The sequence below is a fragment of the Rhinoraja longicauda genome, chromosome 14, assembly GCF_053455715.1.
Source record: "Rhinoraja longicauda isolate Sanriku21f chromosome 14, sRhiLon1.1, whole genome shotgun sequence".
NCBI lineage: Eukaryota > Metazoa > Chordata > Chondrichthyes > Rajiformes > Arhynchobatidae > Rhinoraja > Rhinoraja longicauda.
Window position 1 is genome coordinate 21,202,033 of NC_135966.1, and position 144,179 is coordinate 21,346,211.

At 39.9% G+C, this 144,179-nt stretch overlaps 1 protein-coding gene across 4 annotated transcripts; it reads left to right on the top strand.

The window, feature by feature from the left end:
• Positions 1-15,887: 15,887 nt before the first annotated feature.
• Positions 15,888-74,634, top strand: fbxo38 (F-box protein 38). 4 transcript variants are annotated; one of them, XM_078411557.1, is made up of 23 exons: positions 15,888-16,083; positions 23,596-23,765; positions 28,450-28,583; positions 31,289-31,452; positions 32,462-32,627; positions 32,749-32,886; positions 33,047-33,184; positions 35,372-35,465; positions 38,799-38,929; positions 40,098-40,268; positions 41,722-41,864; positions 42,827-43,013; positions 44,786-44,899; positions 50,039-50,215; positions 51,707-52,155; positions 52,282-52,483; positions 56,055-56,155; positions 56,866-56,968; positions 62,005-62,171; positions 65,250-65,395; positions 68,272-68,375; positions 71,450-71,563; positions 73,140-74,634. In XM_078411557.1, the coding sequence occupies exons 2-23, from the start codon at positions 23,638-23,640 to the stop codon at positions 73,316-73,318; spliced, it is 3,450 nt and encodes a 1,149-aa protein (XP_078267683.1). In that variant the 5' UTR covers positions 15,888-16,083; positions 23,596-23,637; the 3' UTR covers positions 73,319-74,634. The 4 variants fall into 4 exon arrangements, with proteins under 4 accessions (XP_078267683.1, XP_078267682.1, XP_078267681.1 ...); XM_078411556.1 differs by having other exon boundaries at positions 51,707-52,483; positions 71,456-71,563; XM_078411555.1 differs by having other exon boundaries at positions 51,707-52,483; positions 73,140-74,633.
• Positions 74,635-144,179: the final 69,545 nt, after the last annotated feature.

Sequence of the window (144,179 nt, forward strand, 5' to 3'; positions counted from 1 at the left end):
CATCCTACCTAACTGACCTCCTCCACAGGTACACTCCCACCTGCACCCTCCGCTCTGCTGCTGCCAATCTCCTATCCCCCCCCATCCGGACCAAACTCAGATCCTGGGGGGACAGGGCTTTCTCCATCGCTGCTCCCACCCTATGGAACTCACTACCCCAAACCGTCAGAGACTCCTCCTCACTCACCACATTCAAAACATCACTGAAGTTTCACCTGTTCAGTACTGCCTTCAACCACTGAAGGTCACCTCACCTTCTGTCTCCTTTCTCTGTTCGTTTACTTATTTATCTATTTATTCACTTCCCTATGTTCTTTAAATCCCTGTAAAGCGTCTTTGAGTGTATGAAAAGTGCTATATAAATGTAATGCATTATTATTATTATTATTATAATGTCTACTATCCTAATTCCGACGGAAAACCCTTTGGGAACCACCAGCCCGACCACCCCTAAACAGATGAGGGTTTTTCTGGGCTTGGTTAATTTCTGCTGGAGTGGATCCCCGACCTGGCAGTGTACACTAAATTACTGTCGCCCCTTGCCTCCGCCAAGTCACCACAGCAATATACCCTCTCACCCCAACAAGAAGAAGCATTCTGCAATCTAAACACAGTGCTAGCCACTGCACCAGACATTGGACGTCCTCTATGTGATTGCCTCTTCAGCTCTATGGGACCAACCTATTGCAAGCCCTAGCCCTCCCGACACAGCTGGCCATTATTAAGTGCAAGCCCATATGGATGGCTGCGACTAAATTTTCAAGGGAAATGCCCTTGCTGACATCACTGCCCGCATATTAGCTTGCGAATCTTGCACTATGGTCCCCACAGCACCAAAGATTCTAATAGGCAGAACGGCCTTGCCAGATATGGGTGATGTAGGGTTAATGCAGGGGGATGCCTCTGCCTCATAGCGCGATCTTGGAAACGGGAGGGCCGCGCCATTGACTCCTTGACGGGGCTCTGGCTTACCCCTCTCGGACAAGTTTGTGTACCTGATGTTTTTCTACCCGTTCTTTTAAACGTTACACTCCCTTACGCATGCTGGTAAGGTCAGGATGGAAAAAGAAACATGGTGGCATCCCAAAATTTGCCAGGAGGCGTTAAAACAACCTTCGGAATTAAAAATTTTGCAGGAGAAACAATCCCGGAAAGACAGTAAAATGTCCAAAGGGAGTGACACCAATACCAGGCCGACCCTTTGAGTGGAAATAAGTAGATTGTATAGAGTTGCCACGGACACATTAAGAGTGTGGAAGTTATTTTGACCTACACGCCCTCAGCAATGAATTAATTATCTATGCACAGGAATTAACCCATGCTTTATCTGTCCTGCATTCCCAGGTACAAGAAGCACAGAAGCCACTACCAGTTACACACGGGAACGAGTCCATAATACCAGGAGACTACATGCTGAAATCTCTCCTCAGAATAGACGGGCCGTCTTAACTTATCATGAGAGTGCACCTGGTGATCATCTGTCTTGGGCTCGGAGACGTACTCCAATGCTATGATGATAACCCAGAAGGATGTGGAAAATGGAGTGTTAACCGACTGAAGGGCTGTATCAGATTCTTGAGGCATCCTCACTTTTCGACACTGTTGAAAGACCACCATCATGGAATATTACTGTGTTATTGGCAAATTTGACTCTGTATGTCAAAGTAAGGGAAGTGTAAATGTCACCACTATACCTGTGTTCCCCTTGCCATGGGAATCCAACTAGTTTGTGGAGTATGCAATAAAATGCACATAGTGGTAGGAAACTATAAATTCCCACTTACCTAGATGACTAAAGAAGCAGGTTGCTGGGGTAACTGGGGATATGGGGGATGGTCCTTGGTTGATAAATATGGCAGTGTATCTGGGGATTGCAATTGTCTGTAGTATTTTTGGCTATTCTGAAATGTGTATTGAGTAGAACGCAGATGGAGTTAGAAAGCATCGGTGCTTCGAGAATGTTAGTAGTAAGACAGACGGAATTGTGTGATGAGGAGGCTGAGGATGTTGATAGGGTGAAGGAAGAGTTTGAACGACTAGGAAGATTATAAGATTAGAAGAAGGTAGAGAATGTAGGGGAAGATTAAGTGGTTTTGAGTATGACCAACTTAATAGAATAGGTATAGTTGGATATGTTGCCTTTGGTGGGCGAGACTAGGAGGACGATGCATGTGAGAAGTTTTGCAACTGAAAGGGTTAAGGAGATACAGGTGAGAAGCAGCTCATGCAAGAGGTATTGTAGCAAGGAGTGAGTCTTTCTGGTGTCAGTAAGCCATTATTTAGAAGTGCTAATGATGGTCTAAGCATGGATGTGACTTCCCCTCTGTATAAATAAACAAGGTTTGGATCTGGTTGTACTTCAAAGGATTGCTTCCCTATCCACATGAGTGAATACGAAGGCATCGTTTTACTCTTAAGGTGTCTGATGTGGTTTATTATTTTAAAGCGGGGATTGAACTTTAATAGTTATCATGGAATGATAAAAGAAGGGAATGAGAATATGTAGAGTAATGATACTGATATCCTGTTGTGAAAAGTTACAAAATGGATGCCCTGTTGTTTTAGCTAGTAGTAAAATGGATTCTGGCTTGTAGAGAGTTATGTGCTCAGAGGACTAGAATGTTGTTAATCAGCTTAGAAGTAAGGAGACTGAGGAAGAAGTGAAAAGCCCGCAAAACTGTAGAGATAAGGATGGCTCCTTTTTGGAACAAACAACTCCTTATATGGGCATGTATCCGAAGTTAAGTGTAAGTTTCGTTTCTCTATTTCTGTGACTCCTTTCTCTGTAACCATGGTGAATTGTATTAAGATTGTAATTAGCTATTGAGTAATTATGTGCCACCCCTTTTCCTTTCTGTATAAAGAGCAATCAATCTTGGAAAAGCTGTTTTCTCTTCTCCTGCTAAGAGCTCTTCAGACACTCATTGGGTCTGGAGGGATTTTAGAGGGAAAACCCCACAATGGAATAAAATCTGTTGTACTCAACCAGTGTTCGATTCAATCATTTATTGGACCAGACTGAAGGTAAAGAATTTGGATTAACAATTTCAGCCCCGAAAGATGAACCCCTTCTTTTGAAATATGATCTCTGTTTCCACACTGTCCAGTTGGGGAAATTGCCAGCTCTGCAAGTTTTGAAAATATAGCTCATTCATGTTAACTCTGGAGAGTATAGGCCCAGTCTGCCAAAAACAATCACTCCTGAGCTGCACATCACCATCCTCTTCACATCTTAGCAAAATATTTAATGAACAAAAAAGTAGGTTTGCAATAGGTTTGAGAGCAGATCTGGAGATATGCACACCCAGACATTTGTTGGCTTTCTCCACCACCAACCCATTGACAGAGACAGGTTTGCAGATTCTCAGCCTTCCTCTTCTAATGTCAACAATCAGTCCTTGGTTTTTCTGACGTGAGAGCAAGAATGTTGTTCTGGCATCACTTATTCAGACGATCAATCTCCCTCCTAGACTCCGACACATAATTCTCCGGAATTCATCCAACAACGGTGGTGTCGCCAGCAAATTAAAAAATGGAATTGGAACTGCCTCCAGCTACATAGTCATGGGTATAGAGTGCGTAAATGTTATGTTGAGCTGTATCCTCATGCATAGAGGCATTGAGCTCATCTAGGAGTGATGCCTTGCTGTTGCTTGAACTGCCACTTGATTTTGCCTTCTAGCAAGTGATGGCATGCAAGCCCTGCCACAGCTGCTGAATGATTGTCTCCTCCTCCAGCTCAGAGCGAAAGCCTTTTTTAGCCTTTTTATATGGTCTTATCGAGGTTGTATCTGAACTTCTTATACGACTCTGTGTCGCCAGACTTGAATGCTCAAGATCTGGTCTGCAGAGGTTTGCTGACCCTCCTGGTTCATCCAAAGCTTCTGGTTGGGGAACACTCAGAAGGTTTTCATGTGAACACTCTCCTCCACACTCCTCATGTGTCTGTGTGGGTTCAATTATTCCAAACTACTATCTACCGTATTTCACCATTGTAACACATTGCTACATCCAAACTTTATCCACTCTGCCTGCTTCACTTGGCTGAAGAAGGCAGTACAGGCATGTAGGCACAAAATGCTGGAGTAACTCAGCGGGTCAGGCAGCATCTCGGGAGAGAAGGAATGGGTGACGTTTCGGGTCAAGACCCTTCTTCAAACTGATCAGTACAGGCATGTATGTGTCTGTCCTCCTCAAAGCCAAGGTCACAGCTCTGGAGGATCTGTGGTCTGCTTTAAAAAGAACATATCACCTTTGGACACTGCTCTTCATCAGCCTACCCATGTCCCTCTGACCCTTTGAGAGCACCCTCTGAACTCCTCCCTTGCAGCAGTATTTCCCTCCCATTCCCCACCTCACTACTCCCTGCTAACCACTCTCACTCTTTAAGCAATGGCATTCTCTAGTCGCTGGAAGAGAGCTGCTTGTTTTGTTGTATGCCCCTTTGGGACCTGGCGGATGAAGTTGGAGCAGTGAGTCTAAGTGTTGACAGGTTTAAGAACTTGCAATTGATCAAAACAAGAGTACATGCTGATAATTACATTGTGCGGAATTTCACAGGAACTTGACTTTGCTGTCCAGGGAACCATGTAATAAGGCACTGCATTGTTAATAGAACTTGGTAAAAATAGCTTTTGTAGATATATAACACTGTGATAATTGCATTGCCAAGTAGTAAAATGTCCCTCAGCCACTGTAATGATGCTTTCCTGTTAAAGCTATGATCCTTTTTGTTCCTATTTTTCCAGAATATTTTGTATCCAGGAATAAATATTCATTTTTTTGAGGATACAAAGAACTGCATATGCAGTTTACAAAGACATAAAGTACTGGAGGAACTCAGTGGGTTAGGCAGCATTTCTGGAGAACTTTCTTTCAGCTTTCTTGCCCCCCCACCCACATTGCATCCTTCTTCCAGCTTTCTTTCCCCCCTACAATCAGTCTGAAGAAGAATCCTGACACAAAATTATGCCTATCCATGTTCTCCAGAGATGCTCCCTGACCCGCTGAGTTACTCCAGCACTTTCTGTCTCCGTTTCTTTGAGCCTGTTCTTTGTATTGCCAGTGCTTCTGACTCTCACAAGCCTATTTATTACCTCAACATATTAACCTTATTTAGAAAGAGTCGAGTATTTGATTGTCATATGTACCGAAAACAGAAACACATACTTACTTGCAGCAGCATAACAGGTTTGTACACAATATTCATACCTAACATTATAAACAAAAAAAAGTTCAATAAATTAGAAAAACAATATTAGTGCAAAACCTAAAGTCTTTAGTGCAACCAAGACAGTTTATGGTTCATAGTGTAGTTGATGTTTGTAGTGTTTGCAGCCTTCTTCCCAATGGCTGTAGTGAAATGAGTGTGGAATGAGTGTGGCCAGGGTGGTGTGTGTTCTTGATGATGTAGGCTGTCTTTTTGAGACACACCTTTTATAGATCCCCTTGATGGTGGTGTGGTTATTACCTGTGATGGAATTAAATCCACCTTTTTTTACAATCTCCTTTTGTCCATGGTGTTCAAGCCACTGAATCAGGCTGTGATGCAACCTATCATACATCCATAGAGGTTCACAAGAGTACTTGTCAACATACAATTGTGAATAGGGTTAGGAGGGAGTGATAGAATAGCGTAAGAAAATAACTGCAGATGCTGGTACAAATCAAAGGTATTTATTCACAAAATGTTGGAGTAACTCAGCAGGTCAGGCAGCATCTCAGGAGAGAAGGAATGGGTGACGTTTTGGGTCGAGACCCTTCTTCAGTCTGAACATAGGGGGGGAGGTAAAGGGACAGATGTTGCATCTCCTGCGATTGCAGGGGAAAGTGCCCGGGGATGGGGTGGTTTGGGTAGGAAGGGATGAGTGGACCAGGGAGTTACGGAGGGAACGGTCTCTGCGGAACGCAGAAAGGGGAGGGGATGGGAAGATGTGGCCAGTAGTGGGGTCCCGTTGTAAGTGACGGAAATGTTGGAGGATGATTTGTTGGATACGCTGGCTGATGGGGCGGAAGGTGAGAACGAGGGGGATTCTGTCCTTGTTATGAATGGGGGTAGGGGGAGCAAGAGCGGAGCTGCGGGATGTGGAAGATACCCTAGTGAGAGCCTGTGCGAGTCAGTGGGTTTATAGTAGATGTCAGTCACTAGTCTGTCTCCTGTGAGGATTGCTCTGTTAACCCACCACCCCCTCACCATACATCCCCTCCACCTCCGCCTGCCCCCCTGCCTTCATCCGACCCCAACCCCCACACTTGCTGGGTGTTCACCATCCTCCCTGACCTCCCCCTTTCAGACACCGAACGGTCTGTCCTCAGCAGAGGCCTCACCTTTGTTCCCCTCCACCCCCACATCAACGAGTTCGGGGTACGCCATGACGTGGAGCTCTTCTTCCGTTGCCTCCGCCTCCGAGCCTTTTTCCATGGGAAGGAGTCCTCACCCCCCAGTGATGACCCCTTCTCCCGTCTCCAGCAGACCCCCTCCTCCTGGACCCCCCGGTTGGCCAACCACCCTCACAAGAACTTTTCATCTCCAACTGCCGGCGTGACATTAACCGCTTCAAATTCTCCACTCCCCTGACTAACTCTAACCTCTCCCCTCCTGAACGTGCAGCCCTCCACTCACTCTGCAACAACCCTGACTTAGTCATCAAACCCGCTGACAAGGGAGGTGCTGTGGTAGACAATAGACAATAGACAATAGACAATAGGTGCAGGAGTAGGCCATTCAGCCCTTCGAGCCAGCACCGCCATTCAATGCGATCATGGCTGATCACTCTCAATCAGTATCCCATTCCTGCCTTCTCCCCATACCCCCTCACTCCGCTATCCTTAAGAGCTCTATCCAGCTCTCTCTTGAAAGCATCCAACGAACTGGCCTCCACTGCCTTCTGAGGCAGAGAATTCCACACCTTCACCACCCTCTGACTGAAAAAGTTCTTCCTCATCTCCGTTCTAAATGGCCTACCCCTTATTCTTAAACTGTGGCCCCTTGTTCTGGTGGCCCCTTGTTCTAGTCTGGTGAGCTGATCTCTACCAGACCGAGGCCAGACAACAACTCTCAGACACCTCTTCCTACTTATCCTTGGACCATGACCCCACCGACAAACACCAGACCTTAATCATCAGCACCATCACTGGCCTCACCATTTCCGGCGATCTACCCTCTAATGCCTCCAAACTTATAGTTCCCCAGCCCCGCACGGCCCGATTTTACCTCCTACCTAAAATCCATAAACAGAACTGTCCCGGCAGACCCATTGTTTCTGCCTGCTCATGTCCCACCAAACTTATTTCCACCTACCTCGACTCCATCCTATCCCCCCGGTCAAATCCCTCCCCACCTACGTCCAAGACACCTCACTTGCTCTCCGTCTCCTCGATAACTTCCGGTTTCCAGGCCCCCACTCCTTCATTTTTACCATGGATGTTCAGTCACTCTACACTTCCATCCCCCACAAGGATAGTCTTGAAGCCCTCCGTTTCTTTCTCAACCATAGAACCAGCCAATCCCCATCTACTAACACTCTCCTCCGCCTAGCAGAGCTGGTTCTTACCCTTAACAACTTCTCCTTTGACTCCTCCCACTTCCTCCAAACCAGAGGCGTAGCTATGGGCACTCGCATGGGCCCTAGCTATGCCTGCCTCTTTGTCGGGTACGTCAAACAATCCCTGTTCCGGACGTACACCGGCCCCATCCCCGAACTCTACATCCGCTACATCGACGACTGCATTGGTGCTACCTCTTGTACCCATGCAGAACTCACTGACTTCATACACTTCACTTCCAATTTCCATCCTGCCCTTAAATATACTTCGACTGTCTCCGACATCTCCCTCCCGTTTCTGGACCTCACCATCTCCATCACAGGAGACAGACTAGTGACTGACACTTACTATAAACCCACTGACTCGCACAGCTATCTGGACTACACTTCTTCCCACCCTGTCTCCTGCAAAAAGTCTATCCCCTACTCCCAATTCCTCGGTCTATGCCGCATCTGCGACCGGGATGAGGTGTTTCACACTAGGGCATCAGAGATGTCCTCATTCTTCAGTAAACGGGGCTTCCCTCTTCCATTATAGATGAGGCTCTCACTAGGGTCTCTTCTACATCCCGCAGCTCCGCTCTTGCTCCCCCTCCCCCCATTTGTAACAAGGACAGAATCATCCTAGTGCTCACCTTCCACCCCATCAGCCAGCGTATCCAACAAATCATCCTCCAACATTTCCGTCACCTACAACGGGACCCCACTACTGGCCCACATCTTCCCATCCCCTCCCCTTTCAGCGTTCCGCAGAGACCGTTCCCTCCGTAACTCAGGAACTGATTGAGAATGATCAGCCATGATCACATTGAATGGCGGTGCTGGCTCGAAGGGCCGAATGGCCTACTCCTGCACCTATTGTCTATTGTCTATTGTCCCTGGTCCACCCGTCCCTTCCTACCCAAACCACCCCATCCCCGGGCACCTTCCCCTGCAACCGCAGGAGATGCAACACCTGTCCCTTTACCTCCCCCCTCAACTCCATCCACGGACCCAAACAGTCTTTCCAGGTGAGACAGAGGTTCACCTGCATCTCCTCCAACCTCATCTATTGTATCCGCTGCTTTAGATGTCAACTTCTTTACATCGGCGAAACCAAACGCAGGCTCGGTGATCATTTCGCTCAACACCTTCGCTCAGTCCGCCTTAACCAACCTGATCTCCCGGTGGCTGAGCACTTCAACTCCCCCTCCCACTCCCAGTCTGACCTTTCGGTCATTGGCCTCCTCCAGTGCCATAGTGAGGCCCACCGGAAATTGGAGGAACAGCACCTCATATTTCGCTTGGGCAGCTTGCAGCCCAGCGGTATGAACATTGACTTCTCCAACTTTAGATAGTTCCTCTGTCCCTCTCTTCCCCTCCCCCTTCCCAGTTCTCCCTCTAACTTCCTGTCTCCACCTATATCCTTCCTTTGTCCCGACCCCCTGACATCAGTCTGAAGAAAGGTCTCGACCCGAAACGTCACCCATTCCTTCTCTCCTGAGATGCTGCCTGACCTGCTGAGTTATTCCAGCATTTTGTGAATAAATACCTTTAAGGAGGGAGTGATAGATCAGCCATGATTGAATGGTAGAGTAGACCTGATGGGCCGAATGGCCAAATTCCACTCCTATTCCTTACGACCTTATGAACACCTAGAATCTCCTCAATCTTCTAAGGAACTACATGAGTTTCTTTATGATTGCGTCAAAGAGCTGGGCGCAGGACAGATGTTCAGAGATATGCACGAGATGTTCAGAGATAACTTGAAGTTATTGACTCTCTCCCATGCCAACCCATGGATGATGACAGATTCATGAATCCTTGGCTTCCCTCTTCTAAACTCAACAATCAGCTCCCTGGTCTTACTGATGTTGAGGGCAAGGTTGTTTAAGCAGCAGATACCTAATGCATTTTCCCAGTCTGGCCGATATGTAACTCCAAACCCACAGCAATGTAATGATCTATGAAAGGCCCTAGTAGGTGTTGAGCTGTATGATCTGTGCTGAAAGGAGATATGAATGAAACCTGACACAACACCCAGAAGCAACCTAATTACCAGACTCGGGTACACTCAGATGATCTTGCAAACATCACTAAGAAAGAGAAGCACTGTCTGGAACATGGCCACTGAAAAATCCCTCTACAAGTTGCACTTCATCATGAGAGAAGTATATCATTGTTCCTTCATCTTTGCTGGAACTCAAAGCAACAGCACTGTTGGAGTAGCATCACCAGACAGACAGCAGAGGTTCAAAAAGGTGAAATATCTGTTGTGCTGCTGCAAGTAAACAATTTGTTGTTCCATATGGAACAATGAATTAGACATATAAAACACTCTTGACTTGACTCTCATGATATCAATATCTGCTCAAGGGAAATTTGAGAAGGGCTTTAAAGGTATGCCTTTCTAGTGACAACTATTTCAGAAAATGAATAATAAAGCTAATATGCAATCCAAACCTAATCTATTTATTTGTATCTATTAAAACCCCACGTCATGCTGTTATTTCTAGTCTTCAGTTCACCTTGCTCAGACTGTTTACATCACACCTCAAGGACCAATCCTCTGTGGAATTAATTACTCTGCCAAAGTGGTACAACAGAAATTGTTAAAATTTATAGAAATTATCAAATTATAATTATAGAAATTGACTGCGATTGTGCTCTTACTATTTTCCTTTTGGAAGCCTCACATTTGTCTTCTATTTCCCATACCTATAAACAGACTCCCAAATCGACCTCTGCAAGTTCCCGCCTAATGCCTCCAAAATTGGCCTATCCCAATTTGGGGCCTTAACTTATGAAGAGAGTATTGCACTCGAAGAAGATTTCTCCACTGTATGCCTCTTCAACCATCCAACAACCCCTGATCCTGAACTCTGTCCATGAAGAGAGAATACTTTGAATTTAGCCCTGGTGAAAATGACTGAATCTGTGGATATGTCAGTGTAAACTCCAGAATGCTCAACTTGGAGACTGCACATGGGATTTGTGATTCTGCAGATGACTTTAGAGATCTGAAGTTGGGTGTAAACTTGTCGTTGGGCACTCAATCTCAGATTTTTGAGAGTTAGGGCTCGGGTTGCCAACACTAAGTTTCAAATGTGAGGAATACATTTTGATGGTTCTTATTGCAAAAGGCCGTGTTTGGCTTCAGGGTTGGAATTCTCCTGCTCCTGAAAGACCTTGCGTCAATGTAGGTTTTAACTAATTTACATTCTGGTGATTGTAACAACCCAAACTCATGTTTGTAGGGTCAAATAATGGTGCAGGAGTCAATCAGGCCTGGGATGGGAACATTTATGAGGGAAAAAGCACATACATTCTTATAGTGTGTAAAACAGCTAATTTCCTGTCTGAATGCAGTCTATTTTGTGCAATGTAGAGGTGTTGACAACCATAGTCTGCCTTCCTCTCTGTTCATTTCAATTCCCTTGCTCCCTCTGAGCTCCTCCTTCACCTTCCTTCTCTTATTCCTCTCTTCCCTTCTGATCTCCCATTTCCATTCCTCTCCGTCTTCCTTGCCTCTTTCCATTTCTTCTTTTTTCCTTCCGCACTGACCATCCACACCTTTCACCATTTTCTTTCCCTTTCTTTATGTTCACTTCCTCTCTTCCATTCATACAGCCCTCCCTCCCTTTCTGCATCTCCCTTCACCTGCTTCCCCTCCTTTAACCCTCTTTTATCACTCGCATCATGAGCCTCCCTTACTCTCTCTTCCCTTTCTTCCTTTCCTCTTTTATTCCCTCTCAATTTATTTTCTTTCTCTCCCCATCTGCCTCGCTCTTTGTCCCCTTTCTACTCCAAGATCAACGCCCATATCATTTCTAAGTGTTGCCTCAGTTCAGAAGGTGGAAAATAAGCATGATCCTCATGCTTAAGTGGGGTTGTGATCAATGCCAAGACAATCTTTCTTCCCAAGAGACTGCAGATGCTGAAATCTTGGGGGAAACAAAATATTATTTATTGTTTATTGAACTTTTTGTTTGTTTATTGGGTTAGCTGTTGAATACAGTACTCTGTTCACAACCCTGTTGTATTACTGCAGCTGCTAGTAGGAATTTCATTGATGAGTTTCGGGCCATAACACTCTTGACGAGTGTTATTCTCGATAGTGTTCACAATGGTCTTTAAAGGAAACACCCTGGCCCCTCATGTGGCTCCGTTCCTTCGTCTGTGGGGGTCCCCACCGGACTCAGCCCCTCAAATGTCCAGCAGCAAAAACTAACACAGACCCTTCCCAACACCAAAGCTTATGACTGACTGAACATGAGAGACTGAGTACAAAGGAACTGCAGATACTGATTTAAACAGAAAGACATAGAAACATAGAAAATAGGTGCAGGAGTAGGCCATTCGGCCCTTCGAGCCTGCACCGCCATTCAATATGATCATGGCTGATCATCCAGCTCAGTAGCCTGTACCTGCCTTCTCTCCATACCCCCTGATCCCTTTAGCAAAAAGGGCCACATCTAACTCCTCTTAAATATAGCCAAAGAACTGGCCTCAACTACCTTCTGTGGCAGAGAATTCCACAGACTCACCACTCTCTGTGTGAAGAAATGTTTTCTCATCTCGGTCCTAAAAGACTTCCCCCTTATCCTTAAGCTGTGACCCCTGGTTCTGGACTCCCCCAACATCGGGAACAATCTTCCCGCATCTAGCCTCTCCAACCCCTTAAGAATTTTATATGTTTCTATAAGATCCCCCCTCAGTCTTCTAAATTCCAGCGAGTACAAGCCCAGTCTATCCAGTCTTTCCTCATATGAAAGTCCCGCCATCCCAGGGATCAATCTGGTGAACCTTCTCTGTACTCCCTCTAAGGCAAGAACGTCTTTCCTCAGGTTAGACCAAAACTGCACACAATACTCCAGGTGCGGTCTCACCAAGGCCCTGTACAACTGCAGCAGAACCTCCCTGCTCCTAAACTCAAATCCTCTTGCTATGAATGCCAACATACCATTCGCTTTCTTCACTGCCTGCTGCACCTGCATGCTTGCTTTCAATGACTGGTGCACCATGACACCCAGGTCACGTTGCATCTCCCCTTCTCCCAATCGGTCACCATTCAGGTAATACTCTGCTTTCCTGTTCTTGCCGCCAAAGTGGATAACCTCACATTTATCCACATTATATTGCATCTGCCATGCATTTGCCCACTCGCCTAATCTATCCAAGTCACTCTGCAGCCTCCTAGCATCCTCCTCGCAGCTAACATTGCCACCCAGCTTCGTGTCATCCGCAAACTTAGAGATGTTGCATTCAATTCCCTCGTCCAAATCATTAATATACACTGTAAATAACTGGGGTCCCAGCACTGAGCCTTGCGGTACCCCACTAGTCACTGCCTGCCATTCCGAAAAGGACCCGTTTATTCCTACTCTTTGCTTCCTGTCCGCCAACCAATTTTCTATCCACCTCAACACTGAACCCTCAATACCGTGTGCTTTAAGTTTGTACACCAATCTCCTATGTGGGACCTTGTCGAAGGCCTTCTGAAAGTCCAGATATAACACATCGACTGGTTCTCCCTTATCGACTACTAGTTACATCCTCGAAAAATTCTATAAGATTCGTCAGACATGATTTGCCTTTGGTAAATCCATGCTGACTTTGTCCGATGATTTCACCACTTTCCAAATGTGATGCTATCACATCTTTAATAACTGACTCTAGCATTTTCCCCACTACCGATGTTAGGCTAACTGGTCTATAATTCCCCGTTTTCTCTCTCCCTCCCTTTTTAAAAAGTGGGGTTACATTAGCTACCCTCCAGTCCTCAGGAACTACTCCAGAATCTAAAGAGTTTTGAAAAATTATCACTAATGCATCCACTATTTCTGAGGCTACTTCCTTAAGCACTCTGGGATGCAGCCTATCTGGCCCTGGGGATTTATCTGCCTTTAATCCATTTAATTTACCTAACACCACTTCCCGACTAACCTGGATTTCCCTCAGTTCCTCCATCTCATTAGACCCCCGGTCCCCCGCTATTTCCGGCAGACGGTTTATGTCTTCCTTAGTGAAGACAGAACCAAAGTATTTGTTCAATTGGTCTGCCATCTCCTTGTTCCCTATGATCAATTCACCTGTTTCCGACTGCAAGGGACCTACATTTGTCTTAACTAATCTTTTTCTCTTGACATATCTATAAAAGCTTTTGCAGTCAGTTTTTATGTTCCTTGACAGTTTTCCCTCATAATTTATTTTCCCTTTCCTAATTAAGCCCTTTGTCCTCCTCTGCTGGACTCTGAATTTCTCCCAGTCCTCTGGTATGCTACTTTTTCTGGCTAATCTGTATGCTTCATCTTTTGTTTTAATACTATCCTTGATTTCCCTTGTTAGCCACGGATGCACTACCTGGGGCACAAAAAGCTGGGGTAATTCAGCAGGTTATGCAACATCTCTGCAGAAAAGGAATAAGTGACATTTCGGGTCGATACCCTTCTTCAGACTGAGAGTCAGGTAAAATGAAAACGAGAGATATAGACGGCACACAGAACCAATGAAGGAAAGATATGCAAAATGCAACAATGATCATGGAAATATGGACCCCACAATGGTCCATTGTTGGCTGTGGGCTAGGTGAGAACGAGTTATACAGACAGTGAAACTCAACACGGTGAGTTGGTGGTGTAGTGGTAGTTGCTGCCTTACAGCGCCAGAGATTCGGGTTCGATTCTGACTCCGGGTGCTTTACTTTCTTCCTGTGCCCTGAGTGGGTTTCCTCCCACACTCCAAAGACGTACAGGTTTGCAGGTTAATCAGCTTGGTATAATTAAAAAGGAAGAAACAGACACAAAATGTGTAGATAGCATTAATGTGCGGGCATCACCGGGCGGTGCGGAGTGGACTCAGTGGGCCGAAGGGCCTGTTTCCGTGCTTTATCTCTAAACTAAACTTTCTGACAATGAAACTAGTATGATGACTAGGGTGGAGGAGAGAGGGAGATGCATAGGTTACTTGAAGTTAGATAAATCAATATGATAATACCACTGGGTTGTGAGCTACCCAAGCGAAACATGAGGTGCTGTTCCTACAATTGGCATTGGGCCTCACCCGACATGAGGGGGCTCACCTGACATGAGGGGCTGCTGTTGGGCCTCACCTGATGTGAGGGGCTGCTGTTGGGCCTCACCTGGCATGAGGGGATCACCTGACATGAGGGGCTGCTGTTGGGCCTCACCTGACATAAGGGGCTGCTGTTGGGTTGGGCCTCACTTGACATGAGGGGCTGCTGTTGGGTCCCACCTGGCATGAGGGGATCACCTGGCATGAGGGGCTGCTGTTGGGTCTCACCTAGCATGAGGGGATCACCTGGCATGAGGGGCTGCTCTTGGGCTTCACCTGTCATGAGGGGCTGCTGTTGGGCCCCACCTGGCATGAGGGGATCACCTGACATGAGGGGCTGCTGTTGGGCCCCACCTGGCATGAGGGGATCACCTGACATGAGGGGCTGCTGTTGGGCCTCACCTGGCATGAGGGGATCACCTGACATGAGGGGCTGCTGTTGGGCTTCACCTGGCATGAGGGGCTGCTGTTGGGCCTTACCTGGCATGAGGGGATCACCTCGCATGAGGGGCTGCTGTTGGGCCTTACCTGGCATGAGGGGATCACCTGGCATGAGGGGCTGCTGTTGGGCTTCACCTGGCATGAGGGGATCACCTCGCATGAGGGGCTGCTGTTGGGTCTCACCTGGCATGAGGGGATCACCTGGCATGAGGGGCTGCTGCTGGACCTTACTTCTCATGAGGGGATCATCTGGCATGAGGGGCTGCTGTTGGGTCTTCCCTGGCATGAGGGGATCACCTGGCATGAGGGCATCACCTGACATGAGGGGCTGCTGTTGGGCCTCACCTGGCATGAGGGGATCACCTGACATGAGGGGCTGCTGTTGGGTTGGGCCTCACCTGACATGAGGGGCTGATGCTGGGCCTCACCTGGCATGAGGGGTCACCTGACATGAGGGGCTGCTGTTGGGTTGGGCCTCACCTGACATGAGGGGCTGCTGTTGGGTTGGGTTGGGCCTCACCTGACATGAGGGGCTGATGCTGGGCCTTACCTGGCATGAGGGGTCACCTGACATGAGGGGTTGCTGTTGGGTTGGGCCTCACCTGACATGAGGTGCTGCTGCTGGGCCTTACCTGGCATGAGGGGTCACCTGACATGAGGGGCTGCTGTTGGGTTGGGCCTCACCTGACATGAGGGGCTGCTGCTGGGTTGGGCCTCACCTGACATGAGGTGCTGCTGCTGGGCCTTACCTGGCATGAGGGGTCACCTGACATGAGAGGCTGCTGGGCTGGGCTGGGCCGGGTGGGGGAAGGCGTCTGTAGTTGTGACGGGGTTTGTTTGGGCAGCGTCGCCCCGCCCCGCCGTGGCTGGCGAGCATGCGCGGTGGCGGCTGGTGGTGGGGAAGGTGACGGATGTTGCAGCGGCCGGGCCCGGCCTCCAGCTGGCACCGCACCGCAACGCACAGCGGCCTCCAGCCGACACCACACCGCCCTCACACCACCCACTGTGCCGCCGTGCAGGCCACCCGCTCGCCTCGCACCAACCGGTAAGGAGGCCCCGGGGGAGGGGGAATGGCGCCGCGGGCCGCGGCTCCTCTGGGTGAGATGGGGCGGCCGATCGGCGAAGCTGGCCCTCGTCTCCGCGGCCCAGGATCCCGGGTGGAGGAGACGGCATCTTACCCCGGCAGGGGTTATAAACATGAATCCTCAAACCCCCACCTTGCAGACGGCGTCACCACCTCACACCCACCATTATGTTGACGTCCGCGTCACCCCTACCCCACAGACAGAGGCCTGTATCCCCACCCCCCGTCAGACAAGGGGTCCCCCCTCCTGTCAGATAGAGGCCTGTATCCCCACCCCCCGTCAGACAAGGGGGCCTGTCTCCCCACCCACTCCTGTCAGGGCTGTATCCCCTCCCCCCGTCAGACGGGGCCTGTCTCCCCCCCCCCTCCCGTCAGACAAGGGGGCCTGTCTCCCCTCCCCCCCCCCCCTCCTGTCAGAGGGCTGTATCCCCTCCCCCCGTCAGACAAGGGGGCCTGTCTCCCCACCCCCCCCCCCTCCTGTCAGACAAGGGGGCCTGTCTCCTCACCCCCACCCCCCCCGGGTCAGAGGCCTATATCCCCTCCCTCCGTCAGACAAGGGGGCCTGTCTACCCCCCTCCCGTCAGACAGAGGGCTGTCTCCCCTACCCCTGTCAGACAAGGGGGCCTGTCTCCCCTCCTTCCCCCCCCCTGTCAGACAGAGGGCTGTCTCCCCTCCCTGTCAGACAGAGGGGCCTGTCTCTCCTCCCTGTCAGGCAGAGGGGCCTGTCTCCCCTCTCCTCCCTGTCAGACAGAGGGCTGTCTCCCCTCCCCCCCCTCCCGCCAGACAGAGAGGCCTGTCTCTCCCCCCCCCCCCCCCCCCCATCCCGTCAGGCTGAGGGGCTTATCTCCCCTCCCTGTCAGACAGAGGGCCCTGTCTCCCCTCATTCCCCCCCCCCCCCCCCCCCCCAGACAGAAGGGCCTGTCTCCCCTCATCCCCCCCCCCCCCCCATCAGACAGAGGGGCCTGTCTCCCCTCCCCCATCAGACAGAGAGGCTGTGTCCTCTCCCTATCCCGTAAACAGAGGAGCCTGTCTCATTCACCCGCCCCTGTCAGACAGAGGGATCTGTGTTCTCCACCACCACTCCTCTGACAAAGGGACCTGCCATCTCGCTCCACCCCGCCCACACCACACAAATGGGTATGTCCCTTCCTCCAGACAGTGGCCTGAATGCTGCCCCCACTCCACCAAACTGTGGGGCCTGTCGACATTCAGCACCATCTTGTCTCCCCACCGGACGTGCGGCCATGTCTCCCCTACCTCACCCACTCCATTGTCCAGTTACTTGCCCTTCCTCCACCCTTCAGCTCATCATCCATCTCTGCACACTCCAGGTGCCTTGTCTCCTCGCCTTTGCCCTCTACCTCAGATTCTACATTTTACTCCTCACCTGCTTTATTATCATCAGATTCCACCATATGCACCCCTTTGTTTTCTCCATTTAAAATTTCCAGTGACAATCTCAACCCTTGCCTGCCCCACCTCACTCAGCTGCCAATCAGCCCCCTACTTACCTGGATCCATCCGTCACTTGCCAGGTCTTGTCCTCCTATTTCCCTCACCTCTTTCTGCAAGATGTCTCCCTTCTACTCCAGTCTTGAAAGATTTCGACTCAAAACATTGTCTGTCCATTTCCATCTACAGATGTTGCCTAACCCCCTGAGTTTCTCCAACAATTTATTGACACAGTAGATATTGAGGTGGTTTCATTAATGGGAGAATCACGAGCAAGCGGATATAGTAGCCAAATATGGGGGCAGTCATTTAAACCAGAGGTGTGAAGACATTTCTTCTTTTGAGGAACAGTGAATCTGAAAATTTCTGCCTCTGATGGTGGCAATGGCAATGTCATTAGATATATTTAAGATGGAGGGATAAATATTTTAAAGATCAATGAGTGGAGGGTTATGGAGAACTGGCACAGAAGAGGAGTTGAGGCCAGCATAGATCAGACACTATGATATTGAATGGCAGGGCAGGCTTGGGTGTTCACTGTAGATCTGTAGTTCTATAATTCTGGAAGTATTTCTTCCAGGCAAAAAATAATTCTTTAATCTTATCGGAGTCTTTTTCATTTTGATTTCTCCTTATATTAACTGTAATCATTTTTCATTGTGTATAGATGCTTTTGCAGTTTCTTTCCTTTCCCATATAACTCATATTTTTGTTTACCTTTCCTTATTTGTTCTTATTTGTTGAATTGTGAAATTACCAACCCTCGGGCCTCTGGCTTTCACTTTCACAAAGCTAGACCTTTAACCCTTGAACTAATAGTGTTAACATCTCAATTCAAATGACCTTTTCTGTTAGGATTTTGTTTTGCATTCAGGACCATAGCTGACTTATAAAACTATGTAGAAACAGGAACTCCAAATGCTGGGTTTACCAAGGAAAAACATAAAATGGTGAAGTTACTCAGCAGTTCAGGCAGCATTGCTGGAGAACATGATGTTTTGGGTTGGGACCCTTCTGTAGACTTTGCAGGGATGGGAGGAAAGAGCAAGAACAGTGGAGGGACAAGACAAAGCATGATAGGCCGTAGGTAAACAAAGGCGAGGGGAGAGATTGATGGGCAGATGAACAAAGGCCAGAGATGAACACACACCTGCTGAGGAGACTCAGTTCCTTTGGAGTGCAGGGGGCACTCCTGAGGATCTTCTGCGACACTGTGATGGCATCAGCCATTTTCTATGGAGTGGTCTGCTGGAGCAGCAGCATCTCAACTGCTGACAGGAAGAGATTGGATAAACTGATCAAGAAGGCCAGCTCTGTCCTGGGATGCCCCGTTGACTCAGTGCAGGCGGTGGGAGAGAGGAAAGCTATCATCACTGCTGGACGACTCTTCCCACCCCATGCAGGACACTATCACGGCACTGAGCAGCTCCTTCAGTGACAGACTTCTTCACCCCAAGTGTGTGAAGGAGAGATATCGAAGGTCCTTACTTCCTGCTGCTGTCAGACTGCATAATCAGCACTGCTCCCAGTAGACCAGTAAATAAAGATAATTACCGCTATTTTAATATTTTAATGAATGCTTATTTATTTTTGCTATCCACTTTGCTGCTGTAACTGCAAATTTCCCCATTGTGGGACGAATAAAGTACTTATTATTATTACACACCAGATGTGAGTCAACAGAATTGAAGACTTGAGAATTGTGTCACTAGAGATTGACGAGGTGTGACTTGTTTAGGACTGTAGGGAGGGGAGGGGAGAGATGAGTGCTAGGACAGTCATACCTGAGGGGAGGGGCGAAAACCGGTGGAAACTATAGGCCGGTTAGCCTGACTTCGGTGGTTGGTAAAATTTTAGAGTCAATTATAAAGGATGAGGTTACGCAGTACTTGTAAGTCCTTGATAAAATAGGCCGAAGTCAGCATGGGTTTGTAAAGGGAAGATCTTGCCTGACGAACCTGCTGGAGTTCTTTGAGGAAGTTAATACCAGGACAGACAGGGGATGCTGTAGATGTTGTTTACCTAGATTTTCAGAATGCCTTCGATAAGATGTCGCACGTCAGGCTGCTAGGGAAGATGAGAGCCCATGGTATTGAAGGGAAGATGCTAGCATGGATAGCGGGTTGGCTGGATGGCAGAAGGCAAAGAGTTGCAATAAAAGGCGCTTTTTCAGGTTGGCTGCCAGTGACTGCAAGGGTCGGTGCTGGGGCTGCTTCTCTTCATGTTGTATATTAATGATTTGGATAAGGGGATTGAAGGTTTTGTAGCCAAGCTTGCAAATGATGCTAAGATAGGTGGAGGGGCAGGCAGTGTAGAGGAAGCAAGGACTCTGCAGAAGAACTTGGACAGGTTAGGAGAGTGGGCAGACTAGTGGCAGATGAAATTCAGTACAACAAAGTGCCGAGTCGTGTGTTTTGGTAATAAGAATAGAGGCGTAAATTATTTTCTAAATGGATAGAGAATCCAGAAATCGGAGGTGCAAAACTTGGGAGTGCAGGTGCAGGACTCCCAAAAAGTTAATTTGCAAGTCGAATCGGTAGTAAGGAAGGCAAATTCAATGCGAGCATTTATATCAAGAGGGAAATAAAGATAATTCAGTACAGTGGATGCTATCAACATTGATGCAGTGGTAGAGTTCTACCATACAACGCCAGAGAACTGTGTTCAATTCTGACAATGGGTGCTGTCTGTACTGAGCATGTACTTTCTCCCTGTGACTGCATGGGTTTTCTCCGGGTGATCTGGTTTCCTCCCACTTTCTAAAGGGGTGCAGGTTTGTAGGTTAATTAGCTTCTGTAAATTGTTGCTAATGTGTGAGATAGAACTAGTGTACAGGTGAATGTTGGTCGATGTGGGCCGAAGGGACAGTTTTCACACTGTATCTCTAAACTAAGCTAAACATGTAAGGCATTTGACAAGGTAAGCAGATCTAGAAGATTAAATCATGGGATCCATGGTGACATGGTACTTTGGATTAGGTCCGGTTTACCTATAGAAGACACAGAGTAGTGATGGACGGGTGTTCTTCTGTCTAAAGATCTGTGAACGGCGCTGTTACACAAGAATCATAGTTTAGTTTAGAGATACAGTACGGAAACAGGCCCTTCGGCCCATCGAGTCCATGCCGACCAGCAATCCCTGCACACCAGCACTACTCTACACACACTAGGGACAATTTACATTTATACCAAGCTAATCAACCTACAAACCTGTATGTCTTTGGTGTGTGGGATGAAACCGAAGATCTTGGAGAAAACTCATGCAGGTCACAGGGAGAGCATACAAACTCTGTACAAACAAGCACCCATAGTCAGGATCGAACTCAGGTATCTGGTGCTGTAAGGCAGTAACTTTATCGCTGCGCCACCATTTGCTTGGCCTTTGTTTGTGATATATATAAGTGACTTGACAAAAATATTTTTGAGTTGGATAGTGAGTTTGTAGATCAAGCAAAAATTGGTGGGATTTCAGATAGCGAAGCAGATTGTCATATGATGCAACTGATCAGTTACAGATATGAGCAGAGAAATGATAGATGGAGTTTAATCTGGGCAAGTGTGAAGTATTGCACTTTTGGGGGGGGGGCTCAAATGTCAGGGAAAGTATAGATTAATGGCAGGACCTTTAATAAGCTGTACGGTGTGCTTGTCTTCATAGGTTGGAGCATTGAGTACAAGAGTCAGGAGGTCATGTTACAGCTTTGTAAAACTTTGGTTAGGCTGCATTTGGAGTATTGTGCAGTTTAGTTGCCTCATTACAGGAATGAATGAATGAATGAATGAATGAATAAGTTTATAGGCCAAGTATGCATATACAAGGAATGTGCCTTGGTGCTCCGCTCACAAATGACAACACATACATACAGTTAATATTTAAAAATAAAGCATAACCACATCAAAACAATAAGGATACAACATTACGGTCTAAACATGTGGGTGAAAATAAACCAGAGCAAAAAAGAGACTACAGACTTTGGTTATTGAGTAGAACTACTACTCGTGGAAAAAAGCTGTTTTTATGTCTGGCCGTGGCTGCTTTGACAGTCCGGAATCATCTTCCAGAGGGAAGTGCTTCGAGGAGTTTGTGGCCAGGGTGAGAGGGATCAGAGATGATCTTGCCCACTCGCTTCCTGGCCCTTACAGTGTACAGTTCGTCAATGGGGGGAAGGTTGCAGCCAACAACCTTCTCAGCTGTGCGAACGATCCATTGCAGCCTCCGGATGTCGTGATCGGTGGCTGAGCCAAACCAGACCATGATGGAGAAGGTTAGGATGGACTCAATGATAGCAGTATAGAATTGGACCATCATTGCCTGTGGCAGATCGTGTTTCTTCAGTTGCCGCAGGAAGTACATCCTCTGTTGGGCCTTTTTGACTGTGGAGTCGATGGTGCCCCCCATTTAAGGTCCCTGGAGATGATGGTTCCAAAGAACCTAAATGACTACACAGATGTGACTGTGGTGTTGTTGATGGTGAGTGGGGGGAGGGGAGGGGGATCTCTTCGAAAGGTGTGGAAGGACGTGGAAGCTTTGGAAAAGGTGCAAAACAGGTTTACAAGAATACTGTTTGGATTAGGGGGTATTCATTATAATTGGAGGTTAGTTAAACTTGGATTGTTCTCACTATTGGACCATTGGAGCTCAAGGGGTACTTGGAATGTGCTGCCAGGGGTGGTGGTAGAAACAGAAACAATTGGCATTTAAGATTTTGAAAGGATGTGCCAGGATTCAGGAACAGGTTATTTTCTGGTGTTATCAGACTACTGAACATTCCTCCCATAAGACAGTGTGTAGTCCCAATCTCCCAACCTATCTCATTATGAGTCTTGCACTTTTATTTGCACCTTCTCTATAACTGTGATGAGATAACGTTGTAACGCAATATTCTGTCTTCTGGTATTTTTCTCTACCCATTGTACTTGTGTATGGTTTGATTGTAGTCATGTACAGCATGATTTGATTGGAAAAGCATGCAAACAGATTTTCACTGTAATGGTACATGTGACAGTAATAAACCAATACTATTCCCAGTTTAAGATGTTATTGGATGTGCATGCAATGAAGGGATATAGATCATGTGCAAGTAGAAGGGATTAGTTTAATTTGGTGTCCTGTTTGGCACAGACATAATGGGCCAAAGGGCCTGTTCCTGAACTGTAATAATCTGTTTATAACTTATCCAGGCTTGTTTATTGTCTGAAGAAGGGCCTCGACCCGAAACGTGTCACATTCCTTCTCTCCAGAGATGCTGCCTATTACTCCAGTATTTTGTGTCTTCCTTCGATTTAAACCAACATCTGCAGTTCTTTCCTACACATTGTTTATTGTCATGCTTTTTAACTTATTTTCCCAGTTTACCACAGCCAAATTTGCCTTCGCAATTTTATAAATTCTAGCAGCGTGGATGAAATCGGAGATAGCAGATCATTAAGTCTGGCGGCACGGTGGCGTAGTGATACAGTTGCTGCCTTACAGCGCTTGCAGCGCCGGAGACCCAGGTTCGATCCTGACCACGGGTGCTGTCTGTAAGGAGTTTGTACGTTCTCCCTGTGACCTCGTGGGTTTTCTCCGAGATCTTCGGTTTCCTCCCACACTCCAAAGACATACAGATTTGTATGTTAATTGGCTTGGTATAAGTGTAAATTGAATTAGTTACTGTCCTGGGATCGCTGGTCGGTGTGGACTCGGTGGACCAAAGCGCCTGTTGGTGCTGTATCTCTAAAAGTAAAAAACTAAAAAGCTAGTTGAGGTTGGGACTATCCCATCAGAAACAGTTGGACAGGTACATGGATAGGACAAGTTTGGAGGGTTATGGACCAAGCGCAGGCAAGTGGGACTAGGGTAGCTGGGACATTGTTAGCCGGTGTGGGCGAGTTGGGCCGAAGGGCCTGTTTCCACACTGTATCACTCTATGACTCTATGACTATGACTCTAAAAAGTAAAACGTCATCTTCTTTAATTACTCATCTGACCCAAAGCCTGCTGAGTACTTATTCAAGTATTTTATATGTTTTGGATTTTCAGTGACTTTAAAAAGGAGCATACTTCAAGAGATATTGGCTCAAGATGGGACCCCGACGAAAAATTATCAAAACATATTTAACTTTGAATAAAGGAGGAGAAGCTGCAAAGGAAGATGAGCCGAGGGATTATATGAATCATTTTTCGCATGAAGTGCTGTGTCATATATTCAGGTATGTACATATAAGATTTATCATTTAAGATGGCAGGAGGAAACAATTTGATAGTGTATGTGATTATCAAGATTTTGTCACTGCTTCCTGCTTCAATGTCTCCACCAAAAATATTGTCCAAGGTGGAACCTTGCGAATCTCCTCTTTCTATACCAACTCATTCAAAGCTGACCAAGAATATTCCAAAATGGATTGGCTGTCACTATTATCCTCTACATATGTTTACAATGTTCATTCAATTGAAAACAATAGGCTGCGATTCATGAGTCCATTGTGGGAGATGATGACGCCTTCTCCTTAAAAAAAACAAAAGCTTTTCAGTCTGGCTGTACATTCCACCACTTGCCTTCCTCAGACTGTTGCAGTGATGATGTGGCTGTTAACACCAAATCTAACCGTGGTTGGTTTTCAACACTCATTTCCCCTCTCCTGAATCCCAAAAAACTATCCTGGAACTTTCATTTTCCTAGAGCATCCTGTTTACTATCCATGCAAGCACCATGACATTTTATTTTATTTCCTTAAACTTCCACAACACAATTTCTCTTCTTTACTTTAGCCTCCATCTTAGTTCATCGCATGTGCTCTCCTCTGTAATTGCACTGACAGGATTTATGTATATTTGGAAGAACAATGCATGATCAAGGATAGTCAGCTTTGAGTAGGGAGATACCCTGTTTTGCAAATTTGAGTTTTTTGAGGAAGTAACAAAAGCAATTGACGAAGATGTGGTGGTAGACAATAGTTTATTTTGGTTTAATTAAAGCTTTTGACAAGGTCCCACAAGGTAGGCTGTTCCAGAAGGTTAAGGTCCAAGAGAAGATAGAAAATTGGATGCAAAATTGGCTTGGTGATAGGAAGCAAAGGGGTGATAGAAGTGTACTTTTTTGTTTGGAAGTTTGAGACAAGCGATATACCACAGCAATTGGTGCTGGAACTTTTTTTGTTGTTTTTTGACATATTAATGACTTGAATATAAATGTAGGAGGAACAAGTGTTGTGGATAGCAATACAGATTTTCTAAGGCTACAGCAAGATATAAATAAGTTAGGTGGAGCATTGGCAGGTGGAATTGCAACATGATGGATTTTGGGAAGTCAAATAGATGTGGGACATGTACCATTGATGGCAGAGTGCCAAAGAGTGCTGATAAACAGAGACACCATGGATTCAAGTACATTGTTCCACGAAAGTGGCAATGCAGGTAGACAGGCAGTGAAGAAAGCATATGGCATGTTTGCCTTTCTGGCTTGGAGCATAAAATTGAAAACTTATGTTGCAACTTTACAAAATTCTAGTCAGACTGTGTCTAGAGTGCCTACTGTTCTGATCGCCACATTATGGGAAAGACCTCGTTGCACGTGCAGAGGAGACTTGCCTTGATATTGATTGGATTGGAGGACTTCAGTTATGGGGTGAGATTGGCAGGCCTTGCTTTCTCTGGAGTGTAGGAGGCTAACGGGGGGGGGGGGTCATGATGGAGGTATATACAACTTATAAGAGGCATAGATGGGGTAGATCAGGGGTCTCCAAACTGTGGCCCGCGGGCCACATCCGGCCCGCCAAGAGATTTTATCCGGCCTGTCAAGAGATTTTAACACGTTCCGTGCTGCAGCTCCCCCGTCTTCTCACATCAGCGCGTCTCCGGCTCCCTCCCGGCGCTCCGAGTGTCCCGACACCTCTCCCCGTTCCTGCACTCCTCGCTCCTCCCGGCTCGGCGCCCCTGCTCCGCACCTCGCTTCCTGCGGCTCTTTGGCCCTCCAGTCCATCTCCCTGCTCGCCCTCTCCATCAGCCGGGCTCCGTTTCCACTTGGCCCACGCTCAACACCTTGAGGCTAGGACCGCCAAGCAGACCCGTGGCCTGGTCCGCCTCGGCTCCCAGCATCCAGCCCAGCTCTCGCTGCTGCTCGGCCTCCGCTGCCGATCGGCCTCTCACCAGCTCCTCTTCCTCCTCCTGTTTGGGCTCGACACTCCGTTCCTCCTCCTCTTCCACCGCCTCCTCCTTCAAGGCCATCGAGCACGGCCTGGGCCCTTCACCCTCAGGCGGGTTGCCGACCTCCAGCGCTCGTTCCTTCTGCCCCTGCAGACCTCCAGGCCCCTCGGCTCGGGTTGTTCCCGCTGCTCCTCTCCTAGCTCGCTCAACCCCGTCCTTTCCTCCTCCTCCTCCTCCTCTTCTTCTCCCCCCCGTCTTCGGCGGCCATCTGCTTCTCGGCCTTGCTCTCCTGCCTCCTTTCCTGGCTGCGTTTCCCCTTCTCTCGCCGACTGGCCAGACGTCTTCCCAGCTGCTTCTTGCGTCCGCGGGCTTTGCAGCCCTTCTCCCAGTTCCTCTTCCTCCGCTGGATCCTCCAGCTTCTTTCCCATTTTTACAGCACAAAAATTGACAATTTTTGGCGGGTTTTTTTTCAAGGTAAGAACGTACCTGTTGCATGTGTTGCTAGTGTATGCCGGAAGCTGCCATGTACTCCAGATGGCTTGAATTTCTTCCATTTGTTTTACTTAAGTTCTTTTTTGAGCTCATTACATTTATAAAACTAACATTTCTTTATTTTTTACCTACGGCCCGCAAAAATGTGCCAAATATATAATGTGGCCCTCTTGTTGAAAAGTGTGGAGGCCCCTGGGATTGATAGTCAGACTTTTTCTTACCCCCATGATAAGGGTATCAAAAATGAGAGGAAATAGCTTCAAAGTGAGAGGAAACATTTAAAAAGATTTGAGGGGAAACATTTTTTTGTACAGTGAATGGTTACTATCTAGAACTTACTGACAGAGGAGCTTGTGGAATCCATTACAAACATGTTAAGAGATATTTTGATATGCACTTAAATAGATAAGACACAGAAGGATACTGTCTCAATGCAGGCAAATGGATTAATGTAGATGGGCAAAGGGGTAGGCATGCTTGTGGTGCAGCCACATCTGATGGGTATAGTTTCAAAGTGCTCTTGAGCTCTGGTGTTTCACCTGAACTGATTTTTCCAAACCCAAAATAAGATAAATGCCTGTTTTTTTTCTCTCCATTGCAAGTCAGAATTGTAAACCCTTATCTCCTGTATCTTTGGCACAAATAACGATCTCAATGGCTTCACTGCTCTAAGATTAAATCACTCTGTTGTCTCTGCTTTATTCCCAATTCTCAGTCGCAAAGTCAAACATCTTTGGGTCGATTTCTACCCCAGCCCTGAACTTTCACATTACTCCAATCTTTTATTCTCTTTCCGATTCAGAGCTATAAAGCATGGAAACAGATCCTTTGGCTCACCTTGTCCACACTGACCAAGTTGGAGTCCTGGGTTACTCCCATTTGGCTGCATTTGGTCCATACCCTTCTAAATAATTCCAAATGTCTTTTAAAATCGTAATTATATCCATTTTGTATAGCTTCCTCTGGCAGCTCATTTAAGATGTGGACTGCCCTCTGAGTAATAAAGTTGCCTCTAAGGTCCCTCTTAAAGCTCTACCCTCTCACTTTTAAATCTATGCCCTCTAATTTTAGAATTCTCTACGCAGAGAAAAAGTCTTTGCAATTATGTTATCCTGCCCCTCATCATCTAGTACTGCTCTGTGTGGGCTCCCCTCAGCCTCCTATGGTGCACAGAAAAAGGTCCCAGCTTATCCAACCTCCCCCGATATCTCAAGCCTGCAAGCGCAGACAGAATCGTGGTGAACCCTTCCCAACTTATTGGCATCACACCTACAGCTGGGTGACCAGTACTACACACAGTACTCTGTGTGGTTTCACCAGCGACTTGTACAGCTGAACCATGATGTGCCAAACTTTTGTACTCGGTACCTTTCCCAATGAAGGTGAATGTGCCAAACACCACCTTTACACTGTCCACCTGACTCACCACTTTCAGTGAACCATGCACCTGTACTCCCAGAGTTAGGGCAGTGTCCTCCTTGCTAAAGTCTCTCGAATCAAGGCCTCAAGACTTGCCCTTACACACAGCACTTAGCCTCTGGAATCAAAGCCTCAACACTATCCTCACACACAGCAGTCAGGCTCTCGAGTCAAAGCCTCAACTCTGACTGTCATGTGTAGCACTTGCACCTCAACTCACAGCCACTCCCAACAGGGACTCCGCCATACACTCCAACACACGGCCACTCCCAATGGGCTGCTCCGCTATATTTTCACTTACTGGTTGCTATGCCTCAATAAGGTAATCCAACAGTCTTCCTGCTGCTGCGCTATTCTGCTCCACCTCTTGGATGGAAACTTAATTTTGTCAGTCAAGTCAAGTCAACTCCTTTGATTCATAGAAACATAGAAAATAGGTGCAGGAGGAGGCCATTTGGCCCTTCGAGCCAGCACCATTCTATTTGTCTTAATCTGTTAACAATTTAACTTCAAATGTTATTTAATGCCATCAATTAATCTAGTCTGTTTCTCTTCTCATTTTCCTGTACACCTGCACCATTTGCCAAGATAATATGAGACAGAAGACAAGGAAGTTTAATATAGTTTTTTCTGCAAAAAACATGATTAAGTTCAGTTCTGGGTTTTCCATCAGTTTTCCTTATTCAATTCTCCAATATTCCATCAGCAACCTCTCTAATTCTGAACTAATCATACCAATTGAAGTATTACATGCGTTATGCACAGCTTTGCCTACTTTCCAGGAAAGAAAACAATATTATTGATCACAAGCATTAGCTGAACATTCCAGTATTTTTGCAGGTATCTTCCGCTACAAGACATCATGTGTATGGAATGCTTGTCAAGAAAGTTGAAGGAAGCAGTTACAGTATACATGCGAGTAGTGAAGGTTGTTGACCTCTGTGCTGGCTGCTGGTGGGAATACATGCCAATAGGTAGGTCAAATAGAAAAATGAAATATCGGTTTAGACATTGCTTGGGTATTAACATTTGATTTAAATATACCATAATATTTTGCAAATATTTAAAGAAGTTCCATAGGTAAAGCAAAATGCTTTAAATGGAGCAAGTAGTATTTATAGAAAGGGAAAAAGGAGGTTTCAGGTGCGTGGAAAAAGTGCAAATTTATTACGGTTGTAACACCAGTCCTTCTACTTTCTTCCTCCTATTCGTCTAGGGTCCCAAACACATTTGCTGGGAAAACAGTGATTTCCAATTTAATATTCTCTATTTTGTGATCACATTTTTGTCTGTTTTATGTTGGGGAAACTAAACATGTATTAGGTGACTGCTATCTGTTCAATCAATCTTTCCTCATCCAACATTTGCCTGCCACTTTAATTCTCGCCCCATTGCCATTCTGATATCAAGGTTTGGCCTTCTAAATGACTCCAAAGAAGCCCAATTAAATTGGAAGAAATAATAAATGTGCAGCTCTTTATGCTCAATATTATAACTTGTGATTATTGAATTCAGCCATTTTGGGAAAATTAGGCATGATATTTATCTAAAATTTCTAGCTGGGAATTATTTCTGCATCTGGATATTTCAGATTTTCATTAGTCTCGTATTTGCACATCCCTGGCATGCCTTTCATTAACTGGTGGCCATTATCACCCTTTTTCAGGTGGCTTTACCACTGCTTTGATGTTCACTGACCCTATCACCGACCTTTCCTTTTATTTTAGTCAATCTTCTCATTTTTTTTGCATCTTAAACATTTTTGAAATTGCAACATGTTTTCAGTTCTGATGGAAGATCATTGAAATACTGAAGATCATTGAAATACTGAACCCTTGCAAAGATCAAAATTGCGCATTGTGAAGAAAATTGTCAGATGCAGTAGGATATAGGTCAGAGAGTCATACAGCATGAAAACAAGCCCAACACGTCCGCACAGACCAGATATAACTGAGCAAGTCCCATTTGCCAAAGTTTGGCCATATCTCTCTAAATCCTTCCCATCCACGTCTTATAAATCCCACCATTGTACCTGCCTGTACAGCTTCCTCTGACAACTCATTCCATATGTGCACTACCCACTATGTGAAGAAATTATCCCTCTAAAATCCGACTACACCATCATGTCTGCTTATGTCACCACTTTCATAGAACTTGCAAACCCACCATAATGTTCTCTAAATCTCCTAGCACCTCCTCTTACTATTAAATCTTTCCCCTCTCACCTTAAATCTATGCCCTCTAGTTCTTGATCCCCTACCATGAGGAAAAGGGTTCTACATTCACCCTTTCTATTCTCCTTATGGATTTTATACATATATGGTCAACCTCGGCCTCCTGCATTTTAAGGAATAAAGTCCCAGCCTGCCAAACAGCTCAGGCCCTTAAATCTTGGTAACATTCTCAAATCATCTCTTACAGTATTACCTTCTTAATGGCAACTTTTCAATAGCAGTTTAACCAAAACTGAACACAATACTACAAGTGCAGACTCGCCAAAGTCTTGCACAACTATAATATAACATGCAAATTCTCCACTAAAACATTCAACATGGGTTGAATAGCTTCCTATTTATCTTGAGAAAGATTCAGGAAACTGCCTGGATAATGATGCATCCTGAGTTGGCAATGGACTGCTTCATAATTGGGTCTGCTGTGGACTTGTTGGTTAAGTTTATAGTTTGCATGCTCGAATGAACCTGATGAAAGATAGAAATTAATTTCCATTGGCAAATGAAGTTAAGGGGCTTGTGTATTGGTTTTTGCTGCCCCCTCATTTCTCTTGGAATTTATATCTGATGAAGGACATATTCACTGTACATCTGGATGAACAGAATGCTTACTTGGGTTTAGTGAGCAGCTTTTCAGCCACTGGGAAAGTACAGTTTAACAGGAGCCTGGTGATGACTTTCCCTGTGGCAGACAGTAGGAAACCCCCTCTGTAAGTACCATAATCTGATCTGCCTACTGTCGTGAAGAGGGTCATAATTACACCATATTTGGCCTTCATCACTCAAATTCCCTGACTGATGAAGGCCAATGTGCAAGAAGTTGCCTTCACCACTCTATTTACCTGCGACAACACTTTCAGGGAACTATGTTCAGACTGAAGAAGGGTCTCGACCCGAAACGTCACCCATTCCTTCTCTCCTGAGATGCTACTTGACCTGTTGAGTTACTCCAGCATTTTGTGATACCTTCGATTTGTCCCAGCATCTGTAGTTATTTTCCTACACAACTTTCTCCACACTATGATAATTTGGGGTTTAAAATAAAACCCATTTTGCTTATTGCATATTCCTCTGATTGGGAATGAAAGCCTGATATTTTTCCTGATTTCTCCCATTTCTGGCTTGTAACCAGTTTTTTGAAGATATTAGATTTCATTCCAGTGTGAATTATTCTGTCCTTCCCTTCTTTCCTGTCTATATTGGATTGCCTGCTTCTGGTAGGGTTACTAAAAGTTGGAAATTCTGAGAATTGGCCCATCTCCTAAAACAACACCTTACTGTATGTGCTATGCATCAGTATAATTCTATGTGTTGAATATCAGATATATTAAAGATGCACATTGTTTTGAAAAATGTTTAACAAATCTTATAATTAACTTATTCATTTAATGTTCATAGTTCTAAATGCATGAAAGCGAACGTAAACTTGTTCATGTATTCAATACCAGGATTCAGCGATGCCAGTTTTTTAACTTTGTTAAAGAAAATGCCTGATTTGGAACAACTGTATGGATTGCATCCTCGATTCTTAGAACGGCGACGAGTAAGAGGATATGATGCATTCAGTATTCCAGGTGTACTTGAAGCATTACAAGCCTGCCCTAATCTAGTTGTAAGTACAACTAATCTTCAATAAGCAGTACAGTTTAGAAGGTTAAAAATAAGACCTGGAGTGAGATTGCTGGTTGTTATTGCATAGGATTCGATTCCATTCACAACTCCGAAGTGCAGTGTTTTGTGTTCAAATGCTGCAAGAACTGGAAAACATTTGGACGTGGCCATCTGTAATAGAACGTTAGGCGATGGCTATCTGTGACATTCTAACCACCTCTCCTGCATGTTCAAAAGCAGTATATTTGTGGAACACACACTAAATGAGTATCTTGGTTTTGGGGATGTGATGATGAGATATTTAATTGGATATAAATGCTGGAGCAAGTCAGGGACTGAGTTTCCTTCCACAAATTACTCTCCATCTGCTAATGGGTCAAGATGGTAGAACATTCTCCTTAATAGCATTTTGGAGTATCTAGAAAGACCATGAGTTATTTTTACACATTGAGGGCTAAAGGAATAGACTTTCAGTATTTATTGAAAATATTCCTATCTTTTTACATGAATCATATTCCAAGAGCCTGCTTTTAGCATTGTGATGATTTTCATTTTATTGGTGTAACTGACCAAAATAAAACTGCTGGAATTCAAAGTAAAACAGATGGCAACCTAAAAATTCCGGTTTCAATTGTCTGAGCTTGTTGTGGATTAAACCTTTTTCTTTGGTAAATTTCAAATGCAGGTGCCATTGTTTTGCAGTTTCAGTAATGAGTGGTTGGAAAGCAGCAATTTATGTTACAACTAGTCGTTGCTGGAATAGTTAAATAAGGAAAAATTGAATCTCGGTTTCCTCCTTGCAGAAAATCCTAAATGAATTCCCAAGAATTTTGCTGACAATTGTGGAGATATGATTTGGCTAAACTGGATAATTTACCATCAAATGTTGTAGAACTGTGATGGTTAAGGGCCATACAAATCAAAGCAAATCTTGTGGGTTTTGGTTGTTAATTATGTTGCTATATTTTTGTTTCCTCCATACCATCGTAATTTTGTTTTGATTTTGGTAGGGTGTAGAAACTTCCCATTTAGAATTAGTAGAAGCCATCTGGAATTACATGCCACAGGTCCACATCTTGGGAAAATTTCGAAATCGTGATGGTGCTTTCCCAGTCCCTCCAGAAAACAAATTAACAATTCCAATAGGAGTGAAGATACAAACTCTTCATCTCGTTGGTAAGCCCTTTCTCCAATGGACAATTTGCAGTAGGAAATGATGAATATATTTGCTTTCAAATCTGCTTGATGAAAGAAGACAGTAAATTTGAATTAATTTATTGCTGTGTTTTTCTTTTAGGAGTAAATGTTCCAGAAATTCCTTGTATCCCAATGTTGAAGAACCTGTATCTGCAATGGGTACGACTAATCAAACCTCAGCCTTTCAAAGATTTTCTCTGTGTCAGTTTACGCACTTTTGTTATGAGGAATTGTGCAGGTACTAAGAAAGAATAATTTGAATGTTTTCTTTTAAGTTGCAGAAAATATACTTTTATAAGCAAAATAGCAACCCATTGTCCTTAATTTTAGGACTAAGACAATTTGTTCAAATGGTAAATTTCTAAATTAAGGCAACATGTTTGTCTTCTATTTTATAGGTCCTACCAATTCCTTAAAGTATGTTCCACTGGTGACTGGGTTAGCTTCAGCCAGGAACTTGGAACATTTGGAACTGGTTCGAGTACCTTTTCTTGGAGGTTTGATTCAACATGTAGTTGAGGACAGCTCAAGATCAGGTACTGACTTGTCGTTATGCCTAAAAATAGATAAATATGTGAAAAGTTTTGATTTGGCAATTGTTTTCTCAAAGTATTGTATCAAAACTTTGGTTTTAACTAATTATGAAAAAACAAAGAATGTTTTATTTTGTTAAACATTTTGGAAAGTCAATGATAACAGATGAGATGTGTTTGTGTTGCATTAACTTTGAAAGAGCACCAATTTAAAATTCAGGAAGTCATGGTGTGATTAACAGAGACTTTGTTAAGTGGATTTAGAACTGGCTTACTGATAGAAGACAGAGGGGTTGTGGTGGAAGGACAATATTCAGGCTGGAGGCTGTAGTGGAACCTCTGCTGTTTGTGATGTACATAAATGAATTGGACATAAATGTAGACAGGTTGATTACTACGTTTGCAGATGAGACCAAGATTGCTGGGGTTGTGGACTGTGAGAAAGGTCAAAGCACACAGTGAGATATAGATCAGCTACAAAAATGGCAGGAACAAAATGGTAGATGAAGTTTAATCTGAGCAAGTGTGAGGTGTTGCACTTTGACAGCTCAAACATAAGGGGAAAATAAACAAATAATTATATGATCCCTAATAGCATTGATGTACAGAGGGATCTTGGGGTCCAAGTCCATAACTTCCTGAAAGTGGCAACACACATAGATAGAATGTAAAGAAGCCATACGGTATGGTTGCTTTCATAAGTCAGGGCATTATAAGTCAGGAAGTCATGCAACTTTAGAGGACTTTGTTTAGGCCACATTTGCAGTTCTGGTTGCCCCTTTACAGGAAGGATGTGGAGGCTTTGGAAAAGGGTACACTGGAGGTTTACCAGAATAATGCCTGGATAAATGGGTATTATCTGCAGGGAGATGTTGGACAGACTTGAATTATTTTCTCTTGAATGCTGGAGGTTTGGTGTAGACCTGAGAGGTTTATAAAATTATGAGAGGCATAGATATGGTAGCAATCAATCTTTTTTCAGGATGGAAAAGTCAAATACTAGACAGCATTGTGTTACATTGAGAGGGGCAAAGTTTAAAGGAGATGTTTGGTGGAAGTTTTTTTACACAGAGGGTGGTGAGTGCCTGGAACGAGCTACAGGTGTCAGAGGTTATGGGGAGAAGGCAGGAGAATGGGGTTATGAGGGAGAGATAGATCGGCCATGATTGAATAGCAAAATAGACTTGATGGACCAAATGGCCCAATTCTCCTCCTATTCCCTATGACCTTATGACCATAAGGAGTGGTTGAGTCCAATAAGAAAATGGCATTTAATAGACTTTTGGATAGGCATATGGGGAAAGGAGGGGGGGAGGTATGGATTATGTGCAGGCAAATAAGAGTTGGTCTTGGCATAATATTCGGCACAGACATTATGGCTGAAGGACTTGTTCTTGTACCATACCGGTCTGTGTTCTATGTACATGGAATTTTGTGGATTTGTAACAAGTTCTTCTACATGTGGATAACTGTTAACACCTGATGTGATTGATGGATTTGTAATTTCAAAGGAAATGGGTTAGTATTCCCAAGAGATAGGAGAATCACTGGGAATGATTTTCAACTTCAGTGATCATGCAATATTTGTGGAAACGGATTAGCCATCCATAATACATTTGCCCCAATTTGCCTTGGGGATTATTTATTGCAAATCCAATACTACATTTATTTTCTATCTGTGCCAAAGTTCAGTCTCATTTTCTTAAATAGAATTATAGAAAAATGATTTCCAAAGTTTTTAATTCTATAAAGTTGCAGACTTAGCTATTTTAGTTTACTCCAGGAGATAAAATATAAGTATTTTATCAACATTAATTGTTTAGTTCACTATAAATCAATTCATTTATTTATTTTAACTTTTAAGTGAGGTTGGATCTGATACTCTGAAGCTGTTCAAGACCAAAATAAGATTTTGAAGGCATAAAATAATCCAGTACCTAAAATCAATTCCTCCAGCAGGATCTTCTGCTCAGGTGCGTCACCATACATTGTGTATACCACAGGTTAAGGATAGGCAATCAGAAAGCATATTAAGATACGATTCTAGAGAATGATCTAAGAGATCAAATGATCTGGGGTATAAAGGTTAGATGAGATCTTTAATTTTTAACAAAAGAAACTTGAATAACTGAGCCTGTGCTTATGTTGCTTCAATATTGGCCCCCTAAAATCAATTGCTTTTCTTCATAGGTGGTTTCAGGAATCTGCATACTATTGTATTTGGAGCATGCAAAAATGCACTTGAAGTTGACCTTGGCTACCTCATCATTACTGCTGCACGTAGGTAAGTTTATGCAATATTTTCCATAACCGTACAGAGGTGCACTGCACAACTGGAAATAATGCTTGTTTGGGGATGACATTTACATTTCATTATCCTGTTTTATTTTGTTTGCTTTAATCATCCCAAATTCCACTTCCTTAAAAAAAGCAAAGGTGTAGCATAGGTGTGAAAAAAAAATACATTCCACTTTTAAAAATAACTCAAAGATATCATTTGCTTTACGTGTGGTGTTTTTGATCAGATTTTATTAACATATGCTGATCAGCCAAAACATTATGACCACTGACAGGTGAAGTGAATAACATTGGTCATCTTGTTACAATGGCACCTGTCAAGGGGTGGGATATATTAGGCAGCAAGTGAACAGTCAGTTCTTGAAGTTGATGTGTTGGATGCAGGAAAAATGGGCATGAGTAAAGACCTGAGCGACTTTGACAAGGGCCAAATTGTTATGGCTAGACGACTGGATCAGAGCATTTCTGAAATGGCAAGGCTTGTGGGGTGCTCCCATTCAGCGGTGGTGAGTGGTGGAGGGAGTTTGATGCTCTGGGCTATGTTCTGCTCGGAAACCCTGGGACCGGCCATACATGTGGATATCAATTTCACACGTGTCACCTACCTAAACATCATTGCAGACCAGGTACACCCCTTCATGGCAATGGTATTCCCTGATGGCAGTGGCCTCTTTCAGCAGGATAATGCACCCTGCCACACTGCACACATTGTTCGGGAATGGTTTGAGGAACATGATGAAGGGTTCACGGTGTTGCCCTGGCCTCCAAATTCTCCAGATCTCAATCCGATTGAGCATCTGTAGGATGTGCTGGATCGACAAGTCTGATCCTCGGTGGCTCCACCTCGCAACTTACAGGACTTGAAGGATCTGTTGCTAATATTTTGGTGCCAGATACCACAGGACACCTTTAGGGGTCTTGTAGAGTCCATGCCTCGGCGGGTCGGCGCTGTTTTGGCAGAACTCAGAGGACCAACAGCATATTAGGCAGGTGGTCATAATGTTTTGGCTGATCGGTGTATAGCATGTTACTCCAACATATTGGAAGAGAGTTGCCACGTGAAAAGTTGCAAATGATTGTTGTTCGTTGGAAGTTTTATATGTTAATATCATACATTAAAAAAAAGAAACATTAACAATTCAATTATGTTGTGAGTGTGTAGGAAAAGATGTGTCTTCAGATTGTCAACCGAAGGCAAAGAAATTCTTCAGTTGAAAATTTGTCATAGTAGGACAAACCTATTTTCTTTTAAAAACTTGCAAAAGAGAAGGGATTTTTATGCAAGTAATAACGTTGCTTTGCAATATTTATATGGACATTCCTCTGCTACCTGCTTGATATTAGGTAAAGCCTAAGATAGACATAAAATGCTGGAGTAACTCAGCGGGACAGACAGCATTTCTTGATTGAAGGAATGGTCTTATTCCTTCTGGTCTCAGAAGGGTCTCGACCCTAAACGTCACCCATTCTATCCAGAGATGCTGCCTGTCCCACTGAATTACACCAGCATTTTGTGTCTATCTTCAGTGTAAACCAATATTTTCAATTCCTTCCTGCACATTAGGTAAAACCTAAAACCTAATGAGCTTTAGGAATCAAAGATAAACACAAAATGCTGGAGTAATTCAGCAGGACAGGCAGCATCTCTGGAGAGAAGGAATGGGTGATATTTTGGGTCGAGACACTTCTGAGAGGAGGAGAACTTATTCAAAATAGGTAAGAAAGAACTGCAGATGCTGGTTTAAATCGAAGGTAGACACAAAATGCTGGAGTAACTCAGCGGGACAGGCAGCATCTCTGGAGAGAAGGAATGGGTGATGTTTCGGGTCGAGAAATGTATTCAAAATAGGCAGACAAAGTTTGAAGGAAGGAACTGCAGATGCTGGTTTACTTTGAAGATGGACACAAATTGCTGAAGTAATTCAGCGGGACAGATAGCATCTCTGGATAGAATCATATATTGTTACATCATAGAATCACAGAAAATTTAGTCTAATCTTATTCTTTCCCAATGTCTTTTAAATTTATGTTAATTATCTAATTTACTCCCAATGTCTATTCCACAGTTAAACTTGATATTCGAGTAAAATGTTCACATTTTATTGCTTTTTATGAAAAAGTAATTGGAAGTCTTTTCTGCACCTCAACACTAACATCTAAGAACCTATCGTCCATATTACTCATTTGTGAATAAATGGGAAAATCTTTCACATAATTAATATTTTGAACATCATTCCATCTTGTGGGAACAGAAATTTACCATGTGACATTTCATTATTTGCCACTCAAGATCAAGATCCTTATTTCAACACAAGTAGATATAATAAAGAAGACAAATGGTATGGTATGCTTGCCTTCATTCGTTGAGGCATGTGTATTTTACATAAGAGTGTAATGCTGGGTGTCCTGAAAACGCTGCCATGGTTGGTGGCTGCAGATGCGATAGTCGCATCTCAGAATGTTTTGGGTGGACACATGGATATGCAGGGTTGTGGATTGGGGGCACGCAGAGGAGATTAGTTTAACATGTCATCATGTTTGGCTTGGACATTGCGGCCAAAGGGCCTGTTCCTGTGCTGTAATGTTCAACGTATTATGGGAAGCCTAATGCCTCATATTGCATGGTAACGTGGTAGAGTGGTTATCGTACGGCTGATTGTTATCATGTTTTACATGTATTGATATGTTACATCGATATATTTTCCATTGAGATATTACATTTTTGTGTTTGTATTCAGTGACACAGATAGTGCTTGATCTAGCCCACACTAGCCCTTCAGCAGAACAGTTTTATGGTACTGCACGTCTGCCAGTGACAATGAGGTTTCTGTTTCACAGATGTCCTCAAGTGTGCTAGGCAGTAGGAGCAGTGTCAGTTCCAGCAAATCCACCTCTACTGCACGTTTAGCTAACACAGGAAAGTGCGATTAATCAATTAGAACTTTAAATACAATGAAATATAAATTTTTAAAACTTAGCTGAACTTTTTTTTAAGAGAGTGTTCGTGACCCCATTCAAATTAATGAATGGAATTGCAAAATTGTCATTGGAGGGGGAATGTCGAGTTCTGAAATATTTATTTTGGATGTGCAGTGCACCAACAAGCAAAGACAAGGTAAATGAAAGTGAAAGAAATATTTAGCGTTACACTCTAAGTAAAAGAGATAAGGAAACACTAACACACTACGTTAAACTGCAAAGTAATAACCATTTTATTTTGTGTCGTAAAGACTCTGAGAACTATTGGGTTAAAAATATAAAATTTTAACAAATTAACAACTTTGCTAAAGAAAGAATCGTTCTGTTTGCTGTACTTCAGGTTACACGAAGTTCGTATTCAACCTTCACTAACCAAAGATGGTGTTTTCTCAGCACTAAAAATGGCAGAGCTGGAATTCCCTCAGTTTGAAACCCTACACCTTGGATATGTCGATGAATTTTTATTACAATGTAAGGATTTAACATTTTCTCTTAAGCTAGTTCTGATTCATTGAATGTAAATGGGATTATTTGATAAGAGATGTGACAGCTTATTTGAAATGAAAATTATTCTGTATATGGGTGTTTCTGTCATAAGTGTCATGGGTGGCCAAATTTGAACGTTATTAAATCATAATAAAATACCACAGCATTAAAAATGGGCCGAACCTATGGTACTTTTGTGCTAATTTGTGATCAAATCGACCAAAATTTGTCCAAAATTTAATATTTTCAAAATTTGGGGGAAAAACAAGAAAAAAAATTATTTATGACATATAAGACATATTATTTATGACATATATGACACTTACTGATTTCTAAGCTCCCTTACAAAATGTCGGCACCTAATCCACCACGAGGCCCATATTCACACCAGGGTCATTATAATTGCATCATTTGCATTTTAAAAAAAATTGCAACGAGTGCAAAAAACCCCTCCGTTATAGCGTGAAAAATAGCATTGACAACCTTAGACAACCGGAGGGATTACAGAATGGAATATCACTAAAATAGGTGTGTAAACTAGATTTTTATTTCATGATTGAAAGTTCTATTCTTTATTAAGTAATTCAATGGAAAGCTTAAACACAAAATATAAACAATAAAAAAAGAAACAATAAATATTAAAACAGTTACTCTGCTTTTAACTCATACATTTCATAACGTGACCAAAGGGGCACCGACTGCTACTCACGTTCTGCTGCAAATTCTTGGGGCATCGGAAAACCATCTTATCGGGTGATAAATGATATAAATCATAAGCATGATCAGAATTTGGCTTATAGAGTTATTTAATTGTAAAATTAATGTAATCTTTCTGGTATAAATTAGCCTAAGGATTTGATGAAATCCTGCTTGGAAAAATGTCACAAAAAAGGCAAGAAAACACAGAGACATATCTGATATTTTTCTTTATAAAAACAGATTTACTTTTGCTTCATCTCATTATTTTGGCTGTACACCATGATCTTTCCTACAAAATACAGGATATGAAACAATGGGAATATTACATAAAAATATAGGAAAATAACCTGGAAGTTTGAAGACCTTCAGTTTCACTACTGAGTGCTGTATTTATGAAACACTCATATTCAAACTATGATGTATGATTTACAAGATGTATTTCTATTTTTACCAGGTAAACTGAACAATGTTGAATTAGTGAAGCATGGATTGGCAGATGTTGTAGAAAATCCTGGCATCATTACAGATATTGGGATGAAAGCTGTCAATGAAGTATTTCCATGCATCAAATATTTACTTATTTATAACTGTCCACATCTCCATAATGCACACAATTGGATAACAGGTACTTAAATTTTATAAGGTCTGCAGTTATATTATTCATATACATTTTTAATTTGAGGTAATTGACTTAGCTGACAATAATTTGAACAGATATTGACTGAGGGTACCAGTTGTATAAAATTGCTATTTAAAATTAAAACAAAATTGGTTTCAGGTGATCAAAAAGCTGCCACTTTCAATGGCCAGAGATAACTGATTGTACCTAATTGTCCAGTAATACTACACAAACAGCAAATTTTCCGATTATTAAAGTCACTTTGAATCTGGAACTATACCTCTTATTCTTTGCTGCACTAAATGCAGGCATACTTGAATGGATGTCAGAAAATGAAATTGAAAAATGCCGGTGACATAAGACACAATTTTAAAAAAAATACTGTTAGATTACATACAAGGTATATGTACATGAGAGCTCCCAAATTGTATTAGAGCTACTTCATTTCAAATTGCATCTGCAAAATTGATAAATTGGTTCAAGGTAAAAACAATATCCGAACATATTGAAGAGCTTGTCCTGAATTACTTGCAAGTGCTGTGACATTGATATATATGAAGTAGTACATTTATGAGAGCAAGCATAGACCCGGCGACTGTTTCACCAAACATTTGTGCGCAGTCCGCCAAGATCTACTTAAACTCCCGGTTACTAACCATTTTAACCCCCCTTTCAACTCCCATACTGACCTTTCTGACCAAGGGCAACCTCCTTTGCTAGCGTGCGGCCACAAGCAAACTAAAGGAGCAACACCTCAAATTTTGCCTGGGTGTCTTACAACCCAACAGTAAGAACATTGAATTTTCAGATTTTGGGTAACCACGAACAATCTCCCCTCCCCTTTCTCTTCCCCTCATCCTGTGACCCAGCTGGATTTGCATCAATTTCTGTCCTCTCCTTCCCAACCTCAGCCCCTCCTCCCCCCATTGCTTCCTCTGGCTTCTCAATTTGCAATTTTTCAAACCACCTGTCTCACACCACCTTCGTTTATCTCTAACCTTTGTTCTAACCAACTGCCGGTCAAAAAAAAACACTCCCCTGAGTCTACCTATTACATGCTACACTTTGTCCTCCCTCTCCTGTCTTCCAGATTTTTTACCCCCCCCCCTCTACAATCAGTCTGAAGAAGTGTCTAACCCAAAACATCACCTATCCATGTTATCCAGAGCTGCTGCCTGACACGTTGAATTACTCCAGCACTTTGTGTCCTTTTGTGACCAGCATCTGCAATTCCTTGTTTCTACATCTTAACTTTATGCACTGTTCTTTGAAGATTGATTTTTTTTCATTGCACAGACTTAAGCAAAGAGATATTTGAATTCGAGTACCAATTATACTCTGGTGCTTTAAAATGCTCTTTTTACAGAATTTTTCAATGCATGTGAAGAATAGCAATATTCATGAATACTAGTTAAACTTGCATTATTCTTTCTAAATATAAACTTTTAATATTTTATAGACCATTCACGATGGAGTCGCTTAGTGGATCTTACACTAGTCCGTTGCCATGCCATTAAATTAGAATCATTCAGTCAATTTATAGAAATGCTGCCAAGTTTGGAGTTTATTTCATTGGATCAAATGTTCCGGGAGCCTCCAAAGGTATGATTATTGCTTTTGTAAGAACAAAAGAATCTGTGGACACTCTATAAACTGCTGGCTTGACTCCAAACTTAATATGCTATATGTTCTGATTGTCCAGGATACTTGGGTATTTTGAGATTTAGGAAAAAAAAATCAAACTATCATGTTCTAGATTTCCACAGCAGTGAAAACATTATTTTAAAATATGACCTTGATGTTCTTGTAAGTTTCACCAGGTCACCTCTCACTCTTCCACACTCCATTGAGTAGAGGCTCAATATACCCAATATAGATGCAAAATTAGAAATTATTTGTCTCGCTGTCTCAAGCCACATACGTCATTACTGAGTAATGAAACTGCAATTATACCTCAAACTCTTCAGGCCAGTACCAGATCTTCCTTACTTTTGTGCTCCACTCCCTTTTTAACAAAAAAATAGTATTCTATGTGTTTTCTGAATTGCTGGCTGCACCTTCTTGCTAAATTTGGCTTTCTTGTATAAGGACTCCAAGATCGTTGAGTGCATCCATTCAGTACTCTTGAACTGTTTACATAGGATACACAATTCTCCACACTGCTCCATCTATCATAATTTTGTGCACTTGCTCAATCTGTCCAAAATCCTTTATCGATTTTGTGTCCTTCTCAAATGTTACTTTTTCACACATTCTTTGTATCATCAGCAAACTTCAAATCAATATTTCCAGTCCCTTTGTCTCAATCGTTGATACAGATTTTTAAAAAACATGAGGTTTCTGTACTGTTCCTTGTGATACCTTGTTGTTTGTTTGCCATTCTGAAAATTGACTGTAATAAGTCAACTTCCAGCATCCAACTTTTTGTTACATTTTATGTAATATATTTGCTTAGAAAACAAACATTGATTTTACTGACATAGCGAGCTGAATATACCAATTTCTCTCATAAATCACTAAAGGGAAATTGGAAAAGTAACTGTTTTGCTTATCCATTGCTTCAGGGCTGTGCTCGTGTTGGTTTGAGTGCTGGCACAGGAATCGGTGTTTCGTCTGCTCTTGTTAGCAATCAAAATTCCAACAATGATAATGATAACCACCAAAATAATCATGCTAATGTCAATAACAATAATGAGGAAAATGATGCCCAGCAAGAGAGAGCAGCAGCTGATCTCCCAAACCCAGTGAATGGTAAGTTTTTCACAGGTTTATACATTGTCAGCTTATATTGTAAGATTCACATTGTCAGTTATTTAATTATCAATCCTGTTCATGCTGAATATACTTCCTGCAATCTATTTATTTGAAACAACCAGAAATATTGACCATATATTTTCCAAAGTAATATAGTTTTCAGTTTTCTCAAATTGAACATTGACTGTTAAAAATATATGGTCAATTTTAGCTGCTGAGGAGAATTTGAATGAGGAATTGTGGCATATGTTTTAGACGGAAATGCCCAGGGTGATAACTTGGTAGGCAATATTCCTGAAGTTAGAAACAGAAATTGCATGAAAGTAGATTTCCCAAATACACAGAAGCTCATTCCATATTGAATGCTAGATATTTATGTTAAAATATTTTTATTGTCATCTTTCATTTTTTGTATTCCTTTTAGATTCTGCTAGCATTTCTTCTGTTTGTGAATGTTATGTGCAATTTGTGTAGTTTTAGTGGAGTTCTTTGGTAAATTAGTTGTGAAAATTGTGTAAACAAAATTTTTTAAAAAACAGAATTCTGCATCTTCCCTCTGTACCAGGAAATTTTGGATTTCCACACAAGCATACATGAATGCAGAAATACTGGCTTACTATCTGTTCGCTGACTGTTCTTCACAACTAGTGCTGATTTGCTGTTTATGGTTAATAACATAGATTATCCAATGTCAGATTGTACATGCATGGATAGTTCTCCATGTTGAAATCAATCAAGAAAAGTATTAAGTATAAATGCAATGGATTAAAGTATTGCTATTTTGCTTTTGTGGTTTGACTGTATTTGAATATTTTATGTGATTATCTTTTCGCTTATATTTTAATTTAATTTTGATTTTTTTTTAATGTTGGAAATGTGTCGTATAGCAAAAAAAACAGACTCTTCATTTAAACTGACCCCACACAGATCCTCAAACATCAACTCCTCCCAATTCTATCACTCACCTACACCCTTGGGGCAATTTACAGTGGGGGGATTATTCTATCAACCATCATATATTTGTGATTTGAGATGAAACTCTGGCACATGAAAACTCCGCACAGTCATGAGGAGCTGTGCTGGCTGAAGATAGGTCCCGATCCGAAACATTGTCTCTGCATTCCCTCCACAGATGCTGTCTGACTGCTGAGTTGCTCCAACACTTGGTTTTAGGCTCAAGATTCCAGCATCTGCAGTTTATTATGTCACCAGTCATGAGGAGAACGTGCAAACTCCACACAGCATCAAAGGTCAGGATTAAACCTGTGTCACTGGAGCAGTGAGACAGCAGCAGTACGAGCTACACCACTGAACCAGGCTAAACCAGGGGGATGTGGTTTTGCTAGATGACAATTTTTGGCAGTATTTGCCACTTATTCTGCCCACCTCAACCGTACTCCATCAACTGCCCCTTATGAATGGCTTTGCAATTGCTTGTGCACCAGACACCACTGTTGTCAATCAGTGTATAACGTCCACTCATGCACTTTCAATGGTATGCATATGAAGTATGTTTGAATTTAGTCCAGAAGTGACTGGAGAGCATGAGCTATCTAAAAATCTGGATGATTTGTGGTATGGCAATTGTTGGAGGTTGGTGTGCCAAATGTTGATCCTAAATATCATTTAAATAAATAGCATATCCTCATTTCATTGGCATTATTAAATGTTGTGGCACTTTCTTTGTGCTGCTTATCATTTAGTAAGACACAGTGCTGCATGTAGGTTTGCTTACTATATGTTAACTTGAAGTCTTTTTGCTGCTTCAGAACAAGGACTTCAGGAGGCAGTACAGAATGGCAGGCCTGATGATGCTGACTGTAATTCTGACCAAAACGGTGAACAGTCTGTGACCTCCATGGATGGTGATGAAGAACAAGCAGGTAAATTGTTATGAAAATGTGATGGTTGGATTTGTAGACAACCTGTCACTTTAGTGTTTTGCATATGCCTTTTTCACTTGCCTCCTTAGTTCCTCGAAAGGCTTAGTTAATTGCTTAACCTCATCCAATACTGTTTATCATTAAAGAAATAGTAATGAAGCTCAATGCTAAAAATATTTTTTTGTATTGGCTCAGTTGGTAGAGCTACCGCCTTATAGTGCTAGAGATCCGGGTTTGATCCTGACCTCTGAACCTGTCTGTGTGAAGTATGCACATTTTCCCTGTGATCGCATGGGTTTCCTCTGGGCTCTCCGGTTTCTTCCCACATCCTAAAGATGTGCTGGTTTGTAGGTTACTTGACTTCTGTAAATTGCACTGAGTGTGTAGGAAGTGGATGAGAAAGTGGAATATAACAGAACTAGTGTAAACGGGTAATCAATGGTCGGCGAGGACTCGGGTCAAAAGGCCTGTTTCCTTGTTGTATCTTTTAATCAATCAATCTCATTGTGGCCCAATGTCAAATTTTGTTGGGGAGCACTTCTGTAAAGTGCAGGATTCAATTGCTGTAATGAATGATGTCACCATAGAACACTGAGAAAAGATAATAATAGGATGAGTAGAATCGACATAAATTTAACAAAGGAGATGTGTTTGAACAGTTGGAGTTCTTTGTGAATGTGACTGAAAGACTAGATTAAGGGAAAATAGTGGGTATGATGTGGTTCCATATGTAGTGGGCTTTTGATAAGGTACCACACAGGATTGATCGACTAGAGCACATGGGATTGAAAGTTAGAAACTGGCATGAATTGAAAATTGGTTAACAAGATGGAAAGAATGCTAATAAACAGATCTTTCACAGGTTGGTGGGCTGTAAACTGTTTTGTCACAGTGATCAGCGTTTGGACACCAGCTATTCATATTCTATTACAACAATTTGGCTGTGGCGACAAAATAACTTGCTTCCAGATTAGTTGATTGTAATTTAGGAGGAGGATATAAAGAGGCTTTAAGGGGATACAGACAAGCAAAGCAAGTGGACAACAGCATAGCAAAAAAAGGGAAAATGCAAGGTCATCTACTTCAGTAGACAAAGTAGGAAACAGAATATTTTTCAAATGGTGAGAAATTTGTCAGTTGATTGTCAAAGAGACCTTACTGTCCTTGTACACTGAAAGTTAACATGTACTGTAGGTAGAGCAAGCATTACAGAAGGCAATGGTACGTTGACTTTCACTATGTAATGATTTAAGTGGAGAAGAGTATGGTTAAATTAAAGGGTTCACTACCCAGAGGCCAGACTTAATAATCGAGACCCAAATTCAATTCCCAAGGCAGCTGTGGAATTTAAATTCAATTAATGATCTGGAAGTAAAATAAAACAAAAGAAAGTTAGTCATAATTGTATTGTCTTGGGAACCCCACCTAGTTTATTCATGTCGTTTATGAAACGAAATGCGGCTCACTTATTTGGTCTGATATTTTTGTAACCAATGTAGATAATTCTTAAAATGTCGTCTGAAATGGTCTATTTCTCAGCAAATCATTTTCAGCAATGGGCATCTGAAACATGAATAAAAACAGTGGCACAATGCATTATACAATTAGATAGGGCTTTGGTGAGATTGCATTTGTATTGTGTATACGGTAGTTGTCAACCTTTCAGTGGATTTACATGCCATTGTGGGAATGTATTGAATATTTGCTGGAGTTGCATAGTTTGTCATTTATTGTGTTTGAACTCCATGTCCTTAAACTGCTTACATTTACTATTTTTCTCTCATGTGACTATCTCACTCCAATCTACAGATTCCTTCATTGTCTACAATGTGGTCTTTTTTTTTTTGTATCATTGAAGGTATAATTTGGAATCTAAATGATTGATCATTGCTATGAAAAGCAGTGGACCTAGATATTGATTCTTGCAGAATCTCATGGGAAATTACCTTTAAGATACAAAAGTGTTTCTCACCCAAAACCTGTTGCATTGTGTCTTTTTCACCCATTTGCCACTTCCTTGGAATTACATGGGCTTTTTTTCTCAGTTTTATGATGTGGGACTATTATAAATCTTGTAAACTCAAAGTTTCCTTATGGTAAGTGTGCGGATAGCTTTTTTTAATATGTTTATACCAGGCAACTCTTTATTGAATAGATCCTTGGTGTTCATTGTGTCTAAGTCCTGAATTTTATTCATTTGGTTGCATCTGCCTTTGTTTTGCACAGAAAGCTTAATTTATCCAGTCTTTCCACACTGTTAAACTTAATTTTTCGGCAGCCTCCTCAATATCACCTTGCACATTTGCATTTGTTTCCTCTTCTCTCCTCCCAATTAATACATTATGAATCTATTGCCTGATAACCGCAGTGTTACATTTGGAGTGATACCCTTTGTCAATGTATGACCAGAATTGTACAGTGGTTCACTGTGAAATCAGCTTACCCAAGTACGATTAGTTCTCTGTTCTGGAAAAGGTGGTGCTTAAATACATACATTTTAAGTATAAACAAATCAAAAGTAATTGTCCCTTTCAAGAGACAGTATGATTGTCAAACTAGAAACAAGAAAATAGTAACTTGTACAATCTGCCCAGAAAAATTAATATATTTATGAAGGAAAGTAACACACTAGTCAAACTAGCTTAAATCAGTAATCATGGTATATTTTTCTATACACCAGAAATGTTTTTGTGTATGCAAGTACAATGTACAGTATTAACTGAAAATACTTTAATCCTATATTAATAGGAATAACTAAGTGGAGGATAAAACAATTTCCGAATTAAGTAAATTGAGCAACATTTGTTTTGCTCAGAATACTTAAAATGGAAAATATTTAATTTATAATTTTATTTAATTATTTAAATCAACTTTTGATAGTTTTGTGAACTCGGTGTCAGAACTGCAATAAAAAAGTGATTGACCACCCTTGACTTTGTGATGTGCTGCTTGAGGCTTAGGGTGGTAGATGGAATTTAATCCAGATGAGGGTGGGGGGGCAAATTTTGGTAGTGCATACAAAGTTCATTACAGGGATCTTGGGAGCATTGATACGAAGACCTGTAGACTTAGAATGCATGTATATAGCTTCCTGAAAATAGAGTTACAGACGGTTAGGGAAGTGAAAAAGGCATTTGTTATGTTTGCTTTTGTAGGCAGAGATATTGAGAATGAGTTAGGTGCTATCTTGCAGCTGGTTGAAGTCTACTCAAATGTCAATTCTTGTTGCCATACTACAGGAAGGATATGGTTGCATGTGCAGAAGAGATTCACTGGGATGTTAGACACAAAAAGCTGGTCGCTTCTCGTCCCGAAATATCACACATTCCTTCTCTCCAGAGATGCTGCCTGTCCCGCTGAGTTTCTCCAGCATTCTGTGTCTATCTTCGGTTTAAACCAGCATCTGCAGTTCCTTCTTACACATTTCACTGGGATGTTGTCTGGATTCCAGGCCTGTAGTTAATAGGAGAGATTAGATAGCTGGGTTTATTCTCTCTGGACTGTAAGAGGCTGAGGGGTGACTTTATAGAGTTTTATAAAATTTGAGGGACATTGATAGGATAGTCTTTTTCCGAAGGCATAAGAGTTTAGAACTAAAGGATATAGGGTTAAAGTGAGAGGAGTGTAATTTAAACGTGACCTGCAGAATATGTTTTATCCGCACAGGGCTGTGAAGATCTGGAATGAGATGATAGAGGCAGATGCAATTAAATGTTTAAAAGGCATTTGGACAGGTACTTGGATAGAAAAGGCATTGTTGCAAATAGCCCTAATGGAGACAAATGGGATCACATAGATAGGCATCATGGTTGATGTGGACAACATAAGCTGAGAGGGCTTGTCTCTACTGTGTGCTTTTATGAATTTTGATGAACAGAACATTGACTTTTATTTGGCTGCAAGAACTGTGCATACAATTTTAAATACAAAAAAGACGTATACTTGTGGATTCTTTCACACCGCTTTCAGAATATACTAACATGCTTTAAAGTACAGCTACATGTTAACATTTGGGGAAATTAACAAGCATTTTGCATGAAAAAAGTTTCCACAAATAGGACAGTGATAATCAACAAATTATTTGTTTTGGTAATGTTGAGTGAGAGACAAATATAGGCCATGACATCAGGGATTGCTCTCCTAACATTGGATCTTTTATTCCCATCTTGGAGCGGAGATGGGGCTTTGCATTAATGTCTCCTCTGATAAGCTTTGGTTTCTTGAGTTCTCCCTTACTCAGACACCTGTTAAATACCAGTTAAATTTGCTACATATATCTGAGCTTGAATTGTACAACAAAGAAACTGGCCCAATTTTCAATCTGATCTCCATCCTGCTGCAGCCATCAACTTTCATGTCATCTGCAAACTTAACGGTCTTTCATAGTTGTTCATATATACCACAAATAAACGGATCCCAACACAGATCTTGATTGTGTTTGGAAGGCCCTGGGATATTGCTGAATTGTGACTGCATACAACATTTTGCTGCATCACAGTTTTTCTGTTGTAATGCTCTTCATCTCATCTGCCAACATAAGCCTGTTTTGATGGCAGCCAGGCATCTAAATAAATATTTAGTAAAAGAGTTCTTGAAACAATTCTGCACTATTAGCTTGTGGCATGTTTGTTGTCTGGATATTGATATTTTCTACAGGGATTACCAATTTGACCTGCTTCCAGTCTTCCGCTTAGACATAATTTGAGGATTTTTAAATTGGAGTAGTTTTAATTATGGGACTTGAGCATGTCATTTAGGCTGATAATCCAATGTTGTACTATAGGAATGCTCTGCCCTTCCTAAATCTCTGTACTCTATTTTGATCCGTCGCAAATCTGCATTATTATGTTCTGTGTTTGGCCACCTCAGTTCGCAATCCAAAATTCATTCATTGAACTTCTATGCTCCTACTTTCATCTTTTTACATGAATCTACTTTGTTAACTAACCTTTTAGACACCTGCCTAACACCTCGCATGGCTTTGTCATATTTTGTTTAATGCTCTCATGAAGTACCTCCATTGAAAGCACCGTATACATAATTGTTGGACTACTTTTCTACCTAAATGTTTCAACTAACCGTAAGCTTGCTTTGTAAATTTTGAGCAATACAAATAAATGTGTAACCTCATTTATTTAGGACCAAGTGGGCTTCAGCCAACTGTCAAAGTAAATCCAGTGATTGTGCACGATTCAGACAGTGAAGATGATGATGAATATAGTATAGATACTTCTGCAAATTGGAATGGACGTGATGATGGGGATAATTTTTCAGATGAGAGGAAAAAAAGTGCACCTTTACTTTGTGAAGGAACAGGTAAGTGTTGCAGTTGGAGTGCAGACTGTTTGTATCTTTTCTTGTCTCGAGCTCTTGCTGGAATATTACCAGAACATTATCAGATCATTAGTTGGCAATTGAAAATTAAAAATTTTGTGTTCAGTTGTACAATAAAATAAATTCAGTATTTCTGACCTGAGTAAAATGATCTTTCTAGGGCCTTTGGATTTTTCTCCTCCTGTCATATATTGCAACTGGTGGAAATGATGAAGGATGCAGCTGGCAGAAATATCACATTTCCGCCAGCTGTAATGATATCCCACTACTAACAACATCTTCCCGTCCCCACCCCTATCCACTTTCCGCAAGGACCACTCTCTCTGTGACTCCCTGGTCCACTCAACCTTCCCCACTCCACCCCTCCCTGACTCCTGGCACTTTACCCTGCAAAGGCAGGAGTTGCAGCACTTGATTCCTATGCTTCTTCCCATCCTGCCATCCAAGGACATAAATAACCCTTCCAAGTGAGGCAGAGACTCATGTATACCTCTTCCAACCTTATCTGCTGCATTTGATGTTCCTGCTGTGACATGCTCTTTATCAGTGAGACCAAGCACAGGCGAGGCAACCAGTTTTCAGAACCCCTGCACTCTGTCCACAATGGCCATTCCGAGCTCCCGGTTGGATAACACTTCAAGCCCTCTTCCCTTATCCATGCTGACCATTCTCAGCCACTGGGTAGTCTAAAATCAATGGAATAAACATAGAATTTTCCAATTCCAGGTAACTGATACATCTTGAGTTTATCCCACTCATTCTCTCTTTCCTTCTAATCCATCTTTTCTGTTGTCTTGTGTTTGTTCTTTTGTATATTTACCCTCCCCCAACCTCCATCACACTAGATTCCAACTGATTCCATTCACCTAGTCCCCATACCCATCTGGTTCATCTGCCCTTTATCTCTACATTAATGCTTCCCATTATCACCTTCCTGACTTGTCAGATTTCATTACTGGCAACATTTATGTTCCTGCTTATCACCTTCCAGCAACTGTCTCAACATTCACCTCCTCCCATCTGGCTCCGCTACTTTTTGTCTGGTTCCGCCTATCACTCTCCTACCTCTGTCTTCCAATTTCTGTCCTCCACCTCTCCAATAGGCCCTACCTGCCCATCATCAATCTTTCTGAGTCTCCTGGCCCCTGTCTCATTGCTCCCCACATCCTCTTATACTGGCTCCACCTGCCCATCATCATACTTGCCCAGTATAAGTGCTGGAAAACTTTGACAATTTCCCCAACATTTCCGCAGCAAAGCCTCTCGACCCGCTGAGTTCCTCCAGCAGTTTAGATTTTGCATCTAATTTTCTTTGTTTGGTATATGAGTCAGTAAAATGTGTGTTCTCATATTCATTGGGACTAATGTTTCTAAATTGAGCTCTCAGTTCAAAGTTTCCCTTGGCATATTAAATTCAGCTTTTCACCTGAATATATTTCTTTGATGCGAGATTAATATAGTTTTTATTTACAGGCGTTTGTGGTAAAGGCAAGGCCCCATTACGGAAAAAAAGCCCAGTTAATCAGTATGATCTTCACAGACCATTCCAAATGGATGAAAGCAGTTGTGAAAAAAGCTGTCAAGTGACCAGTGAACAAATAAAAGCTGATATGAAAGCAGCCAGTGATGTCCCAGAAAGGAACAGGAGCAAAGATGCTTCTTGTGCAACTGGAATTTGTTCCAGTCCATCAGGAACAGCCAACTCAAACATTGTTACATCTTCTCAAAGTATGGAATCTAATGGGACAGATTCTCTGAATGGTGGGTGCAGACATTATAATACAGCATATTCACCACAGTTTGATAGTGGAATTCATAACTGTTCAAGTTCTACGCATAGAATTGGAGACTCGTCTAATAGCAATGAGCAAAGCTCAAGAAATGGCTCGGTTCCAACTTGCTGCATGTGCAGCACAACTCAGGTAAATGAAAGCAGGACATGTGGATGCTCTGAACCCAATGAGCCTTCCACAAGCAGGGGATCATCTGATAAGTCTGATTTAAAAGGACGCTGTAACACAGATTCAACAGTATCTGAATTTTCACAGAGAAGATCTTCCATTTGCAAGCAAGAACAACGAAATGTTGGTAATGGAAGGACTAATGGTGAGTGTGGTGGTACCAGACACACAGTGAATATGAATCATCATCCCACATGCTCGGAAGGGGCCCAGAATGAAGGCTATCCACGTAGACCTGTGACAAGGTCGAGTAGCAAATTTGGCCAGATTCCACTGATCGCAGAGCCAGGTAAAACATGCATAATCATAGATTTATAATGCTTTATTCTAAATAGTACCAACTGACGAGCATTATTTTTTCTGCAATTTTGAATAGCATCCATGCCACAACTCTTGCTGTGTTACTGGTCACTTTTTCTGTATGAAACATTTCACCTTGCTGCCTTAATGAAGTTATTATTTTGCATAATATGCCAAAACCCATGCAAGTTGATTCTTTGTACCTGTATTTGTCCTCTTATACATATAAAGGTGTTCATCTTACCTCTGTTGAATTATTGAAAAATAAGCCTTTATCCCATCCATTCCAAGCACCTAAACAATTTGCTTAAACAGTTATTTAAATGGCAGCCACAGAACTGGCAGTCCTTGGGAAACGATCGGCTGTGATGTGCTGGACCCAGTCTCTTAGCTGGATTCACTACTGTGATGCTTGCAAGGATGCAGTGGGACTCTGCAATCTGCATTCATAAGTGATAGGAGCAGAACTAGGCCATTCCACCATCAAGTCTACTCTGCCATTCATTCATGATTGATCGATCTATCCCTCCTAACCTCATTCTCCTGCCTTCTCCCAATAACACCTGACACCAGTACTAATCAAAAATCTATCTCTGCCTTAAAAATACCAATTGACATCGTCTCCAAAGCCTCTGTGGCAAAAAAATCTGCAGTCACCACCCTCGGACTAAAGAAATTTCTCTTCATCCCTTTCTTAAAGGAATGTCCTTTAATTGTGAGGCTATGCCCTCTCGTCCGAGACATTCCCACTAGTGGAAACATCCTCTCCACATCCACTCTGTCCAAGCCTTTCATTATTTGGTAAGTTTCAATGAGGTCCCCCCCTCATCCTTCTAAACTCCAACGTGTACAGACCCAATACTGTCATATGTTAACCCACTCATTCCTGAGATCATTATTGTCAACCTCCTCTGGACCCTCTCCAGAGCCAATATATCATCCCTCAGATATGGTGCCCAAATTGCTCACAATACTAGTGTTCAATACATTACAGTATTCTTGGGTATTGGTATTGACTGGGCCCCATGTGATGAAATGCTGAACACTCAACCCTATTACAATCGTAACAGATGGCAAAACTGAGTGAGGGCCTTTGTCTTCTGTCAAAGCTGTTAAAGATAGTAATTGTTTCTAATGTCTGTGATATTTAAACTTTAAACCTAGTCAAGTTGATGAAAATGAGTTTAAAATGTTTAGTATTTTTTAAAGCAAAATATGTTGGGGTTTAATAATTGTTTTAATAAATAGCTTTCCCCTTTGCTTATTATTAATCTTATGTCATATTTGACCTGGCCTGATGCAGGATTTGCAAGGTGATTTTCCATATGTATTGCTGGGTCCTACTGTTGGAATTCTGAAAGAGTCGAGTGATAGAACTTAATTGACATTTAGGACTTTGGAATTGGCAGATAAAATGCTCAACAGCACATGCATGACAATCTCAGACCTGAAGTTTAAATGGCCATAACTTCTGATTTCTTTCAGCATGATTTGGGCCTTTGAGGTGAATGATGTCTTGGTGGTTCCATAGAGAGCCAGGTTCTAGTTGAAATGTATGGATCCACTTGTTCCTGCCTTCTATCACTGTGCATGGAAGTCAGAAACAAGCAGAAGATCAGATATTGGGGCGTCTAACCACCCACACTGATGCTGGGTTCATTTATGCTAAGCTGAAGTTCTAGATACGTATCACATCTTAACCCTTGAAAGGGGTCGCTATCCTAGATGAAAAAGATAAGTGCAGGCAATTAGTTCATTGCCTTTAATTATTTCCATCACTTGTGTTTTTTGATTTCTTTCCACTGTTAATGATGCAATTCTATATCAGGAGCTTTTAAATGGTTCTGGTTGTCAGAGTCATTGGAAAAAGCTCTTATGACCTTTGCAGTTGTGAACTGTCAAGAGGCAATCAGAGCAGTTTGGGAATGGGGTTCATTGCCTAAGGCTTAGTCACTCCTCATGGACCACGTTGTTTTGTAGAACTATCACAGTATTGGCCAAAGGGCCTGTTTCCACTTTGCATCTCTAAACTAAACTGTTTACCCTCATTTTCACTACCTGCACTGGTCAACTCTTTCAACTTTTCTTGTCTTTTATGAATTCACTGGTCTTCAAAACAAAAAAAATTATCTTTAGAATAATGTCGGATCCTGAATGCTTTTCATTCTAATGAATTCCTTCAACATGGTCCTCAATTCTAAATTCCAAAGTGTGCATGGAAAGTGACCAGTGACCACAGGGGATCTCCCTTTTTGAATGCTTTATTTTTTAATTTATAATAATCAGTGCATTTCATTAAACTAGAATCTTACAAAGACTATGACACAGAGAGACTATACAGCATTGTCAATCTTTTCAACTCTTGGAAATATGACTGTCCATAACAGTTTGTAACTGCAGTGAATTGGTGATGCCATAACTTGCGTTTCTCTTCATGGAACAAAGCGTGTGTTTAGAGCAAGGGGGCTATTATTGCACATTAAATGTGATAATTGAACATCTATGATTGCAGTGTCAACATTATCTTATCAGTAATTTCAAGAATTATCAAGAATCAGATTAAAAGATGAGTTTTGAAGTGATTCTTTTAATTAAATGAAAATAAGAAAGGCATTCATTATGCATTAATGAAATTTTAATCAATGAGATAGCATTGTTTTTCAAAATGTGAAGAACTAAACTGCACATTATTCTTTGTATATTAGATGTAAAATAGCTCAAATAGAAAATTATTGATTTTTTTTTAAATTTTAAGGGACCACAGGTGTGACTTTGTGAAAGCAGTGATGAAACTTAACAACGTAAAATCATCAAACAATATTTTTCAATGAAAGAAAATATTCTATTAGACTGTGATTACCCTCAGGAAGCAAAGTAATAGAGTATTTGGCCTCATCTACCATCCACTTGAATATTCCAGCTGATGACTTGAATTTAGCTCATCAGTTATTTATGTTTTAGTTTTACACCTAAGCATTTGCACCAGAGGAAATGTGCTGGGGGGGTAGATACTTATGCAGGCCCAAGCCCTTCCTGAATCTGAGCTCATTAACTTCATTTGAAACCAAATTGTCAGTCTTGGTGGATTATCCCAGTTGTACTTCTTGAGTTTGAGCTCATAAACTTGAGCTCATTTGAGACCAAATTACCACTCTTGGTAACATTAAATTTTTATTTCAGCCAGCTGATTCATGTTTTGGTAGAAACATTAACCGTACTTCTAGTTCTGGCGATGAACTTGCAGCTCACGTACTTTGTGAGAGAATTGTATATAAATAGTTCACAAATTTAGAACACATGGTTTAGTTACTGAAAGAAGGTGATTCCTTGTTTAGATGTATGGAGAAGGCGTGACACTGCCTTAATTTGGAAAAATATTTATTCTTGTGATAACTGCAAATTTGCAGTGGCTTCGATGCAGGTGAATTGATATATTGCAACTACCCCGATCCCCTCTTAGATTCTTCAAATCACAGTTGTTACATTTATTCTTATTCACTTATTTTTGCTTTGGTTTAAGTTTCTAATCTTCTTATTTCTATGAACTAACTTTTTTCCAGATGCTATTAAACCTAAGCCCAGGCATACTGTCAAAAGGAAACGAACTGCTGATAAATCCACAAGCACTAGTGATCCTGTCATTGAGGATGATCATGTTCAGGTGAAATATGGGATTAATTCTTCAACGTTAACTATTTAATACATTTTTATTAGTACAAAGAACACCACGATTTTGCATATTTTTTCTAACATAATTACCTTTTGGAAGTAAAGTTTTGGAGTTAGATAATGCTCTTAGGGCTAACAGAATCAATGAGATATGGGGAGAAAGCAGGAACGAGGTACTGATTTTGGATGATCAGCCATGATCATATCGAATGGTGGTGCTGGCTCCAAGGGCCGAATGGCCTACTCCTGTACCTATTTTCTATGTTTCGAAATCAAAATTTTCTCCCCATGTTGAACCTCTGGAGCCCTCTGACAGCAAGACAAGGTGGCCACTTCTTATGTATGACCCTGAACAGTGAGTGCAGCAAACGTGAAAAACACGTGGTCACATAATCAAGTGCATTGCTAACGGGAGATGCAGAATAATCATTAGGAATTAAATGCATTTTGCCCCTTTTCTCCTTTTACTTGGAACAGTTTCAGGAACCATGCTACCACTTTTGTTGCAATGATAGCACAGACCTAGAATCTTTCAACAATGTTCATTTTTTTCAGACTAGTGGATGAGAATCTATCGATTAAATTGACTCTTGTTATATTATGGTCTAAGGCCCAGCTAGTCCCCAGAGTATATTTTTATATTTAAAATTCCACAGCTACTATTTTGCATCTTAAGTAATTAACAAGTAATATGTATTACAGGTTCTTAATTTGAAATCCAAAAATTTGGTTGGGATTACACTTACTAATTGTGGAATTACAGATTTATTGCTCAGAGATTGTCCCAAGATGATGTTCATCCATGGTAAGTACTTGATTTTTAGCTAATTTTTAGCTAGTTTGTCATAATGATATATTGGGGCAGTTTATTTTATATTATAATGCATGGTCTCTTCTGTATAACAAGCCACCTTCTTCCATGGTAGTGTTTACTGACGATAAATGGGAAAGTAATTGAAAGCATTTTTGCAGCACATGCACATGTACAAAACTTGGATAAACCAGTATAAACAGCTTCATATTTGTAATATTGTTTATGTGGAGCACAATGCCTTTTTAAAACTTTCATTGGGTCAGTATCATAACAGTATTGTGGGTGCACCAAATAAAATTATCTTTACAATACAGAAACAAAGGTCTATGTCAGTTTAAATTTCCATACAAGCTGACTCTCACTTTATTGCATTTTATCCTATTTTTTAATGTCTTTCTTACGTGTACTTCATACTTAACTCACAAATTCATGCACAGTGTTCATCTCAATCCTCATATGACACATTCTACATTCTAATAATTGAATCATGAAGTTTCTCCCAAATCATTTATTTAATTTTATGTCATTGTCTTGTATTTATGATATCTCAAATTGCAGCTGTTCAAGATTGCCCACAATCATGTTGTTTAGTTTAGTTCAGAGATACAGTGTGGAAACAGGCCTTTCGGCCCACCGGGTCCGCGCCGACCAGCGATCCCCGCACATTAACACTATCCTATACCCACTAGGGACAATTTTTACATTTACCAAGCCAATTAACCTACAAACCTGTATGTCTTTGGAGTGTGGGAGGAAACCGAAGATCTCGGAGAAAACCCACGCAGGTCACAGGGTGAACATACAAACTCCGTAAAGACAGCACCCGTTGTCGGGATTGAACCCGGGTTTCCGGCGCTGCACTCGCTGTAAGGCAGCAACTCTACCGCTGCGGCATCGTGACTGCAAAACTAGCTTGCTTTAGCCAACAATGTCCCTATTCCAAAAAAAATATTTGCTTTAAATCACACAAAAATGATCCTAGTCTTTATTCTGTAGTTCTCAATGGGACAACCATACTTAAGAATTATGATATCAGTGATAACCCCAGAGCATTGACACAGTATTACTGGTGTTCAGTTGTGCAACTAAATTTCTTGAACATTTGCAGATTTTAAAATAGTGAGTATTATTTATAACTAAAATATATGATAGCTAATCAGATAAATGTTTTGACATATTTTGTACAAGCTCTATTGTTGTCTACATAATGATATAATGGGTCAAGGCCATTTACAATCACTCAGAGGATGGTAAACCAATTGAATTCTGTACCCTTGAAGACTAGAGGTTAAGTCCCTGAACATATTAAGGACATGCACAAATGGCATCAAGGAGCATGGGGAGGAGGGGGATGGAGAACAGGAATATAATATTGAGTTAGAAGATCATGATTGTATTGAATGGATGAGTAGGCTCACTGGGTCAACCAGCATTGCTCCAATTTGTCATCTTTTAAAGAATTAAGCACTACAGTCTGCTTTTGTCATGGACAATGCAAATGTCTGTATTTACTGGCCATCCCAAATTGTCCCTGAACTGAGGTAATAATTAAGTGGCAACAATATTGGTAGATGTGGAACCACTTATTTGCCAGACTATGTGGTAATAGCATATCTTTACTAATGAGCATTGGTGAACAATATCTGATATTTAAGACAATGGCTACCACTAACTGCAAGCAACAAAATTCAGTTGTCAACAATTGCTGAATTTACATCACAATGCATTCAAAATTGCTGTTCAACAAGTGAGTAGAAAAAGAACAGTATTCCAGGTCACTTGTTAATCTTGCGGGCATTGTAAAATTTTGCCTTGAAAGTATCACAGTGAAACTCCAAAATACTTAATTGCCTGCTGAAAGTAGTAATTTACATTAACACACTATAAGAAATAGGAAGGCAGTAACAATTTTTTTTGGCATTTCCTATGGCATTGCTTTACAGCCAGTGAACTATTTTGGAATGAAGTCATTGTTGTGTGACAACAGCTAGTTTGACTTAATTAGGAACACTAGTAAAGGAATTAATTTGTCTTATTATCAAGTCTTACAAATAGTCTTGTTAAAATTGTATCTCTTTGTAAAGAAAGACCAGCCTAAATGAAAGGTGTGAACGTTGTGGTCTAAAGAATCCAAGTTCAAAATTTCATGTGTTCATTTCAATCTGTTTATTAATTTGTCAGTATTAACTATTTTAAATTTGTGCCATTAACCAAGTAGTGGTATCTCACCCCATGTAGAAAAAGGAAATTGTCACCATTCCAAATCAGTGTCCCCGTTTAGTGCGTTTTGTTTGGAATCTTGATCATATCATCCCGTGCTAAACTTCTAACCCCACGTCATTTTAGGGCGGAACGGTGGCACAGGGGTAGAGTTGCTGCCTTACAGTTCCAGAGACCTGGGTTTGATCCTGACTACAGGTGCTGTCCATACGGAGTTTGTATGCTCTCCCCTTGAACGCATGGGTTTCCTCCCACACTTCAAAGACGTACAGATTTGTGGATTATTTGGCACGGTAAAATTGTAAATTGTCCCTTGTATGTGTAGGATAGTGTTAGTGTACTGGGATCTCTGGTCGGCGATGACTCGGGGGGGCTGAAGGGCCTGTTTCCACTCTATCACTAAAAACTAAAACTAAATCATCATCACTTTTTTCCAGCTATGGCATCTGTTATGGAAAACCTTGCTAACACTGTCTTTTTCACATGTACCTATATTCTCTCTGCAAATGCCAGAATATTAAAGAACTGACAAAAATATTGGAAATAATGAGAAAGTCAGGCAGCATCTGTGGAGAGTGAACCAGAATCAATGATTTTTTAATCGGAACCTTTTATTTCATTTTTCCAACCTCTACAATATTTTGCCTTTTGAGCCTTAGACATCTTTGTTGATATAATATTTCACATAGCCTCATTCACCCACTGCTTAATGTTTTGCATGGGGTTACTTTGCAAAGAGGACTTTGGTACAAGTTTTAGTCAGTGTTGCATTATGATCAGAGATCCATTCTTCCACTCCATATAATGTGCCAAATAATGTGCCTTTTAAATAATGTGATTTTTCTTCCTACCAAAATATACTGCATCACATTTACTATTGTGGAAAGACTTGCTGCCTATTATTTACCCAGTCTAGATTTGTTTGACTGTCTTTCCCAATCTGATATTATCTATAGATTTAGAATTATTTTTGATTCCATTATCTAAATTATTCATGTATATTGTGAACATCAGTGGTCTTACCTCTGCCTAAGCTGTCGCACAGCGAGAAGCTATATTGTACTGCCAATCTACATTCGATCCTGAAGCAAGCTAGCAATACTTCCTTCTATTTTTTTCTCTGACTTTAAGCTTTTTCAGCAGTACTCCATTAAAGGACTATCAAAATTCCAGATAAATTACATTGACAATACTATCATTGTGTACTCTCCAGTTACTGCCTCAAAAAATGGTCAATCATGGTTTTCCTATTGAAATCCATGCTTGGTCTTCATTATTATACTTGTTGGCTCTAGATGTTCATCTGTTCCCCTCCTTTAGTGGGAATTGGATTATTTTTCTTCCTGCCAATGTTAAATTGGTTTGTAATTCCCAGGACGTTCTCGCTCAAGTATAGATATTATGTTAGTAATGTGCCTGTCATCTGGCACAAACTGTTTTTCAAACAAATTACTAAATGTGTAGCAATGCTTCCAATTTATCTTCCGTGGATTCCATTAAAATACATGGATGCATCACTGCACTCATGGCACTCCCTGAAAGTCTTCATCAGTGCAGGCAGCACGTCCATCTTGTTTTTTCAGCGACCCTGCATTCCCCACTGTGATGGAAGGCAAATAACTTATACCCCTTTCCTCCTCTTCTCCCGCGGTCGGGGCAATCAAAATTTCTGCAGTCGGGGCGATTGAAGCTCCTGCAGTCGGTGATCAAAGCTCCGCATCGGGGCGACTGAAGCTCCTGTGGTCGGAGCTCCCGCAGTCGATCCCTAACGATGTTAAAGCCGCAGTGCAGACGAGATACGATGAAAAAGTCGCATCTCCGTCGAGGACAGAGATAAAAAATGTTCCCCCCACCCCCACATAATACAAAAACTAAAGGTACACTAAAAACGTACAGGTAAACACAGACCAAAACAGCAAAAGAAGAAAAAGATAAGATAGGCTGTCAGCGCGGCTGCCATGTACGGCTCCAGTGCTGGACCTTTGTTCCAAGAGTTGAACCAAGAGATTTTAACATTGCAGATTGTTTAACGTATTATACTTTTCTATTCGGAATACATTGTTTTGTTATGCATCTTATCATTCAATGACATATTCATCTGTTCAATCTCTGTGGTAACTATTTTTAAAATTTTAATTATTTAATTGAAGTGTAAAGTTTCATTCTACTGACAATGCCTGTCACTTAAGTGATGTAGCCCAATCCTTGGAAGTTACCTCTTGAACACCCTACACTCCCCCATAATGTTTTTGGCTTTCTCCCTCTAAAGTTGTCAAAATAAACACCTCTTTCAAATCATTGAAAATTTTTCATTGTTTTTATTTTCTTATTAAAAAGTTCATCTAATAAAAAAACGGGGGAAAACTGGCAACTCATAAGACTGTGCCAATGGATAAAGAAGCACAGCCTGACATTTCAGATCAATTACCTTTCTTTGGACCTGGGAAAGGCTGGAGATAATTTTTTGAGGTGCAGGGTGAGGAGAGAGTAAAAGGAAAATTTTATGAAAGCATAGATTGTAAAGAGAGATTAAATAGCCAAGTGGTAACTGTAAGACAAAAGGGATAGTATGTGCCAAGTTAAATGCTCATCGTCTTAGATCGAGTCGAAAAGGCCGAGTTTTGTTGGTTTTGATGTTGCTAAAAGGGAAGCATCACAGATGACCTTGCTTTAGTTGAATAGAATCAACATTGTAATGTACACTGAATCAAACTGTTTTTTTGTTTGCCATCCTATCTAGCCGAAATGATTCTTTTATTACAATTGATTACATAAATCCAATGTGTAAACAAGTGTTTCTTTTTAAGCTACACGATGCAGGGTACTGAAACACTTAAAGGTGGAGAATGCACCAATTGTAAACAGATTTGACTATGTACAGTGTCGGAAGCTCAACATTGAACAAGTCCTTGACCAAATTTTACGAATGCCTCCAGAAAGGAATCGTATCATTTATCTCCGGCCAATGCACCAGGTGAATGAACATAGTTTCAGTTGAAATGCACTTAACTTTTTACATCTTTAAAATGAATATTATATTATAATAAGATCCTTGATATTTCCAAATATACAGCATTTCATTTTAAAGTAGTTTTATTGTAAGTATAATCTGTCCAAGGTAATGTGCTTCTCCTTTACATGGAGTTGCATGCTTGATGTTGGTTGGTCCATTTGGATGAAGGTCAAAAAGAAATGCACAAGAATTTCTTCATTTCAAGGCCTTGAGTCCTTGGAATTCCTTTCCCCAAGAAGCTATAGAGACTGAATTCTTTAATGTGCCCAAGGCTGAAGTAGTTTTTAATCTGTAAGGAAATTTAGGGTTATGAAAATAAGGCAGTAAAGGGGATGGAGAAAAGTGAATGAGCCATGATCTTAGTTAGTGGAAGTGCTGGATCGAGTGGCGAAAGTCCTAATCCTGAGGCTGTTTATTGTGGTGTCGGTTTTAGCTTGTTCTTGTCACATGTACCAAGGTACAGTGAAAAGCTTTGTTGTCCATGCTATCCGATCAGAAATACACAATCAGTTCAAACTCAAGTACAATTGATGGAGCAAAAGGGAAGGTACCGATTGCATATATAGTTCTCAGCATTGATTGGATAGATTGTGCAGATAGATTACACTCAGGTATCTTAGAACAGCACTAATGACATAGAACAGCACAGCATAGGAATGTGCCGTTCGGCCTATAAGGTTTGTGCCGAACATGATACCCAGCTGAACTGATCTCATCAACTTGCACGTGATACATATTCCTCTTTTCCGTGCATTTCCATGTGCCTGTCCAAAAGCCACTTAAACGTCATTATCCTGTCTGCCTCCACCTCCATCCCTGCCAATGCGTTCCAGGCCCCCACCATCATCTGTGTTTAAAAAAACTGGCTCTACACAACTCCATTAAACTTTCCACCTGTCACCTTATAGCTATGCCCTCTAATATTGGATATTTCCACTCTGGGGAAAAAGGTTCTGACTGTCTCTGTATGTATATATATACATTCTCTTTGTAGCCCATCTACTGTGGTTTATCTTCTGTGCCCCTGTTGGTAATATTCACTGAATTTAGGACGACACCTGATAATAATATCTTGTTTGTTCCTCATAGAGCTGTTAAATGTAAAATGCAAATACAGAATCACAGTGAAAATTGAGACCATCATGTCTTTACTAACCTTTTAAAAGATTTATCTTGTTGCTTACACTTCCTCATCTTTCCTTGAAAATACTGGAATTTCATTTAACAGAATGTGGAAGTACCTTGACCACGTGGCCTGCAGTAGATCAAGCTGGCAGCCCACTATTGCCACCATCTTAAGGTTTTTGGGGGGATGGCAATAAAAAAAACAAAGTAATGCAACTGTCCAAAAGCTTAACATCTGTAGTTGGAAAGTTACTTGAGAGTATTCTGAGGAATAGGTTATATAGGCATTTGGACAGGCTAGGGCTGATTAGGGGTAGTCAGCATGGTTTTGTACGTGGAAGGTCGTGTCTCACAAATCTGATTGATTTTTTTGAAGCCATGACCAAAAAGGTTGATGAGGGCAGAACTGTAAATGTATATACACGGATTTCAATAAGGCATTTGACAAGGTTCCGCATGGTAGGCTGCTCTGGAAGGTTAGATCGCATGGGATCCAAGGAGAGATAACTAGATGGATAGCAAATTGGCTCCATGGAAGGAAGCAGATGGTGAAAGGTTGCTTCTCGGACTGGAGGCCTATGACTAGTAGTTGGCCCCGTTACTGTTTGTCATCTACATCAATGATTTGGATGAGGACACACAAGGCAGGATTAACAAGTTTGCTGATGTTACAAAAGTGGGTGGTTTTGCAGATAATGAAGATGGTTGTGAAAGATTGCAGCAGGTTCTGGATCGATTGGCCAGGTGGGCTGAGGAATGGTTGATGGAATTTAATACAGAGAAGTGCGAGGTGTTGCATTTTGGGATGTCTAACTGACACAGGATCTACACAGTGAATGGTAGGCCTCTGGGGAATGTTGGAGAGCAGAGGGATCTAGGAGTGCAGGTGCATGGTTCCTTGAAGGTCGAGTCGCAGGTAGATAAGGTGGTCAAAAAAGCTTTCGGCACATTGGCCTTCATCAGTCAGAGTATTGAGTACAGAAGTTGGGTGGCCATGTTGCAGTTGAAAAAGACATTGGTTACTCCGCATTTAGAATATTGTGTTCAGTTCTGGGCACCATGTTACAGGAAAGATATTGTCAAGCTTGAAAGGGTTCAGCGAAGATTTACGAGGATGTTGCCAGCTCTATAGGGAGAGGTTGAGTAGGCTGGGTCTCTATTCCTTGGAGCGCAGGAGGATGAGGGGTGATCTTATAGAGGTGTATAAAATCAAGAGAGGAATAGATCGGGTAGATGCACAGTCTCTTGCCCAGAGTAGGGGAATCGAGGACCAGGGGACATGTTCAAGGTGAAGGGGAGAAGATTTAATAGGAATCTGAGGGGTATCCTTCACACAAAGGGTGGTGGGTGTATGGAACAAGCTGCCAAAGGATGTAGTTGAGGCTGGGACTATCCCATCATTTAAAAAACAGTTATACAGGTACATGGATAGGACAGGTTTGGAGGGATATCGATCAAGTGCAGGCAGGTGGGACCAGTGTAGCTGGGACATGTTGGCTGGTGTGAGCAAGTTGGGTGGAAGGGCCTGTTTCCACACTGTATGTCTCTATGACTCTAACTGTTAGAAATCAAAATTAGAAATGAAAAACTCCAAAGAGACTCTTTGATGTCTTTGATTTGGTTTATGCAATTTCAAAGTTTTGTGTTGAATTTTGGTACATTGAAAATATTTTTGCTTGAAAATTAATGTTAGCACTCTAATATTTAAATGGAACTTAAAGATCATTCCCCCCATCTCTACCATTTTTAACCGTAGGTCCCTTCAGGGAATACTAAGATTCAGAAAATATGCATAACTATGAAAGGTTATCCACATGATAAGAAAGCTCTTTGTGCCTATTATAATTTTTAAGCAACTATTTAAAAACAAAATAATTTCATTAATTTTCGATTACTCTTCATGTTGCATTGCAGATTGATACTTTAAAACTGGAAAGGAATATATTTAGTGGACCATATCCTTATCACATTTGCATTATTCATGAGTTTAGCAACCCACCAAATGTGCGAAATAAGGTTCGCATTCGTAGTTGGATGGACACCATAGCAAACATTAATCAGTAAGTATTTCTGTTACTCAAAGTTTGGATAGCTGAATAAAATCGTACATTTAAGAAAATTGTTTATCTTTTGTAATTGTTACAGAAACATTTTCAGAAAAGTTTAAATGACTTATTAATAAAAATCCAAATCATTTTGTTGTTTGCTGAAATAGTCAGATGCAAGTCTTCAGACAATTTATAGAAGCCAATTAACCTACAAACCTACACGTCTTTGGAATATGGGAGCAAACCAGAGTACTCACGCAGTCACAGAGAATGTACAAAGTCTGTGCAGACCGCACCCTTAATCAAGATCGAACCCAGGACTCTGGCGCTGTAAGGCAGCAACTCTACCGCTGCAAATCGTCAGTGAGGACTTCAAAATTAGAAATTTAAAGAGGAATTCTGAGTAGGGAATTAAGGGTGAATTGACCAAGGTTACATGTTGAATTCATTGTATAGTCACAATTTGATTTTTTGTTTGATTTAAGGACCTGTTAAATTTAAATAGTGTATGAGCAATGGCAAAAGCTCACCAGCTCTAAGTAAACAAACAAATATATATTGCAGCCATAGATGAAATAAAATAAGTTGTATTTTCAAGTGCCTTTCTCTTACATGGTGTTTCATGGTGCTTTGCAAATGGACTACTTTTTGAAATGTTGTCCTATGCAACCGTCTAAATAAGCTAAATTAATCAGAGGAAAAATATTAATTTTGGGTTGTATTCAAAGATAGTGCTAAATTAGTTAATTAGGATTATGAATTAACAAATTGTTAATTGCTTCTGTGAGATTAGTGTACAGTGTGTATAATGGCAGCCTGTGATTAAAGTCAATTGTGAAGTGTGTGATCTTGCAAGGCTCTACCTGTTGGAAATAATGTTCATTGTGCCACTGTATCTTGGATTCAGTAATTTAGGTTGGAATGATGGAGAAAGAGGGAATGGAAGGAATTGCATTTTAAGGGTTTTGTTAATTAAGGAGATTGAACATATCCATTCCTGTCAAGAATGAGAGTGAAGGCTATGTTATTTGCACAAAGTTGATATCCTAACATAGTTGAAGGACCTGTGTGGTGTTGGGAATGAGGAGGTCAATTCGAATAGCATAATTTCAATAGAACTAATCTCCAGATTCCTTACTTTATTCCTTACTTTAATCACATAATAGTAGGCCTGGGCATAAATAGATCATGAAAACATTGTTGAAAGTGTTGTGGAAAACAATCAGTGGGGCACCACTACCAGTTTTGCAACAGGGATAGGCTGTACAACTGAGACACTACAGCCAAAGTGGGCATTGACCAGGAATAAGAACACTCACAAAATGTTATCTGAACCCAGTAATATTGGAAAATAAATAAGGTGGAAATTATACTAATATAAAAGTAAAGGACAAAGTACAAAAGTGGTAAGAAATATATAAGAGGAATAACCAAAAATAGCATTTAAATTTACACCAAGATGCAAAATATTTGCAACAAAAGTTGTCTTCAGCCAAAAGTGCGGAAAATACCTGGTAATACATGCAAGGTGGCCACAGTTTACCACGTGTTAATTCTGGAGATTTACATGTGCATTATGAATATAACACATGCGTTGGATGAAGAAATTAATTACATTAAAAAAAAAGATTATTGCAATGACCTGCTTTTCAGCTTGCTCAGGCTTGGACAAACTTCATAGTCTATGGGGAACACAATATTGACTCATTTTTAAGTGTTTCAATTTTTGACCGAAATTCCTGAGCTCAGGCACACAACCAGAGCTGTTACTTTAAAACAAATAAGAAATATTCCCAGCCCTAAACATCAGCTATTCACGTCGTCCAGAGATGCTATCTGACCTGTTGAATTGCTCCAGCACTTTGTGTCTTTTTCAACTTAATAAAATGTTTTCCTAGAACATAATTGCTTCATCAATGTCCAGAAATGGAGAAGAAGCAAAAAGTGGTGAACACTGCCTAGTCCATCACAGGTACTGACCTCCCAACCATCGAAGGGATCTACAGAGTCGCTGCCACAAAAAGGCAGCCAGCATCATCTGACACCCACGTCACCCTGGCCACCATCTCATTTCACTCCTGCCACCCGGAACAATGTATAGGAGCCTGAAAACTTTCGAGACATATAACAGTAAAACACTTGATATTTGTATGCACACCTAGTAATCGTCTTGTGATGTGCCATGTGTGTGAAGGTAACAGCGCTACATTTGGGCTGTCTCTTCTTGGATGTGAAAGTTTGCATATAGTATCCAGATATAGAACCACAAACAATGCAGGTGTGAGCAGGAAATTGCAGAAGAATATAGGCGAGATGGGCATTACAGGGACAGAAAAGGAAGCATGAGATCATTCATTTTGGATCCAGAAAAGACAAATCAAAATGTTTTCCCATTTATGTCAGACATGAGAAAATACACAAATCACAAGAGCTTATCCTTAAGGCACTGTAAGGTAGGGAGAAGGAAATTATGTATTTAGATATACAGAAAATTTGATCAGTCACCATCTGGAGTGCTGCATTCAGTTTTGGATATTACATTTCAGGCATATTGACGGTTGCAGCTCAGTTGATTGATATATAATACAATTCTGAGTCATAATGATTACCAATTGAACAAAATTGAATTGTATCCCTTTGGGCCTGGATGGTTGAAAGCATGCAGGGATAATTTTAAGCCTCCTTCAGAACAAGAAAATGGAGTCGTGTTACAGATCAGTCATTATCTGATGTAATGACAAAAGATTGCACTTACTTGAATCATGGGAAAACATGTTTTAACGCCAAATGTATTTTTTCACAAAGAACAATGTGCAAATTTGAATTTGTTAGGTAAGTAGTACTTGAGATTTTTCAATGATTGATGATTTTAAACTTTTATTTTCCAGAGAATTGATCAAGTACGAGTTCTTCCCAGAAGCCACTCGGACTGAAGATGATGTAAAGAAATATCCAAAGTACCCATGGGGTAGGGATATTTACACATTAGAGGGTAGGTGTTGCTATAATTTAGTGATTTTTATTTTTGTCCTCAAGAGATTTGGACTCTTAAAAGAGCCAATAGACCCCTTTGTGGAAAAATCTAAATGCAATTGTCTAAGTGAATAGCTAATTATTCACTATACTCATGAGATAGCAATGAGAAACAAGTTGTTATCTATAAAGAAGATGGTTGAACGTTCAGGGATTGGGTGTAATACTGTCTTCTCTGTGGTCGTTTATTGAGTTTTTTACTTGGGTCTCCTATCTGCTGATTACTTGTGTCCACCAGCTCCACATGATGGAGCAGAATTTGGGAGAATTGCCTGTGTTATAGCTGTGTTATGTGAAAGGTAATCAACATTTGCACATTTTTTCAAGGTCATCTGACATCTTTGTAGATAGCAGAAGATAAGGCAAAGTCAGTTATTTATTGGAGCATGATGGGGTTGTGGGGCAAAATTCATCAACATTAGTAGTAATGAAGTAGCTATTACTAGCTCCAGGTCCATGTACCATATGGATGTTGGAGTGTATTCTGCTTCCTGGCATACCTGTGGCTTAAAACTGGCGTCACTGGCATTCTATAGTAAGTGAACCAGTTCTGATCTGACTTTTTCAGAATGGAGGATTGTGGGCAAAGTTCTCTCAGTCAAAGGGAATGCTGGACATCTTGAGACTCTTACTATATCAGAACCATGATCATTCTTTGTCATGGGTAATTCTTTAGTTGGATATACAGCGTGGCCTTTGGCAGGTTAGCCTGAGGCAAGCTCCATGAACTTCTGCCAGTGAAACACATGACCATCTGGCATAGTCTGCATAGATTAGAACTCTGGATAAATAATAAAGTGAATAGGCCTAGAAAAGAGAATATTAACGGGTAACCCCATAGATTCTAATAAGGTAGCAGAAGAGAGGGTAATGATTTTTGTTACCAGTCTAAAACTAGAGATGGTCACAAGTAACTAAAGAATTAATGTAAAAATTAAAAATGTGGAACTCCCCACTTTTATGAATAAATCAGATAAATAGGATGAGCTGATGTAAATGAGGTCAGGGAAGAAATATGGTTAAGAAGTACTTATTTTTCCCGCTTGGGTCGGCCGGCCGCGGACATTTCACCGTCCAGCGCAGCCTGAAATAGGCCGCGAGATTTTTCTCTGCTCGGCGGGGGCTTCAATGTCGGGAGCCCCGACGTGCAGCAGCAGCGGCAGCGTCTTCGCCCGCCCCAGATCGCGGGGCTGGGGTCGGGCCGCTGCGGACCTTTCACCGTCCGGCGCGGCCTGGAACGTGGCAACTACAACAGCCTGACCGCGGGAGAAGACGGCAGGGGAAGAGAATAGACATTCTGGCCTTCCATCACAGTGAGAGGGGACTGGAGGAGACTCACTGTGATGGATGTTTCTTTTTTGTGTGGGTTTTGTGTGGGTTGGGGTTGTGTAATTTGCTTATTTTATTGCTCTTATTGTTGGACTGTGGGTGACGAAATCTTGTCCAAAAGACTTGTTTTTTCGATGACAAATAAAGATATCCTGAATCTATTTGTGCTGTAATTATTCTGCAATTATTCCATCTTTAAATTTTATTTTATAGCTTTCGGTTTGATTTTTTTTTGTGACTCTTCCTTACACTTGTGTACACCCACATGGGTACAGGCACTAATAGACCGTACTTTCTTTCCATTACAAATTACAGTTCCATGGATGCCACACCATGTGAATCCAGACAGTGCTTTTGAATATGCATTTAACTATTGAATGCAGGCATTTGAATTTTCTGCGTTTCTGCGGATTTCCGCATTTTTAAAATCCACTTTCTGCGCTTTTTGCATGATTTCCGCGTTTTTCACTTTGCCAAAATCGCGTTTACCAACGGAGAAATCGGATTTTAAAAAAAGAAAATAAACGATATATAGACTTGTAATGAATACTAGGGTTCCACTAGAGGTCGCTAGGGGTTCCGTGAGAAATCCCCTGCACCCTGGAAGTCTCCACAAAAATGTGGCACCTAGGCTGGGCAAAGCAGCCAATCTCGACCTCATCTGGTCTTCCGCGGCCGATCAGTGGGTTGAGTTTGCAACCTGCGGCCGGGGCTCTGGAACTCCAGCCCAGCTGGAGCCAGCACATCTATCCCCATAGCCGAGTTCCTTGGCCAGCTGGATAAACAAGCAAAACTCTGGAACCAAAAGTGCCAGAAAACCAGTGGTGGAACTGTAATGAGTAAATATTAAATTTAAGTGCAAGATAGCGCAGCAGCACGGTAGCGCAGCGGTAGAGTTGCTGCTTTACAGCGAATGCAGCGCCGGAGACTCAGGTTCGATCCTGACTACGGGTGCTGCACTGTAAGGAGTTTTGTACGTTCTCCCCGTGACCTGCGTGGGTTTTCTCCGAGATCTTCGGTTTCCTCCTACACTCCAAAGACGTACAGGTATGTAGGTTAATTGGCTGGGTAAATGTAAAAATTGTCCCTAGTGGGTGTAGGATAGTGTTAATATACGGGGATCGCTGGGCGGCGCGGACTTGGTGGGCCGAAAAGGCCTGTTTCCGCGCTGTATATATATGATATGATATATGATATATATGATATGATTATAAAACTCAATTAAGACAGGGTTAAAATATAAAACACGGCAAAAAAGTCAATTACCACCTTTTTGGGCTGATTATCAATTAATGTGTGAATTTACTTAAATGTTATTAGTATACTGTGACATATCCACATTATTTTGTAATGTTCGTTTTTACTTTGAGATGCACTAAAAGAGGCTTGAAACTGGTAATTTTGTATGTACATTTTCAAAAGTTTAACAATTTTTTGACCCCGGCTGTATGTATGCCTTGCACAAGCGCTCGGCTCTTTTCCTCTCTTTTTTTACCTCACTCACATGCCTGTGTACGTGAGAGGACCTCTACCCTCGTCTCCCATGTGTATACTTTTCATCCCGAAGATTCACAGTGGTTTCTTTTAATTTAAGATTTATTTTAAATACTTTGGGGATATGGTTTAGTTTCTTCATCTTAACATTTGAGAAAATAGATATTCTCCATTATGAGAGATGATCTACTCACGGTTTTGTTTTGATAGGAACAGTAGATGGAGCTCCTTACTTCATGATCACTGATTTCCCATGGCTTCGCTCCCTGCGTACTGCAGAGCCAAACAGCTATGCAAGATATGACTTTGAAGACGATGAGAGAAGTGGGTATTCTGTGTACATTTACACTTTATATACTGTATATTTAAACACCCCAAGGGTTTGTGAAATTACTAGAGATGTCTTCATTGTGACTCTGCACTTTTCTATCCACTATTCATTCCTTGTCTCTCTTTGTAGTCAGATGATACATATATTAATCAACATAAGGGAATTTTTGTTTCCCCTATGATCGGGTCATCCTGATGCCAATAGTGTCATCCACAATACATTCCCGCTTCTGAATAGTTCATTTGCAATAAAATGAGAATAGAGTATTACCCTAGCCTTGCCTGAATATACAAAAGTCAAAGAAAAAAACATGCAGCCTTCTTACCGTTACCCCCAGTCATTCACCTTGCCAGATAACTGGTTTGCTTATGCTGTGCAGTATATATCATACTTTGTAGACAAAAGCTTTATGTTCAAGTATCTGTTTTTTATCTGTCTTAATGGAATTCATCGTCATTGTTATTCAGGTTGTGTGATACTTCTTCCAGTTGTCTTTGGTATATAAATTATGTATTGTTTCCCAAACACTTCAAAAATAAGAACGACAAGTTGTATTCCTGTAGTACTGTTTAATGTAGCAAAATGTCTTAAGGCATATCAGTTATTCTTTCCAGCTAAACATGACACTGAGCCATTAAGCCTATTAGAGAAGTTGACCAACATTTAAGCCATAGTTATATCAAGACCGTACCAATAATTAAGCACCCATTTACACTAATTCCACTATATTCTTCTATCTTCCCCATGAACTCTCCTCTGATTCTACCAGTCACCTAAACACAGGCAATTTAGGGTGGTCAATTAACCCCACAATCCACATATTTTAGAGACGTCACAGGAAGAATGGTCAAACTCCACACAATCGCCACTAGAGGTCAGGATTGAACCCAGGTCACTGAAACTGCCTTGGAGTAGCTTTCATAGGTAGGCTTTAAAGAGTGTCTTAAACGAAGGAAAAGAGGCTGAGAAATAGAAATTCAGGAGAGGAATTCTGTACCATGGTTTGACAGCTGGAGGTTAAACTGTCATTGGTAGAGCAGTAATTGTTTGTGGATTGAAGGAATACTGATATTTAAAGGCTTATGGATTTGAAAACATTAATGATAATTTTAAGGTTAATCTATTGTTTAAAGAGAACCATTTGTAGATTGTGGGTAATTTTGTGGGGATGGAACATAAGCAGCAGAGTTTTAGAAAGCCTCTAATCGGTAAAACATGTTGGGAGGTAACAGTCTAAGATTGGAAAAGCCATTTCTGGAAGTTAATATAAGTATGCATAGGTACACAAGGCTGAAGTCAAACAATACTACAAAAGTGGAAGTGGGATACTTGGTGATAATAGACATGTGGCCCAAAGTTTTAATACAGAGTCATCATCCATCATCAGCAGTGGGGGAAATGTTTGTCTGGGTTCCTGCTCCTTGCATTATCCAAGCATGACTGGCGTACAGTCGTGAAAATAAAGTTTTGGACCTAAAAATGAGTGTGGTCTTATTTAACCAAATTATGTTCAACAGCTTTGATTTACTTCAGATGTAATCATTTTGCGATTATTTTTATTTTCTCCAGCTACAATCTACGCTCCTCGGAGAAAAGGACAACTGTCACCAGACATTTGTATGGAAACAATTGGTGAGGTGATCTCTGAACGGCGGCAGATGCGAAGTGGTGTATTTCCACGAGTTGTAGCTATTTTCATACATTACTGTGATGTCAGTGGAGAACCTGTTCATGATGACTATATCTGACTATGCCTTCCTTGCTTATGACTGTTCAATGGTCCGAGACTACAGCCTGCAAGATTTGAATTATCAGCACTGTGTAGCTGCACTATGTCCCAAATACTTTTGGAAGAAATTATATAATTGTGTATAAAAAATGTACAAAAGATTTCTGTATAGAGATGCTCTTAAAAGAATTAGCTTCCTGAAGCAGTATCATTTCATATGTTTATACAATTGAATTCATTTAAATGTTATTGATAGGGAAATATAAATAGAATTTAAAATGGCTATTTATATCCTCAACTTATATAATTCCTAAGGTGAGCATTTTTGATATTTTGTTACAAAACAGGTGCAAATGTTTAAAAAAAGAAATAAAATGAAGGCCACATTCTTTGGCATGTTTCATAGCCCAGTAAAGATGTGAATTAACATTTAATTTTTGTTTGGTACGATGTGCCTTTTCCCCTTAAAATACCCTTTTGAATGTGTTAATGAAAGAAAAACAAGAACATTGTGTGGACTTCCTTTTATATAATATATATCTCTCATTTGAACAATATATTCATCCCTTGCTATGAGGTATTTGCCCTAGTTGGGAGTAATCTAATAACTAAAAATAGCTTTTTATTATACAATGACATGCATTTTGTTGTGCACTGCTTCCAAGGAACAAGTGGCAGGGAAATTTGATTATAATAAAATATTTAAATATAAGAAGCATTTTCTGAATACCTATTTCATTAGGTTTATTCTATTCCCAATATGCTTTTTAGAATTTCTGGGGGTTTTTCAATAACCAAATGCTTTGTTTTTGTTTTCCAAAAGATAGGTCTTGCTTTGATTTATTTTGATACTGCAGAAACACCCTAATGGACTTCTATTTGGTGAAAGGCAAGTTAACTTTCAGGCCTGCATTGATCATAGTTGTCAGAGATCGAGTCAAATCACATTATCCAGTTTTTAGCTTTAGAGATACAGTGTGGAAACAGGCCCTTTGGCCCAACGTCTGTACTGACCAGCGATCATTCGTACATTAATCCTATCCTACACACTAGGGACAATTTACAGAGGCCAATTAACCTACAAACCTGCAGGTCTGTGGGAGGAAACCGATGCACCTGGAGAAAACCCAAGTGGTCACAGAGAACGTACAAACTCCGTACAGATAGCACATGTAGTCAAGATCAAGTCTGTAAGGCAGCAACCCGACTGCTGTGCCACTGGTATTAGCATCTTGTTACAGAAGTCCAACATAGTGAAAAACAACTATGAATTTAGATTAGAAACAATTTGTTTCTGTTTACATCCATTATTTTTATGGCTGATAACTTAGTTTTAGTTTGTACCAATTGTAGTTTATATTCGATCTGCCAAACCTCCCATCATCTGCAACTGTTTGTAAATGTTTTTCTGTTTCAGCACGATAACAGTTTACTATTGGAACTGCTGTCATAGGCTTCACATTTTTAATGATTGATGAATGGTCTAGAGTAATATGTATCTGGCCAATTTATGTTCTTCCCATCTCCACACAAACATCTGCTTGTGATCTGCAACATAACCATTATAATTTTCATCCTCACTGGCCTTGCCGCTTGCATTCAATATAATGTTATCCTGAACTCTAAACATGCCATCCCCATATCTCCAGGATCCTCCTCTGCAGGCTGATTAAATGTTTAAAGCTTTAATTTCCCTAAATGGGAGGCTGTATGTTCAGCAGCCCAAGTTTGAAACACTGGAATTTTCTCACTGTGTATCTAGTTCTCTCAAGATGCTCTGCTAAACTACCTCCAGCCATGCTTTTTGTCAATGCTTCAGTAAAGTGCATTATGGGGCAAGTGTTATATAAGAGCTGTAACTGTTTACTGGCTCCATGTTTTTCTCTTTGGTCATTGACCAGTTTACACTCCTAGTCTTTGAATCGGTTTCCTAATCCCGGGCGTTGTCAATTCTGTATTTATCATAAGGTCATAAGGAATAGGAGTAGAATTCGGCCCATCAAGTCTACTCCACCATTCAATCATGGCTGATCTATCTCTCCCTCTAAACCCCATTCTCCTGCCTTCTCCCCATAACCTCGGACACATGTACTAACCAAGAAGTGTCTTGATTAGTGATTTATGGTTATACAACATGGAAACGGGCCTTTTGGTCCAACTCGCCCTTGCCAACCAAGGTGCCCCATCTTAGTCCAATTTGCCTGCATTTTACCCATATCCTTCCATACATTCCTTTCTGTGTATTTGTCCAAATGTCTTAAATGTTGTTATTGTATCTGCCTCAACTACTTTCTCTGGCAGCTGGTTCCATATACCCAGCATCCTCAATGTGGAAAAAGTTGCTCCTCTGGTTGCTATTAAATCCTCTCTCATATTATACCTATGCCCTCCAGTTCTTGATTCCAGTTCTTGATTCCCCTATTCTGAGAAAAAAATCACCCTATCTGTTCCCCTCATGATCACCCCTCAACCGTCTGCACTCAAAGGAATAAAGTCCTAGCCTGCACATCCTCTACTTACACCTCAGCCCCTCGAGTCCTGGCAATATCCTAAATTTTATTTGTACTTTTTCCAACTTAATGGCATCTTTCCGATAGCAGGATGACCAAAACTGAAAACAATTCTCCTACTATGGCTTCACTAGCATCTTGTACAACTATGACTTCATGTCCCAACTTCTGTACTTAAGGCCCTACCATTCAGTTAGCAAAAGATGATTGTGTGCAAACTCTCAGGCGGGTCATTTAATCTGCAAGTAAACTAAAAGTGCCAACTTCAGGTATTACAGGAATTTCCCATTAAATTTGGCAGCTTTTGATCAGAAATTTGATTATTGCAAAATAAAAAATCTCTGTAATCTGCTATGTCTAGTATAAACCTACCAACTCAAAATTATCTGGACTACATTTCGCTTCACCCTGCCTCTTGCAAAGATGCTATTCTCTACTCTTAATTACTCCGTCTCCGCAGCATCTGCTCCCAAAGTGAGGTTTTCCATTTTAGGACATCTGGGAAGTCCTCTTTCTTTAGTAAACATAGTTTCCTCCCTTCTGTCACAGATGGATCCCTTACCCATGGTGTTTCCTCTGTGTCCTATGGCTCTGCTCTCGTTTTCCCTCCACCCAGATGGAACAAGGATAGAGTTCCTCTAGTCTTTACCTGTAACGCCACCAGCCTCCGCTCCCAACACTCATCCCCTGACATTTCTGTCACCTCCAACGTGATCCCTTCACCAGTCACATCTTCCCACCTCCACACCTTTCCGCCTTTTGCAGATTTCTCCCACTCTCTGCAACCTCTTGGTTCACTCATCCCTTCCCATCCAAACCACCCCCGACCCAGCTACTTTCCCCAGCAACTGCAGGAGATACAACACTTGTCCCTATACCTCCTCTTTCGCCTCCATCCAGGGACCCCAGCAGTCTTTCCAGGTGAGACAAAGGTTCACACACACTAACCTGATCTCTGATGTGGCCCCATGTACATTTGCGAGACCAAGCATAGACTTGGCGACCGTTTCATCAAACATTTGTGTTCTGCCCAGCAAGGCCTACTGAATCTTGCGGTTGCTAACCATTTTAATTCCCATTCCCACATTGACCTATCTGTGCTTGGCCTTCTTCATTGCCAGAGAGGCCACATGCAAACTCGAGGAACAGCACCTCAAATTCTGCTTGGGTAGCTTACAACCCAAAGGTATGAACAATGAATTCTCCCATTTTGGGTAACTACTAACAACCTTCCCCCCCCCCACCCCACCCCACCTTTTTCACGACCCCCACTTTCTTCACTCTTCTCTCCTGAGTCCCATCTGGATTCACACTTAGTTCTTCCCCCTCCCCCTACTTATACATTCCTTCCTCTCTTCACAAATTGCAACTCTACAACCAGTCGGTCTCTTGCCTTCTGCTTTAATCTCTGGCCTTTGTTCCAGCCATATGCCTATCAAAAATCCCCCTCGCCTGTGTCCACCTAGTACCTGCCACACTTTGCCATGTCTCACCTCTACCAGCTGTCTTTCTTCCCATTCCACCCCTAACACAGTCTGAAGAAGGGTCCTGACCCAAAACACCTATCCATACTCTCCAGAGATGCTTCCGGACCTGTTGAGTTACTCACTTATTTCATCATCTTTCTATTCATGAATTAAGCAACTTCTCAGAGGAAAACGTACCTGAAGCAAAAGGTACAGGAAACGCTACTCGGCTTGGCATATAACTCGTGGAATGAGATCTTAATTCTATTGTATTAATTCACATTGGTATCACTAAACATTAGCAGTTGATGGATTTTTACAGCTTATGTGAAAAGCAGAGGCATAAATGGAAAATGATGGAACAAATCAATGTCTTTTAATACATTAGTCTAGATGTTGAGTTTTTAAACAACTCAAGCTGCAGTATTTAATTGCCAATTACAATATTTTGTGAAACACTTAACTGCTACAATATTGTTATTTGAGTTAAATGACTAGTATCTTTAGTCTAAAATAATTGTTCTTTTCACAATATTTAACATATCACTTAGTTTATAATATTTCACATGACTCAGTGCTATTATATTCTATAATGCTTCGCTTATTTGCAGCACCCCCAGACCTCTATTCCCACAATTGTTAACTCAATCTCATTCTATGCAGGTGCACTTGCACATCTGTTTACTTCATACACAGCCAGGTGCCATTACTAATCCTTCTCCAACTTTTCAACGCTATAATGGTGATTTATTTTGTGAAAGGGCTTGCACCTATGTAAAAAAAAAAAGATCTGGAATTTACAATTAGTAGTAAATGGACAGTCCTTGCCTCTCGCTAGACTTGAATTTGCCCGCTATGTTGCCATGTGCTTGATCATGTCTAAGAGTTGCTTCATGCAAGTCCCTGTAATAGGTATCTGGATGCTGTGTGAACTGGGCAAACAAGGATCTCTTAACTGAAGAAATTTGGCGTGTACGCCAGGAAAGTGTGAGTTAGAGTGTGCGATTAAATGTAAAACTGCATACAGAAGGCAAATAAAAGATAAAGTAGAAAAATTATATTTTAACTCTCAACAGTATTGTCTAAAAATATATATTCCATTGTCAGGGGTTTGGCACCTAATCATATAACATATAACATATAACAACTACAGCATGGAAACAGGCCTGTCCGGCCCTACCAGTCCACGCCGACCATTCTCCCTGACCTAGTCTCATCTACCTGCACTCAGACCATAACCCTCCAATCCCCTCCTATCCATATACCTATCCAATTTTCTCTTAAATAATAAAATCGAGCCAGCCTCCACCACTTCCACCGGAAGCCCATTCCATACAGCCACAACCCTCTGAGTAAAGAAGTTCCCCCTCATGTTACCCCTAAACCTTTGTCCCTCAATTCTGAAGCTATGTCCCCTTGTTGGAATCTTCCCCACTCTCAAAGGGAAAAGCCTACCCACGTCAACTCTGTCCGTCCCTCTCATAATTTTAAAAACCTCTATCAAGTCCCCCCTCAACCTTCTACGCTCCAAAGAATAAAGACCCAACCTGTTCAACCTCTCTCTGTAGCCTAAGTGCTGAAACCCAGGCAACATTCTAGTAAATCTCCTCTGTACCCTCTCCATTTTGTCGACATCCTTCCTATAATCCTTACCCTGCTGTTATAATCGTTGAAACTAACGGCCAAGCAGTATTTTTTTGGTGTCCTTTGTGTGTAGATTCTGCAACCTCATCCCTGTCACGTATTTTCAGGCTGGCCCTATTCCTGGCATGTGATAATGAGAAGCTTCTGGGAAAGCAGTATTATCCAGCAGCTTCAATACTTACAAAACACACACAATTTTCTTATTTACTCCCTCATATTATAGTGATAGTCCCATTGATTTTGCTTCCCCCTCAAATACATTCATTATGAATTGACGTTTATATAATCGTGTTAAAAATAAATCTTACTGGTTTAATGCTTGATAAACATCAGATGGTTCGGGAGAACAGAGAAAGGATCAAAGTCACAGCGAGACTTAAATAGGAGAGAGAGTTGAAAAAGCCATACCCATTCCAGGGGTCCAAATTTGCATGGAACTATCAGCTTTAATCTTCATAACCAAGGTATTTTTCCTTGGGTTTTTTTAGACAGTCAACTGCAGAGCAAGAATTCACATTTCATTGAATTATTTTTAAAGACGTGAACTTTAACAGGAAGTTGCCTACAGAACCGTGGGATATGAAGGGGATCGTCTTCACCCAGAAAATGTTAAGTGCCTGGAATGCACTGTCTGAGAAAGTGGTTGAGGCTATGTCGCTGATAGCAGTTAAATAGGATTTGAATTGGTCAAGTATAAAAGTTACGCGGTAAATGCTGGAATGTTGGATTAACACAGCCGGGTGCCAATGATCAGTGTGAATGAGTTGGGCCAAATGGCCTGTTTCTATGCTGTCTGATTCTATGATCTGATTCGCCTTTCTCAACGTTCTTGCAGCTATCACTATCTGCCCTGCTTTCAAGCTGGTTGTCCAGTATCTAATGCTCGTCCAATACCCGGTGCTTGGAGGTTTCGGCAGCAAAAACAATATTTATACATTTGATTTCTCTAAACTTGCTGTCCCGATATTTTTCCATTCTCCTTTAACTTCATCTAAATCCAAAACTTTGCTAACTTAGAATGAATGCCTTGATTTTAAAGTTCTTAAGTTCAAATTGTTCAATAAACTAAACCTTCTCTGACTCTGTATCCTCCTCCAGTCCTCCAATGCATCAAGAATTCAATGTGCCTCCACTATTTCTCTTTCATCCATCTCCAAGTTCCTTAACCTTTATACAGTTGAGTGCCTTTTACAATCTGGGATTTGAGCTCTGGAATCTCTTCCCTTCACTTCCTCTCTCGCCTCCTTTATAATCCTTCTATAAAACCACACTCTTTAAACACACTTTCCATTTCCTGCCCTATAATCTCCCATCCTTTTGCATGCAATTTTTTTCTATGTTCTCTTGAAATACTCAACTTTTCATTACATCAAAAACCTTATTTAAATTGTAATTCCTGTTGGGAAAATAGCCTGTTGCAGTCCTTGTCATTTGAAACCACACATTAAAAATATTTTATGAGCAGATATTGGTTATTACTAACAAATTAAAGATATTGTTTATGTTTCAGGTAGTAGCTGAAAAAGCTAATCAGAGTATTGTTTTCTTTCAATATTCTACAATTAAAAATCAATTAAATGGAGGAAATCATTTTTGCAACCAATTGAGTTAAATCATTACAATCAAGAAATTTGACAGTTGCAGATTTTCTTTGCAAACCGGATCTATGTAACCTGGGCAGTCTAAAGAAAATGTGAAAACGGGAGTTAATTGTGGACCAAAGTTGATCTGAATGTAACAAACTGCCTTTTTCTCTAGCCCTGCTCCTTGCTGCTACAAAAGGATCTCTTTTAGAAATACGTCTTTAATTACATTAGGGTGAAAATATCACATTTCCAAACAGTACATTTGTATTGCTAACATTGTCAATTTAACCCATTTTTACCGATTGCATTGGCCACGTTGTTAGCAGTACAAAGTGTGGTCGTCTTACACCTTTTACCACTGCTGGATAGGCTCTAATAGACAAATTCTGATCATAGTTGCTAAAGCTACGATTTTGAGTCAGAAGTGGATTTAGTCCTCCCTCATCTCAATATAAAAACAAGACTCCATATTTATTTTTGTCAACTACACAACATGCCTACAAAAATAATACCAACCTGCTGTACCCAGATCTTTATACAGAATGGAAATGCAGGTAGGAAAGGCAAGAGAAATTAAGAGGCTGGAATAATAGCTGCAGAATGGGGTAGAAAATACATTGTGGTCAATCATACAGTGTGCAGATTGTTCGGCAAGCTGAGGGATAGATGGTTGCAAGGAATATAGTGCTTGGGAATAAGAATAAAGCTGGACAATTTTGTTGAACTTGGGATGTTTTTGAAAGTAAGTGAGGATGAGGGGTGATGTAAGTGTGAGAAGCTATGAGTTGTGGGAACTTATACCGGGAGGTGATTATGGTCAAAGACATAATAGAAATGGAATTTGTATGGTGGGGGTGGAACCTCATAGTTACAGGGATTTGGACAAATTGAGTAATTTGGAGGTCTTTTAGAAGATTGAGAGCTGGCTAAAGTGGAAGGTTGTGAGCTTCCTGAAGATATGGAAGAAGTCCAAAGGCAGAGCAGAAATGGAGTTTGATAGTGCTGAGATGCCTGAAGGAAAATGGAAACATAGTGCAGGTTGAAAATATTAAAGCTTAGAAATTTAGCGCCTGTCACAAACACTAAGCACGCAAGATAAATTGCTTCTAAAAATCAATTAATATCGAAGCCCACTATGCCACCACATTGTGTGTGTGAATGAAGTAAATTTGCGTCAACAGCAGCAGTTCAGGCTGGATAGAAATACATCGGGGAGCATCTTAAATTTGTTATCAGTTTACATTCATAGAGTCAAACAGCAAAGAAACAGGCCCTTCAGCCCAATGCATCTGTGCTGACCATGATACCCATCTGAGATAGTTCAATTTGACCGATATATCCCTCTAAACCTTTCCTATCCAAGTACCTGTTCCAAATGTCTTTTAAATGTTGTTATCGTTCTCATCATAATTAAGACAAGATATGGAAATTTTTGAGACTGACAGTCTTGAGGCCTGTGTAGAGGACATTATGTTACCAGCTTGTGTCAATTCCTATTCTGTTCTGCATTCAAGAGTTTGTAAGAGTGACAGAAGGTGGCAGCAAAAAGCAAAGTAGAAATCCTTCTGAAATGGTTATTAGCGTAGGTGGCTCTGAAATGGTTATTAGTGTATGTGACGTTATTTATATTGTAAGCAGTTTAAGAATAGTCTGTTCGATTTACGTAACCAATTCCTTGGTGGTTATGTCTAACTCCTTTTAATCTCTTTTTTTGGTTTTGACTCTTAACAATCTTTTCTGGAATGTTCCATGTTTATTTGTCCATTTAGGATGATTTATTTGCATAGTTTTTTGTGTAAAGACCGGGAACATGAAATTTGGCCCTTAAGCTTCTTGTACCAAAGATTGGATCCCTTCCCTGAACATCTAATTCCAAATATAGTCTGTACTTCTGTCACTACACTGGTTTTCAGAGGTTTTTTTCACTGATGTCTAAGATTTTAGGAATTCATAATCATAGATAAAGAAATATTGTAATCATAAGGTAAAGAAATATACTTAAATATGGACTAGTTTCCAAGGCAACCATACCAACAAAATAAAATTTATGTACTCACCATTTTTAAACCGCAGCTAGTTCAAAGATAATCATGTTATCTGGTACATAATTGGCATGCCAATTAAGGGTACAATCCAATGTTTAAGCAAGGATGGTTTGTGTGTGGTGTTTATGTCAAAGCGAAGGCTATCCAAACAAAAATTCATAACACTGGGACTTCTGCACAACAAAAAGTGGTTAATGTGGTTGTCCCCTCGCATGAAATGTAGAAGATGACGAGTGCATTTACAACATTTACATCTTCTCTGATGTTGAAGAGAATTGGGCTATCAAAGGTGTGATTTTACAGAAACCCCAGGCTCATGAATGCCCCCAAGCAGTTGGAGGCAATGGAATCAGGTCTACAGTGCAGAGCTATTGCGATGGTGTTGATGTGAGAAAAAAAATAAGCAGATAAAATGGATGCAGGGTAGTTGGTATTAATGAAAACCATGCCCCAAGGGAACCCTTTTATTTCATCCATGGTTCCCTGTTGTTTTCAGCTTGTTTCAATGATAATGGTTGTAGGCTGTGACCACCCCCCCCCCACCCTCTTTCAAATGAGTGCCCCCCTATCAATAATATGAATTATAATTGGGGAAAAGTACTTGAACCAGGCCCCAAAGTGCCTGCTCTAATTTACTGATGAGTGGGGCACCACAGGAAATACATAGACAATAAGTGCAGCAGTAGGCCATTTGGCCCCTCGTGCCAGCACCACCATTCAATGTCATCATGGCTGATCATCCACAATCAGTACCTCGTTCCTGCCTTCACCCCATATCCCTTGATTCCACTAGCCCTAAGAGCTCCATCTAACGCTTTTGAATGCTTCCAGTGAATCGGCCTCCACTGCCTTATGAGGCAGAGAATTCCACAAATTCACAACTCTGTGTGAAAAAGTTTTTCCTCATCTCAGTCCTACCCCTTATTCTTAAACTGTGGGCCCTGGTTCTGGACTCCCCCAAAATCGGGAACATGTTTCCTGCATCTAGCATGTCCAATCCCTTAATAATTTGATATGTTTCTATAAGATCCCCTATCATCCTAAATTCCAGTGAATACAAGCTCAGTCGCTCCATTCTTTCATCATATGATAGTCCTGCCATCCCGGGAATTATCCTTGTGAATCTACGGTGCACTCCCTCAATAGCAAGAATGTCCTCAAATTAGAAGACCAAAACTGCGCACAATACCTCAGGTGTGGTCTCACCAGCGCCCTGTATAACTGCAGAAGGACCTCTTTGCTCCTTTCCTCAACTCCTCTCATTATGAAGGCCAACATGCCATTAGCTTTCTTCACTGCCTGCTGTACCTGCATGCTTACTGTCAGTGACTGATGTACAAAGACACCTAGGCCTCGTTGCACTTCCCCTTTTCCTAACCTGACACCATTCAGATAATAATCTGCCTTGCTGTTCTTGTCACCAAAGTGGATAACCTCACATTTATCCACATTATACTGCATCTGCCCACTCACCCAACCTGTCCAAGTGACCATGCATCCTCATAGCATCCTCTTCACAGTTCACACTGCCACCCAGCTTTGTGTCATCTGCAAATTTGCGAATGTTACTTTTAATTCCTTCATCTAAATCATTCATGTATATTGTAAATAGCTGAGGTCCCAGCACTGAGCCTTGCGGTACCCCACGAGTCACTGCCTGCCATTATGAAAGGGACCCGTTAATCCCTACTCACCATGGCTTTAACTTCTGCAGCCAATCCCCACACTCGCTCCTTCACCTGCTGTTCCTCTGCCGACCTTGAAGGTATGGGTGCAAACATCATCCAAACATCCATAAAATTATTTTTTCTGCACGAGTTACACTAAAACACGTGCAAGTGGATCCATTATTTGAGCACATAGTTCTTAATACATGAACACCTTGATATGTTTAAGTGATACCAAACGAGTATGATTATATACAGGGTCAGCATATCCCAACATCAAGTAGGAGTCTGTGGAACAAGAGTGCACTGCTATCATCCATAGAGACAATGTTACAATTTCAGAAGAGTTGAGGCTAGTATACCTACCTCTGGTCTATCACCGTTGATCTGAAACCAAGTGAAGCAAGGTTGCCTGACTTGCTAAATAATTCCAGCAATTTATGTCTTTATTTAGCACACACTTTGGAGTCTTTCTGTCTGCCTATTGTACTGTCATCGTCAACTAAATAAACCAATGCCAATGTGGCTATGCCTATAAAGATCAGTGATTGTGATGGATTACATGTGGCAAAAGTAAAAATAGGGAAACATGAAGGCAGCAGTGACTATAATCTAGTACTTCAAGATAATAGGGAGAAGGCAGGAGAATGCAGTTGAAAAGGAAAAATAGATCAGCCATGATCTGATGGTGGAGGAGACTTGATGGGTAGAATGGATTAATTATAGTCTGTCTTATGCTCTAAAATAGTGGTTTGGATAATACAATGTTGAATATTTGATGGGGCCTAGGATAAAACTTGGGAAAATAAAGTAGGAACAATTTCAACAATGCTGTGGAATAGCAATTGGTGTTATTCCAAACAATGTTCAACAAAATCCAAGAACAACACATTCCTGTTTTTAAAATAAAAAAAATACTAATGAAACACCATTAACATTAAAACGAAAGTTGGAGAGATAGAACATGATGTACGCTAAGCACTTGGCTAGCAGGAGTGAGAGAAATGAGAAAACAAATTAAAAAGAGGAAAGGAAACATGAAATTGAATGATCAAGGGGCATGAAACAAAAGAAAAATATTTTATATGAACAATTTTGCAAAGAAAGGAAGTTGGAAAGGGCAGGATAGTGAAATGATAGAAACATCATGTATTTTTTGTTACTATATTTAGCAAATATATTTGGATACATCTGAAGATTATTTAAGAAGATCACCTTTAATCGTTAAGGGAATTTAAAAAAATGAATAAACTAATCAAAAGCAAAGAGTATGGTCCTCATAACTTAAAGGTTTCTGTGGAAGAAAACACAAAGCATAATTTCACATTGGAGAAAAATCTATGGTGTTGTATGTCTGGTAGATAGTAATACCAATATTTAAGAAATAAATATGTTTAGGCCACTATTGATCATTTTACTACATAGCCCTGGTAAGAAAATTAATGCAATGAAAAAAACAGCCAGAAAGCAAAATGTTATTTTTGAAATCTCGACAGACCACGCAACATTAAGTTTGGCCAAACTATTTTGAAACCTTTAAAATTATAACAGAGAAGGTTGACATGGATAGATATAATTAATCTATCAAAGGCTTTTTGGAAATGTAAAATACCATAAAATAATTTGATGAATAATTATACCATGGGCCAAAGAGCATGGTGGATATAGTTTGATAACTGTCATAGAAAATAGAGGTGTTACAAAAACTGTCGAGAGTGGTAGGTAAAAATAGCTGCCTCAAGGCTATTCCCAATTTTTATTAATGATTTGAACTAGAAAACAAAAGCAGAGTTTAAACTTTCAAATTGCAATGAGGGGGATATTCAATGGTGGAACCGCTGGTCAATTATCAGCACACCCTAATAATCATGCACAATATGTAATAATTGATAAGTGAATTTTAAAGTAGGTGTGATTTTATTTCCTGAACACAATCTGAATTTAAAAATACGGCACAATAAGTGTAGCCAAACGTGCAAGCACTGTTTGTTGGTCAAACCAATGTTTTGTTTAGTTTTGCAATAATATTTTTACTCTGGTGGTTTTAACCTTACTCGTAAAATCCCAGATGGTATTGTCTTTGGTTGTGGCTTGCATTCTCAGACGAGAAGCAAAGAACATCCAATAGCATCTTTCACATTGCCCGAGCAACTCAAAGTGGTTTACAAATCATGACTTATTTTTAAACCATACTCGGTCATGTAGACAAATGTGACATGTAATTCACACAAACAGGACTGAGATAAATACTTTCAGTGCAGAAATAAACATGATCTTGGAATCCAGAAGAAATTCTGTTTTTCTTCAGAGTGCCAAAGGATCTGTCAAAGCAAGCAGATCAAGCCGAACATTTATACTCCTTCCAATCAGGCTGAGCAGGCATAAGTTTGACTTTTTTTTTTTAAAAGCATATCGTCAGAACCAGGGTTAATCTATATTATGATCTGAAACCCTATAATGACACTACAACCCAGGACCTTTGGATTTAAATAATATTTCAAGCGGTTGTGGAAATAAATTGCAATCCAATTTAATCTATTCAGGTTAGACATCACCAAGTGCTTTGGTTTCCTTCCATATCCTAAAGACCTGCTGGTAAGTTAATTAACTCCTGTAAATTACTTCTTCATATAGTTAAAGGAATTAAAGGGAGTGATGGTCTTGTGTGTGGGAGATCATGTCTCACTGATTTATTTGAGTTCTTTGAAGAAGTAACAAAGAATGTTGAAGGCAGGATCACAGATGTAGTCTTCATGAACTTCAGCAAGGCCTTTAAAAGGATTCCACATGGTAGGTTGCTCTGGAAGGTTAGACCTCATGGGATCCAGAATAGTCTTCATGGTAGGAAGTAAGGGGTGGGAATGGATGGTTGTTTTTCAGACTGGAGATCAGTGTCGAGGTGTGCCTGAGGAATCAGTTCTGTTGTTATTTATATCAACGATTTGGATGGGGATGTACAAGGCATAATTAGTAAACTTGCAGATAATGCTAACATAGATTAAATCATGGACAATGAAGATGGTTATCAAGGATTACAGCAGAATCTTGAACAGCAGGCAAGTGAGCCAAGGAATGGTTAATGCAGAACTTTTGCCGTGAACAGTAGAGCCCTGTGAATTGTTGTAGAATAGAGGGATTTAGGGGTAATAGCACATAGTTTCTTGAAAGTGGCATTACAGGGTGATGGAATGGTCTTCATCAGTCAGGGAACTGAGTATAGAAATTGAGGAAAAAACATTTCTGGAGTAACTCAGCAGGTCAGGCAGCATCTGGAGGGAGTGGATAGGTGACTGATTATAAAGGAAAGAAAGCTGTAAAAGGTGGGGGAGGAGAACATCTTGTAAATGTTAGGTAGGTACAAGTGAGGGGGGTTTGATTGGCAGATGGGAAATATGCCATTGTGCCAGAAAGACTATACAGTAGAGAAGATTTATGAGGATGTTGCCAGGGCTTGAGGGCCTGAGCCAAAGGAAGAGGTTGAACTGGCAAGGACTTTATTCCTTGGAGTGCAGGAGGCTGAGGGGGGAGCTTATTGGGTTATATTGAAACAGGATTTTTTTCCCTAGGTTTTGGAATCAATTACTAGAGGACATACTTATAAGCTGAGAGGGAAAAGGTTTAATTGTGCCAAGGGGTGACTTATTCACAGAGGGTGGTAGGTACATAGAGGTACCTACCAGAGAAGGGGCAGTGTTGGACCTCCTGTTAGGAAATGAGACGGGTCAGGTGACGGAGGTATGTGTTGAGGAGCACTTTGGGTCTAGTGATCACAATGCCATTAGTTTCAATATAATTATGGAGAAGGTCAAATCTGGACCAAGGGTTGAGATTTTGGATTGGAGAAAGGCTAATTTTGAGGAGATGAGAAAGGATTTAAAAGGAGTGAAATGGGACATTTTGTTCTATGAAAAGGATATAATAGAGAAATGGAGGATATTTAAAGGTGAAATTTTGAGAGTACAGAGTCTTTATGTCTCTGTTCGGTGGAAAGGAAAGAATAATAATTTGAAAGCCGTGGTTTTCCAGGGAAATTGGACACTTGGTTCGGAAAAAGAGGGAGATATACAATAAATATAAGCGGCAGGGAGTAAATGAGGTCCTTGAGGAATATAAAGAATGTAAAAGGAATCTTAAGAAGGAAATTAGAAAAGCGAAAAAGAGATATGAGGTTGCTTTGGCAAGTAATGTAAAAGTAAACCCCAAGGGGTTCTACAGATATGTCAATAGCAAAAGGATAGCGAGGGATAAAATTGGTCCATTAGAGAGTCAGAGTGGACAGCTATGTGCTGAGCCGGAAGAAATGGGGGAGATATTAAACAATTTCTTTTCTTCGGTATTCACCGAGGAGAAGGATATTGAATTATGTGAGGTAAGCGAAACAAGTAGAGTAGTGATGGAAATTATGAGGATCAAAGAAGAGGAGGTACGGACACTTTTGAAAAATATAAAAGTGGATAGGTCTCCAGGTCCTGATAGGATATTCCCTAGTACATTGAGGGAAGTTAGTGCAGAAATAGCAGGGGCTATGACGGAAATATTTCAAACGTCATTAGAAACGGGGATGGTGCCGGAAGATTGGCGCATTGCGCATGTTGTGCCTTTGTTTAAAAAAGGTTCTAAAAGTAAACCTAGCAATTATAGACCTGTTAGTTTGACGTCTGTGGTGGGAAAATTAATGGAAAAGATACTTAGGGACAATATATATAATCACATGGATAAACAAGGCCTGATTAGAAACAGTCAACATGGATTTGTGCCTGGAAGGTCATGTTTGACTAATCTTCTTGAATTTTTTGAAGAGGTTACATGGGAAATTGATAAGGGCAAGGCTGTGGATGTTGTCTATATGAACTTCAGTAAGGCATTTGACAAGGTTCCACATGGGAGGTTGATTAAGAAGGTTAAATCGTTGGGTATTAACAGTGAGGTTGTAAGATGGATTCAACAATGGCTGAATGGGAGATACCAGAGGGTAATGGTTGACAACTGTATGTCAGGTTGGAGGCCAGTGTCTAGTGGAGTACCCCAAGGATCTGTGTTGGGTCCACTGTTGTTTGTCATTTACATTAATGATCTGGATGATGGTGTGGCAAATTGGATTAGTAAGTATGCAGATGATACTAAGATAGGTGGTGTAGTTAATAATGAAGTAGATTTTCAAAGTCTACAGAGAGACTTGGGCCTTTTGGAAGGGTGGGCTGAAAGATGGCAGATGGAGTTTAATGCTGATAAGTGTGAGGTGCTGCATTTTGGTAGGAGAAATCAAAATAGGACGTACAGGGTAAATGGTAGGGAATTGAGGAATGCAGTGGAACAGAGGGATCTGGGAATAACTGTGCATTGTTCCCTGAAGGTGGAATCTCATGTGGATAGGGTGGTGAAGAAGGCGTTTGGTATGCTTGCCTTTATAAATCAGAGCATCGAATATAGAAGTTGGGATGTAATGTTGAAATTGTACATTGGTGAGACCGAATCTGGAGTATGGTGTGCAGTTCTGGTCGCCAAATTATAGGAAGGATGTCGACAAAATGGAGAGGGTACAGAGGAGATTTACTAGAATGTTGCATGGGTTTCAGCACTTAAGCTACAGAGAGAGGTTGAACAGGTTGGGTCTTTATTCTTTGGAGCGTAGAAAGTTGAGGGGGGACCCGATAGAGGTTTTTAAAATTTTAAGAGGGACGGACAGAGTTGACGTGGGTAGGCTTTTCCCTTTGAAAGTGGGGAAGATTCCAACAAGGGGACATAACTTCAGAATTAAGGGACAAAAGTTTAGGGGTAACATGAGGGGTAACTTCTTTACTCAGAGGGTGGTGGCTGTGTGGAATGAGCTTCCGGTGGAAGTGGTGGAGGTAGGCTCGATTTTATTATTTAAGAGTAAATTGGATAGGTATATGGATGGGAGGGGATTGGAGGGTTATGGTCTGAGAGCAGGTAGATGAGACTAGGTCAGAGAAAGTGGTCGGCGTGGACTGGTAGGGCCGAACGGGCCTGTTTCCGTGCTGTAATTGTTATATGGTTATATGGTATATGGAACAAGCAGCCACAGGAAGTGTTTGAGGCAGGTGCAATAACAACATCTGAGATATTTGAATTGGTACATGGACAGGAAAGGTTTGGAGAGAAATGGGCCAAAAGTGAGAAACTTTGACTAATTTAGATGGGACATTTTGGTCAGCATGGAGGAGTTGGGGCAAAGGGTCTGTTTCCATGCTGTGTGACTATGGCTTTAGATGTAAGAGAGGTCGCATCGGAGGAGTACTGAGAAATAGAGGGGGGGAAATCGGACTAATGGGATTGCTCTCTCTGAATTACACACACACACACACACCCTATCTCTGCATTGTCACAATTAAATAACCTAAAAGGCAAGGACAAACATATATTCCAGTATTTATGAGAATGCAGAAATTATTTTCAATCTAAAAATTTTTTCTTGAACGGTGAGAGATTAAAACTACTGCTTTCCTTGCAATAGGTGCTCCATAGTTTGTGGTTCAGTGCCACATATGCAGATGACGTCTTCAGTGTCTAATATAACCCCACTTCTTGAGAGTCGCTTTACAACGACCAGTCCAAGCTCTCAGTCAGTTGAGGCATTTCCATTCAGCCCAGCTTGATTCGGCCCCAGGAGGAAGTTCTTCTTTGGCACTTATGGACATGGATGTCGTTGGTGGGAGATTGGCTAGTCTCTCTTCCCACAAATGCAAATCTAGTACCTTCAGCTTCAGCATTTGGTTCAACTTCGTTGAAGAAGCTTTTCCTGGACTTTAGCCGACTCTTTGCGGGTTCATGACCGAATAGGGGATGTCGTACATCTGTTTGAGGCAGGTGCAATAACAACATCTGAGATATTTGAATTGGTACATGGACAGGAAAGGTTTGGAGAGAAATGGGCCAAAAGTGAGAAACTTTGACTAATTTAGATGGGACATTTTGGTCAGCGTTCCCTACTGCTTGCTGCACTGCGACGAATCTCTGGTGGCGCTATACCAGACAGTATGTATAGGCTGTCAGTTGATGTTGGTCAAAGACATTTAGTGATAAGGTGGCAGGTTGTATTGATGGCTGGATCAATCTTAGCATGGGCTGATCTTTCCCAGACTGGTCATGCATACTCTGCTGTTGAGTAGCAAAGGGCCAAGGCAGTTGATCGTAGAGTGTCAGGAATTGCGCCCCATCTTGTTCCAGTAAGTTTGCTGACAATGTTGTTTCTTGCACAGACTTTAGCTTTTATCTTCTCAACATGGGTCTTGAAGGAGAGACAACAATCTAAGGTGACTCTTAGATATACTGGATGATCGCAGTTTTCAAGAGGGGTACCAGGCCAGGTGACTTTCAGTCGGCGTTTGGCTTCTCGGTTGCGCAGATGGAACGCACACACCTGTGTCTTTGATGGATTTGCACGGAGGTGGTTCTCTTCGTAGTAAGGTGTTAGTTTGTTGAGGGCATTTGAGAGTCGTTCTTGAGTCAATTAAGTCAATGACTTGGGCAGCTATACCAAGGTCATCTGCATAGATAAAGCGACATGTACCTTCACTTCTAGGTCGGTCGATAGAGTATTGGTGCAAGTACACTTCCCTGTGGTGGTCCATTCTTGAGTTTCCGCCATCTGCTCTTCTTACTACCCAGTTCGACAAAGAGGTACCGGTCTTCGAGCATCCTTTCAATCAATTCTGTTAGACGGATGTCATTGGTAAGCTCCAGGATCTTGTGGAGAAGTTATCTGCAGTTAACAGTGTCGTAAGCAGCAGTTAGGAATGATGGGCCAAAAGACCTTGTTCAGCTGCAAATAACACATAATTCTCAGCATTATGCTCTCTGTCTCCCCGTCTCCCTCTAAAGCTAACATTAAACTTCATTGTTCATCTGTGCTAAGATTTATTTGACATAATTCGGGTGAAGAGCCTTAAGACTTTTTACTGTATTGAAGATGTTAGAAATAAAGCTATTGCTGCTCATTCTTTGAATCTGTTTGCGAGAGAGCAAAACAGAAAAAGACTCAGTTTTAAAGTTTAACTAGACCAAGTGGACCCGATGGGCCTGCATTGGTGCAGCCTTCTGCATTGGTGCAGCCTCCTGCTTTGGTGCAGCCTCCTGCATTGGTGCAGCCTCCTGCTTTGGTGCAGCCTCCTGCATTGGTGCAGCCTCCTGCATTGGTGCAGCCTCCTGCTTTGGTGCAGCCTCCTGCTTTGGTGCAGCCTCCTGCATTGGTGCAGCACCCTCTCCTTCCCCTTCCCATCCCCCCCCCCCCTTCATGAACAAACAAACAAACAAAAGTTTTAATATATAGATATAGATGAACCAGAATAAGAAAATGTTTGGAAGGGTGCAATGCTTGTGGAATTTAGTTTAAAATAAATAAATAAGAGTAAAATCTAAGCTACAGAAAAAGAATTTATGACAAAATGAAACCTATTTCTAAATTCTGTTAAAAAATTCATAGCATGATTCATAATGTCTTATTCTGGAGTTTATTTTTAATAAATTAGGAATTTTTACTACACATTAGAAAAATTGGGATATTTTGAGAATGCAGCATATTATGCAGTTTTCATCTTTTTTGGTAAAATGGAAAATTATTAAAAAGATGGCCAAATTAGACAAAGTAAATTTTAACGTTTGCAAATTCTCCCTCTGCCTACAACCATGGCAAATATCCAAAAGAGGTTATCGGTAAACCTTGAATACATGCAGGAATGATACATTCATTGTGAGTTTTTACAGACATGCCGGGCAATCACTACATTATTTAATAAGTTGTAAAAGGTCTTCAAAACTGGCTTACTCATAAAAGACCAAGGGTTGTGGTGGAAGGATGTTATTCTTGCTGAAAGTCTGTGACTAGAGAAGTTTCGCAGAGGTCTGTGCTGGGACCTCGATGGTTTGATTGATATATATATCTATATACATTTCCTCAGATTAAACTCCATCTGCCATCACTCTGTCCATTTCTGTAGCTAATCCATACCTTGCTGAATACTTTCACAGCCTCCCTCACAATACACAATTCCACCAATTTTGTTGACATCTAAAGGCTTACCGATCAACCCATCTAAATCCACATTGTTTATATATATATATATGTATAATACAGATAATAACAAGACCCATAACAGCATTGATGATCACATGGATTTGGGGATTTAAGTGCATAACTCCCTGAAAACAGCCAGACAGTAAGGTAAAAGTGGTGTGTGTTATGCTTGTCCTCATTGGTCAGGGCATTGAGTATAAGATTCAGGAAGTCCCATTGCAGCATTATAGGACATTTGGAGTACTGTATACAGTTGTGGTCGCCTTGTTATAGGAGAGGTTTTGGAGAGGATGCACACGTTTACCAGAATGTTGCCTGGATTAGAGGGCATTAGCCACAGGGTTGAACAAACTTGGATTGTTTTCTGTGGAGTTTTCGGAGGCTAAGTGGAGACATGATAGATGTATAGAAATATATAAAATTATGAAAGGCAGAAAGTCAGATCTTTTTCCAAGGGTGGAAATGTCACAGACTAGAGAGCATAGCTTTACGGTGAGGGGCAAAATTTAAAGGAGATGTGCGAGGCACGTTTTTTTTTACACAGCGAGTGTCTGGAACATGCTGTTTGTGGTGGTGGTGGTGATGGTGGTGGAGGCAGATACGATTGGGGCATTAAAGAGATTTTTGGTTAGATTCATGGATATGCAGTGAATGGAGGGATGCAGATCACGTGCAGGTAGAGCAGATTAGTTTAACCTTGCATCATGTTTGGCACAAAAATTGGAGGCCGAATGGCCTGTTCCTATGCTGTACAGTTCTATACTATGTTCATTTTTGTATTTAGATTTGAATGATTGTCATTGGAACACAGAGTATTGTTTTTATCTCTCATGTACTAATTGTAATTTATTAGTGGACATCATAAACATGAATGTGTCAACTTAAGTGTCAACCATTTTACTTTTGCATTAGACAAATTCACATAATTGGAACCCGGACAAATGAATGAATTTAATATTGTTATTAAGCCATTTACAGAAACTTTAAAGATCTCGTAAATATAGTCATCAGAAACTTAATGGAGATGGGCTTTAAATATTTAGTCATTATTATCCATAAGGCATAATTTCAGTGCCAAATGATTCCAGTTATTACAAAACAGACTCTCCAAATCAAATCCATATCAATGACATAAAACAGGAAAAATCCTTGTACTAGTGTACAGAAAGAAACCTTAAACCTCCAGCTTAGTTCTTGTATCAAAATGCTTCAGAAGACATAATGGGTTCATCATTTTTTATGCCTTTAAACATTTTCTGCATGCCTGGATTTCCAAATATGTTTAAAATATAAATAAATTAGGAACAGAAATATGGATAAAGCCACCATATTTTGTCCAATTTAGTGTTTCCACAAGCAGCACACATGTAGTTCACTTTTGATTCAATTCAATGTTGCAGCTCATTCCATTAACACCCTTTGAATTCATGGAAAATGGGTGTTGGTGGCAAAGCAAGCATTATTATCCACCCTTAATTGTCCTAGAAATTAGTGGCTTGTTAGACCATTTCAGAGAAATGTCAAGTAGTGACCATGTTGGGATCACATATGGGCCAAATTGTGTAAGAGTTGTTTGTAACCCTTCCCTCAAGAACATCAATGAACCAGATGGCTTGAAAACATCGGTTTTAAATAAAAGTTGGTCAGTGGACAGCACACTAACTTTTTTCAAAAACCTGTTTTGATAATATTTGTATGCAATGAGGATGTCCAAGGCTTTGCGTCATCCAGAGGTCAGAGCAGACAAATGAGAGTCAAATATTTTCTGGCAATCGTGCGTACACAATGACATCAAATGATGTGCAAGCCTGTTGTAAAAAATCAAGTGTAAAATTTGTGCTCCAAAATTGAAGCCTGGGAACAATATGGACTTCCAACCTCAGGGCAGCTCATAGTCAGAGTGTTGAGGCCTTCCTCATGTTGATTAAAGAAACAGTTGCTTCTACCTGACCAACTGTAGGGGAATCCAAGGTAAGCTACTTCATTAAATTACCTCCTTAAAGACGACTTCAACACTGCCTCGCCACCTGTGTCTTCAGACTAAACCAACATCTTTCACATCCTTGAAACAACTCAAAACAGTTTATGCATCATTCATGAATTATTCTTAAACCATGCTCATTTATGTAGGCAATTTCATATAACCATTACTTTTTATTGACAAAGTATCCCACCTGACCCCCTCCCCTCATCCACCACCTCTCCAACACCACCCCGGATCTTTATTCACTCTCTAAATCATCTACATCACTACCTCGACCAAACCAAGTCTATCCTGAGTTCTTAATCATCTGACACCCAAGCCTCTCTTACTAATCAACCCATCCAAATGTCTCAATCGTATCTCCCTCCCACTCTGGCCACCTTGTGTGTGGTCTCTTGCACTGCTCAAAAAGGCTCAATGCAAGCTGCCTGCTCTGCCGAGCATTTTCAACATTTTCTATTTTGTGTCTGTCTCTGCATTTGCTGTTTTATTTGATTTTCATTAAATGTTTTACATTGTACCATTCCTCCATGGTATTTTTAATATTTTATTCCCTGGTTAAATAAGTCCTTCTTAACCACTTTATCTGCTTTTTCTGTTAACTTCATAGATACTTGCATTTTTCCTCAGTACTTCCTGGGGTTCTGTCAGGTATATCAGCTCTGTTAATCCTCCCATATTATTAGACCTTATTTTTCAGGATTAATTTCCTTCTACCTTTGCCTTGCTCATGTTATCAACTCATCAATGCCATTCTGCAGCTGAAAACTAGTCCTCCACCCCGCTCCCCCACTATCAACACCAGCCACACTTTTGTTTATGTAAACTGCAAACTTACTAATCGTACCTGTTGCATTCACATATTGATTAAGCAAAAGACACAACATTGATCCCTGTGGTATACCATTGGTCAGAAGCTTCCATTTACAAAAATAACCTTTCATTACATCTTGTCTCTTATCAATAAGACAATTTTTTGTGCAATTTGTCAAATTGCGCTGGATCCCATGGCCTCTTACCTTATGAAGGTGTCCTGTGTGGTACTTTGTTAAAGGTCTTAATGATTTCCGTGTAGGGCACATTGACCTACTTTGCTACACTTTTAAACAATTTAACCAAATTAGTAAAACTGCACCTCCCCATGACAAAGCCTAGTTGACGATCCTCGTTTAATCTCGTCTATCTTATTTAATCCCCGTCTCTCCAACTGATGTTAATTGGAAAATAATTCTGAAGGACAATTAATTTCCTTGCCCATGGTGTTAAACTCACTAACCTATCCGTGATTATTTGTCTTATCCCTGCTACCCTACTTGTATCAAGGGCAGCGCATTCAATATCCTCAGGGCATCTGGCACCTCCACCATGGTCAGCAGTGGAGATAATTTCAGTCATGGCATCAACAAATTCCACAGTTTTGTCCCATAATTGCCTGGGATATAGCTCACCTGGCCCAAGGTTTCATCAACCTATAATCTTGCTCAGATATCCAATACCACCTCCTTTTCATTGGTAATTTGTTCTGGCATCCTATTGTTTCCCTCCAAAAATTCTCCAATATTCTTTACGTAGTGAATGCAGACAAACGTTCACACACTTTTGGTTTGCAGATAACTTACCCTTTTGGTGCAACACTTTCTGGTTAATTTCCCATCCTTTAACATCCTCATAAAATGCCTGTGGATCTTTTTTAATCATGCATGTCTGCTATTTTATGCCACCTCCTAATTAGTTAAATACACTGCCACTACCCACTCCCAGCTGACCGCTACACTTTCTATACCATAGGCACTCTCCTGTTTTCAGTACTCGAAACCTGACATAACCAATTTGCTTCACCCGATCCTCAACATCTCTTGACATCCAGAATCTTTGTATTAGTTAGCCTTGCCTTTCACCATGATAGAAACATCTTAACCCAGAACTCTCACTATTTTTTTTGAATGCCTTTTTTCCACTTGCCTGGTGACCTACCTGAAAGTAGCTGCACTTTGCCATGTCCTGCCTTATCATTGAAATAAACCTCTTCCCCGCATTAGTTTCCACTCCACCTCCACCAAACAGAATCCTAATTTCCAGTTTAACCTTGTCCTTCTACACAAGGACCTTAAAACAAAGTTCTCGTCACTATTTCCAAAATGTTCCACAAATGATACACCCACAACTTCTGCAGCCACATGTCCAAAGATTGGGTCTAGTACAGCCACTTATCTTGCAGGATTATCCACATACTGGTTCGGAGACCAGATGCTAGATGCACTCTAACAATTTCGACCCCGCAAAGCCATTCACATTAAGGCAATAGCAGTTTCGTTTTGTTTCATTTTGTGTAGTGATACAGTGTGGAAACAGGCCCTTCAGACCACCGAGTCCTTGCTGACCAGCGATCCTCACACATTAACACTATCCTGCACACACTACGGACTATTTACAAGTTTACCAAAGCCGTTTAGCCTACAAACCTGTACATCTTTGGAGTATGGGAGGAAACCAGAGCTCCCGGCGAAAACCCAGACGGTGACGGGGAGAGCGTACAAACCACATACAGACAGCACCCGTAATCAGGATCGAACCCGGGTCTCTGGCGCTCTAAGGCAGCAACTCCACTGCCACCGTATTGGGAGGAAGTTTAAATTCCCAACTACTTTTGTCCTAATATTTTTACAATTCTCTAATTTCCCAAAGTGTCTGTCCGTCTATATCCCCCTGCCTGTTTGAAGCTCCACATTTGAAGTCCGTAATGGATTCCTTGATTAATTTTGTTTCCCTATAATCCTTGATTAATAACACACCACCACTTTGTTTACATTTCCTTCAATATTATCATTATGGTAAAAACAACCTCGGCATAATTACACTGATCTATTTTTTTTCCTATTTATCAAGGTGAAACAGCTTCTTTTGAATCTTTTGATTCAAGAAATCAAAATGCTGCAGTAGGTTGTGATTGTACAAAACTACAGATAAGAAACATTGTCCATGTGATATAGAAATGTCTGCAACAGTTCATACAGAATTCTGGTCTTTGTGATAAAAGTATTTCCACCTTAGCCTGCCTGAGCAGTTTCTGGTTAAGGCAGTTGGTAATTTAGTATCACTTCATTCCAAATGGGGAAAGACTTGTGCTGTCAACACACTGAGGATTAACTCCCTAACATAATTTCTTTCAGTTCTCATCCAATCTAAAATACAGCCTTTCATCCTATTTCACTGGGCTGCATTCAAACCTGTGTCCCAGAGGTAAAAAGAGCATGATTGAATTGCTCTCACCACCCAGTTTTGTAATTGTTCTCAGTTAGTAAACATTATTTTAAGAGTATGCAGTCATTCCCGTTATTGTAGCATTTCCAAGAAAGACATAAAACTTTGTCGTGAACAAATTTCAAACACTGTCTTTTCGTGCGATGTAGATGTGCAAAACTAATGAAATAAATTTAAGCTGATAATTAAATCATGGCATTTTATTTAAACTTTTCTGAAAAAAAAGTCATCAGCCTTAACTCTAGTCAATTCACAATATTTGAATAATTTAATTGCCAGGAATATCTTGACATCTACTTTTGTTTTTTAAAAAAGACACAACGTGCTCGAGTAACTTAGCGGGTCAGGCACCATCTTTGCAGAATATGGAAGGGTGTTGTTTCGAGTCAGGACCCTTCTTCGAACATTGGTTTAATTGTTCTGTGCTAACTTGAAATTCTGGTACAGGCAAAGTCATGTCTATAGAAGATTGCATAATGGTTTCCAGATGTGTGATTATCCAGTAGGAAAATTGGCTACATAGATTAAGCTCAAGAATCAATTGGCAATGTAAACTGATCCTATTTATGTACAGGAAGGTGCACAACAACTGGCCACAATAGCTTGGGTAATGTTGAGCAACGTTGGCCAAGTTTCCTGCTCACAATTTTTATCCAACGGGAAACATAGAACATAGAAACATAGAAAATAGGTGCAGGAGTAGGCCATTCGGCCCTTCGAGCCTGCACCGCCATTCAATATGATCATGGCTGATCATCCAGCTCAGTAACCCGTACCTGCCTTCTCTCCATACCCCCTGATCCCTTTAGCCACAAGGGCCACATCTAACTCCCTCTTAAATATAACCAATGAACTGGCCTCAACTACCTTCTGTGGGAGAGAATTCCACAGACTCACCACTCTCTGTGTGAAGAAATGTTTTCTCATCTCGGTCCTAAAAGACTTCCCCCTTATCCTTAAGAATTCCTGTAAGAACATTGTGCAAGAAGTGAAAAAAGAAAACACAAAAGCTGGAGTAACTCAGCAGGATCGCTGGAGAACATGGATAGATGATGTTTCAGGTTGTGTCTCTTCTTCAAGAACCTAATCTGGATTGGCAGCGATGGCTGTCAAAGTCACGCAGCCATTGTTCTTTGATTCTGCCGCCGTGCAGCATTGGTCCAGTCCTATCCAGAATAATCAGTGGTATCCTTATTATCTAGTCATTTAGCAGAGGGGACTGTCCAAATGAACATATAGCTGATTCCAAGCAGGAGAAGCTTGAGTTTGGAGGAAATCTCTGTCACACTTGTGGATACGTTAAAGAATGAGACAGGACGAAGAGTGGGATATTAATCATGCAAGGGATAATAGGGAAACAAAATTACCAATGGTGGTTATTTGAGCTGATGTATAAATATATTTGAGGTAACTAGTCGAGAGATCTGCATCTGACATATTCCAATTTATTATGAACTTTCAATTTTATTCATGTACAAAATGCGTTTATGTAATAAGGGTTTTGACAGGAAATGCTACTTATCATTTCATTTTCTTGCTTGAAATCAGGATATGCCACAGAGGAATTGCTCATCTAACAGCTAAGATGCAATTAAAAGTCTTCTTTGACTTTGAATGATGATTGCTAAATGTTACACACTTCCACAGTTGCTCATTGTACTAAAGAAGAATGAAGGCAAAATATTGCAAAATTGAAATCCAGCTAGATAGTTTTTAGTTTAGTGTTGTTTAGTTTATTGTCACGTGCGCTGAGGTTCAGTGAAAAGCTTTTTGGTGTGTGCAGTGGAAAGACTATACATGATTACAATCAAGGCGGCCACTGTGTACAGGATCCAGGATAAAGGGAATAATGTTTTGTGCAACATAAAGTCAAGTAGAGTCCGATTAAAGATAGTCCGAGGGTCTCCAATGGAGTAGACGGCAGCTCAGAACTGCTCTCTACTTGGTGATAGCAGCTGGGAAGAAACTGTCTCTAAATCTTGAGGTATGGTTTTTCACACTTCCACACGTCTCACCTGATGGGAGAGGAAAAAAGAGGGAGTGTCCAGAGTGAGACATCCTTGATTATGCTGGTGGCTTTGCCGAGGCAGCATGAAGTGTAGACGGAGTCAATGAAAGGGAGAACATGATGGTCTGGCCTGCGTCCACAATTCACTGCAATTTCTTGTGGTCTTGGATGGAGTTGTTCCCAAACCATACTGTGATGCATCCTGATAAAATGCTTTCTATGCACTTCTGTAAAGGTTGGTGAGACTTGTTTGGGACATGCCAAACTTCCTTAGCCTTCTAAGCAAGTTGTGGCATTATAACAAAATGACTGGTAACAAATTTATGCATACAACAAAAGTAACAGGAGATAAAGATGGTGTCATAGAAAATATATATATTCATGCTGTATTATTTGAGGCAGGAAGGAATATTTTGAAAGTGAGAGCAAAATTAGAAATCTCTCTTCAATAGATGCATTGTTCAAGATAGTGTTTATTGATTCAAAAAAGAGCAGGATATGATCAGCTCTTTGCTGGCATTAAATGTGTGGATAATGATGCAGGTTGGGGGAGGGAAGATGTGCGGGTGGTGAATTTACCTTTTCTTTGGCTTTCTGCTGACTGTCTTTACACTACTGTTGCAGATGAATCGAACATTACTCCTTCTAAGTGATGTTAGCACATTGATGTCCTGCTAACCTTTTTATACTGGACATTTGATGCCCTCTATGTATCTGCATGCTTGGTAATTCAAATTCCTATTCGCATGTTCAGTAAAACTCACGGACATTTCCTTTGATAAAATGATAATTATAGTTTAAGAAGTGAACAAAAATAGACATAGCATTCACATTCTTTTTGAGAATTGAAAAACAAATACATGTTTTTGTATAACTAAAATTAATTTTGTACAAATTCTGCACTGTGAATTATTTATTTGTTTAAAATTAGATGCACATGACCAATTATATATGCATCCTGCTGAAAATATATTGGAATATATTTTAAATTTATAATTTATATTTTCTAATACTTGTATGCATCACTCGTATGTTACTTTCAGTTTAGCTTCTTAATACATATATGAGAAAAAGGCAAATAAAATAATCGGACAGATTTCCAAAATCTCAATTTGGTGTAAAGGTTGTCATGTAACTAGGACTGTAAATTAATAACTTGCAAATGTGAAAGGGAAAAGCAAGCCAGAATTACTAATTTCTCAGATATTTTCTCAGGCACAGGAAGAGCATTGCTATTTAAAGAGATTTTAAATGCTAATCTCATTTTTTTTTCTCTGTAGTATACAAGATGTGTTCTTCTTTGGATCTTGAAATGACACCCTTGTAGCATCTAACACTGTAAAGGAGCTAAGGGTTTCTGCTTTAACTTAATTTTCTTTACAATGTCTGTTTCAGAAACTGCGAGTTTAAATCTGTTCCTTATGTTTTGCACAAAGAAAATTCAATGCACGTAATGAGAAGGCATTGTGCAAAAAAGAAACCGTTTGGACTGTGTAAAATTCCAAAGCAAACTGGAATTCTGTGTACTTGAGTAATTTAAAGCTTGTCAGTCTGCTTTCCCTTTTTGTGGCTATAATCTCTAGATCCAGAGATTGTCCGCAGGGAGATGGAGGAAGTTAGTTGTTATAAACAATCTCTGAGGCAGTTCACTCATGTTCCCAGGCACAAAGCTGGCACTGGTTACTGAGCCTCTCAGTTTTAATGATTTCCACATGGATGAAGGGAGGCTCAAGCCAAGCCTACGATATCGTCAAAAACTCCAAATTTAGAAGAAATATGAAAATTGCCAAATACGGCTTCCTTAGTGGGTAAAATAAATCCTCTGCTCAACTGCCACAGGTCACAGCAGGGTTCATATGACTTTGTGTGGCCAATAGAATTCATTCGGTGGTTTGTCAATTGTGGCATGTAGTGGGATTGACTCCTTTTCAGTTCATATAAGGTAATAGAAAAAGGTTTTCCAAAGGAAGCAGCATAGAAAAGTATTCAAAAGGCCCACAACATGTAGAAATTTCTAGTGTTATTGTTTGGTGCTCAGTGACTGTATTTATATTCAGGAAGAGAGAAACTCAGACTATCAACAGCTTCAACAGGTGTGACTCCAAAGCAGAACGACCACCAGAGGTACGTACCATTAATCCTTGTATCTGTGCTCTTGAACCGTGTCATGTCCAGGAAATTATTAAATTTAAACTTTAATCAGTTAAGCTTATGACCTACACCGATTGTTAGGAACTTTAAACTATTTTCTGCATCATCAGTTCAGTAAAAGCCGTGATTTTCCTCTCTCGCTGCTGCGGGCTGATGCAATCTTGCAATATGTCTACAGTTATGAATAATTCAGCCCTTTTCAAACTTCACATACGCACAAGCCTTTATTGCAGTTTTAGTTCCTAGCCAATGTGGAGTCATACTTTCCTCTGCTTTAGCACTGAGAACTGCAAAAGGAATCTCTGATGATTCCCATCTGTTTTATGCATCATTTGCAGAGTGCAGAAACGCTTCTCAGAACCAAAGCAGCCCGTCGATTATACATTTTAATGCAATTCTTTATGTTCTGATACGAGAGAGATTTACATTGAAACCTGCACAGAGCTCTGTGATAATGAATAGGTTGACACAAAAAATGCTGGGAAATTTGAAAAAGTTTCAACTGAAATAAGATCCTTGAATTCACTGCTTATTGCAAACTTTTATACGAACAAAGAATGTAATACACAGGGGTGGTTGTCCCTGGAACAGAATACTAATTCCAGATGGTTCCAGCTGTCTGCAGATTTTTTTTTTTGATTTTCAGCAAAGCCATGAATCTTTTTCTCTTAATCCATAAAAAAATAAATTGCTTTAAGTGTTATGTATTAATAGGTACTGATTTGAGGATCTGCTAAACGGAATGCATTAATTGCCAATATTGTAATTATATTAAGAAAAAATGGAAACAAAGAAACATCTCTGTTTAAAATTGTTAGCAACCATCTCCAAGTATATGAAAAATGACACATCTGAACCGGGGTGTCCTTAACTGCAATATTATTTGATTTTCTGAAATTAGTGAGATCATAAAGAGAGAAATTGTAGAATATACTCAAGATGTGTTTCCATATTGAAGATTTCAATGATTATACACTGGACCATTAATTAATTTGCAGTCTAAAGATATAGTACAGTTTTATTGTTGTGCATTTAGATTAAATTTAATATGCTAATTTAGGCAGTAAAACTGTCCAGAGAAAAGCTAGAACTGTTTACCCAATTCTTTATAACTAAGTTGTGCATTCTTCTGCTGCCTCAGTTATACCTGCCCTGCCTCAAAGATGCCAAGCTAGAACAGATGGGTATGTTATCAGGGTCATGAGGATTAATTTTTTATACTTAGACTTCTGGTTCTATTGTCAAGGGGGCACTTTTACCATCTGGCATCGTTATGAGCCACCGCCAACTTATAACCCTACTTAATGGTAATTCAAAAAACATGTATTTTTAACTTGAAAATAATTCCATAAATTGATCAATAATAACTAACTGCCTGGAGATTCAGAAATACCTTCCAAAAGATGATAAACAAGGAAAATAGACTTCAAATTGTAACTGTTTTTTGTCTACAAACTAACTTTACTCGTTTTCAAATGGAACGTTAGGTGCAACTTACCACAACATCTTGTTGAAAAAATACAGAACTACTCATCTTGTATACTGAGTATATCAAAAAGTAAACATATGAAATACTGTTCGGCTATTCTGGCCATCAGGCCTACTCCACCTTTCCTTTGCTCCACAGACCTCAACCCTATCTCTTTAATATCCTTGTATTCATTGTTCCCCTTTATTAACAAATGTTTATCTCTTTCTCTCTCTCTCTCTCACACTCTCTCTCTCCCACTCACAAATACATACAACCACTGATCATTTAATATCATTTTGAAGAAAAGTTTCAAAGATTCGGAAAATTTTGAATAAAGAGATTTCGTCTCATATCCTCTTACATCTAAGTTCCTTACTTCAGAGTCTTTGATTTCCGAGTCTTGACTCCCCTAGCCAGGTAAAACAATCTACCAATGTATTATTTCTTCGGCAGAATGTTATGTTTTTATATGAGATCGCCCCTCATTTTACTTGATTCTAGGGAACATAAACCTCATATACTCAATCACAAATTTCAGGAATCTGCCAATCAACTTTTGATGCACTCTTTCTGAGGCAAGCATGTATTTCCTCAGCTAAAAAACTTAAATTGTACTTAATGTCTCGTATGTTCTCACCAGGGCCCCATGTAATTATCATGAGAATTTTAACTCTTTTACCTCAATCCCTTTGTGATAAAAGTTAATATACCACTTAGTTTGCTAATTGCTTGTTGCGGCTGCACTTCAACTCTCTGTGGTTTAGATACAAAGACACACTGGTTTGATTAAAATAACATTTTTCAATCTCTCATTATTTTTTTTTAAAATGTTCTTTGTTGCAAAAGTGGATTACATAATCCATCACATTTTAGTGTGCTATTTGCCATGTTCTAGCCATGTACACAATACCACTGATGTACACATTCATACCTCTTCATTTATCTTTGTGAGTGTAACACAAGGACTGTCTCCATAACAGCAGAGAAAGTAGGAATAAAAACTGTTCATTTTGTTATATTACTAAACCCTTCAGCTTTTAAACATCAGTTCAACTGGTAAATTGGTTACCAATTGGCAGCTACATGTGCAGTTTCACATTTGGAAACAATACAAGTGTAAACTTATTGCCATGTAACTCATGGAAAGAACAAATGGAAAATAACCTTATGTGGGCCTTATGTTTAGTTTAGAGATACAGTGTGGAAACAGGCCCTTCAGCCCACCGAGTCCACACTGGACTATTGATTACCCGTACATTATTTCTATGTTATCCCACTTTCACATCCCACACACTAGGGGCAATTTAAAGAGGCCAGTTAACCTACAAACCTACATGTCTATGGAATGTGGGAGGAAACCGGAGCACCTGGAGAAAACCCATGCAGTCACAGGGAGAACATACAAGCTCCGCACAGACAGTGCCCGTAGTCAGGATCGAACCCGGGTCTCTGGCGCTGCAAGGCATCACTGTCTGTAAATTCCAAGTAAAATAAGAAATTGGATTAAGTTTGATGTTGACTTTATTAGCACAAAGACCATTGTACTAATTTCTACATGAATGTCCTGGTGTGATTTTCATGTCAATTGTTCTCTTTTGCCGCACACTCAAAATTAATTGACTACAGGTTGATGAACATTTCAATTGTGACAAACACTCACCGTTTCCTTTAAGGAACATGGGCTAACCTATGTCTCTGTATACCTAACCCTCCCAAAGCAGGGATGAATGTAGGATTTCCCATGGTTTATATGAATCTGCTGATCATTGTAGCATTTAAACATGTAACTATTTTAAAAATATATTAAATCAAAATTATGAAGTGATCAAAATAAAATAAAAACAGATTGCTGGAAACATTCTGTAGGTCAAGGAGCACCAGTGGAAAGAGGAAAGTGTTGTCATAACTGGGAAAGCGAAACGGATTTGCAGAAACAATGGGGAAGGATGAGTAGGACAAAGGGGGTATTTTGGATAGGTTGAGCGTAGGGTTCCTGGGCCATTTTATAGCTTTGGCACATTTTCTCTCCCACTAACTGTCCCAATTCACCTATCAACAAATGACCAGTACCATGTATTCCCATTGTAGTCCTGGCTTCAACCTATTCAAAAATAAGTTCTATCTGTTCCTCCCCCACCTTCCTTGCAACTTAAAACTGATTTTGTCTTACCCATTTCTAATGAATAATCCTTGTTGTTCTTTCCATAGATTTGTTTCACCTGCCAAGTATTCCAGCACTTTCTACTTCTTTTTTATTTCAGATTTCCAGCATTTGTGGTTATTTTTAAATTTTCTTTCCAACAAAATACATGCTTTTCTTGGAACTTAACTTGTATGATAATGGCTTTAAATATGTTTCCTTGATATCAATGCTCAGCACCAACAATAGTATTTTGAAGGTGAGTATTAGGCCAGTAAAAGTCACCATATGTACAGCAGTACAGTCTATGACTTCATATAGTTCTACAGTTTAAATAATGGATATAAATTGACATTTGAACCCATAATCTCAAATACATAATTTTTAAGAGTAACACCGGGATGCAAAATCACACTCTCCATTAATATGCAATGTGTTTATGTTATGCCAGATGAAGTTATTTATATTAATATTTGTAAAGCTTCAGATGGCAACATACAATCTATACAAAGTCTACGTAATTCAAACAACAAGATCCATTATTGAATTACTGATGTGAAACACTACATACTGTAACAGTTAAAGGCCATTTAACATCGGATGCTCCTGAACTTTTCCCAGAAGAAAGACTATCATTTAATATTGGCATCTGTGTGGGGGAAAAAGGCTTAATAATGTAGCTTTGGAAAACTGCTAACTTATGTGTAATTTTTAGCTTCAGTGGGAAATGAGGTGAATTGCAAAGAATGCTGTTGTAAAAGCAGGAAATGTGCTGGGAACCAGAGGAGCCTCCTCTTGCTTTAGCCCGATTCCTGTCTTGATGAATACAACAGATCAAATAGCAAGTTATACCTTAAAAGGCAATGGTTCGATCTATGCAGTAGTTTTGCTTTTATTTGTATCTGTCGGCTGGGCAATGAGTGTTGAGCACAGATTAATTTACCTTTCTCAGTTAATGGCTATTTATAATTACTAATCCGGTTTGTTGGCATTTTCCACATAAACTTCAATAAATAATTCATTTTTTTTCTGCCGATTTTATCAATGTAAAAATGTGAAGCCAACATTGTTTGACAGCAAAACCTGCAAAAAGTGATAAGATTACAAGAAACCTATTATAACCTGAATATTTATTTTAGTTTCATCATCTCGGCCATTTAAACTAGTTTACTTATTCTGAATATTTTATTTCACATCCAAAATGAGTTACGATTATCATCTGTAAAAAAAAATTACAGTCTGACACATTTTTTCAAATATGTAGAATATTTAATGACTGTTCAACCTGCACCTTTGGCATTCTTCCATTAAGTTCTGAAACTTAGACATCAGCCTTATTCACACCCCTTCAGGTTTAAGAATATTGGTCTTTTAGATATAGAATTTTTGTGTTGTGTGGTAAAATTATTATTTGTGTACTTTGGTGGGAGAAGATGCTGGAGATGAGGACTGACAGTTTGCAGGCAACTGTGGGAGTTGGATGATGGACCAGCTCAAAGCTGAGTGTGCGATCTCTCACTAGTCAGCCATTGACATGCAAGTGACCATATTTGGTGGCCTGTCATCGCTAAACACATCAGTAGGAGCAATGTCATGGGTGTCTAGTTCTACTTAAAATCAGTTTTCAGTGCTTGAAGCTAGCCTGGACATCTTAAGATGGAGCTTCATTGTGTAACAAGAGCAGAAGTTGCCATCAAATCCAGAGTGAATCTAACCAATAAAGAGACATGGTATGAGAAATAAATAACTTCAAGGTTTTCAGTGATTACTTTGTGACCTTCATAAAATAAGTTAAATATAGGAATGGTATGAATGCTCTTCTTTCCTTTCTTCCAATCTTACAACACAAATATATCCTATGCCTTTAGATACTCTGTGTGCAACCCGGGCAGACTGTGGGGCAATGGAAAGACAGAACTGAAGAAGACGTAACAGCACTTGATTTTCACACTTGCAGGCATCAACTCGGGTGTTAACATTTTCACGGGGAGAGTGCAGAGAGGGGGAGACTCTGGCCATGAGTGGTCTGCATCCAGAAGAGGGGGAAATAATAGCTCTGGTGTAGAGCCCTAATATTCTGCTCCAGATGACAAAATCCTCAGTAGTCATGTTGAGTTTATTGGGGCATGCACAAGTGCTGAGATACAGATGCAATAAAAAAATCCTCCTTACAGTAGCATCATAGGCAGATAGACTTAGACACACACAAAAACAAATTACACATATATCACACATGAAATTATCAAAAGAAATAAGACTGTGCAAGAAGAACAAGACATTAGCGCAAAACACAATTAGGAACAAAACAACTCCTTAATAGTGTAAGGGGTGACTGTGGTGTTCCATTTTCGAGGTACGATTAGGGTTGTGCAGGTTGGTTTAAGAACCTGATAGTTGTAGGAAAGTAGCAGTTCCTGAACCTGGTGGAGTGGGACTTCAAGGCTTCTGTACGTCCTCCCTGAAGGTTGCAATGAGAAGAGTGGGATCCTTGATGATAGATGCAGTCTCCTTGAGATAGCACATTCTGTAGATGTAGGCAATGACAAGTGCAATGTTTACATTGAGAAGCCTGGTAAAGAGCTTATGTCCAATCTTGAACAGCATCGAGGTGGCTGACATGGACTTGATCATGGTGTAGCATCAGAAGGATGTAGTTTCCATCACAGCACAAATTTGCCGCCGCCAATGTCTCAGTGTACTAAGTGGAAACTCAAGCTACATCTTTACAAATGTAGACTACTGCCACTGAAGTGGCCTGTTGGTGCTGCAGCCACACGTCTGCAACAGCTCACTAAAGTGGTGATGTCCAGGGTAATACTGACTTCCACCTCCAATGATACTCTGCCAGTCTCCAGCCTGTCAATCCATAAGACAAAGGAATAGAATTAGGCCATTCGGCCCATCGAGTCTGTTCTGCCATTCAAGCTGCCACCCAGGTTGAGATAAGACAACTCGAGCATGTCTTTTAGGGACAACTGCTTACGATCAATGTCCAATATCACGTGTGCAATCACCTACACTTAACGTCAGCAGCTTCCATTGGTATTTATGCAACCATTGGGATAGCATTGCTTCGAACCATCAGAATTAGTAAGGGCACACACAAGTCAGAAACAAAGAAGACGCACAGGGCGATTAGTTGACTTATATTGTGTTTGCTATTGTAGGTATATAAATTTGATTTGGAATATTTATTTTCCCTTAGCCTCCCTTATGTATTGCGGGCAGATGAGTATTGTGACATCCAGCATTAGAGATAAGGTAAAATGTGTTTTTACGCCTGTTGAATGGAGAATTGGGATTGAGATTCCAGCAACTATACATGTTGGAGTCCATCTGGTGTCTAAGTTGTCCTCAGCCTTGTGTCATTCACACTGTGGCAAGGACTGACCAGGCCACTGGGAATCTTCACACGTTGTCAGCCAAGTACTGCAGAGCTCGTCTATACCAGTCCAGGCAGCAAGTCGATGATCGACTTTCCCTAATTTATGTGATTGCATGGCTTTCATTCTGCACAAGCGTGTTTAGGTCAGACACAGGATTATCAGCCAAGACAATAATGGATTGCTCTTATCGCCTAATGGCCAATCTTTTGCTTGACTGCATCTGCCTGAGCAGACTTCAACAGAGACATCCATGATTGACTATCTATGGCCACGAACTGAGGCAGACAGGGACATGATAGAGCAACAAGCAATGCTCACATATTGTGGTATCAGTGGCATCCTGCATCAGCCACATCTCTGCTGATCCATTTTCTTGTCCCTTACTAGATTCTGACATGAGAATAAGGGTCTCGACCTGAAACGTCACCCGTTCCTTCTCTCCAGAGATGCTGCCAGTCCCGCTGTGTTACTCGAGCATATGTGTCTATCTTTGGTTTAAACCAGCATCTGCAGTTCCTTCTTACACAATGATTTATACTTGTTTCTTTCCAGAAAAAGAGAGCTTTGATGACCATCTTTACACAATAGCACAAGGTAATTTAAGGCATATTGCAAATATCCCCAATCTTAGCTGGGAAACACATATAAACAAAATTCACTGTTACTGTTGCCATTCAAACCTCTAAGAATGAAGTAGAAAAAAGGAATTGCAGGTACTGGTTAACAAAAAAAAGGACACAAAATGCTGGAGTAACTCAGCAGGTCAGGGAGCATCCCGTTCTTTTGTCTCATACCTTCTGTGGTCCAACCATCTGCCTATCAAAAGCCTCCTGGCCTGTGTTTACCTATTACCCGCCACACTTTGAGCTGCCCCTCCTCTCTTCCTGCTTTCTTCCCCCCCCCCCCCACACAATCAGTCTGAAGAAGGGTTCCAACCCGAAAAAAATCACCTACCCATGTTCTACAGGGATGCTGCTTGATCCTCTGAGTTACTCCAGCACTTTGTGTCCTTTATTAACTAATGAAGTGGTGTCTGCAACAGACAACCATTTTCTGCGAGGATTTCCTTGAAGCACAGACATCACAGACATTGTTTTTCACTCAAGTTCAGGAAGGAGAAATCTAGCTGGAGATGACCTCTTTATTCTTCTCTCCTCCCTCTTCCAGGAGTCTACTCTAATGCGCAGCTCCTCTTATAAGTTCATAAGTCATAGGAGCAGAAGTAGGCCATTTGGCCCTTCAAGTCTACTCTACCATTCAATTATGGCTGATCTATCTTTCCCTCTCAACCCCAATTCTCCTGCCTTCTCCCTTAACATCTTTGCTAGTCAAGAATCTGTTAATATCCACCTTATAAATACCCAATGACTTGGCCTCCACAGCTGTCTGTAGCAATGAATTCCACAGATTCACCACCCTCTGTTATCTCCTTTTATCTGAGGCTACACCCTCTGGTCTTAGACTAACCCACCAGTGGGAAACATCCTCTCCACATTCACTCCATCCAGGCCTTTATTCGGCACTACAACTTCTCATTATTCGGTAAGACAACTTTTCATTCTTTGACTTGTATTGTATTTCAAAAGGCATGCCTACTAATTCCCTCATGTTTGCAAAATACTGGTTCTTGCAGAAGTTTTGAAAAGTGCAAAAATTCCTTCAGTGCCTGCAACACCATTCCTTGTTGACTTTTGCAACTTGAAACTGTCACACAAACAATAAATTAAGTAGAAACCAACCAGTAATTTGCAGAAAATCCCCTTAAGTGATGCTGGTGCAGTCTCTTCCTGCTAAATGTATATTCAGCTGGATAAGGCTAAGAGAGAGAGTACTTTCTGGAGAGTAATTAAAGCATTGGTACCAATTAACGCTGTACATTGGTTCACTGGATGATTTACACTGCCTATTTCCAGTGGATAGTCACTCTTTGCCTTGTAGTGCTCTCATCATTAGAACCACATATCGATTCATATAACACTCAAAATAAACAAACAGGAACAGTTCCAACTTCTTACTGCATATCTTTGGGGATTTTGTTTTGACAGCATAATTAACAGTTTTGTTTTTCTCAACAAATTTCATCTGATTTTTAAAAAATGACAAATAGTGCTTTATTGTTGGAACGATTCTTACATGGAAACAAATATTTCAACTTTAACAAAGCATTGGTACCAAAACCAGTTATCAAAATTATGTTCTATTGTGCAAGCATTTTTTAATAATGTTTTAAAAAATAGTACTAAAATAAACCTAATAAATTTTACTTCATTTTCATATTAGATTTTATTTTAAATTGAATTGTTTAGGTGATTTGTTTTCACATAGTATTGTTTTGGTATTTATATTCCCTTCTAAATTACTCCATTACAAAATAAAATCTCTTAGAAAATAATTTCTAATACGTATTACGGAGTCGCAGAATTTAATCTTAATTCCATAGATCTAATTTTATTATCCTAATTAGCACCAGGGAAAAGGTGATAACATTTTTTAAACATTGAACTTCTTGTGCCTGCAACTATTACACTTTTCACTGTTCTGTGAATGTTACAGAGAAAATTCATGACACACAGGAACCACCTTGTTCCTTGAAGGCCATGTACAATTTTATACCGATTTTCATTGTTTTTTTGTATTTGTACAATCAGTCTGAAGAAGGATCTCAACCCGAAACGTCACCCATTCCTTCTTTCCAGAGATGCTGCCTGACCCGCTGAGTTACTCCAGCATTTTGTGTCTACCTTCGATTTAAACCAGCATCTACAGTTTTCTTTCCTACGCATTAAAATAAAAATGTACCTTTGGTACTGGAAAATTGACACTGCATAGCTAAAGATCACCTTTCCTAACTGCTGGCTCCATGAGAATAATTATTGGTTAATGTTTGGATAATGTGTTTAGTAACCAAACAAACTGGTTACGCATCTGGTCTGGAATATAGTTACTTCACAACATAAATCATTCTAAAATCAGCAGTATTCTTTACCCTGCTGTTGCCCAACCCTTAACCTATTGACATTGCCCAACTACACTATTATACTAACTAAACTAATTTGAAAATGCAGTACCATTCAGGAACTATGTATTCTATTAAACTCTCTCCATGCAGACTTCCTTTTTGTTCTTTGCCGCAAAGTTGCATGCAAAAGAACAATTAACCTTAAACTGCAGTAAAATTCTTTCACATAAAATGTTACAACATGTTCTATAGTGTGGGGCTTCCTCAAGGGAAATCACGTCCCTTGGTTTTAATGGTTTTGTTTGAAACAATTGCATATAGTTTTGGGCAAATTTCCACAGAGTCACATATAGCCATAACAGAATTGACTGATGTATGTCCAAACTCACATTTTTAAATCACTGAAAAATTAAATCATTTAGTTTCCCCTCCTCTCCACTTTAACTTGTAGAGTTCCTTCCATTGGAAATGTGAGGCAAAAACTGCATACAGTTTAATAATAGTTAGTGCTAACACAAAACAGTTTGAGCTTCAAATTGTGGTGTTTAAGAAAATCAATCCAAATAGATGAACACTAGTGGCAACTCCTTGAATCTTACTTTTGAAACTACGTTTTTAAACATTGCATGTTTGTAAAGAGCTGGCTTCTCATTATCATTAAATTTGAACTAACAAACAGAAATACGCACAGAAGCATTGATGACTTTGTTCCCCAGGGCAGAATTCAACACAAAATCCAAAAGTGCAAGTCATTTCTGTTAACTTCAATAGATTTAAAGCTATATAGAAAGCAAAATAAATGAACTGTAAATGCTGGAACTCAAACCAAAAATAGAAAATGCTTGAAAACTGACAAATCAATCACATACGTAGTGATTGAAAACTGAAATTTTGACAAACTGAAATGTTCAATGTAACCTTTTATTGCTTTAAAGGGCATAAGTGACGGACCCACTAAACATTCAGCCCAATTATTGAATCACTACTTAGCAGTTCTAATTTCAAATAGATACATGGAGAGGCATAATATTTTCATTTACTAACAGTTAATTAACATTAAGGATGATCTTAACAAGTGGCAGAGAACAGGCAGGTAGAAAATTCTGATTGCCTAATTTGCTGCTTAACACATCAAGTTATTTTAAGCCATTAAAAGGTTCTGGGAGTGCAGGAAGTTGTTTGGGTCCAATGTTGAACAGGCAGACGACCAGAGCTTATGCATGGGTGGGGGAGGGCAGTGGTGAAGGTGTGACCCCAAGGAGGTCATGGGTAGGCATGTTCAGAAGGGCTGCAACTTCCAGCTGCTTTGCAGGCAGTCTATAGTGGTCTTTTTTTAAAAAAATTGTGTGAATACTCAGTGCCTGAAACAAATGTGCAGATCACATGCATTGTATTCACCACTTATTTGCACCTCAAAACTGCAATTATTGTCTAGTGGTAGACACAAATGCTGGAGTAATTCAGCGAGACAGGCAGCATCTCTGGAGAGAAAGAATGGGTGACATTTCAGGTCGAGACCTTTCTTCAGTCTCGACCTGAAAAGTCACCCATTCCTTCTCTCCAGGGATGCTGCCTGTCCCGCTGAGTTACTCCAGCATTTTGTGTCAACCTTCGATTTAAACCAGCATCTGCAGTTCTTTCTTACACATTATTGTCTGGTGCACATCATTAGACAAGAATTTAAATATTATAAGTGGCCTCCAACATTACACAGACCCCTTGAATCTATAAACCTTTCCCGACATAATAGATGGAACATAAACTACCAAAAGGACACAAATGCTGGAGTAACTCAACACCTTGTGTTCTTTTGTATATTAACCAGTATCTACAGCCCTTGTTTCAATCTAAACTACCAGATTATTTATACAGTGTGAAACAAGTTAAAATCAACTATATTAAGTATACAAGGACAATCTTCTGGGAATCCTTTCTGAGGAGAAAGTAATTTTACAAAAGCCCAATAAATGTCTCTGATATATTTTTTTTAGTCACAGACATTGGTGCCCAGATAAATATGAAAATCTGTTCTGTTTTGGTCATTTGTGGCTGATATCATTAATATGTTTTAAGATAAAAATATGAAATGTATTTTTTGAAGTTCAAACAATGAAAGAATTTGGTCACTTTATTTTAAATTCTATCCTGTGTTATTATTGGGCTGTTTACTTCAGATCCTAAATTTCTAACTTATTTCATAGATAGAAATTACCCTTGTATAGAAATTACCCTTGCAAACAAAAGTTTGCAACTGACTACCTTGCTATTAAGTTGCTGATTTTAAGTTCTTCTGCTCCGATGCTGATACATCCAATGTATGATAAAAAATATATACTGAAAAGTTTCAGTTATGAAACATAAGGAAGTCTTTCAAATAAATGTTCCTGAAAAAGCTTTAAAGTTGGAATTTTTTATTTGTATATTTTCCTTTTTAAATTGTCTATCCTGATATATATTTTTAAACTATGTCAATAATCGGTATCAAAGACACTTTGTGTTAAAATATTCAGTTTTTATAGCCCTTTATATGAAAAAGTCCAGTAATTATTTATTTTTCATGTTCCTAATAATAATTTTGATCTTTCAAACGTTAGAGCTTTACCGATAAAACCCAGCACTGGCATCAAACTGAATAGATGATAATGACAGCACCTTGAAATACCCATTCTATTGAAATCAGTAAAATGAATTTCTGAGGCAAAATACAGTAACCTAATATTACTATTTGGTGTGCTTTTAGAACCTTGAACTCTAATTATTCAATAGCCTATATTGTACAAAATGAAAAAGACCCAATATTGTAGGTATTGATATATATCTCATTCTTCTATGACTTTGTAAACTTTTGCATTACATTCATGGCTCCAATATCTTTCTTATGATAGGGTGTCTCCAATTGTATCCAATTCTGTAATACTTACATCCATTTCCATTCAACGCATATGCCTATAAACCACTTAATCCCAATTATCATTTTATGATGTTGCTTGCCTGCATTCACATCTTTAAAGCTTTGTGACGGCTATTTCTCCCTTCGCCAATGTTGCTTGACTTACTGAGCAATTCTGGTACTTTCTGTCGACCTTTCTCCTTCCCCTTTTCTCTTTTTACACTCTGTCTCCTCACACTCTATCTTCCCTCCCTCCACTCTGCTACAACGTCTCCCATTTGGAAAATATTTCCATTCATTGTATTTTTTCCTCAAAGTGCAATGCCTCACAATTGTCTACAATAAAATACATCTAAAACTCATCTGTCTATTTTGCTGTATTTTAGTATTTCAGTAATTTTCATCCAGTATTTCACTCCAATCTATTTTTGTTCAACAGACTTTTCGGGAATTATTAACAATCTTTTATATCTTTTGTCTTGATAACTAAATCCAAATCATCTAACAAAGTACCGTCAGTCACTAATTCTAAAACACAACCTACATAAATATGGGCAAGTCATCCTTCTATCCATGAGGTTACATTCTATTTCATAGTTTTGATTGAAAATTTAATGCTTGAATATTTATTATACTTATTTTATAAAATATATGGATTCTCTCTAAAATCCATGTATTCAATGGCATCCATGTGCTCGTGTAACATCTGCATGTTTCTTGAAATGTCATAATATTTTACATCAATTTTATAAGAAACAAATTATTGAAGAAATGTGAAGTTCAACTACTTTGAATACTTCAGCGAAAAGGACATTGGCTTTGTATCTCAGTAAATTCACTGTAAAAGTATGCTGACCCATGATCTTCACTTTTATCACCAGATAATTATTTTCCAGCCAGAAATCCAATTACGTCATGCAGATGCTGTTTTATATTACAGATTAAACTTGGAGTTCAAATAACGGACCGTAGCTGGAATGACTAGACTGAAACTGATACATGCAGAGCTAGTGAAAGGGTACTTGAAGTTTATTCTAAATTCTTCCTCTCAAATATCTGGATTTTAAAATGTATTGTGGACCCATTGTTGATTTAAATTTCTGCTGGTAATGCATGGATAAATCTATATATTATAGAAACAAAGAAACATAGAAAAATAGATGCACGAGTAAGCCAATAGGCCCTTCGAGCCAGCACCGCCACTCAATATGATCATGGCTGATCATTTAAAATCAGTACCCTTCCTGTTTTTTCCCCATATCCCTCGATTCTTTTAGCCCTCAGAGTTAAATCTAACTCTCTGGTGAAAATTATGCCATGTAACTTTTGTTCTTATGAAAAAACGCTGAATAAAACCCCATGCATAAAAAACAATATTGCCTATTAATCTTTTGGAGTAACAATGCTCTATGCCTGTCTGTGATTTCGGCTGTATAGTCAATTTAATAGGTAAATATTATTTTTAAAAATCCAAATGAAACATAATTTCATTTGATCACAAAAACTGTAAGATCTGAAGCCATGTTCAATAGAAAATTGTTCTGATGTCTTTTCAATTTAACCAAGAAGGAACAGCTACATTCCAGATATTTGACCTTCAAGTTCATCAAAACAATTTAGAAAGATTTAAACCATCTGGTTTACTGCACTTATTCATTCAAATTCTTTTCATAGCTGGTCACAGAGCTCTTGATCTGTTGGTTGAAATGCATTTTAAAGCAATCCTAAAATACTAAACTTGTTGGTTTGATGCAATGCTTTTCTGAAATACAGGGATGATTTTCTTCTGTAGCCAGTAATGGACAGACTTTTCAAAAATACTTGTTATGACAGTCATTCTTCCATGAAAATGGAAAAAAACCCTGAAATACTAGAAATCTTTGATCTGACACGTTAACTTTTTCTCTTTCCACAGATGCTGCCTGACCTACTGAGCATTGCTAGCATTTTTAGTTTTTAATTCAATCACTCTTTCAGGTTGATAATCATATATTTTAAAATATCTGTTTATATCACTGTTTTTGTGATGTTCCAAGTTTGCATATTAAAAAATAACAATTATTAATAATATATTTTTTAATGTTTTTATTAAAAACCTGGGAGATTACAATATTTTTAAAGAATACATTCCTTCCTGTCTCTTCCTTCTCATCTTTATCTTGGTTTCATGAAATTAGGATATCCACTGTAAAGTGTACAGAATACATCATCAATTGGAAGCCAGTGCACAGACTGGCATGTCCAAAATGGCTTCTTTTTTATACAATCTCAACTGACCTACTTCCTGAATACTCTGACTTTTGTGACTTAACTAATAATAAATGGAAAAATAAATAGTCATGTATCAATTTTCTTCACCAGGTTAAGAAGAGGAATATTTTGAAATAACATTGTAGTAACAGAAGAGGATAGAATTACACACATGTAAGAAAAGAACATTGTAATATTGGTCATTAGCAGTTTTAGGAAGAAGAATGAAAGCGTCCAAATTCATAGGGAGATTTAAGAATATAAATAGTTCTTAATATTTAAGAATATGTGGCAATGATTATCATGGCAGGACAGTCAGGATTGCTTGAGGGGGGTACAAACACATCGAGACTGCAAGTGCTTGAGATACACTAATGGCCAAAGAGACAGAGTGACTGCCAACCATCTACCAAACACTATCAATATCAGAGAAGATCACCAAAGCCATCAGCCTTGTCGTACATATACTATAAAAAAACCCGCTTAGTATTCAGTGCGTTTGAAACGTCTGCCTTTATAATAGAAGATTGGCATGACAAGATGAATTAACAATGAATTAATTAAATTATATTTTGATGCTTAAGTATGCATATAACCTAGCGAGTAAATGAAAAATTCTCATTTTGTTTGTGCATTAACACAAAGTGTTCATGTTGTTCGTGCATTAACACAAAGTGTTCATGTTGTATCCATATATGAATCCATTGGTAAGTTTCAAAGGATTCAAACATTCATAATATATCTTTGTTCAATCTTAAATGATCGAATCAATGCAAGAATTTACTGAGCCAGGCTGAGTTCCTGAAATTTTGATATTTATTTGTAACTGTTTACCAAGCAAAATTAGGTTAACCATTACTAAAATTATCAATATTGATGCGTAATTTTTTTACTGGTGCTTCTAGTTTTGATTAATATTGTTTTGAAGTTAGAAGTTAGAAGTTTGGGGTAGCATGGTGGCGCAGTGGTAGAGTCGCTGGCTCACAGCACCAGAGACCCGGGTTTGATCCTGACTTGGGGTGTCGTCTGTATACTTGGTCTGTAATGAGATAAGGATTGATAGGAAATATTTTATTCTACCACTGTATGTGTCATTGTGACTTCAAACTTTTTTAATAAATTCTATATCAGGACATTTTAATGTAATCTCTAACTTCAGCAGAATGTGTCTGATTTATAGGTTCAGAGTCATAGTACATGGAATTATGCCATTTGGCCTATCATGTTCACACTCACCAATGGGCACCCATCTGTAGTAATCTCATCTTCTTGGGCTTGACCCATTACTTCCTATGCCTAGGCAATTCAAACATACATTTAGAAACTACTTAAATGCTATCAGGGGTGCTGCCAACACCACTCTCTCAAGCAGGTCCTCTCTTAATCTTTTACCCTTACTCTAAATCTATGTCATCTTGTTTTGATATACCTCTGGTACATGCACATATGGTGTATGAAAATATCTGTTCCAATCTTTAATGTCATGTCATCCAGACTCACCTTCCTAAATGTCAACAAATCATGCCTTAGTATTCATTATTGGATATTGGGCACATCATTTTTCTCTGCTAGCCTTTCAACGTCAAAACATTGGGATTACTGATGGTGGGATGAATTCGGCTTGTGAAAATCCCTGTGGGGGAGACATTGATTATTTTACCTACCATCATGTTTTTGTGATGCAACTTGCATATTTCTGCTGTTGCCGCTTCCATTACCTCTTAATGTTCATGAAAACATTGCACTACATTAACATTACTTTTTAATGACATACACACATTTGCAAACTGGCTATTGCTACTTCACTACAATATTTATGCCTTGGCCTTAATAGATCACCCAATTTCTGCATGATGCACCATAGGAGTCTCCAGTTAATGGCAAACTGCTGACTCCTTTTTTTGTTTCAATTACGAGTCACTCTGCCTCACCATATAGTACTTACCAGCTGGATTTCTAGGGCTTGTTAATTTTCCTTCTGCCATAAAATCATTAACAGGTTTATTTCCACATTTACATCAGGAATTTACACCATCATTTGTGTCAGGTATTAAAGAATCATTTCCACGGGTATGTACTTTGTAGGATATAATAGAATAAGGCACATACTTTGTAGAATATGGATTTGAAAAAATGCAAAATTTAACAACAGCAAATCAGCAGCCTATATTATGTTCTCGTGCTTTTTAATATCCAAGGATAATTGGCTTTCCACCATTTTCTACAATTACACACTGTTAAGCTAGATCCTGAGGACCTTTTGTTCTCTGATGAAATTACATTTCCAGTTACTCCAAGCAGAAAACCCATGAGGCCATGTGAGTCATTAGATGCAAACATTCCATAAGATCCATGGATGCCATGGAATCCCTGGAATGGGCACGTTTTCTTTTTGTTTTTTTTTACAATTCCAAGGGCGAAATGTTTTCCAACCAAATTGTCTGAATTCATTTAAAAACTGTGTTCAATCCAACAATTTCAAAATAAAAAGACTTTAAAGGGAAAAATGTCCAGACCTCTTGCAAAGAAACATCTCAAAGTCAGACTGAGTTTAGTAAATTTAACATGTTCTCTGCTTTACAAGTTGTGGTATTCCAATTTATCCCTGCAAAAACCACAAATTCCTAGATCCTTTGGTAACCTTCCAATAACATGATTAAGGCACTCTGAATCATGGATGCTGGAATCAGGCTTTTACCATATACGGAATTGATTTTCTTTCAGAGAATGGAAAATGTTATGGTATTTTTAGTTAACATTAAGCTTTGGATGAAATCATCAATAATCTGCCTTGATATCGGAACCGGACTCATTTTTTATTGCATTTTTGTACAACTTGTCCATTTTTGTTGCAACATAACTTGCACTGCATACTTAATAAAGTTGACTATAAATGCTTTTCATCCTTTCCTATGAACATAAAAGAGAATTGAATATGATTTTTTCTTACCCATTAAGGGATGTATAAACATACATAAACTGCACAGCCTTGTTCGGCAGAATATTACTCACAGCCAGCCTTGTATACTAAAAGGCAAGACTGCCAATATAATTACTATTTAAGGACGAGAAACTGAAGCTTGGAAAGAATTTGTAAATGAAAAGGAATTTGTTTATCTAGGATCAAAACTTGATACGCATTTTGATTTTACCGTATCTTAATTGCATGCAGAATAAATAATTACTGTTTAATGAAATTAATTTTGCAGTAAATTCCATGCATAGATTTCAAGTTGGCTGATGGACTTTAATCAGGAAACTACTAAATTAACACAATAAGTAACACATTCTTTTGAAAGACGTTGAAGGCTTTGAATACACACTATTTGGCTTAAAATTTTACTTTGTAATGTTCAGCATTGGTATTAGTTTCAAAATAATACGCTTTACAGATGTAATACAATAGAACACACATTCTGCCGGCTACACAGAAAGCTGAAAGATTCAACAAATAATTGGTTAAACTGTTAATAAACCTGGTATGTAGCAAAGGAGGCTGAAAAATTATATTGTTATCTTTTGTACTCAATTTTAAGAAATGAGTAATTGCCTAAAGGGTATATAGCATTAAACGAGAAGAAAATTTTGCATTCTTGGAAAACAACATTAATAACATTTTGCCTAGCAAGGATGTGTAGTTGATATATGTTTACACACCCCTTAATATAAATTACAAATTATACTTATTGATCAAATGTTTGAAAAATGTCATTTCCCATATTTAAAAGCTGTCTGAAACACACTTGTGAGACTTTTCAGTGATTAGAAATCTTTGCATTGGGAGTGTGAAATTTAATCCCTTTCTAACCACTTGATTTTCTGCCTGAACTTTGTATATGCTATTAGGGCAAGTTCATCTGCTGGCCAGAATGATGGACGTGGATATCCTCATATTTAAGTATCTTCTACTATTTGGACTAAAAACAAGAATAAAGTGGCGAGGATAACTTTTGTAATGCATGTGGTCACCTGAACCCATTAGAAACAAATCTCCGTCTGGGATGTAAATTCAGAACGACTACTCCCATCTCAAAACATATGTCTCACTCACTCAGTCATTTCTCCAAAGCAAGTACTGCACAAAGTGTAACTGGCATCTTTACTCCATCCTTCACCTGGGGATATCCAAAGTGGGGGTTGAACCATATGTGTTCTGACGTAGAGGTGGGAAAGCCAACATTAAACTTTCACTATAAATCTACTGTGAAAAACATTTCATCTCAACCTATCTGAAAGTCTACTTTATCTTATCACTTCTACTTATTCCTTGAACATTATTACTGGTGTGTATTCAACTATATGCAACAATGGGACTACACTGTTTATAACGACATCATATTCAATGGTGTATAATTAATATTATGCACATACTAATGCATTTGATTTATTTCATATATTTCAAGATATTTTTGCAGATTAATAATCATTGTTTAAATTATCAATACTGACTAAAATAGTTACAGCAAAGCCATGTGGTCTCAAGATGCACTTTGAGGTGAAACGTAAACATTTACTCTCTGTTTAAAGCCGATTTCCTTACACTACCCAAATATCATTTTTCATTCTTCTCCACATACACTTCCCCAGCCTCTTTTAGATCCCTTGTTGTTCACTATTTTAATTTTGTTTTTAGTCAAGTTGAGTGTCATTGTCCAGCACCTTTGCAATGCCACATGCAAAATAAAACCTTTGTATCCTTATAGATTTAATGTAGAACAATGCTAAAAAAATTGTATGCCTGTCATAAAATAACAATTCCATGGGGAATGTAGATAAATCATAAGCAAATAATTGACTTAAATAAATATTGGTAATAGCACATGATATTTCAACACTTATTTAAACAAAAAATTCAATTCTATCCAAGGTTCATAAGCATTTTGTCAGGGAAGGTAAGCAGTCAGTTTTCATAATGTTATAAATCATGTGATGTATCAACTGAATTATGGGGCATTCATTTTTATCATGCTAAGAACTGATAAGTTTTGTACAACTTTTGCAAATCTTGTTTGTGGGGAAGTAAGTGTCCCCAAAACAAAATTCCCCACCTTGTCACTATGGAAAAGAGATTCCAGATTGCCGTCTGATTCAATCTGTTGGATTAATGAAGGGTCCGACCCGAAACGTCACCTAACCATGTTCTCCAGAGATACTGCCTGACCTGCTAAGTTACTCCAGCATTTTGTCTTTTTTTCTGAGCCAAAATTGGCAGATCCTTGTTTCTACATTAACACTGCTAATTGTTTAGGGGCCGCCTTTAACACCAAGTGTAAACATTTGTCACGATCAGAAGTAAAAGCAGCCATTTTAATTTACTAATGCATTGCCTTTACAGTGGTGTTGTGATCTCTCCCCTAAACACCCTGCTTCTCTGGTCTCATTTCCCAATTCCAGACACCAGAGTAGAATCAAAATCATGTCCACATTTAAGAGACAGTAAGTATTCAAATGAAATTAGAACTGCAAACTGACAATATGGTTATATAACTTTATCTAACATAAATAAAATGAAACAAAGCTAGAAACAAATTGCTGGTGTAACTCAGCAGGTCAGGCAGTATCACTGGAGAAAAAGAATAGGTGACGTTTCAGGTCATAACCCTTCTTTTTCTCACTTTATCACAAGCTCACTAGGTATATTGTATGCACAAATCGCTGGGTGACAAATAAATAAATATTAGAGATGAGATGGTAAATATCCACCTGATCATAGATCAACTTGCACTTTACCCTGTCCAAAACTGTTACAACTGTTCGTTTCGTTGGGTTGCTGCTGTCTAAATTACCTAAATTATTGCATCGTATGGGAGGCGCATTCCCAATCTCGTTGTACCCCTGGGTACAATGACAATAAAGATATATTGTATTGTATTGTATTGTATTGTATGAAGTTCCTAAAACAAGCAAAAGTACTAGAGATGCTGCAAATGCATTTTTTTTTGTTGCAAGAGAGAGAGCGAGAGAGAGAGAGGGAGAGAGAGAGAGAGAGTAATCTGAAATTATAACTCTGCTTCTCTCTCTTCGTTTACTGTCTAATTGCCATGGATTTTCAGAGTCTGTTTTTATGCCTACAAGACGTTCCTTTATGCTGAAAATTGCACTTCGAGCCCCTAAGCCCCCTCAGCACATGATGTTGAGTAAATGAGGAAGAAAGCAAAGGGCAAGGAGTCATTTTCCATCCTTGCAGCTAAATGCTCTGAAGGTCTTTCAATAAAAACAGTTACGGAGAACTTGTAGAAATATTATATCAAAAGAGAGTAAATTAACCTTTGAAATCGTTTGCAACAATAATGAACTTTGACCATTCACCATCTCTACTTATTTGTATTTTCTCCTTTGGGTCTAGAATTGTAGATATTTGTTGGCAGAATAGAATAATTTAAAAAAAAGAGGTATTTAAATGCAGACAAAATAGTAAGGTTGAAGTAGATTTTTAATAACGCATAAAATATTCAGTTCCCAATTGTAATAATTGGTGTTGAAGATTTCAACCCAAAAATGTGGAAAATCGTCCTTTCATATATTTTACCTTGGGTTGAAATGCATCATTTTTCATTGTTATGTGAGTGTATATCTATTTGAAGTTATTGTATCTCATTTTTGATAGGTTGTTCGGTAGTATTATTAATTTTCTTACTTAAAGCATAATTCAACAATCCTCACAAAAATAATTCAAGAGCAAAATTCCACCAAATTCCATCAATCTTTCTTGTTAGTATAATAATATTTGACTTAAACTATTCACATTTGAAATCCTTGTATTTGTGGGAGAAATATGACTTTCATTTAGGGTAACTAAACAGAAAAGTCATTCAGCTGTTTAGCTCAAGAATAATCACATCATTGATATGTATTCAGTTCTCAATCAAAATGAAGCGAGTTCCTTCTTACACAAAGTATACAGGAATTCTCAACAACCTAAGCAAGATTCACACCATTGAAGTAGTAATTAGTAAGTTAGGTTACTATTTTATTACTCAAACAAAAAATCAATGATTCCAAGATTAACAAGTGCTGCGACATCAACCATAACAAATTACATGCTCTTCAAAGCGAAGTTAACAATGAATATATGTCCCTGTCTGCAGTTAATGTGTGGTAGGCTTGCTGGGTGTGTCCAATCCATTTGCAGCAATCGTGCAAAAAAACCTTTAAAAGTTTCCTCTGAGAAACAGGAGTCCTAATTACCAAAGATAATTATATTTAATTAGGAAACTTTACGGTAATTGGCTCATAATGACATATTATACATAGTTTGTAAAATGTAAAAATGTATCTTTGACAATTCTTTCCTGACAAACTGAGACAGGCATAAAAATCACATCATCTGAAAAACTGAACATTTATTTTTAAACAAAGAATTCCCATGCAAGTATTATTTTTGTAAAATCTTGTCACCAGCTTCCAGCATCGAGAATATTAAGCAAATAAATATTCCTAGATACTTGGTAGATAGATGCTGACAGTGCGTTAAGATTCATTTTTCAGCAACAGAAACAATTGAAACATTTCAGCACCGTTTTTCATTTTCACTGTTCAGCAAATGAATAAATTCACTAGAACTTAAGCATTACTATCTTAATTGTAAATTGTAAAATTCCAGCCCTCCAACAACTGGAAAACAACTATGATAACAATTGCAACAAAATCATCTAAATATGTTGTTCTTTTGCGATGTCTTCAAGTACTAAAGTTATCCAACGGAAAGAGTATTTTAAAAAATGTTATAGTTTTTAGTTTAGTTTAGAGATACAGCGCGGAAACAGGCCCTTCAGCCCAATGACTCCGCAACGACCAGTGATCCCCGCACATTAACATTACCCTACACACAATAGGGCCCATTTTAGATTTATACCAAACCAATTAACCTACAAACCTGTACATCTTTGGATTGTGTGGGGAAACCAAAGATCTCAGAGAAATCCTACGCAGGTCACGGGGAGATCGTACAAACTCTATACAGGCAACATCTGTGGTCAGGTTCGAACCCAGTTCTCTGGCTCTGTTAGGTAGTAGCTCTACCGCTGCACCACCCTGCCGCCCTATTTGTGAACTTTATCCAGATTCTTAGGCAGACTCTTAGGATCTAGGATGGTATGTTACTACTATAGGCTCTAAAGTGGCTAATGAGGCTTATGTGGGAACCACAAACTCTTCCAAAGTTGAGTCAGAAGATAGCTAAAGGGCAGGTAGTTCAATTTTTTGGGTAGTGTGCCCTTTTTCCATTCTGTCGCTTCATGATTGAAACTGGGGTGACCTTATATCTAGAATGGGGATAACATATGATCATTGAATCATGGTGTCATAAAGCACAGAAACGGGCTCTTTAGCCCAACGTCCATGACAACCAAGATGCCCCATCTAAGTTGGTTCCATTTGCCTATGTTTGGCCTATATCCTTTAAATCTAATCCATGTATCTGTCTAAATATTATTATTGTACCTGTACCAAAAATTTGTGGGCAACCATCACTATCTGTGTGAAAAAGTTGTTCCTTCACGGCATCTTTTCCATAGAAGGGTGATCAAAACTGAACACAATACCCATCAGTATCTTGCACAATTGTCACAAAACATCCAAACTTCTATGCTAAACTATTCAATATGGTTTTAATAGTTTCTTATTTATCGTGAGAAAGATTCGGAAATCTGTCCGGGTAATGACACATCGTGAGTTAGCAATAGACTGTGGTATAATTGGATCTGTTGTGGATTTGTTGGTTAGGTTTGCATGCTAGCATGAATCTAATGAAGGAAACGAATTTCTGTGGGCAAACAAAAGGCTAAAGGGCTTGTGTATTGGTTTTTGCTGCTCCCAGCATTTGTCAGAGTTGATATCTGATGAAGGCCATGTCCACTGGATGTGCAGATGAACAGAATCCTTACTTTTGTTCAATGAGCAGCTCTCCAGCTTCTGGGAAAGCATAATTGAGCAGGAGCCTGGTGATGACTCGCTGGTGATGTCAGTACCTCAGGGAATTCACTTTATAAATACCACTGTCTGCCTACTGTCTTGAGGATGGAGCCTTGTTGCTAGCCCATAGTCTGTTTTGGCTTCTTTACAGTCGGTATTATAGTGAGATTGAACTGGATCATTTATTATGGGGTGGGATCAAAAGTGCTCATCTCAAAAGTGGTCACAGTTAAGGAGTTTTTTCAAATGTTTCTTCCAGCAAGCATTGATGGCCTTTTTGTCTTTGAAAAGCCTATCTCCTTTCTTGGCTCTCTTTGGGGATATGGGTGAGGTGGCTTAGGTGTGGAGCCAAAGATGGCCTTGATACCACTGATGAATCCATGCACATTATTGATGACCGGTGGTGGACCTCGTGAACTCTTCGTCCATCACCGGTTCTTCAGGTCATGGGTTTTCTGTTTATCTCTGGGTTTAGGTGCTCTAGAGATGTTTCTTTTCCCAGCGGCTTGGTGGAAGTTTCATTCCAAGTATTAAGAGACTGGAATGATATCCATATCACTTGTGCCATGTCATGCACTGATAACTGTTGGACTACCTCCTAATTCAGTTTGTAATCTCCATGAATGTGGCACTAAAATACCAACAGTGAGAAAATCAGTGTTCCATCTCCGACCTTTCACCATAACAAAGATATTTAAAATCAGAGAGCATGGATTAATGGTAAAGGGTCAGAGGTTTAGAAAGGATCTGAGTATGAACTTTATTCACCTAGAGGGTGGTTGGAGTATGGGGCACATTGCCTGAGGAGGTGATGCAGCCAGGTACTCTCACAAAATACAAATATCTCTACACTTGAATTCCTAAGGTTTTGGAACACTGTGGGCCAAGTGCTCGAAAATGGAATTTCATCAAGAAGGGTACTTGATGGTTAACATGGACATGGTGAGCCTTGTTCTATGCTGAGTGACTCTGTGATTCAACCTTGCAGATGAGCTCCACTCAGAGAGCATCAAAACTGACAGCTCCCATCCGACCTGTGCCATAGAGTGTCCACAGCATCCAAATGCCCTGAGCATCACCATAACATAATCCTATGAAGAGAATTTTGGCTTCTCTGCTTGAAATCATCAGAGCTGTTTTGATAAAATGATAAATTGATCCAGAAGCTAATTGACCACAAATGCAAGGCATTCTTAAATTTGAAGCTCCACCACATACTGTTATTAGCGCAACAAAGGCGTAACATATCCCAGCCCGCTTTTTACAGACAGGATACACATTTGAACTGTGGGAAAGCAGAAAAGATGTCTGGAATGGGAGACGGGAATTAAGAATAACATGAACTCTTGAGCAGTGGAAGAGAAAAGCATTTCCTTTCATGGTGTTGAAATTTACTATGTCTGGGTTTATACACGAAAAGGGGTTTGGCTTCACTGACAGCTGCTGTTTTTTCTCACTGCAGAAGATTCATAAATCCTTAGGTCCACAAACCTTAACAAACACCCAAGATAAATTACATTGCCTTTGCAATTTCTTCGTCTTTCAAAAGTTCAAAGCAAATTAACTGCCTTTGCCTTGATTTCCATTCTCAGTCATTTTTGCAATTGAAGGAATACATATCAGCAAGAGTTTTTGAAGAAAGAAATGCCTGATCCAAATTATTTTAAATTCTGTGTGTTTAGAATATACTTTGGTTATGACCTGTAGAGGAAAGAATCACTCTTTTTCCCTCTGGTTTAGCTCACAAGTGGCATAACTACCAACCTATATTTATTTTACAAATGGAAAAATATAAAAAGGTGTATTTTGTATGGTGCCGAATTGAAATGCTGCATTCAGATAAGAGGATAGAAAGTCTATTAGAAATGGCCACTTCTTCAACTGGCATGCTATTATTTGCAACAACATACAGGGATTTATTATAGAGATATATATAATAAAAGCAGATTGTCTCATAAAACTTGCATGAGCAAAACTATCTTACCTTTGTTTTCTTAATACTTGTACGAACAGGATGACATCTACTTCACACTAGAAACCATTCATTGCCTTTCCTGAGTTGAATCTCAAGTGCAAGTAGGAATACATATAATACTCTTACAAATTGTAGCGTAATTACAGTGGTTTTTGTGCATAATCATGTAAGTATTGAAATATACAATAATATGCAACTTTTCCTACTACCAGACTAGCAATGTATTTTCCTCCTTGCAATGATGCACCCTGTATGATTTTTGTTTCCTTTGAAGCTAAAATTCACCTTTAGTTTGCTCTCCAAAGAAAATATATCTGTCATATTATTAATATGATTTTCCTCTCTTCTCCTCCCCTGGGATTGAGAATGAATTGCATCCACCCAAGCTGAGGAATTCTGATGGTATACTTCAATTCTGATAATATTGCTGGCTGTTACACATCAGTTACCAAGCAGTTTTGAGAACCTGAGGTCTTGGTCCATCAGGAAGGAGATCCAAGATGATAGGAGGCCAGGTTCTGTTTCACAGCGCACACAAACATACTTGGGGAGAGATGGATACTTTCCCCTGTCCTTTGCCTCTGCACCCATACCGTTAAAACCTCCCCTGTCCATTAGTCGCACCTCCATCTGTCAACACTGTACATTAAAAGATAACCTAATTTGGCCGAATTATGCACCGATCAACGTTCTAATTGGCTTCAATTATGTCCTTATGTAGTTAATGTTTGTAGTTGATTGATTGAAAGGCACAGCATGGAAACAGCCCCTTTCAGCCCACCGATTCCATGCTGACCATTGATCAACCATTCATACTTGTTCTATGTTATTCCCACTTTCTCATCTATTCCCTACATATTGGAGGCAATTCTACAGAGGCCAATTAACCCACAAGCCCGCATGTCTTTGGGATGTGGGAGGAATCCAGAGCATCCAGAGGAAAATGTGGTCATAGGGAGATCTTGCAAACTCCACACAGACAACACCTGAGATCAGGATTGCACCCGGGTCGCTGCCAGTTGTGCCACTGTGCCGCACTTGCAGGTTCTCAGCCAAATTAAACACCATCCTTAGGTAAACAAATTTCCTTCAAGGAGCCGAGGATCACTGGCAAGGCCTATGGCTCGTGAGAACGTGGTGGTAGCCTTCCTTTCAATGATGCAGTCACATTGAAGAGGCTCCCATGGAAGTTCTAGAATTTATACCCAGTTTCCTGGCTTATTTTATTCTGCATGATCAAATAATTCAAAGTTGTCTGGAAAGATAACATCAAAGTGGCAGAATAAATGGACCTTCCAGTAAATTACTCAACAACATTTTTATAGTATGACAGATATACCATCACTGAATGGAAACAAAGGATCACTTTAACTGCAATGTGATTCTGACACACAAGTCCCATGAAGCACAATTCATAATTAAAACTTCCAAATATTATCATATATTTGTACAGTATTCAGTGGGAAGTCATAATGCATGAAAAGGGCAGCAGTTGGCATGTTTTCAGGTTTAGGTGAGATACAATCACCAAATCTTTCAAACTATTCTGGCTGTTGTTATACAAATGCTATTCACAACATCCACATTACCTTTTACTTGCGGATATTTTAGGTGGGAAAATATTTAATGTCTAATTCTGTCTGAATGCAACACTGTTGGAAGAATGAGGTGACATGTTTGAATAACAAGCTTTACAACATATTTTGCCACAGAAGGTAGTTGAGGCCAGTTCATTGGCTATATTTAAGAGGGAGTTAGATGTGGCCCTTGTGGCGAAAGGGATCAGGGGGTATGGAGAGAAGGCAGGTACAGGTTACTGAGCTGGATGATCAGCCATGATCATATTGAATGGCGGTGCAGGCTCGAAGGGCCGATTGGCCTACTCCTGCACCTATTTTCTATGTTTCTATGTTTCTATTTTAATACTGGAAGAGAAATAACTAATGATAGCAAAAGAAGGAAATTATATAAATTCTAGATGAAAATAATCTACCGGAATGACATGGGTTGGTTTTAAATTCGGTCTCATCAGAATAACAAAAGGAGAATTAGATAAGAAAAATAATGGCAAAAGATATTAAGCATAGTCTGGGCTGTCATTTTTTTTCACAAAAAATGGTGTGTAGCTTACGATAAAGAGAATAGGAGTTATGAATTTTTAGACAAGTTTGGATCAACTAGGTCAAAAGGTCAGATTGTACATTGGTTTGGGGGCTTGAGGTTGAAGGGTTACCCTGAATATGCAATGTCTATAATGGCCAAAGACACTTAGCCCCTCCCCCCCATTGTTTTCTTTCTAATCGAAAGAACATGATTTGTGATCATTGGAGGCAATTCTACAGAGGCCAATTAACCTACAAGCCCACACGCCTTTGGGATGTGGGAGGAATCCAGAGCACCCAGAAATAAGATCAACATATTCTAGTGCAAGTAAGGTGACCTTGAATCACATTACTTCCATTTGAATGACGTGTCTGCACATAAAATGCCTCCAAGCGTGCAATTGTTGCAGCACTTGATGCGGAACCCACAATTAACACTATAGCTGCAACAATGGAACCTTGAAAACACAACTGGAAAATGAAAACAGATGAGAAGAGGTTGGCTTGAGAGCTCCTTACCTGCATCACTGATGTGATGCTCACGACAGAAGAAACAATAAAACTAGATTGTTTATCGAATGGCAGCTGAGACCCTTGGTTTGTTTTTGATGGGTGTCCATCTCTGAGATCTAACCAAGGCTAGAATGGCAGTCATATCATTACCACTGCCACATAATTCCTGGTACACTTCACTATTTTCAGCTGCAGATCAATTAAATCGATTGCCTTGGTCAAAACATACAATATCTAACCTTTGAATAATTATAATGGTAATTGTGTACATAGTCTGTCTTTAACAAGTTCAAATACTTGGCTTGGTCAATAAAAGGTCCTCTTTCTCCATTACTCCAAACTAAATCAAACTGGTTTATAACTACATTAATAAATTATATCCGTTGACACAAATGTTTAAAGAGCAATCATATAAAACTTCTAAAATAGCTTCAACTTATTTTGGATAAAATCTTCTGTTTATTATTGGTCATTTTACCATGTAGGGTTGAGCTTCAGTCTGGTATGTGTTTAATAACTAATATTTTTACTATTAAGTTTAGAAGTGTAATGTGCCAGTAACCCATAAAATGGTTCCTATTCCTATTCAAATTTTGTTGGAATGCTGGTTAATCTTATAATTGCCAAGTTACCAGTTTAGTCCAAAGAACAAGCTTTACACCTTCCTAAAAAGCAACAGTACTCCTTCAACATTCGTTAAGTGCTCATATAGAGTCTTGAGACATACGAGAAACAGATACCTGGGAAGTTAATTCTTAAGGAGATCTGTTTATAACCACTGAATGATTAGAGATTGTCTCCTACTGAAGAAACAAATTAGAAATTACACTCTAGAAGCACATGGTACAAGTTTTGTTTTGGACAGTCTAATTTCTTTTCAGTTTCAAAAGTTGTTAGCTTCATCCTTGCTATTGCATTAAGCTTGAGATCATCTTTCATCTCAGCACATTTAGGCGTCAACTGTTATGATTCTACTGCTGTCACTTACATCTCCCCAGAGCAACATTTTGTTTCTTTTACTTGTTTCAAGACAGTTTCTTTTGCCTTGTGTCATTGTCACATTTGCATTTAATCTCTTTTGCAACCCACATCTGACCCTTTGTACTCCCCCCTCCCCCCCTCCACCCTCCCATGCTGACATCACTCATTGGCCTTTCCCTGCAACGTCAAGACTTGTTGATCCCTAACTTTTCTCCATTCTGATGAAAGGTCATTAACCTAAACTGTTAATTCTGCTTCTCATTCCACTAAAGTTGCTTGACCTGTGAATATTTACAGCATATTTTACTTTCTTTACTTGAGAAACTAAGCTCATTTTCCAGGAAATATTAAGCATGGTTTTTAAAAAGTTGTTTAAAATCTAGAAGGTTTTGATAGAGCAAGGACAAAGAATCAATCACCAAATAACACAGACTTAATACCATTGGCAAAAGGAACAAAGACAGTCAGAGGAAAAACAATTATACAGCGAGTTGTTATGATCTGGAACTTACTGTTTGAAAGTTTGATAAAGCAGATTTAATACTTGCAGAAGGGAAATAGATCAGCGATTGAAAAGGAAATATTTGCTGAATTATAGTGATAGAAGCAAGGGATTGGGATTGTGGCAATTCATTCAAGGAGATAGCAAAGAAATGATCAGGTGAATGGCCTCTTATGCTGAATGAGTTGAGAATGACCAAACTATTCTTCCTTACTAAAACATATGCTTTCCTTGATACTGTATATATTGCATTTAATCCCCTGTGGCTATGTATTCTTTTCAGAATAATAAATACAAAATAGATTATTTAATGCAAAATAGATGACTTGCTTTTCAATTCAGGAATCAAACAATGAAACCCAGCTCAAACTATAAAAAAATATAATTCTTCAGGAATCACAAAAGTGAGGAACTAATAAAAATGCTGCTATTTAATGGATGTACATTAATACCAAAAAGGTAGTGCAGATAATTCAATTAATTCAGATGATAAACAACACATTTAGAGTACAAGAAACAAGAAGTCTTGCTACAATTTATGGAGTTTTGTCGAGACCCAAATTGGAGTAACAGCCTGTAGATTTGATCTTACCCAAGTGAAATAACTGACTGAAATAATAAACGTTTGCTAGATTGATTCCTGGAATGAAAGGTTTCTGTATGGGAGAGATCAAGAATAATAGGTTTTTTTTAATGATCTTGTTAAAAAAGAGAAATATTTACATTGAAATATATAACATTCCTAAGGAATTTACAAGGAAGATGCTGAGAAGCTATTCCACTAAAATGGACAGTCTAGAACTTGGATTCAGAGAGATTCAGAGTTGCTTCTCAGTTCCCCATGATATACCCGAATACAAGAGTAGTTCATGGAAGGAAATTTCAATTTCAAAAATGTAATTTCATGCGGTCATTTCTGCATTGCACATTTAGAACTTGTACATCACGGTTTTTAGGCCAAGGGCTTGGTCAGTTAGGAATGATATGAGAAAATGTCTATTTACTCACAGGGCCGTGCAAGCAGTGTTCTTTGGATCTTTGACTGCAGCTTGCAGTCATGTAGTACAGGATGAACTATTAACAGACATGCTTTATAACCCAAAGCAAACTCTGAACTAAAACTAAAGATGCTTGACTCTTGCTCAAGGTAAACTTAAACCAACACATTCTACAGTGCACCTTTAAAATTCTCTTCCCCAGAATATTCAAGAATATTCACAACAGATTTAGAATATTTAAAATTGTATACCACAGTTTTTAGCTAAGGGCTTGCCAATTAGGAAAGATAAAGAATGTTTGTGTATTCACAGATGTCGATTTTTACGATAAATGAATTGGGAGAAATGGGACACGGGGGGGGGGGGGGGGGATTGATACAGGGAGTCATTCAAGATCTCATTAAGTGGCAATTTCTTATGTCTTCATGTCATGAGAATCCGGTTCTTTCTATTTAGTTAGGAACATGGAAAACATTGCTTCTTAAGGGTCGATAACGTAGCCTGAACCATCTGGTCAACAAACTAGCTGACTCCTGGGAGAAATGCTAAATCTCACATGGGAAAACTGGTGCTTTGCTCCTGCATGTCAAGAAAAGATCATGACCCAGGAGTGTGGGAATGGAAGGAAAAAAAACTGCAGCACATCAGTAACTTATACAGGACATGAAAGCAGAAAACATAGACTTTAAAAAGAAGAGCTGTAGTTAAGGCTCTCGTGGTTACTTTAGTAAATGTGATTGATATCAATTAATTGCTGGATTATTGAGAAATATAGGTTTGGTCTGAAATACAGACTGTTTGGCATCATATCATTTTTTGGATAATCATTTAATGTCTTTATATATTATCAATATTTAACTTCAACCGCATTTCACAAAGTTACACTGAATGAACAAAATGGATTCAGCTTTATTCTTGTCACTACCAAATGTTGACTTAATTTGACTTTGCATTGACACTAAGACTCGGTTGATAAAGCCGAATCACTTAGCCTGGCAAACTGGCAGATTAGATATGCACTTTTCTTAGTTTCACTGGGGGTTGACATTTAACCATTTCCCCTTTTTTTCCCCCACAAAGGTGTGACCACCCACGACTGTGCACTAATGGGCAAGGACCCAGAACATCCTCAGCGGGCAGCCAATGCAAGCACAAAGGGGAGAAGGTCATCGACTGTGAGACACTGGGAAAGAGAGTCTGGCTAGAAGCTAATTTCATTATTTCCACAATTTGCTTTTGTTATTTACATTTGAACAGGAAGTAAAGTTTTGAAAATAATATAATACAGGCCAGATTGCACCGAGTGAATCATACATGTCACCTCAAGGTCCTCCTCATTTGCTCATTTTAATGAAAGGAGAATCGTGTAGTTAACAACATGCTGCTTTCAAATATTCCACAGTTCACAAAATGTGAGAGAAACAAAGTAATTTACTGCAGCACATTATAACAAAGCCAACTCATATACAATTATCACATGAAGAAGAGAAATTATAAGTCTGCTTCAATGATAGTAGTGTTTTAAATACACGCATGGTCCTTAAAATCAGATTTTTAGCAGAATTTATTTGATTTTCGAAGGTTGGTAAATCACCCATTTAACTGTTTCTGGTATTTTGGCAACTAAATTGGATTCAAGGACCAATGGCCTGAAAGTTATCCACCTGAAGTTAGATGTGTGATTTACAGACAGCTTCTCTGAAAGGTACGAGTGAAAGCAAGAAATTTCTTTGTGTGGCTCAAAGAAGTACTCCTGTTCCTACTTGCACAGGAAAGGATAAAAAAAAATAATTAATGAGCCAGTTTATACTGATAACTAACAGTTTTTGTGGAGAAGCTTTGGCCAGTGATACAACACATTCCAGACACTGGTGTCTGCACATTGCTACATGGAGGTGAGATGCTGACCATCCAAACTCATCACTAGTCTCCTCATTTAGTTCAGAGGATGATCTGGATTGCATTGAGCTGAGGTGCCATTAAACATATCATAGTTTTGTTTCTTAGCTTTATGTTGACCATGCAACCCATTATGGCGAGTCTGGAGGCTCGCTCTTTGTTAAAGAAGTTTATTGCGACAGCAACATTCAATTACAAAGTATAACGAACGAGATTACAGACAACCATTAATTCTAACTGTTCACTTCGAAAAAGTCTCTCTACTAACTGGTTTTGGGCGCCAAAAACACACGTGACGTCGCTGTCCAATCAGCGGGCTCAACTCCCTGGACCAATCCTTACGGTCGAACCCACACGTGACCTTGCTGGCAAATCTGAGGGTTCGACTCCCAGGACTAATCTCTATGGTCGCTACACCATCCCCTTTTAACTTAATGGCATCACTGATAGGAATGGTTTAGTCTAGTTTAATTTAGTTTAGTTTAGTTTATTGTCACCTGTACCAAGGTACAGTGAAAAGCTTTTGTTGCGTAATAACCAGTCTGGACTCCAGAATGTTCTTAATAATTTAACTTTAAAATTTACATCAAACACATTTGTTTGATGTTTATGTTTTAAATATTTAATCCTACAGCAATCATTTTAACTTGTTACTAATTTTTTTTAAATAGATGGAAAGGCCTCTGCCCACCATAAGCCATCAAGCTTGACTGGGTAGGCCTCAGGCTTTGTCACCCGATGCCAAGGTAACACCCACTTGGAGGTTTGGCCTTGACTGCAAGTCCACAAGTTGATCTGGTCCACATTGGGGTCCAGGCAGAGGAGATGCAGAGTAAACTTTAGTCATGGATCAGGCAGAGGAGATGCAGAGTGAACGTTAGACATGGACCAGGACAAGCTTAATCAAGCCCACTCACTGTCACCATCCAGTCATAGTTTCCAATAGAAACTGCAAAGGGTTCCAGGTGCTGTTTTTAGAAACCCAACATACAAGTGTGGAAAATCCATTAGATCCAATGCAGGTAAGTGTCCTGGGCAATTTACTTGCCCACATACCTATTTTTTGTTGGACCAGAGAGGCAAAAATTATTCCTTCAGTTAATATATTTCTAATTACTGACACAAATCTGTACCTTCATGTTAATTAAACCTGAAGGAGAAACCAACAAGGAGGATTACTGTATAGAGATTACCAGGCTCTAGTATATCTAATTCAACTTGAAGCTCAAAGTGGATTCTGTCAATAACTGAGCATTAAATTTGTCCTCCCCTCAATTGATCGCTTCTTCAACAGTGATCTAACTCGTCAACTAAGGCCTAGTTCTCCCCATTGCGGGCCCCCAGAATGAACAATCAAGATTGAGGCCTGACATGTGAATCAGCCATGGGTGCAGTGCTGCATCTCTGGTCAGTTGTGAGTCTGAGATGAAGCACTGTAGCTCTGGAGGATGGACACTGCAGCAAAGGCCTTGAAAGAAGAGTGTGGCACCACCGCACAGCATGGATGTAAGTTTATCTGTAAACTCTTTGTTGCTTCAATGAAGCACACTTGATATTGATGGTGAGTTTTCTATTTTTCCAAAGGAATTTGATGCAAATACCAATGGTATATTTATTATTGAATAGTTCAAAAAGTATATTTAAAATTATAAAATTTTCAAAGTTTTCAGTTGAATTTCACATTCCAAAAAAATAATCACAGAAGTAGTGGCAATAAGTGCAAATCTTTCATGAAAATTACATATTGGTTTGATTTCAAGCTTATAAAAGTTCTATGGGCTGGATTTTAGATAAATATTTGCTAAGAGATGCTGCATTTCTCCTTACATACAAACTCGTTAAAATATGTCTAAACAACAGTCAGACTTCATTAGTACAAGCCCATGGGAACATACAAAATGTTCCTTATCAGGAGGTCATCTTCTCATGCTTCAAGCTCTTTTCCTGTCCATAATTGAGCTTTTGCTGAGACCAGGAAAAATATTTGTAACAAGAAGAAATTTGCTTAAAGATTACAAGAACAACATCACATTGTGCACTGTATTTACTGGTAGTTCAGTGAAAAGTGTACCAATGCAAATGTATTGCAGCTCATTGTGATTTCATACTAATAACAATCTGTTTAACTTGAAAAGGATGCCATTTGTTATTGTCACAGACTACTGGCAATCTATGACAAATAATCCTAAATGTTATTCTTCCCACAGCCTTATTAGATTGCATGTTTTTCATCTCTTTAATTGATAGCACAATATTTCAGAATTTAGACATAATTGCAAGATTCTTATCCAACCAGGAGTATCAGTTAGAGACTTTGAATCATTGGTAAGGAAAGTTTATGGGCAAATACTCAACTAGCAGAGATCCCATTTTTAAGGAGGCAACTCCCAATACATTTCCTGCCCTTCCGTGAGATGAACTCTAAACTAACAATTCACAGAGTACTCTCAATATAACTGCAAAGAACGTAACAGATTCCAGTAATGCACAATGGACTAGAAATTCATCCCTGATCTGTAATGCACTTGTATAACAGCAGTTATACACTATCTCGGAAATTTGCTTCTATTGGCTTTCACAGAACCAAATATGAGAAACATTGTAGGATGAGCAACTACTGTGACACAGTGCCTTTAGTGCCATCTACCAGGATTTTTAATTGTACAAGGTTTTGTTTGAAGTATTAAAATTAGTTTAAGGAAGAATTGTTCCTATTTACAAAATCCTCACTTCCGTAGTTACATGTTTGAATTTAGTAAAATAAAAGTATATAAGAAGAAAAAAACATGATAGGAATTAAAATATTCCCACTTAATAGTCAGTTTCCAATGTGCAATATAAAGGAAGAAATAATATCCTTTAATAGTCATTTGTGATACTTTTGGTAGAGCCAGGCCCCTCGACGCCAGATTTAAGGTTTATTGGCTTCAGATACATTTGAAGGTTCCCAAGCTTCAGGTCAAATTGGACCACCGTAGCAGTTTGCGTTTACGTATTTGAGAACGTATTCTAAAAATTGCACACATAGACAAAGGGGCTGAGAACTATCATTTTCTTTGTCCAAATGAGAAGTATGTTCTGCTACGAATTAAGCTGAGAGTGAAGGACCAACGATACTCTGCATCTGTGTGCAATGGTCACTTAAGGTAGCAAGAGTATCGTTGGTCCTTCACTCTCAGCTTAATTCGTAGCAGAACACACTTTTAATTTGGACACAGAAAATGATCATGACCAAATCTACAACCATATAATATCAGATCTTATAATTACCTTTGAAGAATTACCATTCAGGTCAAAACTGTACAGGAGGGTGAGGTCAGTTTAATTTGGCATCATGTTTGGCACATACATTGCTGAAAGCCCATTCCTGTGCTGTGCTGTTTTATGTTCTATATTAAAACTATACATATTGGTCATCTGAAATGAAAGTGGGATAGTTGGACGTGTGAAGCTATTTACTTACCATATGAAAGAAAAAATTTGGAGGTAATTCCTCAGATGAAGCAGATTATATGATCCTAAAGCAAGGTCCGAAGAAGGGTCTCGACCCAAAACATCAATAGACAATAGACAATAGACAATAGGTGCAGGAGGAGGCCATTCGGCCCTTCGAGCCAGCACCGCCATTCAATGTGATCATGGCTGATCATTCTCAATCAGTACCCCGTTCCTGCTTTCTCCCCATACCCCCTGACTCCGCAATCCTTAAGAGCTAGCTCTCTTGAATGTATTCAGAGAATTGGCCTCCACTGCCCTCTGAGGCAGAGAATTCCACAAATTCACAACTCTCTGACTGAAAAAGTTTTTCCTCATCTCTGTTCTAAATGGCCTACCCCTTATTCTTAAACTGTGGCCCCTGGTTCTGGACTCCCCCAACATTGGGAACATGTTTCCTGCCTCTAATGTGTCCAACCCCTTAATAATCTTATACGTTTCGATAAGATCCCCTCTCATCCTTCTAAATTCCAGTGTATACAAGCCTAGTCGCTCCAGTCTTTCAACATATGACAGTCACTTATTCCTTTTCTCCAGAGATGCTGCCTGACCCAATAAGTTACACCAGCATTTTGTTTCTGTATTTTTTCAGATGTTGATTCACTTACTCAACAGTTCTCTTTTTATTTTAAGGATATAAAGGTGAATTTTATGGGACAAGATTCTCGAGGGAGAATCTTCACTAAGTAGCAATGAGAGTACTGAGTGTGCAACTCAACATGTTTGATTCGCTCTGCTCACAATCATCCTGTCATTAACTTTAGTGAAGCGTCACCCTTACAATTTGATCAAGTCAAGCTGTGGAGGGAGTGAAGCCTCAAGAAGATTTTCTCCATATAATAGAATATAGAATTCAGTCCAACTCACAAAATATTCCAGTTGGCGAGTATATTTTTGATGTCCTAGAGCTTCTAATCATAAATATTTAGAAGTGAACCCCAAATCATTAATGTACTTTGCAAAATTTCCAAAGCACATCTTGAACATTATATCAACATTAAGGTTTAAAACCATTTTAAGTGAGTTTTGTTTACACATTTCAACAATAAATTTACAAAGTGAGTGATTTCAGATATTTTGCTGGAGGTGGTGAGAGAAGGAATGTAACACAATGTTTCTCTCTGGAATGTTTTGTTTATCCACAGGCCTCTGATCTTCTATAGACCTTCTCCTCAGGGTCCAGTTTTCCCAGGAATCCCTTCTGTACTGATAAGGGGATTCCTGGAAATACTGTTCTTGGGGGCAAGGCTTGGCAGCTATCCAATGAGGAAAACTCCAAAGCAACAAGTTCATAAAAGCCTCTAGGTCACTGTGGGAAATTGGATCCTTTACATTATATTTGTGAGAACATGCATCCAAATGTGAAAACTTAATGCAATAAATATAAATAAAAACAAATTATAAATCATTGAACTCAGTGTCTGACTCTATTTTCAAAGTATCACTTACGTCAGCAGATTCTGGATTTCCAAACAGAGGGAAAGAATTCTTAAAGAATAGATCATTGTTAGCTAGGGGAAGGTGACAATGAAGCAAACAAAGATAACATTTAATCAGGAGAACAGTCAGACTGGTCGGAGAACTGGGATGGGAGAGGGTTGGTTTCTGGAACAGATAGCCGTGGAGGATCTTAAACTTTCTCATCTAAATGCACGCACTTAGAAACCACAACAAGGTAAATTATTCATTAAGGCAACAGTATTTCTTTAAACTCATTACAGCTTTCAACTGCCAATGCCTGTGGTTTCTGAGATGACAATAACATCCACAAGAAAATATTAAAGTTTCCAGGTATGACTTTGTAATGTTTTCTTTTGTAAGCTTATATTAGAACCATAGATTTCTCTATCAGCAGCTCCACAAATCTTACGCTGGAAATGATCAAGACACACAAATGCAATGAGTTAGTGTGGCATTAGTACCACCATCTCGCAACACTTTTATTTAAATTAGTGACATTATGGGTTGGGTCACAATGCATACCAGGACTTCCTGTTTGTAAATTTGCAATTCCCCTGTGCATGGAAAATTATCGACATTAACAACCCCAGTGACATATCTCTGAGAATGTCATGATTCAGTAACAACATTGAGGAATATTCCAAGGATATTGTAAAGTGCAATTTTAAATTTAAATAAAGCAGCTTATCTTGACTATTGCTATAAAACGACCCACTTAAATCTATGTACTAAAACTCTCGTTTGTTTGTTTGTTTGTTTGTTCCTGAACTACAGCCAAAATGGTACATGATAGCGTGACAATTTTAGGCCCACCTTACTCACCGTCGTCCCTTTGGTGCTATGGAAGAAGTTTCATTGAAATTGGTGTTATATTTTTTAAGTTATTCACATTTTAAAGTTTAAATCTATCTCCTGGGGAGGGGGGAGGGATGGAGGGAAGGAGAGGGGTGGAGGGAGGGAGGGGGGAGGAGGGAGGGAGGGGGGAAGGAGGGAGGATAAGGGGGGTTGAGCGGGATAGAGTGGGTGGGACGGGAAGGGGGAGGGGAGGAGGGAGGGGGAAGAAGGGGGGAGGAGGGAGGGAGAGGGGGCGGGGAGGAGGGGGAGGGGAGGGGGAGGGGGGAGGGGGAGGAGGGGGTGAGGTGGAGGGGGAGGAGGAGGGGGGGAGGGGGAGGGGGAGGGGAGGGGGCGGGAGGAGGGTGGAGGGGAGAGGGGGAGGGGGGAGGGGGGATGAAGGGAGGAGGGAGGGGGGTGGGGGTAAGGGGGAGAGGGGGGGTGGAGAGGGGGGTGGGAGAGGGGAGGGGGGAAGGGGGAAGGGGGTAGAGGACAGGGTGTTGCACCAATGCAGAGAGGTTTGGGCCCAATGGGTCCACTTGGTCTAGTAGACTATAAAGATTAGATACCATTTCCCCAGATTACATGCAGGAAATTAAAAGGTTTATCTCGCTACAATATTAGAAGGAATCAAAATGAATGAATATTTTCACTTTCCATAGCCACCATCCTCGAGCCCTCACTGATGAAGATTTGTTGTGACAGGGTTTGCTGTGTCAAGAGTGGTTCAGCTCATCACACACTTAGACTTGGAAGTTTAGAGATACGGCGTGGAAACAGATCTTTCAGCCCACCGCCTTTGTGCCGACCATTGACCCATTTGTTAATACACCTTCAGCGCTAGATGAAGAGTAAAGAGGGAGAAGGAAGAAGCCGGAAAGGCTGCAGGAGCGGGAGTCCCGAGAGGATGGAGGGATTAGAGGAAGGGATAGGAGCGCATCATCCTGGAGAGTGGCGAATGAAATGGGAAGAGTTACAATTGCAAGGGGGGGAGAATTAAATCAATTTTTCTAATCATTAAGGTCAGTCTGAAGAAGGGTCTCGATCCGAAACGTCACCCATTCCTTCTTTCCTGAGATGCTGCCTGACCTGCTGAGGCATTCTGTGATACCTTCGATTTGTACCAGCATCTGCAGTTATTTTCCTACACTAAGGTCTGGTAAGATGATTCGTCAGCACTGTGATGGAGGAAGTTCCAGAATCTAGATACAATGGTAATAAATGATAACAGGATCATATTTCCAAATCAAGGCAAGGTGCGACTCGGAGGGGTACCTGCAGCAGGTGGATTGCCATATAGCTGCTGCCCTGTCTATCATGGGTGTAGATATTGTGGCTTTGGGGGGGTACAGTTGGGGTAGCCCAGGTAAGTGATCATCATGAGTTTCATAGGTAATTCACACTGCAGCCACAATTCACCAGTTGTGAAAGAAATAAACAGTCAGGAATGAAGGAAAGGACATCATCAAACGGATGCTTTGCTGTGGATAATGATGTACTACTTGAGTGTTGGTGACAATGCACATATCCAAGCAAGTGGATAATATTATGTAAGAAGGAACTGCAGATACTGGTTTACACCGAAGAGAGACACAAAATGTTGGTGTAACTCAGCAGGTCAGGGAGCATCTCTGGAGTAAAAGAATAGGTGACGTTTTGGGTCGAGACCCAAGTGGATAATATTCTTGACTTGTACCTGGAAAATGGTGTGAAGACCTTGGGGTGTCTGGAACTCAGTCGCTCACTGCAGGATTTATAGACTCTAACCTGCTCTTATCACCACAGTAATTATGCTTGTTTTAGTTTAGTTTAGAGATATTATGTGGAAACTGGCTCTTCCGCCCACCAAATCTCCACCGACCAGTGATCCACCCACATTAACACGACCCCACACACACTGGGAACAAATTTACATTTATACCAAGCCAATTAATGTACAAACCTGTACATCTTTGGAGTGTGGGAGGAAACCGAAGATCTTAGAGAAAACCCACACAAGTCACGGGGAGAACCTACAAACTCCAAACAGACAGCACCTGTAGTCAGGATCAAACCCAGGTCTCTGGCGCAGTGAGGTGGTAGCTTTAGGCTGTGCAACCAGGCTGCCGTGTGGTTGGTCCACTTTGGGTTTCTGGTCAATGGTGATGCTCGGGATGTTGATGGGATGGGTGGGTGCGGAGAAAGGGTCAGTAATGGTAACGCCATTGCGGGTCAAGGGTGATACGTTGAACTCCATTGTTGGAGATGGCCATTGCCCAAGGCATGAATGATGAAAATGTTACATATCACTTATCAATCCATGGCCGGAAGTTGCATCAATTTTGCTGCTTGCTGGCATGGACTGCTTTATTTGCTGAGGAGAATTAAATATTATGCAATCATCAATATTGAGCATTCCCGCTTCTGACCACCTGCTGTTGGTGATGGTAGGCACCCAAGGAACTCCTGGAGAGACCTCATAAGGCTACGTTCTTTCACCTTATCAATAACAACCACCTTCCTTTGGTTGATGTACAGCACCATCCACAGGAACATTTCCCTGTTGAGTCACATTGACTTTTTTTTTACCAGAAATCTTTGATGTTACAATCAGTCAGATGCAGTCACTTTCACCTCACAAATTCAGCAGCTTAGTCCATTTTGGGTCAAGGCTGTGATGAGGCTTGTTGCCCAGTAGTCCAGGTGAAGTCTGACTAGTTTAGTTTAGTTTAGATTAGACATGTTGTTGTTCGTCCTTCGGTTTCGAAGATGACCATGA

Bases quoted from the DNA above. Each gene is read 5' to 3' on its own strand.
- fbxo38 (XM_078411555.1), top strand. From the start codon at position 23,638: ATGGGACCCCGACGAAAAATTATCAAAACATATTTAACTTTGAATAAA. The intron at 56,156-56,865 runs GTGAAATATGGG...TATGTATTACAG, and splicing joins TTGAGGATGATCATGTTCAG to GTTCTTAATTTGAAATCCAA. The intron at 71,564-73,139 runs GTGGGTATTCTG...TATTTTCTCCAG, and splicing joins CTTTGAAGACGATGAGAGAA to CTACAATCTACGCTCCTCGG.